At 38.1% G+C, this 129,096-nt stretch overlaps 1 protein-coding gene across 5 annotated transcripts; it reads right to left on the reverse strand.

Moving 5' to 3' along the window:
* Positions 1–6,238: 6,238 nt before the first annotated feature.
* Positions 6,239–74,584, reverse strand: ICA1 (islet cell autoantigen 1). Of its 5 annotated transcripts, none has more exons than XM_027911019.1 (16): positions 74,460–74,584; positions 64,535–64,581; positions 64,388–64,454; positions 62,727–62,764; positions 59,869–60,040; positions 57,810–57,882; positions 56,474–56,597; positions 54,087–54,285; positions 30,121–30,246; positions 29,833–29,931; positions 23,074–23,168; positions 20,953–21,002; positions 17,103–17,144; positions 13,055–13,330; positions 8,862–8,957; positions 6,239–7,167 (listed from the first exon to the last, which is right to left on the reverse strand). In XM_027911019.1, exons 4-16 carry the CDS (start codon positions 62,741–62,743, stop codon positions 7,046–7,048), a joined length of 1,491 nt encoding a protein of 496 aa, XP_027766820.1. In that variant the 5' UTR covers positions 62,744–62,764; positions 64,388–64,454; positions 64,535–64,581; positions 74,460–74,584; the 3' UTR covers positions 6,239–7,045. The 5 variants fall into 5 exon arrangements, with proteins under 5 accessions (XP_027766820.1, XP_027766813.1, XP_027766805.1 ...); XM_027911012.1 differs by having other exon boundaries at positions 64,388–64,458; XM_027911004.1 differs by lacking the exon at positions 64,388–64,454.
* Between the last annotated feature and the right edge of the window lie 54,512 nt (positions 74,585–129,096).

A 129,096-nucleotide genomic window follows, 5' to 3' on the forward strand; every position in this document is an offset into this window, starting at 1 on the left:
GTGGGGCAAGAGGGGGCCTGTGATGCAGTGTCAGTGCAGCCTTTTTTCCTGAATGCTTCTGTTTGCTTTTTAATCTTGTTTCCCTTTATACTTTGTTTGGGGGAAAAAAAAAACAACTCATTTTCCATGGCTTAAACTGCGAGCAGTGAGAGGGACCTGTGCACTCTGATGTCTGTCCAGGCTTTGAAGCACAGCAGTAGTAACTTATGAACTTGGCAAAGGCTGGTGAAGCCAAAAGTTCTCCTACCTCTAAGAGATCGGGGTCACTTCCCTTAAAAATGAAAGCAAAAGCTGCAAAAGCTCAGTGTGGGAGGAGGAGGGAGCGTTAAGAACTGACAAAAAGAAGATTTTATTCCCTACATGAAGAACAGCAGTGGCTGTGTATATGTTGCATCTTGCAGGTGAGCTTGGCTGTGGTTTGGTGACAAGTAGAGGTGACCACAGGCCACCTTTTTTTTTTTGGTTTGGTTTGGTTTTACTCTTTTTTTTTTCTTCTCTTTTTTTTTTTTCTTTCTCTTTTTTTTTTCTTTTCTTTTTGGAGGGAGTCAAGTTTTCACCAGATCAGTACCAGTACAGGCTCTTCCATCTGGAAAGGGCCTGCTATGATGATGTGGGGTGGTGGCTCACATTTAAGTGGGTTTGGGATGCTCACAGACCTTAGACCTGTGTAGGCTTCTGTGACTTTACAGCACAGACTGGCATTTTGGGGGAAAAGCCTCAAATCACTTATGTGCCTCTGGCTCCTTTGCATCCATGGCTGCTGTCACCAAATCCAGGGACAATCTTGCAGAGAGGTCAGATCAGCCCAAGACCCAGATGAATCACAGATCAGGAAAGTCCCCCCAGGGCTTGTCTTATTCTTCAGAATCTGTGTTGTCTTCTAAAAATCTGTCTTTCTAAACATCAAACTATCACCCTGCCATAAGTGAGTGTTGCTCTCTGTGGTCAGACTTTGATGTTCTGAACCTCAGGTACTCAAGTTCAGGGCAGAGATGGAAGGACCACCCAGACTGCCTAAACAGTCCAGGAAACTATGCAGCTGTAACAGCAAAGCAGTTACTTCAGTGGCCCATGATTTCAGTTCCTGTATTTTATGTGTCAAGGGTTTGAGGATTGTACTTGGAATAATAGAAGGAGTTTGGTCTTTTTCCTTGTTGGATCCTGCTCCTGTTACATTCAGCATGCTTGTTTCCTGCAGCCAGCTGTTATCCACCCACCTAGATGGAGACAGAGTTGGATGATTTACTTGTGTCGTACTTTTAAAGTTTTTACCTTGCTCCAGCCTGTTGATGAAGCAAGCATATGGCTTCCTGCACCTGTCCTGGGGCCTTTCCTACTGCCATAATAGCTGTGGAAGTATAAAATAATAAAAAAAAAAAACAACCCCACCCTGCAGAGTAGGTTTCTGGGATAGATGAAAGACTTTTGTTTAAAGAGACTGTAAGTTCTTTAACAGCTTAGGTACATCTGCTTTCTCTTCTAAAATCCCTTATCTATTTTTTTCCTCTTTTTTTTTTTTTTTTTTTTTTTTTTTTTTTTTTTTTTTTTTTTTTTTTTTTTTTTTTTTTTTTTTTTTTTTTTTTTTTTTTTTTTTTTTTTTTTTTTTTTTTTTTTTTTTTTTTTTTTTTTTGTATATTCCTTATCCTGTAAAGATTCCAAAAGCAATCAGTGTATATAGCTGGCAGGTAGAGTCAGCCAGCCAAGCCACAGCATGCTTCTCTCTTTTTAATTTAAATTTTGTAATTTTTTGCAAGGAGCCAAAACTTCAAACCCACTATGGATTAATTACAAGGCTGGGCACATCAAGCTTTTGCTATGGTAGAACAGAGTTAGAGCTTGCTGCAGTTGATGGAAGTTGTGCACTTCTGCCTGGCAAATAGCAGCCTGTGTCATGGACTCACAGAATGGTTTAGGTCTGCTATTCCACCCCCTCTGCCATGGACATTTTTTTTACTAGATCAAGTTCTTCAAAACCCTTTCGAACTAGACGCTAAAGATTACCAGGGATGGGGCATCTGTCACTTTCCCTGGCCAACCAATCCCAGTATATCTCACCACTCTCACTGTAAAATTTTCTTCCTCATATGCAGTCTAAACCCTACACTCTTTCAGTTCAAAACTTGTCCCTTGTCCTTAGGTCCTGATAAAGTATCTCTCTCTGTCTTTCTTACAAACTGTCATGGAGCCTTCTCGTCTCCAGGCTGAACAGCCCCAGGCCCCTTGGCCTTTTGTCATCAGAGAGGAGCTCCAGCCCCAACTGTTTTGTGACCCTTCTCTGGACCCACTCCAGCAGGGAGGACTCCTGTGCAGGTAAGTACCTTGTCTGACTCAAAAGGGAAGGCTATACTGGTTTGTAATTAGTGAGGGGAAAAGTCAATTTTATGCTTAGGAGAGCACTGTTAATGAATACCCAGGTCTGACTGCCTGCAAAGCCAGTGTGCTGTGGAGCTGGTGGCTGGATGGTTACCCAAGGCCAGACTTGCTGAACCTGCAGAGCCCGTTTGGCCGTGACACCCTTGTTTCCTGTCACAGGGGAGGCTCTGTGTGTGTGTGCATGTGCGCTGAGCACACGCAGAGGGAGGACACCAGCGCCGACAGTGGAAAGCAACTTGTTTGTGCTTAGCTGGCCAGCAAGGTGCTAGACCATGTCAGCATTTCTGCTTCTCAGCTGAGGCAAAGCCTCTGCTGCTTGGCTGTTGGCAAGCCTGGTGGTTGCTCTGCTTCCTGCCTTCCCCATATGGTGGCTTGTTTAAAAATAAGACATTTACAAGGAGCAGAAATTGTAAAAGTAGGCTAACCAGAAAGGGATTTACAGCAAATGCTTGGAAGGAAGCTGGAAAATGTTAGGAGGATCCCATCAGTGGCAGCTACACCTTTACTATGTTGATGTCTTACTACTGCTCTGAGTCATCATCCTTAGGAACTGCACTGAGAGAAGACAGGATCTTCCAACTGCTCTTCCTCTGCCCTGAGGCTATTCCACCCCACATACTCTCAACAGCAAACATGGGCAGTACAACCAGCATTCATTCCTCAGTGGTTCTTATCCAGTATCCCCTGGCACCTGCAGTGGATATGATTGAAAGTGGCAGATGGCAGTTGACAGAGGCTCCAGGAAAAGGCAGCATGATGCCAACACCTGGGTGCGGTGTCCTCATGTCAACCTCCTATTCTGCTGAGCCTTTCCAGGCTCAGATCCTGGAGCTGTCAGGGCTTGTGGGCCATGACATGCTTTGTATTCCCATTTGGAACAAAGCTGCTGCTTCTTTTCCACTTGCAGTCACCTTGTTGCTCAGGTGGTCCCATTTTTTTCTAGCATATGCAGCCCCCGAAGTTTGAAGAGCACTTAAGAAGATCTTGGGGGAAGGCAGGTGGCTGCTTGTGAACAACTGGTCCTGCTTCAAAATACATCAGTGTCATGCCCATGCTGGATATGGAAACAGCAGCAGGGAACAAGGTAAGTCCCATTCTATTCTGTTGGAAGTAAATCATGGTCACTTAAGAAAGCCAGAAGTTATTTTGTTAGTTTTCTCCATGAGGAGTTCAATTCCCAGGGCACACACTCCAATTTCCCTGAAGAAGCTGTTCTGAGATTTGCAGAAACCTTGAATCATCAGAATCAATTACATCAACTTTAATAAACTTCACAATAAAGACTGTTAATCAATTACCACTGTTTTCATCTGCTGTAGGAGTTCTGCAGCTGTTTTTATTTTAAAACAATCCACTATTGAACCAGAATATGCAACTGGAATGAAGCATATTAAATCAAGATGAACATTATGAGTGTAGAACAATCAATCTGTAATTTTACCAGCATGGTGAATTGTCCCTGTTGTCCCAAGCAGTGCTGAGCCTCTACACACAGCACAGATAATCCTCTCACAGCAGTGCTGGGGCTGGGAGTTACTCTGCAGCTGAGGCTGCTGAGGAACACATGCTTCCCTACTTCCTTGGAAGTAGGCAAGTATGGTTTATAACACTGTAATTAAGATTTATTTTTTTGTCTTAAAAACATTTATTTGCAGGATGTTAGCTTTCTTGCTCTAGTTTTCAGCTTCAATAAATCTTCATGATAATAATGCATCATTGTACATAGGGATTTCAATTGCTTTTCTTTAAGCAAAATCAGTTACATTTTAAATACCTCTGGCTTGTTGTTTTTGTTTTGTTTTTATTTGAAAATGTGAAAAAACTGCATTGCAAGGGATTCAAAGCTAATTTCAAAAACTGCATATTACCAGAAATCAATTCTTAAAATGAACAACTTGGTAGTGCAGTTACCGGTGGGGAGGAGAGGAAGAAAAAAAATCCCCTGAAACTACAGTAGTCTTGAGTAAAAGGGATGATCATTCAGAAGTTTTTAGACCTAAAAACATGGTGATGATTCAGAACATCTTTCACTGAACTTCTGCAATGCTCTCAATTGTCCCAATCAAGACAGCAGTTTGTGTGTGGGTTTTTTTGGTGTTCTGTTCGTTGTTGTTGTTTTCCTTTTTTTGTTGTTGTTGTTTTTTTTTTTTTTTTTTGTTTTGTTTTGTTTTTGCTTTTGTTTTTGCTTTGTTTTGTTTGGTTGGTTTTTTTAATCCTGGAAGTCTAGAATCTATGACCTAAAAAACAAACACATTTTTTGAACCTTAAGGAACAGTTAGTTGGCTTTTTTGAAGTCAATACAGTCTCCTCTTTGCTTTTAGCTTAACTGCTTCAGCTACTAAAAAGTGCTGGAGTGGATTGTCCACAAGTGTTTTAGCAACTACAAGACGAATGTAATCCAGAGCAAGTTTAGCAACCACAGACTTGTTTAAAGTTGCAAGAATCTGTTTAATGATTTCAGTGGTAACCCAGCTGGGCTGAAAAGCAGCCTGGCTATCCCTTGAGCACCTAACATTTTTGGCACTGCAGATAATTACAACCTGAGATGAAGAGGATTTCGGGCAAACATTCTCTGTTGTGAGTACAAACTAGCACTCATAAGTGTTAAGTAAGTGCACCCCAGTGTAAACCGTAGTTTTTAACTAACCCAGTTAGTTAATCCCCTTTGTAGATGTCTTATTTACTGCCAGAACTGCAGCCCAAAGTCAGGAGTTCAGCCCCCCCTTAACACTCAAGAAAGTTATACATTGCAGAAAAGGCAGCTTATTGACCAAGGAGCTGCCAGTACTGAACAGTATGAAATATTGTATAAGGACAAAAGTTTTGTCTTTAAAAAGTGTTAAGCATCTACATCAGGTTCTTTGACTTAGTTACCAGCCTCAGTGTTGGGGCCCTGGGTGGGCTGAGTGCAAAGATAAGATCAGACTGTCTTTTCCCATTAGACATGAAAATATACTGCTAAGCATCTGAAGAACTTCTCTGGCCAAAGCTGAAGTACCTTGACACTTCCAGGCTATGGGGTGGGACAATAAACACTATAGTTTTGAACAGAGATGTTTAAAACTTGCTGAGGGTTCAGCCAGATGAACTCTGGTCAGTCCAACACTCCATCCACTGATAGCTTTTTAATGGAGGCATCCATGCACATTAATGCTGCATGGTGAAGCCCTCAAATGATGTTCCACTGCACTCAAGAAGCTGGTCAGTTCAGTGAACTTCTATATTTATACAATTATTTTCAGGTACTCAGTTATCTACTAGACCATGAGGCAAGGATTACCTGAGGGTACAGTTAGCTGGTAGTGAAAAGGTTCACCAATGTAAAAGGAATATCAACCAAATTAAAAAAATTGCCAAATATAATAAATTGTAAAGCAGGTCCTATATAGTACATAGAACTTGTGATCTTAACTGGCTACTGACATATCCTCAAGCTGTCCCAGGGGTTGTTCAGGTTGGACATCAGGAAGAATTTCTTCCCTGAAAGTGTGGTCAGGCATTGGAACAGGCTGCCCAAGTCGGTGATAGAGTCACCATGCCTGGAAGTGTTCAAGAAAAGACTGGATGTGACACTTAGTGCAGTGTTTTGGTTGACATGGTTGTGTTTGGTCGAAGGTTGCACTCGATGATCTTGGAGGACGTTACCAACCTTTGTTATTCTGGGATCCTTTTCCCCTTCTTTTGCTGTGAAAGGAGAGCAGCGAAGCAAAGGGACATGGCCTTGAGTTCAAATTTTCTAACTGTCCTACTGGATTACTATTCAAAAACTAAATGAACTGTAGGTACTGTCTAAAACAAGCATCTTTGGATGCTTGTTATATATCAATTGAATAGCACACCAGCAATCCACTGGGAAATAAAGTTATGGTTTTTTGTCAAAATCATTTTATTAAAGAGTTAATGTCACAACAAGCTCAAAATAACACATGCTTCAGAAATAAACGGAATGAAAAATTCTCAGAACAGAAACATGAATGGTTTGAAGGCATGATAAAGCATCGGTTTGAAGAAACTTCTGCAAACAGGTGCAAATTCTGTTGGTGCAATGGAGAAAAACCTCAGAAAAGAAGCCTCCTGGGCATGACTTCTGTTTATGTAGTGCAGTTTGTCTAATAAGTTAAATCAGAAAGGGCACAATTTCCATGGCTGCACAGACCCAAATTTACTTCTTCGATAATTAGCCCCAGCACAGGTTTTTCACTGTGACTACTAACAAAACAAATTCAGTTGACATCTTAACATAGTAATATATATATTACAGACATGATAGATGTTTGACTCATGCAGCCTCCTCAGTTACATGATTTTGTTTTTAATTTACTCAAGAAACATTATAAAAAAATAGGTTTGCAATTTTTATTTCACTCCAGTGTTAGCTCCGCATCACCCCAGGCAAAGACAGTGTTTTAGCAGATAATCTAATTTGGCAAGAAATCTGCCCAAATTCTTAACCTTATTTTTGTAAATCCACGTAGAAAATAAATGTGAACTCTTTATACAAAACAAGAGCAAATAACTGTACCTATATAAAAGGGGATTCATTCCCTTTAGTTTTATTATCATGGCACATACTTTATAGTTTCACAACAGCATACTAATTTCATTTAGTTTTTTTTTAACTCCAAAATAGTGTTGATGAAGGGAAGAATGTAAGTTACCAGAGGCAGCTGACTCATGCATTAAGCAATTCATGTTCTTTATCAGTTTTCCCAACAGCATCAGGGTTGGATAATGGGTCAAGGTCAGCAAAGAGACTGAACCAAGCAGTCAAGTCTTTAGGATTCTTTGTAGATTCTGGAAAAAAAAGAGAAAAAAAGTAAAAAGAAAAGTACAGGCTTGTCAGCTATCTTAAAACAAAACTGACTGAATGTTTGACTGAGGTCAAACAAATGCCATGCTATTGTTTAATTTATTACTAAGGGCACTACTGACAAGAAAATCGGAATGAGTGATTGCATTTTAAAACACTATCTTTATCAGAATATAGAACTTTAGTAAGAATGAATGTTTCACATCTGTCTGCTGTGTATTTTATATTGCTCCTGCCATGGTAAGTACAAGAACACTTGAATTAAAAATAGAAACGGTCTCACTCTGTCTAGCTTTGTTTCATGAAAGGTATTTGAGTGCACACCTGCATGCCTGCAAAACAGCGAAAGGAGAGCGAAGGCAAATTTTACTTTCAACCTCTCTTACAGGACTACATTCCTGTGCCTAAATCCAGTTCATGTGACTGTTCTATCTCCCCTGTATACAACCACACAAGGTCATTACTCATCTGGAATTAAGTTTTAATGGGAAGGCGTTGGCTGGAGAGAGAAGGGTTACACTTGATAGCCAGTCACAAGTACAATTTCTAGTATTATTTTGATGGATATAAACAAAATGTGAAAAGGGAATATATTCCAGCAGCAGCTGGAATATTGCACCCCTGTGTCCACGCTGACATGTATTTCACAGAGATCTCCTAATTTGCTTTGTTTTTGTGACCCTATGCCCAACATGTATGACATTGATAGTGCAATAAGATGTGCTCTTCCACTCAGAGAAATAATGTCACATGAAAGTTTTCTTTGTCACACAAGGAATTAACAGACAAAATAGGCTCTGCCTGGCATGACGCTCATCTTGGTGTCTGCAAGGCTGGAGTATCTGCCACTTTCATAACCACAGACTTCCAAGTAGCCGAAGGCTGTTCCTTTTGCTAGTGCCAGTCCTGTGGCTGTGTAATTGCACTACTTCCCAAAACAGCTTCCAAAACACCGTAACCCTCTATTTTTTTTTTTTCTTTTTTTTTGAGCTGAAAAATGTCAGGGGAAGGAATACATGTCACCCCTTTCTTCTTGACTGAACATCTTCCATTTTGCTTCTGATCTAATGTGAATGCACAGAATAGGTACAAGATGGCAGTAAGAATTCAATGTGGTCCTGGTTCACTTATCCAGAAAATCCTAGTCAAAGTCAGCAGGGCTTTGTCTCAGTAAATGGCCGAACTATGCACACTTGGCTGAGTTGCAAGAACTGAATTAAGTTTCAAACAGATGATTACTGACATAATGTATGTTTATCAAAAAAAATTGCAATGAGGGCTCTTCAGCCTTATCAGTAGCTTGTATTTTAGCCACAATGCGAAATCCTAGGGCTTCAAAACATTGTTCAGTTTAGACAAAGTGCATGCAGGTGCTATTCTGTGTGAGTCAAAATTAAAGCAGTAAAAAGAAACTGTAGCTTCAGCTCCCTTATTATATAGTAAGTTACTCTTCTGACATGCTACTAGCAGTGAAGCCTGGTAAAAAATATAATGTACATACACACACATATCATACATGTAATCAAGCTGAAGCAGAGTAATTAGGGGCATAAGATTAAGCTGTAGATACTACAAAAATTAATTTTATTATAGCAAAGTAACGGAGAAGACTTGATAGATACAAGAGTCACAGCTAAAAAGGAAAAGTAAGAAACTGAAAAAAATACATGACCATCACCTTTCACAGGTGTTTTGCTGTCATTCACATTCAGGCTGTGTGGTTTCTGTGCTGGCTGTGGTCTTGATGGTGGGCTCACACTGTTAGCTGCCCATCCTAGAATTCAATAATATAGCAGCATTAGCGTGAAGAATTGCTTTGTTAACTCCAACACCCCACTGTCTGGCACCGTCAGACAGTGGAGCAGAATATTACATTTATGGCCATTCGTATCTTTCCTTGTATACAAGAAATCAGCAGTCAGATGCTGCAGATGAGCAACATCCTTAACAACAGGGTATCTATGGATCAGTTTCATCATCTCCGGATTCAGGCAACTGTACTCTTTTCAAACCTTTAACCTGGCTAAAAGACATTTTTTGTTTCTTTTACTGAATCACAGTTAATACTCATTCACAGCAAAGCCAGTTCAGTAATAAGTCACACACAGCTGTAGGGAGAAGAATATCACTTACATGTGGGTGAAAATAACCTACATAATCAATATTTTTTCCACCTTTCTTTACTTTTACTGTTCCAAAGACTTTCAATTCATCCACTGTTCCAGACAAAACCTTATTCTGAGACCCTAGATTTTTTAATTTTTAAATAATTCTGAAAAAAAAAATTATAGTAAAACACTGAAGAATTAAATTCAAGATTAATTACTTCAAGTTAACTTAAAACTACACTTTAATGAAGTATTTTTTTTGTTCTTTATTTGAAAGGATCTTTTACAGGAAAGAGATTAACTATTTGGGAAAAAGTGAAACTGAGTATTCACAATTTTTTGTTCTTACATGCATATTTTATAGCCACAAAAGAGTAATGATAAATACAGTTAATGAGGCCAGATGAGCAGGCTGGAAAAATGACTAGGGGTGGCATACTGTGGAAAGACATTAGGAAAAAGAAAGCAATTTTTGTCCTTGGCTTAAGATATTTAAATTCTTATCCTTTATTACATTTAGAAGACTGGAGGCTGTATTTATAATTTAATTAATATCTCTTTTAAGTTTGGCCTGGTCAATTACCCACCCCTCTCAGAGACCTGGTATATCTAATTTGGAAGTGTCACAAACAGGATTGCTCATCTGTGCACACAGTTAGCATTTCCTTATTCAGTTTCTTTTTTTCTACAAGTTTATGCTTTCATATCCTTTTTTACTCTTTTTGTCCTTCCTGCCCTTAGTTTCTGCTCTTTTGGGACCCCTGTCAGATATTGGCACCCAGTGTCCTGTCAGTGACTGCAACAGCCACGTAAGTCACATCATTCCTTCCTCTCTCTAACAGATTATTCTCACCACTCTCCGATCTTACCTTGACTATGAAAGGTTTGAAGCCCAAGCTGTGCTATTAAAAAGAGTCAAGAAGAGCATTTCTATAAAATCAGATGAAATAGGAAGGAAATTTAAAGCCACAACAACTCTCTGTATCTCTAAGGAAACTAACCAAAAACTTCTTAAAAATCTGCATGCAGAATGCTCACGTGTATTTGTTCTAGACAAAGGTGATAAAGGCTTGTGAGCCAGCCAGAATTTTTATTAAATGCTTTCACAAATTTCACAAATTATATCTTTAGCAAGCTTTGCCTCTCAAAAACAAACCACAGCCTATCAATTTGAAAGCAGTTGTTGGCCCTAAGCCTGTTTTGGTTTGCCTGTTCACAGGATGGCTTTGTTACATGACTAGACAAAAGGTTATTGCGAGACAGCAAGGAAACCAAACAGCTTGCTTTTCAGCTAGCGTCTTCACAAACATTACCACAGTGAAATTTAGAAATAGAAATGGTGAGCTGTACATGTGCTTACCAACCAGAATTTATGCACATGTAGAGAAGATAAAGAGGAGCCCTTCATGGTATAAGTAAGTAAGTAAACAAGGTCATAAACATCATGAAAAAAGAAAGTCAGTGCTCTCTCTGAAAAAGCAGAAAGGCAACCAAACTACAAAACTGTATCTGGAGGAGAACCTAAAAGATTTGTTGGGAGCACACTTTGTTTCTATTGCATATATATATATATATATATATATATATATATATATATACACACACATACATTTATATGTATTTTAAACCAGTACCTGGTGGCCCCATAGCAATTCAAAGTCCCATTGTGCTAGATCCTGCCTATAAATACAGCCAGAGAAAACTCTGAGCTGGGAATTCCTGACCGTAACAGTTTATAACCTGCATAGCATTGTGCCTGTTTTACAGATTAAGATCTGAGGCAGAGAGAAAACAAAGCCCCAAAGATTTATGAGCATGCTTAACATAAAATAAGTAAGTAATCCCACTGAAGTTAATAGAAAAGTTAATGTGCTTAAAGTTAAGCATGTGAGTTTTAAGAATCTTTATGGTCTTAAGGCCAAATTCACACAGGAAGTATGCAACATCGAGGCTACAGTGTAGCACTTCACACTTAATAATTATTAAGTAATCCTACCACATAGGGGAAAAAAAGTTTAGGAGGTATATCACAAGCCCTCAGTAAAAATATAATCCCTATATTCTAATATTTCCTACTTGTATGTCTGGATGTGCTTATACATCAGTTAGTATTTTGTTAAAAAAATAAAAATCTCTGTTCCCATATTTATTGATAAGGTCAAATTATGAAAGAGACGTTGTGAAGTGAAATGAAATGTAATTTAAGATTAAAGCTGAGTTTTCACCAGATATAAAATGCACCAAATTTCACCTTCTGTTAAAAAATAAGAAACAAAGAACTTAAAAGGAAAAATAGCTTATGAAAGTTAGTTAAAATAATGCATTTTACTCAGCAAATTAAGTCAGCTGGGAACATGCTGATTGTCACATACAATCACTCAACTTATTAGCCCTGACTTTTCAAATGCCAGTACATCAATTACCACGATCTTCTGCCAAAGCCTTGGAAATCCATTGGAATACACCAACATATTTTGCTCTTCCAATACAGATTTCTTCGTATTTTTAATTCAAAAATATTTTGGGATACCATGTTGACTGGACTGGATTTTCCATTTCTTGTATTCCTTGAATGCAACATAACCGAGTTCTGATTTTGCAGCCAATGCCAGTGCCTTGTGCAAATGAGAGCTAACAGCTGCCTCAGAAAGGATACCCAATCCTGCTTGCTATTTATCCCTCAAAAATATTTTTCCTACAAAAACGTATTTACATTTAAAAATGTAAAATACATTTAAAACTATGTAAAGCTGTGGAAAAACCCCCCATCTCATAATAATTCTCTTGCTATTTTCAGTAACTTGCTTAAAATCATGTATCCTGTCATAAAAAGTACATCTAAAACTTTGCATCTTTACAAATGTCATTCCCCTATTTTCCAACTAAGTGCTGAAGTCAGTGAACCCAATCTTGCTCTAGGGGTGCTGGTGTTAAGTGTATTAATTATGAAGTAAATTTGACTTTATTATTTTTGCCAAAATGTCACAGGTCATTTTACATCATGTATGATTCTGCCAGTTGCATGGGTTCCAAGAAGAAGTCATCAGGATAGAGTCAGCCTGCTATCCTTTCCTATATCACTCTTCCCCAAGTGAAATCTAAACGACCTGGGACAAAGCCCAAACAGTCAAGGTCCTCCTCCAGCTTGCAAAGCCCTAGGAGAAATCTAGCCAGACTGTGGGAAGGATGAAGGTAGTTGCTGTTGGCCAGTTATCACCAGCCTATCCTTCCTGTCTCCCTTCCTCAAGGCCAAAGCAGCAGCAGCAGGAAAGCTCTGCCCTAGTTCCCCTCTTTCTTTCTCCCCCAGCAGCAGCAGCTTGGAAAAGCCAAGAGAATCAACTGCATAGAAGAAAGAGGAGAGAAAGAGTTGCATCAGTAAACAGACTGCAAGAGGAATCCACCTGTACGTTTGCTAAGATGAGACAACCCATTCTACCTTACCCTTATCTGTACGTGCAACACATAGGATGCTTTGGAGAAAAAAAATGAATGTGTGCAATTGTTTTTCACTATGTTGTTTAAAAACACTATCCCCAGACAAAATGCAGTAATTATTTTTAGTTCCCTGGTCCCTTAACAGAGAAAGCAGTTGTGATTTAAATAGTAGAACCCACTGAAACAGATTTTCTGTTTCAGGGAAAAAGATATCTCAAAGACCCACAGAACATTTCAGGAAGCTCAATGAAAACATTCAAGACAGTAATCTTTAGGTTTTAGGTACTTCATACTTCACACATACTAACAGGACTAGATGAGCTCTCACCATGTAAGGATGACTGCAAATCATTCATGTTTTGGTCTAGCAGCTGTGAGGGCAAGTAGCCTGATGGTGCTGGTACCACAGATGATGAAGTGTTCTCCCCATCTCTAGCTGAAGAGTTCGTGGTGAGATCAGCAACCTGTCCAAACACAGCTGTCCACTCTTTGCTGAATTCTCCCTCATCCAGGGAGGAAGCATTGAGGATCTCATTCAGTAATACCATGTCATCCTTATCAGCAGGTTCTGGCTCCAAGGACCTCACGAACTGTTCCTTTGAAGCTGTCTCAGAACAAGAGATTCAAGAGAAATAATTTTTTAGACAAAGAAGGAACTTCTTAAAAAATAACCAATCTAGGTTTTGTACGTTAAGTGAGATGGAATATTTTTGCATGAATATTTGTTTTCTCTTTTAGACCCAATTCTCTTGGACATCTGGGTTTGTACCTTATGCAACAAATAATTCCTTGGTTATCTTAGATAACCTCACTGCTATTAAGACTCACTTCTCATTAAAAATAATACTACAAGTATGCCTAAAAATCTGTTAAACACACCAACATCATTACATAGTCTAATATTTAAATAATTGGAGAAGACTACTTTTACGATGCTTCTTGAAACATTATGTAAAACTCCCAAAAAAATCAGATTGGAATAAACTGAAAAAAAAGTAAGAGTTGGGGACTATTCCAGAATTTTGTAAGAACATATTGAAGATCACCTTTATGACCTTCTGACCAATGCTTGAATTATTGGGGTATTTCCCAACGAAAAAAGGTTACTTTAATGCACAGTTAGATTTCTACACTATTCAAACCTGTAGTAATTTTTTTTCTTCTCATAAGCTGCTGAGAAATAACTGGGGCCCACACTTTCCTTCTGATTCCCTGTGCTAGTTTTTCCAGTACCAGAACTGCAGCTGAAGAAGCTCTTAGATCACTTGAGCCATTACTCCTTAAAAAAAAAATTTCCTCTTTTAGAAATGTCAAATAGTTATACAAAATACACAAAACTGGTAACCAGGACCATAATCCTTTTCCAATATATTTGGAATGTTAAAGAACTGTCATGGAACCCCAAGTGTTATTTTACTTGGAAACATTTGGAGCTCCACTGTGGGAGTCTGCAGTTCACAAAAATGGTGGTTAACAAGGCTGATAATGTTACGTTACTGAAATCCACATCAGTTTATCTTAATTATGCCTGTTTCAAACTTGTGGTAAGGCACAGAAGCAACTTCATGTTTCCAAAGTTGGGGTAGATCAGCTGAGCTCTCCAAGTTGCATACAACTCACAAAGATGCTTTTTAACCCTTTTGGGTTGGGATAAAAGCTTGACAGTAGCAAAGTGGTTGCAACAGGCCATTTTACCGAAATGCAACAGCATTCTCAGCAAAGTTTCCTTTTAATAGCTGTAGTAATTTATCATTAAATGGTTGAAGTTGAGTCAGAGGAGGAAAAAAAGTGTAAAACTGTGTTTTAAAATAGACTCATGCGTCAGCACACACACCTACGTACTAAGAAACAGATAAAAAAACAATAAAAGGATTTTATTAATTACTGAAGTCAGTTGTGAGATTCAGCTCCTTTCTAATTCACATTTTTATATACATCTCTACTCCCTGATAGGGCCTAAAAATTAGAAATAGAAACATTACAAACACATCAGTTCTCCTGATGTTCCCACTAGACTGTAACTAAAATACCATTGAAAACGATTTATTCTCCTGAATTTTCAGGCTGTTTTCCCATCTTCAGATAAACAGCAAAGAATATTAATGTTGTCCAAGTATCTACAACTCCCCCAAGTTATTCAGCAGGTGAGGCAGAGGTGTAAATCCTCCCATAGGGGAAACACACCTGCTATTTCAAAGGCACTTAAGAACTCTGATCTCTGTGGGGCACCATCATCTCAAAGCTGCTTTCAGGAAGCTCCTTCGTGAACTTGGAAGGCCTGCAAGGGGAGATGCAAGGGGAGCAGCACTTGTAACAGATCCGCTTAGACACACCGCCAACACCGCACCTAACCACAAGTGCCCCAGAGCGGAACAGTTGCAGCAGCAGAGCTCAGAGCAAAGCCCTGCCCTGCCGGGGTAACCACTGCAGGAGTCCCGTTCCTACTGGAGGAGAAAGTACAGCACAGAGCTTCACTTCTGAAGAGCAGTTAGGTCCTGCTGCAGTGTGTAATGACCACCAGAAATCTGAGGAGTGGCACATTTCTTGGCTCAGCAGTCTTTCTGATGTTCCTGTGAGGACTGTGCACTCGCAGCAGGGGAGGGCAGGGTGGTGTTTACGCTCAGGCTAACTCGGGTAAGCAGCAGCAAGTTCTACCCTTGTTTGCAATAAAGGTTATCTAGAAACCAGTCTTGCTTACTGAGATATTACTTATGTGGTATTTCTGCTAGATTACTACCATGATATGGACTTTCTCACTTCACCCATAAATCTTCTATTACCTCTTTTCCTGTTTCTCTGTTTTCACTGCCCATTTTTCGGACAAAATCTTTAATTCTGTCTGCACATGCTGCCCCTAACCTTATAAATGTCCATGAAAAAAAATCCAAAACTTCCAATAAACCACTGAAAGAACAATGTCACTACATTCTTTTTCTAGTTTTGAACAAGCCTCTAGCAACGCTCCTATTCCTTCGCAAACATGCCTCATTTTGTGCATATCAAAAAAGAAAAAAAAGTGAAGAGTAATTAAAAAAAAAATTACAACAGTACTTGATTGGAAACACAGGATAAAGACTTCCTTCTGAAACACACATGAAAGTGTACCTCTAACCATACTGGTTCACTTAAAATAGTACAATATTCAATAGCCTGAAGCTAGCTAGTGTGTAAAATTAGGGCAAATGGCTGATATTTTAAAAGTGCCATAGCCATCCTTAGCTGATGCAGACACTACACAACAGTTTTTGTATCGAGTTAATTATTTAACTAAAGAAAGAAGAGCTAAACTTGTATGAGCAATAATTACATGCATTTTCTGTACCTCTACTAAGAAGGCCCAACAAGGAATGGAACTGAGTAAGAAGAAAACCATAAAAAAAAAGCCGCTCTCAGAAAAGCACTGACCTTTTTCATTAACCACAGAAAATAAGTCATTGCCACCTTATCTATCCACAGATTAGGGCTGCTTCTGCACAGACAGCTGAGGAACAATCCCTGTTTCTGCCTTTGTGGGTGATTCCCCACATGGATAATTTTCCCCCAGTGCAAGAGAATGCCTGTGGCAAATCCAAAGTCAAGGTGTTTGCAAATGTCCTTACCTACCATGAAGGCAGAGTCTTAAACACAATTAGGCTCTCAGTCTGACTAACTAAACCACACAAAGGGATTTTTTTCTTTGCTTCATTTGCTTTTTGAGTTGCCTCAGTTGTTTTCATTGTTGAAGTTTTTTTTACTCATTCTTCTGAGATATATGAGTGAAAAGCAAATGAAAAATTATAGGCAATATTCTGACTTCCCATGAAAACTCAATAGAAAATTTTACCCAGATCTTTCATATGTTATGTGGTAAAACAGCACATTCCCTTGAGCTGTCATGGAAGCATAAGGACAGCACAATGGATTTAATTCACTCTCTGGTTGGAAGAAGTCACCAGTTCTTACATGGTTTTAAGAGGACTAAATAATTTGTTTCTGATATGTACATTTCTAACAAAAAATTCTTGTGGTTACTAGCGTATTCCCAGGAGTTGTAGTTCAACAACTAAAGAACCAAAAAGAAAAGTTTGTGAAATGTTATAGAAGGGGTAAGTTTTACAGTGGAACCCACTTCAGTGGGGCAAACAGGATATACTCCAGTCTACCTGATCTTGAATCAGCCAGTACAAAGCATTTTATCCTCAGTAACGTTTACTTCATATTATGACATCAGGAATGGTGCCTCTGCTGAGTTTCCTCTACCACTATCTAAATACTGTCGTAGAATAATTTCATTCAAACTTTCAGAGTGTGAAAACACTTAAGAACTAAGATTAAAGCTACACTTGGTGACTATGATGGAAAAGCAGATGAAACAGACATGCACAATTATTTCATACCATTTTCTTGAGGTTGCAGGTCTAATAAGTCATCTATGGCACCTAAAATTAAAAAAAAAAACAAAGAATAAAAAAAAATTAAAAGCAACACAGGAAGATCGACAGCACACTGACAATCAGTATGTATACATCAAAAAGTAGTTTTCTTAAGTTTTTTCACCTGAGTTCTGCTTTTGGTTATAATTTCCTTGTAACATGGAGATGACATCCTTGCCATCGTCAGCTGTAATCAAGATCCATAAACATGTCAAACTGCACTTTGCAGGAGACGATGCTTATAAACAACGTCACTATAAGATCAACATGCAAGGTTGTTGGTGTTCATGTTTTAAATGAGTCATGTTTGAGAGAACCCTGGACACAATAGATGAAAGAGTCAAGATACAAGCATTTTGAAGAAGTAAAGTAAATTTCTGACTAATAACCTGAGGGGGATCTTCCTTTGAATCCCTGCCTGCCACCCTAGATCCTCTCCAGCCTGAGTGCACCCTACTGAGGCAACTGCAAGAATCAGACAAGTCTCTCCTGTCCTCCAGAATCAGAGACATTTCTTTTAGAAGCTTGTACTTAGACAGGCCAGGAGGGAGCACAGATGTGCTGGGACCTTGTCACTCTCTAAATACTGCCTTCCTTGGCAGTATGTTCTTCTTCTTAACACCAACCCTGCGAATAGGGAAAAGGAATCTTCCCACAAAGTACCCCAGGTCAGTATATAAGTAACAACATCTCCTCTGCAGGAAAATAAATAGGTTAAGACCAATGGGAGGGAAAATGTATACCTGAGGGTTATAGGCTATCAGAGGTGACAAAACACCACTACCTTAAATTCTCAGCAAGTTTCTTGGATGAGACATGAAGTCAAAACAATCAACTAGATTCTGTCTATCAGTGAAGAGAAAGACCTCCCTTAGGTGATTAATCCCACTTAATACATGTAGCAAAACAGAAGGGATGAGTTACCTGCTGAACATGCCTTTCTCCCACCATTAACCCTTGGGGAAATTTAGCTCCTAGACAACTAAGTTTGTAGCTCTAAAGGCAAAGGAAAGGTTTGGTCACAGTATTGCCAGATCTGGAAGGCCCATCTGCTGGAAGCCTCACACAAGAGGCTGGAAAGGGGAAATAAAACTCTCTACAGGGGAATAAAAATTGAATCCCAAACCCTTTCAAGAGAAATGCTAAAAACTTCCAAGAGAAACTTCAAGGTGTGTTCAGAACTAAAGGAAACAGAACAGCTTGCTGTTTATATAATTTTATTTTTATAAGGCTTTGTTAGGACAGAAATGTGCTATCAGAAATAGAATCAGCTGTTCATTTAAGAACCCATGATCACATCTGATTGCACTCTCTATATAGATACAGATAGGAGAGGCATAAACACATATGAATAAATATACATGATGCTTTCATAAAAGGACAATGCACGGAGCTAAAGGGGGAAAAAGACAATCCTAGACTGACTGGCAGAGGGGAAAACAAAATCAGAAAGAGAAATTCATGACAGGTGGGATATGGATGGCCGCAATTCTGTAATGAAAAAGGTACAGCTGTGCTGGAAGCCTGCCTTAGTCAAGCGGTAAACAGCATGGACACAATCTTGAAGACATCCATAGTATATTAAGACAAAATGCAGAGAAAATTATAAAAAATGCAAGTTATGAGGTAGAAGTTATTGGTGAGGAAAACTAAGAAGCAGCATGGCTCCCTCACTGGAGGCACTATATCCGTACGACTTTTGAACATGAAGGGTAGTTTAAGGAAAAAAAAAATCTTAGCAATGGCATAGACCTGCTAGTGTATGGAGATGGAAAAATTTAGCAGAGCAGTTAAAAGTATTTCAAAATGCTTCAGTTCCTTTTAGGGGTGATGGAGAAAGAGACAGAACACAGTATTTATATTATGGTGAAATATTTTACAGTCCATAAGTAACTGAGATTCTAGAAAACATCTGCTGAGAAAATATAAGTCAGATTTTGTACCCAAGAATATTAAAATATTTTGTCAAAGATACATCTGATCTGATTAATTGTGAAATGGATGAAACAAAACACTGGAAATGTCCTAATATTGTGTCATTACTGCAAAAAAAACCCATCCAAACAACAAAAATAATTAAAGAGGGTGACTCAAATAATTGTAGGTAACTCTGGGCTGGTAGCTCACCATTACTCCTGGTTAAAACACTAACAGAATGCCATTCAGTATAGGATTCAGCAAAAGAACATGAGCATAATAAATGCTCCTATAATAATTTACTGCTGTTTTTATGGAAAGCAGATCTAGTTAAAAAAACACACACAACTAATTTATTTCTTTGATAAAACTGTGAGCTATTTTTCAGTAAAGATATTTGTTTAGAAACAACTTGACTTTGCATTGCAGAGCCTTCCAGCTAAAAGTTAGCACCATGTAACATGTATAACGAACATACTGAACGGATTAGGAATGTGACAACTAACAGATGTCAAAAACACATTGTTAGAAGAAATAATTGCAAAGTAGAAGTGTTTCTAGTTTAGATCTGCAAGGCTTAGTGTTTTATCCATTGCTATTCAATGGCTTTAGCAGTCATCTGGAAGTAAATACAAAATCACTCTTGAAAAAAATGTGCAAACAACTAACAGACTATTAGAGGTGATCAGTCAGGCCAGTCAATCAGTTTCTGTAGTCAGAGCTGGGAGAATTTAATACCACCAACTTGTAAGTTATATCTCTAGGCATAAGGAATATAAGCCATGTTGTAGAAAGGATAAATGAGTCCTGGAAAGCTGTGACCAAAAGGAACTGAGTCTTGATAAACAACAAATTCAGATATGAGTTTTAAACTTGATGCTGCTGCAAAATGAGATATCCTTCTTGGATCTAGAAATAGGAATGTGATTTTACCTTCTAAAAACATGACAGGTGAGAACAATATCAGAAATTTCTTGTACAGTTATATATTTGAAAAGGGATTTGTAAAGTGGAATGGAAACCAAAACTACAAAAATAAAGCAGATGTCTTCAAGACATCAACATTGTGGGTTCCTTCCAACTTGGCATATTCTGTGATATGGCTAGCCTGTTGAAATAAAGATTTGAGAGGAGTCTTGATTTGCATGTAGTATCTTTTAAGTATCTTTATGGAGGGTAAAATATGACATATTAAAATTATTCTCCATTAATTTAGTAGAGAAAGATATATTAAAAGCCATGAATTGTTTAGGCTGGAGAAACCTGTAGGGGTGATCTTATCCAAGCGTCGCAGCTATGAAGTCATTTTGCCTTGAAGATCTCCAAGCGTGAAGATTCTACTTTTCCCAGCACTTCACTACCCTCACTGTAAGCACTTATGATGTAGTCAAAATTTCCCTTCCTGTCACTTGTGCCCACTGCCACCCATTCTTTCACTATGCACCTCCAGATGGAGCCTAGCTGTGTTACTGTGTAATAAACAACCCATAAGGTCATTGGCAGCAGCTGAATATGACTTTGCCTGGCTTTTGGGCAGAAGTTCCACTGAATTCATCAAGATTTTCACAGAGTACATGTTTAATCACTGGAACAAATTAGTGAGCTTAGTGGCACACTTCCCTTGCCTCAACATCTACTAACCTGCAGAACACTTTCTTGAAGAGTATGTGCCCAAGGTAAGAATCAGGCTTTGGAAGACAAGGTATTTGACCTATCTGAGAGTGACTTCGTGAAATGCATTGGGATGTAACATGTAAGAGATTAGTTTTAACAGATCTTCCTGGCCTTAAGTTTATGTGTTTGTAGGGATTTGCTGGGTGAAACTGATATGGGAAATAAACAAAACAACACCCCCCCCCCACGTTTTACAGCACTTATGATAACATGAAAAAAATACCTGAATAGTTTGATTCCTTGGTATGGCTCTCCTCTTCTAATGAAATCAACCTTAATTTGAAGGAATAAGAAAAAAGATTGAGAAATTAATTCTAAAGCTCTAGAATAATAATAAAATTTTCTCTTTTAGGTCATACTGCTACAGAATCCTATCAGTTATAACAGATGGACTCTTGCATTTGCTGTATATGCTGGTCTGCTGTTACCTTTTATTGTTTCATTGGTAGAAGTCTGTTGGAAGGGGAAATTAGATTGGAAGACCAACTATCAAAATCTATCATACTTCTATATTTAATATAACTAAATCTGTAGTGAAAAGTATAGTACATTCTGCTTTTCCACATTTGGCCTTTCATAGCTATCATGGAGATACAACTGCTCCCCCTCCCTCCCCCCTCACCTCAAAAAAAAAAAAAAGCAACCAAAAAGAAACCCAACCAGTTTACCCTTCTCTTTTTAACAGCAAGTAATTAAAAATCAACAGTCAGGTGAGTTTTGTCCCATGTCAGCAGATTTCTAAAGGAACATATCAGCAGTGTTGATGACATACACTCTCAACAGCAAAAAAATCCCCGTGGTTTACATCCAATTCTTATACAAAAGTAATCTCTTCAATGAAGAATATCTACTTTCTAACTGCTATTACTTTGTGTAAAGCCATTCAAGGAGCTGGGAATGAAGCAGCCACAAGGCTGATATGGTGCTGAAAAGGACTGTGTAGGCACATTCCTCCTATCTCTAGCAGCAGGACAGAAGGAGACATCTCCCAAGCTCTTGAGATTAGGCTTGTGGTAGAGGAAAGTCAGATTCAGGCCACATTCTATTATAATGAATGTTTACTGTGAATAGAAAGTTTACAGGGACTTTAAAAGCTTTGTTTTGTGTAATTCTTCTAGAATCCTAGATGTTTATTTATGATTTTAGACAGCAAAATGGTGACCTTTTTTTCCTCCCAGTTTTATGACACACAAGGTAAAAGATAATCCAAAAATCCATAAATAAAAACAATCGCAACCATAACATGGCATATGATGCATTTGCTGGGAGGTGTCAATGCACATATCTTGCATAAATCACGCATTCATTCTAGAACTTTATATTCAACACTGAGGAAAACAGTTATTTATTACATAAATCTCACATGAGATGCAACAGATTTAAAGAAGTGCTGTGGAGACAACCACCTGCCAAATGGTACTTGGTCAAGTCCTTTCTAATCTGAATAACATAAAATCTGACCAATTTATAAACTGGTTGGTGGTTCTGAATCTAAATCAGAAAGAGGACTGAAAACCCGAACTCTTTCAAAATCCATTATTATAAATAGCTGAGCAAAATCCACTAATCAGTCAAGCTGTTCTCTGCTTTTTGACAACTGATCCTTTGCTAAGTACTTCATTTAAGCAAGGACAGTCAAAACAACAGGTGGCAGCAGGATTATATCAACACTGCATCTCCTGGCAACTGAATCCTGATGGTCAGGTAGGGGAGAGATCGCATCTCGTTCTCCCCTTCTCCTCTCCCCATAGCAGTCCATTCATAAGTCTCTCTCACCTCAGAGTTACAGGTAACTCAAACCTTGACAGCACCAGCTCACTCAGATGTACTTTAAACTAAGTACCTACTGCTTCATTGGATTACTAACTGATGGTGTATACATTACAAAAACTAATTGCTGCTCAGAGCAATCAGTAATCTATATCCTATCCCCAGGAGAAAGGAGATACTGCTGAAAGGTGAAATGCAAAGCTCATATATCTTCTCCCATGTATAGCTGTTTATCATTTCTTTTAATAAAGAAAAAAATGAAGCAAAAGCTGAAAAAACTTATAAGAAGGCTAGGAAAGATGAAAAACACATAAGAGTTTAATGGGTCTTTAAAGATCTTAATTTCACCATAAAGTTAATTAGTTTTCACACATTACAACATTTCAGGAATTCTTGCATTGAGGTAACTAGTAGGATTAGACTAGCTGTGTCTTTATGTCTACTTCCAATTTTATTTTAGAATTATTTATAATTCTACTTATATTTCTACTTACTTTTGGTGACTTTAACAACCAGGAAGAAGATTATAACCAAAAACTTATTATTATTTTAATATATAGGACATGTGACTTACTGACTCTGCTGATCTTCCACTGAATTGGTGCTTTCAATCTGCTGGTCCTCCTTTTCTGCTTTTTCTGTTAGTTTATTGACAGGATCTTGCAAGCTCTAGACCATAACCATAATATAAACAAAGAGAAGAAAACAAACTAGAATCAGGGAAGCAAAAGTGTGCCATTTAAGGCCAAATCAGATTATAAAAGCAACAGAAATTAGCAAGAATGGTTTTGAGCTATATCTGACTCAATGAAGCAAAATTAAAGTGGTGAGGTGACACTTGTCACTTCTAAATTCATGTTCTGTTTCCAATATTTCTCAGTAAATATTTGCAATATTTTTAAGTCAACCCATCTATACTATGCACAAAGCAGGCACCAACAGCATGCTTATTTGCTGTTTTGGGGTTTGGCCTTTTTTTTCCTCCTTGTTCTTGTGTTTTGTTGTTCTTTTGTTTGTTTGGTTGGTTGTTTTTGGTTGTGTTTAAATATGAGAAAAAAATAATTCTATACATCTGTTTGTTCATCATATACTGCTTCTTTTCTTATTTATTCTCTGTTTTTCCTCCACAACTATTCACACGAACTTGGCTATTACAGTGTAGTTGGAAGATATTACTTGTATCCTGAATCTGAAAACAAGGGTTAAAATCTTGGAAGATTAGTCTGATAGAAGCCAGGTGTGGTATTATGAAACCCTACTGTCCTTCTGCAATCTGAAAGACTGTGCTACAAGACAACGATGTGAGGTTTCATGGTCACCATTTTTATAACCAAAATTTGAACAAGTGAACAGGCCAACACATAAAGCACTACAGACTAACCCTTTGAAGTGATAAATATACTACCAGTTACCCCTGTTATGCATTAATTAGGACTTCTGTATGAAAAATTGAAAAAACACAGTAATTAAGTAATAGCTGATGTTAGCAATGTGAATATTTGTCTCTATCAAATGGTTTTGCTCTGAAGGTGAAAAAATTTCCCCCTTTCCAAAGAAGCCCAACTCAGTTTCTGAAAAATGAAACCATCTTTCATGTGAATAGTCCCAACCATTTGTAATTAAATTTATTTATGTCACACTGATGGTCAAAGTAGTGCCTCTCACCCCAGCTTCTCCTGCCTCCCAAAAAGCTAAGAGTAAAACAAAGAAGTGACTTCTTGTGCAAAACATAGCAAACACAAAATGTTTCACCTGGAAATTGAACAAAATGATATCATGTTTCATGAGAACTGTAAAACAAAGAAAAAAATGTGGCCTAATCTGTTGAATAACAGAGTGCCCAGGCCATCTGTCACAATAAAAGTATTCCCAGACATGTTGCAGGTCTTGTGTGCACTGTCCAGTTAACCAGGACAGAGTAGTCCCCAGAAAGGGCATTCCAGTTTCTGCTTGGGTCAATACTTGCCTGTATGAGGAAATCTACACTTCAGCATTTTAGAAACCAAACTTATGGATGTATCCCACACTGAAGTTGCTTTTTTTCCCCCCTTTCATTAAGCTAATTCTACCTGGAACTGGTGATTAATTTGTTATAAGCACCCTTACCATGCAGACATAATAGTCAAAAGAAGAGGGATCATAAAGCAGCAATAATAAAGAGAGGCATTAAAAAAGTTTACCTTATTCTGTGATTGCCACTTTTTTTTTGACACTGTGACAAATGTTAACCAGAATCACATGCAAGTCAATTTCTTGGATTCTGAATAAGGACATTATACAGCTCAGGTAGATCACCTATGAATGAATGTTACCCTTTTACCTGGATTTGTACTGGGTATTGATTCGAGTGCACTTCTCGTACTCTTAAAATTGATGGGCATTATTCCACTGACTCCAAGAAGACCTGTATTAGACTTCAAAAACTTACAAATATACAGTCCTTGCACAAAAGTGCAGTGTAGAGAAAGACAGCACCCCTGCATTATGGAGACCGTAATGCTTTGGGCACTTGAACCATCTTGGACACCTTCACAGTAGGATGTGCAGTTCACTATATTCAGGAGGTAATGGTGAAACAGCCATGGTGCTCTGCCTGCCACCCAGTATAGCACCGCAGAGCCTGCCCCAAGAAGCTTGTCATGGTTTTGATCAACAAACAGACTGAGTTCAGACAAAAACAATCACATTTCAGTTGGATATATCCCTGACTTTGTTGCTTAGAGCAGACAGATGTGTAACTTTACTCTTATGGCTGCTCACATGGACTAGCATGGATTTTGTTGTGAGCTACGCCAGTATGTGGCTTAAAGTAGGATCCTTGCATGTTTAGAAAGCTATCTTCCTAGCTTCCATAATTTCTCTTTTACTATAAAAATAAGAGTAAGACAGTACACACTAGCAGAGCAGGTTCACAGTCATTCACTCTGCCTATCTCTCTGTCTGCAACACCAAAAGTTATCCAGTAATATTTTGCTTGTTCACAGTACTCGGACTAAATATCCAAGCTAACAAGTGATTCCTCCCATGTACAGTTGATTCTGGTTCCAGCTCAGGCTCAATTCCGAGGCTGACTGCTACTCACTTACTAAATTCCTTCACCTGCATCTGCTGCTTTCAAGTCTAGCCAAGATCATCTGGACTGCACACAAAACCTGCCCTCTGCAGTTAAATCACCAGTGTTGACAACACACTCAGCTCTCCTACAGTTCCCCCCAAGTGCTTTGGACAACTAATGCACCTCTTGACTGAGAAAGAATCAAAGCAACACAGCTAAGGGCAGTTACAGGAGCCAGGGATGCATCCGAAGACACCACAACATTTATGAAGAAGTGCAACATCATTGAGGTGACAAAAACTCAAATATATTTCATTTGTGGGGAGAGATGAAAGGGAAGTGGAAAAGCAGGTAGTCTCAGAATTTCTTCATGGACATTCATCAGGGAAAAAAATACCAAACCTTCCCAAAACCCTTAGAGATACAAAATCATAACCAATCGTGCCTATGAATAAAGTCATGGTGTGATGAACAGAAACAAAAAAGCATTTGTTTGGACAGAGTGCTCCAAACCATGTAAGGAGCACAGGCAGTGGCATTTCACTTTAAACAGAAATAAATGGATGCACTGAGATTTACATCTTTTGATTCTTTTACCAAAGCTATTATTATTGCTAGCCTTGTATGATCTCTTCAGGTCTTATAACACTGACATGTAAAAAGTGCAACTGAATATTTATTAAGTAACCAAGGCAAATAAATGGAAACAGAAATTAGAAAGAGGTATTTTCATTATTCATGAAAAGTAGCCCCTGAAATAAACTTGAATTCATTTGATATAAGATAATTTCGAGACAATGATACCTTGAAGGCTTTACCAAACAACAGCCCATCATCTGTAATATTACAGCAATGGATACAGTGACAGATACTTTTACATCACTATACATGGAGTTGTTAGCACATTAATAATCATCTTTCATCAAGCATAAAACTCACAGTTAGGAAATACAGCTGCAATAGCACAATTATACTACTCTCAGCATATACCCTGAAGCAAAGAAAACAAATGGGCTGCTTTTCATTAAGGGAGTTTGGCAAACATCTCGAAAGACAATGTTTTCTTTCCAGAAACAATCCCGAGAGGCATTCCAGAGTCTCTTTCCTGAGGTAAACCTGGTATATGAACATATATTTATACTACAAAATACAAATAGCAATTTTCCAGTACATAGCACCTCTTAATTTTTCAGTAAGACAGTCTACATCTAAGTCAAATATTAACAGTTTCCCTTATTTCTTGTTTTAAAGTAAAATGCTAACCCTACATACATATATGCTTAGTTTAATTCAGAAGGATCCCTTGTATTAGCAAAATTTTGTCCTTTATGGAATCATAAAAGACAAAAATTATTTGCAAGCATTGAATTCAGAATTTTCTTTTAAGAAGGATGCCTTCTACCATATAAGACAGAGAAAAATATTCTAAAAGGGGTAACTCCCAATTAAATGTAGAAATGGGCACACTGAGATATTTTATGTATATTTTAATGCATAAAGCCAACAACAGATATGGTAACTTCATTGGGTACTTTTTTAGACTGAAAGTTTTTCCATCAGAAACTATACTGCCCTAGATCAGCTATAGCCATTTATTACACTTCATTAAAAAATAACCTCAATACAGAATTAGCTAGCAGCTCCTTCTTAATATATAGTTACTCTGGTATGAACATATGATATGACTGGTAGGGATCAGTTCCCCAACCATAATCATCTATTGTTATTCCACACCCTGGTCTAGCAGAGAAGAGATGGGACTCATGGGAGTCCCACACCTTCAGAAGTGACAGGTAGAGGTGAGATGACTTACCCTAGTAATGCACCTGAAGTAGCAGCAGACATCTATTCTCTTAGGCAACACAATGTCACCTGGGGCAACCACCAGATTTTGATTTAATCTCCTTGGCAATAATTTAATGTACACAAACAGAAACTAATAGTTGGGGCAAAGAGATCATGGGGAAGACTTTAGTATAGAAAACAATCCCACATTCTAGAAATTGAAAGAAATAAAGAACTGATACTGAAAGCCAGTAACATAATCTTACTCCTAAAAATTTGTTTTCTGAAAACACAGACTTACATGAAATTTTGTAGTATAAAACTACCTCCTGATTAGCATCATTTATCAGCATACATATCACTGCAAAAACAGGAAATCACATCTTTCAGTGCAGGAGGACAGCAATAAAAATGGTTAAGATTCTCATAACAAAGTTAGGCTGCATCCTAAACACACTACAATGTTCACAACCATTTTTGCAGATACTTTTTGCTTCAAGGGAGTGCTTGTTACATGTGGACTCAATATAGACGGTATTTTTTCATCATAGATTCCCAACCTAATTTCAAATTTAGATTATACTGAAATGTTTCACAGCAGGAAGTTCAAAAGACAACAAGCATCCCCACGTGTCTCTCATCCTCTGTCACAAGGGTACTTTGCACTCCAGAATGGGTGCATTTTCCATACAGGTTTCTCTCCACAGTATGCAAATGTTACTATACGTCTTGAAACATTTTATGTCTTGTTCAAATAATATTTTTAGATATAAAAGAGAATAAAGAACAAAGACCCAGCAACAATATAGGCTACCTACAAAATTAGACTGGAATAGCTTTGTATCAAAGCAAACATAACAAATTCCTCAGAAACCTTTTAACATTGGAAAGTTATGAGAAGAGCCCATCAGCACAGTGCCCAGGCTCCTGAGCAGGACTCTGGCCATGCTAAACCCAGGCTGCAACGGGAAGCAACAGTGGGGAAGTAAAGGTGACTTTCTTCCCTGGTTTGGAGTTTAATGGGTGAGTCTAAAGGCAATTACTAGCAATGTCAAGATAGCTGTGTCCAAGTGTCTCTGCTGAAATCTGGACATAAACTATGGCTAAAACCCATCTTCTATGATGTGGACTATGCAAGAAAGAATCTTAAAGTTATGTTAACTTCATAGCAAATGAGGACTTTTCCTAAAAGGTAGGATTCCTCAGAAGCTGGATAAGACAAAACAATTTATAAATCTCCTCTTATTTTTGTCCTCAACCAGGAAAGACTGAACTTGAAATTTGGTTGTTTGGTTTGCTGTGATGTTTAAAGTTGCAGAAATAAAAGTCTTCACAAGCTCTTTATGCACTTCGAAGTTCAGAAACTACTCCCTCCCAACACACGTTCTAGAAAACATCTTTAAACACCGCAGTCATGTAAATACAAGTTTCATATTCTGGGGTGAATTACACCTTAAACCTTCAGGTGATTCTTTTCCAGGAGCTCTAAGGTAGCCACAGACTATATGGCAGAACACAGCCCCGCTTCTACTTGTACATGCCAGATGCACAGGTATTTCAGGGATTGAGGCTACGACTTGTAATCATCTCCAAAATGATTAGTCTCTCCAAGCAAAGAGTGTCTTTGCCACATGCTGTTCATTCCTCACTCTCTTCCCAAAGGTAACCCTTCCATCAGACCTCTGTCAGACATATTTCTCTCACGCAAATAGTATTGGCCAATCACATAGTTATTTCATTGCCCCAAATAAATACAGAATAAATACATCTATGAGGAAGAGTCACAGAGTTTTCCACTGTTTTTCCACTCCTCTAGTGAACCTCTAATTGCAACACACAAAGGAACTTCATATGCAGAGACAGGCATGACCAGGAAAATACACAATGTTTAGGGATTATTTTTAGATACTTCACAAAACTCTGATCTCAGACTTCCATCAGATATTGCACATATGCCACATTCAAAGATTACAAAGGATCAGCAAATACCACTATCAAGCAAAACAGTATTTCCCAGTAAAGAGTACAAAAGTGAGTAAATTGTGGGAACCCTGAGCATCCACTTACTCATATTCAGTCCAATAATGTGTTCTTAAAGCATGTGAGTTTTTAAAAACAGATGCAAAGGTAAAATAGTATTAATTAATTTGTGGGATTTTGAAGAGCAACATAAAACCCTAATTCTGTTGGATTTTACAATTCCTTAGGAAAAACAAAACACAATCCCACTTAGCACTTAAAACACATAATTAAATGCAGTCCCTAATAATGTCTCTCTTTGAAATAATCCTTAGGCGCTGCACTGTACATGCAGTTTTTGAACCTACTAGTCAAAAGGACATTAAACAGAAAAACTGTAATTAAATGAAAAGAGAAGACAGGAATAAAATTGTCAGGATATATATGGACACAATATCAATGTGTGCTTTCTACATCCTTATATGAACTTATTTGTTATCACAGGGCAAACGTACATATCTATATATTCCTTACCTTTAACATAGTGAATTCATATGGCTGATAACCTTTGAAACTTTCATGGATGGCTGCCATCGTGTGTGAAGTTTTTTCCCAAAAATGAAGCAGTGTTGTCTGTAAGGTAGGAAAAAATTTCAAGGTAATGTTAATTTTAATACAAATCTGGTTTTGGTGCAAATTTCACATTTTCCCTCCAATAATAGTTACATATTCTTGCAGTTGAAAATTGCCGTGGTAATTTTTAAAAAAAACCCATATTAACAGGAAATCTTTCCTTTGGAGGTCATCATTTTCCTTGGATACCTGATATGTTGTTAACACATGAGAAAGGAGGTTGCATCTGCTCGCTCCCAAAAGATCCACTTTTTGACAGACATCAGTCTTCAGTTTGTCAAAGTTGAGTTTTGCATGTCGCACTTGTGCTTGAACCTTCAAACAAAGGGACAATTTTTAATGCAGTGAATTTTTTCTCCATTTTTAATGAAAGAGCAAGCTAATACAACTTTTAAGAAAATCAGCTAACTAAACAGACTCAATTACAACTTCCATTTTCATCAATCCCATTGAAATTAGGATATGGCAGGCTGATTTATGCTAAAATATGACTCTTATTATCTTCTATGTTATTGTTTTTTGTCATATATTCAGTGAAGAAATGTTGTTTTCTATCCCTCATTTGTATGATGACTATTAGTATAAAATATATACTAAGAACACTTGGAAAACATATTCATATTGGTATTTCAATAAATACTAAACTAAAAGTTTACTGCAGTTGCACAGTTGGAGACATGTCCACATACCTACAGTAACAGACAAATTACATTGACAAACTTTAAAGTCCATCTGCAACCCTTGTTGATGATACAGCACTTCAATATCATTGAACTCCTACAAAAATTTCACTCTTCAAAGTTTTCCTTCTAAAATGGGAGTGCCTTTCCTGTTTATTCCTATCAGAAAAATATCAAGTCCCCTTTTCTTAGGAACTAACAATGTCAGTTTGGAAGTGTTTTAGTTTTTCAAATTATTTTTCTACCACCTTTAAAGTACATACACACGTATATTAAGAACATGTGTAACACCCTGTTACACAAACTGTTCATGCTTGACCACAACACTGATCATGATCAGGTATCAGGGTAGAAAGTTGATGTAGGTGTTTTGTACCCAGCATTTCCCATTTTTATGACAGCTTTGTACACTTCCTGAATACTACATTAACAAAAGAAATTTGTTTAAATTCTGTAAACAAATTTTGTTATAGTTTTCTTCCAAGGAAATGGGAAACAATTAAACCACAAACCATTATGAATGTCCTATAACTTTTTCACAGTTACAACAAAATGTTTACCCCAAAAATAAAATGATTCACAGTGGAAACAAACTACTGAATGTAAATTACACATTTCCTTTCCTTTTCTGGCCCAACTCTCAGAGTAAACTCATTTCATTCAGAATATGCAGACTCAATTAAGGATTTGACAAACTTGTATGCTCCTGATCTTCAGAAGTGAATCTGGAACTCTGCAGCAAGTGCTTGTGCTCCCTGTGCAATAAGAACAAATGCCTATTCATAATGCAATCTGAAATGTTATAGTTACCATCTTGCTAATCTTATTTTCCCAAACACACTTTGAAATGCTCACTTTCAACCAAGCAGAAAACCAGCCAAAGATTTGCATCACAAATTCATTACATGACCTATTCATAAAAATTGTGGGACTCTTGGGTTGCTAGATAAGTAGCAACTTTATTTCACTAACCAGGTTGGTTTTGCATGAGCAATATTGCACATAGGCCTGATTTGTTCATAAGGAAGAAACTATCACAATGCAAAATTTCTCATAAATGCAGAATTTTGCAGGTGAGATTTTTTTTTTTAATAAAGAGCTTTACAAAATAGCTTTGTGGTTAGTGCATTCATCTAGATGAGGAAGTCTTCCAGGATAACTCCACACATTATGCAAAAAAAAATCACTGAACAAATCTAGTAGTAACAACTACATCTCAAACTTCTGACCTGATCCAGTATTCTAAGTACACAACTACAACATCTTACTGATGACTTGTTTCGTTGTTTTTGCATGTTGAAGAGTTCCAAAAAAAGAGGGGTGTGCAGAGATGGAAGAGTTCTTGGGTAGTTAGGAGATGCCTTGGTGAGGTTAAGACAGATTTAAATTCCCTCAGGAAGAAGGAAATTGCTCCCCCACTTCTTAGGCAAGCATGACAAATGCCGAGCTACGATATAAAAAGCCAGGAGCAGCTACTGCCAAGATATCTCCCTAGAAAGTATGATGTTTTGTGAAAAGCCTTATCCAGCTGGAACTACAGTGGTATGAGCTGAGGCTGCCTCTTAATTTTTGATCCTCAAGGAATGCTACACTACTTTTAGCCTGTGCCCAAGCAAGGCACCATGCTATTGATGCCAGGATTGCCAACTGCACACAACTGTCTAGTCAAAACAGCAGGTGGGAAAAGAGCTTACAGGCCTCCAAAATTAAGCAGCAAGGGAGGAAGATGGTAGGAGTAGCAGAAGGAGTGTAGAAGCTTTATTGAGTGCTGGATAAACACATTTGTCCTGTCACGTTCTCAAATCCCTTATTTGCTTTAACTTCAAGTGTCTGAGAGCAGAGATTTACAACTTCAGTCTAAAAAGGAGAGTTTTGAAGAAAATCATGGGCCTGTGCAAAAGGGAACTTTTAACTGAAATCTAAATATGAGATTACCCGCATCTTTTGCCAGAAAGAATTGCTACAACAGGTAGGAATTTAAGTAAGAGATGTTGTAGGGCTTTTAAAAAACTAATCTCACTTATAGCCATGAAAATCCACAGAAATTCAACTGTTGTCAATGGAAATATGTCATATACGAAACTATATTTTACAATGGTGCAGCTGAGATCAAAATCCCTTTCCTAGTCAGTATATCACAGCACTGCTGAAAGTACAGTAAGAACAGCTGTGGCTTTGTAGACTGAAAGTCCAAGTAAGCAAAGAATGTTAGTTCTGGGGAATATAAATACTCTGTCAGAGATGGTGAGCCACAAGGAAAAAAAAAAAAAAGTATAGTAAATGTAATTATTAATTCCTACAATTGTCAGTCTGCAAAAGATTTATACAACAGATTGGGATTTGGGTCTACCTCACATCTCCAACTCTTTAAAAAAGGAGAAAAAAGTCCATAAAATAAAAACACCTATAAAGTTTGAGTTGTTGCCTTCCTGCATACATTCTTCAGGGACATTTAGCAAGGAAAAATGTCAGCATTTATCTTTACTGCACATGTAATTGGTGTCTCTTTTAAGAGCTAGAGCATTCATAAAGAGGAAGAGGTGACCTACAACACAATGTGGAATACAAACCCATATGTTTGTCATGCTCGTACAGATGATTCAAAATACTTAATGCTGTGTTACCAAATGTCACACATTTCTCCTGCCAACCATTAAATATGTGATACTATGGGAACTATTAACTGAAGGATGCTCTTAGTTTTTTTCCATATATTGAAAGTTTATTGAGCAGAAGTACTCTTCTTTTTTCAGCAGCAGTGCAGGACAACCAAGAAGGAGCACTGTGAACTACAGCAGCATGACCTTTTGCCTTTTACCTGTGCCAATAAATCCATTTTCAATTCAAATTATTATTATACATCTTTTAAGATTACTTATGGCTTCAGGAATTAGGTATAAAACCTTAATGCTTACAAAGCATAATCTACTTAATACCACACAAGTTATCAGAATGAACCTTTGGTTTTCTACTCAAGGGAAAGCTGATATAATACATACTAATCTTCTCCTTTCTCTGCAATTATTCCCTAAGACATGAGAAACAGGACTTCATTGTGGTCAAAATTTTTATTCACATATTTTAAGTTCATTAAAGCTGAACCTACAAAATTTCTTGAACATCCTGGTCTGAAAACCAACAGGATTTTGCTGACTGTAAGAGAACTGCCCTGATTCAAATACAACTAGAACATTTTGTGATGAAAGAGCTTCCAAGCATCTGAAACTGTAGGAGCTAGATGTGAGGTTTATGCTGTACAAGAAAATCTTATGGTACCATTGGCATAAAAAAGGTTATTACTCTTTGTCTTTTTCTAAGCAGCAACTTGCTTTTAATTTTCCAATGCAAACATCGAAGTACAATATTGATGGAGAGCACATATGAAAACATATTTGGAAAGCAATGTCTTATTAAATCAATATCTTGGTAAATTATCAGATGCCAGATAAAACTGGAATAATTCCAAAAGAACATATAAGTAAGCAAATAAATGCTAAAATCCTAAATCCTGGGGGCTCAAAAGTCAGACTCCATAATGCTTGATTGTGAGAGCAAATATTTGCTAACACAGGTTCCTAGACAGAATCACAGAATGAGTCAGGTTGGAAAGGGTCACCTGGTCCAACCTCCCTGCTCAAGCAGGGCCATCCTAGAGCACAGGGCACAGAACTGTATTCAGACAGTTCTTGAACATCTCCAGTGAGGACTCCACAACCTCTCTGAGCAATCTGTTCCAATGCTCGGTCACCCAAACAGTAAAGAAGTTCTTCCTCAGATTCAGGTGGAACTTCCTGTTCATCATTTTTCTGCCTGTTCCCTCTTGTCCTATTGCTTGGCACCACTGGGAAGACCCTGGCTCCATCCTCTTGATACCCTCCCTTTAGATACTCATAGACAACAATGAGGTCCCCTCTCAGTTGTCTCTTGAGACTGAACAGGCTCAAATCTCCCAGCCTATTCTCATAAGAGGATCTTTGTAGCCCTCCAGTGGACCCACTCCAGGAGGTCCATGTCTGTCTTGTACTAAGGAGCCCAGAACTGGACACAGCACTCCAAGTGCAGCTTCACTAGGGATGCAGGATCACCTCCCTGACCTGCTGGCAGTGCTCTTCCCAATGCACACCAGAATACCATTGGCCTTCTTGGTCACAAATGCACACTGCTGGTTCATGGACAGCTTGCTGTCCACTGGGTCCCCATGTCCTTCTCCACAAAGCTGCCTTCCAGCAGGTATGCCAGAAACCTATATTCAAACAGAAAAATCCTAATCTTCAAGCATGTTAACATAAAAACAAAATAGTATTTAGACCCAGTTAAAAAACCTATTCGGTATGTTCAGTTACTAAAATACAGATTTGTCATGTATTTTCAAGGAATCTTTATGTCCTCTACAGTAAAACTGTGTTATTACTTCTTTTTAGTCTCCCATAAAATGTAAAATTTATTTTCAGTAGTAGCCTAATTTCAGGGATGATTCAGTTAGTGAAGCATCATCTCTAAAATTAACTTATGTCAGATAAATGCACTAACTCACTTTACATAAGTGTATTTTTGTCTCGGCATTTCCAGCATAGAAGCAGAAACAGATACTTTCAGTCTAATTTGTCACCCAGCTTCTCTCTCACTTACTTGATCTGAAAAGCATGCACAGCGTGTGTACAGGCTGGAAGGAGAGGGGTAAGGAAATCAAGAGGGAAAAATGCCTGGAATATAGCAAATCTTCCTGTTGGGGGCTCTGGGTAAACTCTAGCAGCAGATAGAATCAGCACAAATCTCTGCATTAAATAAGCATAGCACCTTCTGGCATACCTGATCGTTGTAAAGACTACATGAAAATGAAGTCAAACTCAAGCTGGCTGTAGTTTGAGGACCAAGTATTTAGTGTAGAGAGTACCTTACAGTACTTCTGTATATAGCACTGAAAGAATGAAACTGTAGTAACTTCACAGCTTGAGTGGTGTTTTGACAAGGAGTGCCCGTTACACTTTTACATGAGCATATCTAAGTCCTTACGGACTTATTTTCCCCTATTTTTTTTTTTTTAATTCAAGATTGATAATGCGTAGTCAGAGAATAAGAAAAGTTAGTGTTTTATACAAAATAATGCCTGTGACTAAACTTTTCCATGTGTAATATAAGGACTTCTAACATCTTGCACAGTATGAAACCTGATTTCAGTGTATGGTATGTTCTACGTTCAGTGTATCGTATGTTCTACATTTTGCAGACTTATACTCTAACTCAACTGTTCCCTTGGGTTGGAATAGTATTTATTGCATTCATTAATCTCTGCTCCATCAATTTGTAGGAATAACACGTAAGAACAAGGGTTAAAGAAGAGGTGGCGTACTTCTGTTCATCTGCTTCATGTCTGGTTATTAAATTTTTCATTTATGATCTGATGAGAAACACTGGTAAAAATTAATTTTAGGAGATGAAATTTATAAAGCAAGCCATACCAAGCTAAAAGGGAAAACTACCTGGACAGTATAAACAGATCCAAATAATATTTTTTAAGTCTGAAACCCAGCAGATGTATATCACATTTGTTCAAGAAATGAAACTGTTCTTGAGATTTGAATTAAGATAGCCTTAGTGCAGAATAAGTTCCAATAATACATTTCTTAAATTTGCCATTTCGGACTTAATTATGATTGTCTGTGCTTGTGCAAACACCCCCATGCACCTCGCTCTATTAAGCTTGATTAAGCAAATTTGAAGTCATGTTGCAGTTCACATAAAGAACTTAATTACCATTAAATGTCTACCAGTTTCACTCTGGAAATCAACAAAATACCTTCTAGTGGAAGGTGTCTATGCCTGTGGCAGGGAGTTGGAACTAGATGATCTTTAAGGTCACTTCCAACCCAAACTGTTCCATGATTCTATGAAAAGTACTGTCTCCCTTTCTGCCACAAAAGAAGAATTGATAGGTCTGCTTTGAATAAGAAGTTATGTCTGAATGAGGACAGGAGAAACCTGCTGTACAGACTGCCACCTTCTTTTTTCCTGTGCAAACCTAGCAGAGTGGAGCTGCTACCTATGACTCATCCAGTTGCTACAACTGTACAAGCAAATAACACTTTGAAAAGGTTGTTGAAAATCTGTCCTGTTTTGATGTAGCTTAAATGTGTTGGCAAATTCATGTGGAAAGACAGGAGATAAGTGAAAGCTGAATTAAAGATGCATTAGGCCAGCTGCATTGCAAGAGATAAAGATTCTGGAAAGGAAAATGATACAATTTTCTGATATCCCAAAGTGATACTATATACCAACTTGAACCAGGCAAATCTATCACAAGATACAAGATACAAGATAGCACAAAGTCTTTTCAGCCACCAAAGACAATTTTTCTAATGGTTGAAACATTAATGGTGAGAAACAAATGAAATATTCAATTGAGACACAGAGATATCCAACATAATCCAATGAAATCAATACCTACTCAAACAACTGAAAATACCTACTAGCAAATAACCTGCCATAATTATCCAGAGATTTTAGATTTACTTGTTCATGACAGTCCTGGAACTCTATGGAAGTAATAGAAGATACAAGATGAGTACTAAAGTACACAAAGGAAAACAAAGGAAAGAAAAAAAAGGCAGAACCAATACTATGCTGCTCCATAACAGAATACAGACAAATGCAGCTTAATATGGATTAGTATAACAGTGGCTGCATTTCACTGTATTTACTGGGACCAGAACAATCATGTTTCCCTGCCAGACAACTCAAAGTGAAACATCAACTGTTTACAAAAAGAATGACCATAAAGTCAGTATACATTGATAAAAAGGTTTTTTTCATTTAACAACATTTTTTGTTTCCAGTCAGAACCAACAAATCTCCATGATGTAAACATGTGTTTTGCTCTTCTTACCCTATGATGAAGGGGTGTAGAGAAAAGAACTAGTAAAAAGTCACCTTATAACCAAAATGTCATTCCCCCAAACCCAGCAGCTTTCATACCAGCTTCATCATTCAAACCTGCTACAATTTATCTAATTTCACAATCCTACCATATGTGAATAAAAATGATAGAATCTTGCACTTAGTTTTCCTTCTCAAAAAAATAAAAAAGTTTTTTCATCTACCTCTGCAATCACAATAGGATAATAAATAATAGTTGTAATAGCTCTAATTCACACACAAGAACAAGAGCTTCTGATGATAATTCACATTTTCATTTGAATATGTGATTATTTTCTTTGATTTCAATACTATTGTTCATTATTATTTAACATTTGTATTATAGGAATTCCTTAAGTTTCAATGAGACCTCAAAACCAAAAAGCACTGAATAGAGGGCTGCCTCTAGAGTTAAGGAATACATAAGCACAATGCCAAGTCTTTGAAGGAGAGGGGTCTTAAATTAGGATTGCACAGGGTAAACAAGCCCTTACTGGGTATCTACACAGGTGAGTGACTCCTGACCTCGGGACAGTAGAGTCTAACCCATCAGGACATTATAATATTATAGGAGCCACTTGTTCCATTTTGCAAAATACATCAGCTAAAGATCCTTGTCTTGCAAACATGACTGTGAACAGCCTGCACCATTCTGCCAGTTGTGTGGTGCCTTAAACCCCCATCGTGCTGTACACACGTGCACACACATGCAGTTTTACTGTAGTTTTCTATTTCAACATCTACCAGCTAAAGAAACATTAGAGTTGCCACTGGGTGTCTGGATATAACACATTCAAGCAAAATTCAGCTGTGTTCCTGTTTTGAGAATCTGGAGTTTGACAGGCTTTGAAGTTTTCCTTCCTATTATAGTAATTTATAATTAAAATATATGCTTAGTGGCATGAAGACAAAATTGAACTCTTCTACATAAAATTCCAAGTCTTTGAGGTGCAATTTTTTCAATTTTGCAGGGGTAAGGCCATAGGATTTTAAACTACTCTCTGCCTTTTCCTTCTGTTCCCTTCAGGAAACGCTAATACAAATGCTGTAGACTGAACAATATTTGCATATCGGGAAAGGAATGGATAACAAAACTAAATTTCACATGGACACTTTATATTGACATATGATAGCACTGATACAATGCACAGCTCTAAATTAGTATGCAGCATGCAACTGATAGTACAACAGAAATTTCTATTATTTTCATGGAGTTGGAAAAACGATTTTTGTGTTCTATTCCCATTTCTGCCTGTGATACTGTATTATGCTATAGAACAACTGGGAGGTTATTTATCTTTTCATCAGAATAGTGATTATACTCAGACAGCTTTTACTTCTGCCTCTAACATGCCCCGTTTAAGTACTGGAAGGTGCTATAAAAGTTCCCTGGAGCCTTCTCTTCCCCAGACTGAACAACCCCAACTCTCCCAGTCTGTCTTCATAGAAGAGGTGCTGCAATCCTCTGATCATCTTTGTGGCCCTTCTCTGGACTCACTCCAAGAGCCTTGCATCCTTCCTGGGCTGGGAGCCTCAGAGATGGACAAAATACTCCATGGGAGAAAAGCAGAGGGGCAGGATCAGCTCCCTGGACCCACTGGCCATGCTGCTTTTGATGCAGCCCAGGACACAACTGGCTTTATGGGAGCTCACATTGCCAGCTCATGTCCAGCCTCTCATCCACCACCACACCTCTGTCCTTCCCTTTGTGGTTGCTCTCAATCCATTTTCTGCCCAGCCTCTATTTGTGCTTGGGGTTGCCCCGACGCAGGTACAGGACCTTGCACTTGGTCTTGTTGAACTTCATGAGTATATTTGTTTTGTATTAAGTTCTCATGGTTTTAAAAACATATTGGATGTCATTAGCTGTAGCTGAACCACTACTTTCAGAAACACTGCAATTTTTGGTACTCCGGGAAGCACCAAAAAAGATGCCATATTTTCTCAGATTTTGTGATTTTCAACATGCCCTAATTGGACATAGTCCATTTCAGCAGTTCTTTTAGGACAGCCATTATGGATCCCATAGTAATATTCTAAAATGTCATCACCATTTTGGTATAGATTTTGCCAGGATTTGTCCTTGTGCACTCATCCCCTTGGTCATTTATACCTGATCCAGCTTTGGGAAGCTCGCCAGGTTTCCTAGAAAAGCATTCCTAGACAGTTGCTATGTGTTTTGCCAGAGAGTTTAAGGGTAGAACAAATCAGTAGATTAAAATCACAAAATACTACTCCTGCACTTACCCTAAGGCATGCCTTCCATAAAGGTATGCTCAGTGTGCCTAGCTCAGACCTCGACATCTACCTTGTTACCCTGTGATCTGTGTTAGTGATGGAGATGTAGCCAACGCAAACAACTGAGACAAGACTTCAGTTCATATTACCCTAAAAGAGCCCATTTCTCCCCACTGAACTATAAAAGGAACTCCTGTTGATCAGTTTAGGTGTAGACAGCTACACAGCACATGCCTGAAGTTATGTTTGATAAATCCTAACCAAAGTGACATTCAGAAAAAAAGAAAAGCTAATAACAATCAGAAGTATTTAAATACATGCCTTGATTCTTGATAAACTGCTGATGAGAAGACTGAGGAATCTCATGAGTTTGTGTGTGTGCCACGGTCAAGCCAACTTTTCATCTTCTTTGTTAAATGACTTAGAAACATCCTATCTTAAGTAGCTTCCCCTACTCCTCACATTACATCTTACTTTTTGATACTCTCTCTCTCTCTAATTTTTCAGTCCAGAGATTTGGACTGTGGTCTGTGCTCGCTCAAACTGCACCAAGAGACACCACTGGCTGACAGCTGAGCTGCATCTTTAAAGATCTTCACAAAATCTCTTGCAGAAACCTTTCAACTGTAGCTGCAGAGCTGCAATTAGCAATTTGCTGCCTGAGAGAAAAGAATTAAATATACAAAAGAGACAAAATTGCTATTAAATACACAAAAGAACTCTTTAATCTAGAACTTCAAACATACACTGTTTTGTTGTTTGTATCTCCAGACAATGAAGATGTGGCCATTGTGCTCAGGATACAAATACATCCCAGACAAAGTACAACTACCATCCTCTGTTCTCTTCTTTGACCAGAGAGTCTCATGCTTTTGTTTATTCCTGCCTAGGTATCTTTGTCCTAATTTCTAGCTCTGTCATTATCTTCTCTGTACTTTGGGTCTGATGCCTGCTTTTTTATTCCTATTTGAAATCCATGTCTATGGTCCCAGGTCAAGAAGAAAGCCATGTTAAAGGGCAATGTGCTTAATAAGCATTGCTACCTTTTTTTTTTTTCTTTAACAGAAAAATCTAAGGTAAGAAAATATGTTGTTAGGTATACTGAATTAACTACTACTCTTTTTAAATCTCAGTGGAGGATTTTTTTCTATAAGATACACAAATATTGTATCTACCAAACAGCCAGGTCATAGACAAGCACCAGGACTTCTCTAGATTTTATTTTTTTCCCAGTAGGACGTGAAATTTGGTTTGTGTCACATTTATGCCACATTTCCCTGTTCAGTTTTTCACTATTTGGCCTGTAAAAATTTTACTGCCTTGAGCCTGTTGGCTTGCACACCACGTAACTCCAGCCTGGCAGTAATGAGTAAGCCATGGTCAGAACTGCTTACTTCATAAACACTGACAGTCAGCAGATGTGAGCAATTCTCTGAACCCTGTGAGGATATAAGGTTATGGCTGGCTTGAATATTCTTGCTTTTTTCCCCCCTCCAAAAAACAAAGGTTGGCTGTATCCTCTTCTGATATATTCAATGATGGCTATCACAGAAATTGAATAGCTCTCTCCCTCTCCTTTATGCAAACATAAAGACATTTATCTTACTCCTTTCTCTCTTTTTTCCTCTACTGCCTCACTTCCTTCCTAGCCTTGTGTTTATTCCTGCTGTTTTAGAATGTGTCTTTTCCAACTCTCTTGTGTCTCTTTAAGGATAGGGAAAAATGAGAACCTCCCTGCACATTATGCATGTGATTCCATAAATATTATACAGGGACATGAAGATTTCTTTTTTTACTCTGTTTTTCTTCCACCCAAAGCCAAGTTGGATCTGCAAAAGCATTTCAGTTCAGGCTTAGCAATGGGGAAAAAAAGGCAGGCGAGAACAAAATGTCTGACCAAAAATGTAATTTTTTTTCTGTAAAAACAATGATAGATCAGGGTTTTCCAGCCCAGAAGAAAGAGATGACTAAGGAGGAATATTAAGGATAGCCGTCATATGACATATACACAAGTTGTAAAACACCAGACTTTGGCCAACACAAGAACCAGAGGTTGTTATACCAAAGCAGCCATTTGAAACCAACACAAGGGCAGTGGATCTTCACACAACATCTGTATCTGCAGGGCAGCTCTCTGATCACACCCATGCTTTGGGATGGCCAGAATTTACATTGGTTCAAGAGGCAACTAGACAAAAAGTATATCTAGATAATTTTTCCCCTCTACTTTTTTGAAAGCAGTTTGCTAAAAATAAATACTGTTGAAATAGCCCTACTACTGGGTTAGATATTTCACCAAAATAGGTCTATCAATTAAAGATATTATAAATTTATGTGAAAAGAGTTTTCAACTAAGAATCAAAGAATTAAACAGTCGCTATTCAATCAACAAGATGTTCTAATTTTAGACGCGTCAAGAGAATGTGTTTTTTTCCTTGACTGTTTTAACCTTTTTGATGTGAATTTGACATATTTCCTTCCTACTACTGACACTATAGTAGTGCAAAGAGATGAACCCAAACATCACTTTGCAGTAGCAAAGCATCGTTACATTCAAATCAAATTTATCTGAGACAGGAAAACTATTTTGGCAAGTAATAAAGTTCTCTGTACTAAATAACAACATTCTGAACAGCTGCCCTGAAGCAATAGAAATACACTTCCTTCTTCATTATTAAAAAATAATTTTGTCCCTTCACAGGAAAAAAAAACAAAACAAAACAACAACAAACACAACAGGTTGTAAGGTACTGCCCAACAGCAACAGAAAACCTTTGAAGTTTTTTTCTAAGGAATTACTAGGAATTAAGGAGGTATTTATTCTTCCTCCTTCCTGATTTTTACCCTTCTAGAATGGCCCATTAAAGGGAGAGAGTGTCACCTCTGCAGAATTCTTTTTACTTATCCAGCAGCTGGACACAGCCCTGACCAAAGTCTCATTTCTCAACACAATCCAGCCAGTTCATCCAGCCAAAAACCAGACAACAAAATCTTCAGCTTTAAGTCTCACAACAGCTTTCACAAACAGAACCCACAGTGCAGCCCTAGAATATGAATCCAACTGCTTAACATAAAAAAATTGCAACAAAACATAAAAAGAAATATTCACAGAAAATACAATATATCAGCTTTAAAAAAAGTTTTCTATCAAATACAGCACGCAACCAACTCTCAAATATATGATGTGGATCACTTCCATAATTCCAGCCACTATTTACTGTAAAATGAAGGAGAGTCTGCTAAATTTAAGAAGCTGACAGCAATAATAGTCTTCAATTTTTCAGAACTGCACTCAAAGTTATTATTGAAATTATGATCACAGCGCAACATAAAATCAGGCAAAGCAGAAAGCCATTACTGAGTCACCCCATTTTAAAACATTCAAGAGCCTTTGACCCGCAGCCCAAGACATGAAGAAGGTATGTTATTTATCTAGAGGTTAACTAAACTGTTTTAACAACAATTTTCAATTAAACAGATGCTAAGCATGTTTACACAAGACTTATCTCAAATTAAGAGTTGTTTACTTGAATTTATGCTTGAGGAAATACATTTTTAAGCTAAATAGATAAAAGCTATTCTCAAAATGCAGTCAGTATTTACAAAGAATTCTACCCTGGTTCAGCTTCATCTACGCACCACCTTTCATAAAAGCAGCATCTCTGCATATCCATACAGCTTCCCCAGAAAAACAGCTATATATATTCTTGGTTTTTCCTTTTCAAAAATCTTCTCCCACTCTTCATACATAGCCCCACACTCCTTACATGTTGCCAAACAACTTCTTATGTCCTGCCTGTGCAGAAAGAAATCAGCTCCAAACGAATGTGTCCACACTTTATGCGGTGTGGGACCTGGCCTCAGCAGCTTTGATCCAAAAGGTTGTAGTTCTTATTCCAAAGAGAGGTTCAGGGGGAAATACAGGGATACAGTCAGCAGCAACATCCCAGCTGACATTACTGCTGGCTGCATGAGACCTCTCTGATTTTACCCAGCATAAAGACAAACTAGTTATGGTCAATCTGTTTAACTTCAAACTGTATCAAAGGAGGGAGTTTTAATGCAGTATGATACGTGACAGCTGAGAGCTGGAGTGCACAGAGCCTCTCTTCCTAACTCATTCACATTCGATCATTACAGGAATACACTGTATATGGACGCAGCACTACCTCTCAGAGCTTACACCTTCTGACTACTTTTTGATTATCAGTGAGCAGAGAACTTGAAATGCTCCTCAAGACACTGTATTAATTGTTACAGCTTGGATCAATATGCAAATTGTTTTAAAAAGGGAACAAACATGAAATGACAATTTAAATGAAGGGAAGGGGGCTAATATATAGGTTCTAGCCTTGCTAGAAAAAAGCATCTGCTTTTTTTCTACTTTAAGAAGCCTAGGTACATGCCTCAACTTTCTGCTGGTAACAGGTTCCAGTATTAGTCAAACCTAAAATATGTGCTTTACTAGGCTGAAAGGAAAAAAAATACAAAAAACACATGTTGACACTAATAGAGACCTTGAAGTAAGCACATACAAAGACAATATTCATGTGACCAGGAGACTCTTAATTGAATATAGAATACCATTCATCTAAATAGCATTACTTCAGAGTTTGGGGATAGACTTCTACATTTCAAGGCCCAAATGCAGTTTCAGCAGGGAGTACATATCTGTCAGTCTGCAGACATAAGTCATTACCACCACAGCGTGCTTGGATAGACCATTGCCAACTGCAAATGTGTGCACATTTTCATGCATGGATTTATATCCTCTTTAGGGAAGAGTTTGGTCTTGGTAACTTAGAATATCTTCTCTCCTGAAATGGCTATGAAGAGGTTGATATAATCCAACAGTTCTTTGCACAGATATAAATAAGTTTATGTAGTTTGAAAATGAAGAGTTACATTTTATTAGTATCATGAAAGTCTCTGAGTTGACAAAGATCATTGCAAAGATTTGTAGCAAGAAGCAGGCTGACCAAAATAAGTGACAAAAGCAAAGAAATAAGCTTTTAGAGCTGAAAGATCTTAAACAGCTCTAAACCAGGCATAACCTGGACTTAGTACTAAAAGTGGTGAGAACTGCTGAGTTTATCATAACTCAGTTGTGTTAATCACATTAGACAACCTGAGAGCAAAGAATGGTTGGCCACATGGTGCATGGGGTAATGCTGGCAAGTGGAGAGCAATTAGACAGTCGACTCCTGCAGGAAACTGAAACAGGTAATTGTACTATCTTTGAACACAGAAAGACCAGTGAGGTGATGTAAAGAAAATCATAATATAGCATAAAACTAATATGTCTACTATGTCCAGGATTGTATTCATCTAGTAATTACACAGTTCAATTTATCTCATTTACTGCAGATTATTTGGAGGCCTTCTTGACTCCTTTAGGTGCATGTCCTCATAGTTAAAAAATATAATTTATATTTTTAATTTCTTTGCATCCTAATTAAATTCTTCTGGGCCCAAGCAAGATTGTTACTTAAATCTGGGTTCCTTCTGAGTAGACTGACGTGAGGAATGAATAAACTGGAATTTGGTAAAGGGACACGAAAAGCTCAAATTCAGGTGCAGTAACAATATCCCCATTGAAAGCCCCGCAAAACAGTAAGCTGGTCTGCACAATACTTTTGGCCATTACAAAGGGCAGTGGGATGGGCAGATGTACAAACTGCCAGGGAATGCCATTGACACAAATCATAGCTGCAAATCATAGCTGGACGTGACACCAATGCTCCAAGATACCTTTACCAAAATCACTGTGATGACAAAATTCCTTGAGTATTCAGTCCCCAGATGCTCTCACTGTCCTTAGTGCAAAGCCACTCTGTTTACAGTGTTAATGCAGGAGTAGAATTCCTGTAAGCTGAGGTTTTGTGTTTCATTTTCTATTTAACCTTTTGGCAAAGAATATGAAATGACACCCATTAATAATCAGGATTCATTTGTAAGGCAAAGCCTGTTGTACATAATCCTCGACATTGTTATTGCTGTTCCTGGTTGGCATTTAATACATCAATAAGCATGTCTTATTTCCCTCAAAACAGTTTAATTATATTTTGTCAAGATACAAACTCTGAAAGAGTACAAACTTATAAATCTTTCTGTAGTGCTTTTCCGAGATCACACTGTGCTATTACAGAAGAAACAACATTCAAAATCTAAGCAGGGTTCAGGCAGAGCCCTGAATCAGAGATGGTGGTATATTAGCCATTTTTTCAGTTGGAGCAGTACCTTTTGTTTGTTCGCTTTTTTTAATCCTGTCTAATTTGGTTTCATTATGTAAAGGAGGAAAATCAAACATAGCATCTTTTTAATCATTCAGAGCCTATGCAGCATATAACTGAAGAGCAAAGACCTTTTGAAATAAAAGCAGATGGAATACATAATGCACGTGCCCAAGCATTTTAGGAAAGTATAAGAGGAATTCCTGGGCAGTGGCGACCACAGAAAAACTTGGTTCTCTTGTGTAAACAGTGTTTTCCCCAACAGCTGTATTCCCCTTCCTGTTTATTCTTCTCTCTTGCAGAAAACTCTCAGTTCAGTCACATCTGTATTTCATTTATTTTTAAAAAATATTGCTTTAGCTATCCTCCTAGTCTTTTCATATTATTAAGGCTGAGGGAATTTTCCAAATCTCATTTCTCTTTTCACAATCTACTCTGTCCACATTTTTACACTAATTTAGGTTTTGAATTCACATAATGATTCACATGGGTGAGGGGCTTTGCCCACACAGACTGGCTTGCAGGGTTAGAATTTTCATGTGAGCAACAGAAATTCTCTAGGCAATTATCTTTTCTTTCCCATTTTAAGATCAAAACACACTGGAATAAGTGGAAACAGTGTTCAGTTGTTCATTTCTTTTTTTAAAAAAATATTAAATTTAATATTTACACATTTCTATAATTATTAGACAAGAAATTCTTGGAGCTTAATTTTTATCACACCATGTTTGAGAAAGTCTTTTAAATATTGGGACTTAAAAGAATTGTTACATGAAAATTAGACTATTGATTTAAATCACTGATTTTTTAAAATATATTTGTTGTACTCTGTTGAAACATTTTAATTTCACCTACTTAAGTGAACAGAATTTTTTTGGATGTGTCTGCCTGCCTTTTCTTGAAATAAATACCAGTCTGAAAATGCACCATTAAACCAAGTCTACCTTTTTTTAATTTCAGCTAGGTTACTTGAAACACGGTTCTTAAAGAACTATATTGTATCTGTAGTCTATCATTTAATTTTATTTTACTTAAAGCCATTTTGCTGAGTCTCACCTCAAACTCTTCTTTCTTAAAAATAACTGAACAGATGATGAACCACCTCTCAAGGGCAAGCATTAATCTCTGGAAGCAACTATATTCTACAAGCAATACATCTAAAGATGATGTAATCTGTTCCAAGAAGCCTGTTTCTATTTTTAAGTGGCATACTCTTATTGTGCTTTTAAAAGGCCATCTCCATCACACATTGTTACTTTGCTTTTAACCCACTAACAACCATCAGTGATATTTAATATACATGAAATAGCTTCAGAAAATAATTGATTTTATATTACTGTCTACTCTGAGTCTTACAAACTGTACTTGAAATGGAAATTTAAAGTTATAAGCATATAAAGTGCTTTCAATGTGAAGAATATTTCTGCTTAAGGTCATGCTTTCAAAAAAAGTACATCTTTCACAACTGCCTTAAAATGCTTGAGCATTTTGTATATGAAGTATCTTGGAATGTTTTAGGTTCTCCACTTAATGTTACTGCATGTGACATTGGAGAACATGGAAAAATCATTACAGCATAAACTGCACAGAGAAACACACTCAGCATTGGAACTCCATCTGCTCTTACAAAGAGAGGCAACAACTACAGTTTTGATTGAAGAGAACTTTTTTTGTGTGTATTGTTTTTTGCTACCATAGTTTCTAGGTAAATCATTACATTTAGCATTTCCAACACAATATACTTTCACATTTAAAAAAACCAACCTCAAAACCCCTGTTCTAGCTGCTAATCCCTAACAGAAAGAAACCAAACACACTCTTGGGTGGCACAGGCCTGTCACAAGAAGTGATATGTGTAGGTGTTGCTTATAATCATATCCTAAGAGTGTGCTGTTATCTCTTCATCTCTGCCATCACATTGCTACACTAAGATGAGGATCTCAGGGTGCAGTTTGACACCATCTTACTAATTTTAGAGCATGCAGCTATCTTGCAGTGAGAATTACTGGATCTCCTGAAACCTCAGCTATTCGTCTAACAAGAAGCAGCAGCAATCGAAATAAGTAAAGAGACTCGGTGGGGGCTTTTTTTTTTAAAGGAAGATTTTGAACCAGGAGTGATAAAAATCATATCTATCAAAGTGATAGATTTTACTATCTCACATTCCTAATAGATATTATGAAAGTCACCATTATTTTTCACATTAAAGTGCCACACATCGCATATCCAGTGAGTGGTCTACTAAGACTACTTGGATCTTTCTGATGCCTCTGGAGGACAAACACCATCATGTCCTCTCTCACATGAAGAGGCCTACATTATTGTCACCTCAAGGTAAACGTGCTTTAAGTTTTTTAGATGAAGTTGGAATTTAATGTGGAATTATCACCTAAAAAGAAACAGGGACAACTGCTGCCTACAACTTCTTTTTAAAATAATTTTTTAAAAAATTTTTAAAACTCAGAGTGGTTCAACAGTGACTACCCTAGCTGGCTTTAAACATCTATTACTGCAATTTGTAACTATGGCAGCTGAGAGTCTATGCACTATGACTGCAATGGCCAAAGACACTGGTGTACTTTGCTGCTTGGAAACCAAAAGACTTTCCAGCTCAACATCATCTGCAGATGTAATTAGCATTAACACTTTTTCTTTTGGTTGGCTTTTAATAATTAAACTAGGACATCACCAATATCCACAAAACTTCTAAGAGAGTCACCTCCAACTGAATAATATTTATTAGATGTAGAAACACACTCAGAAAATATATTACAGATGCACAATTTTGTCCTGGCAGGAAGAGAGTTGAGTTAAACTTTAAGTTATTTTCCATCTTTAAATTCTATGATCCTTTGAAACTTTGTTTAGTGTTCCACAGCCAATATGCTCAACTCTCAGCTCACAAGAACTCTTATTTTCCTAGCAAAGTTAAATTCATTTTCCCAGTAATCACTCATGAGGAATTGCAACATTCAGATTTGCATTTTTCCCCCATTAATAATTTGATTAAAAATGCAAAACAAACAAAAAAAACCCCCTCTGACCAGTAATGTAACTCATAAACCTGTGTTTTTACTTGCTCTTCAGTTTATTAGCCTCTAAATGCCTACAGGTTTCCTTTTCTTTTTTTTTTACCAGCAACTAAAACTTAGTTTCCAAGGTTGGCAATTGCCAAGTCTGTTTTTGTTTCAAAAGATCAGCATCGTATTTGATTTTTCTCCTTTCCTAGGCTTTTTGCATTTCCCCAACTCTCCAAGAGTTTTCAAAAGTATTCTTAGTTCTCAGTGAATTCAGACAAAAACTTAAAAAGAATACTCCAGTAAATTTCCACAGTGTCGTCAGGTTTGCAGGGCTGTTTGCAGTTGGCGTCAATGGATATGTGAGTAGCAGATGATGCTGTAAAGTGGTACAGTGCCTTCATCATCACACAAGCCAAAACTCATGCCAGGCAGTGCTAATAGGCAAGGGGGCAGCAGAGTGAACAGAGATGTAGGTCCTGAGCCTCACTGAAAGGTTGTGGCAGATGTATCTTATCCAGGCTTGCTGAGATCTTTACAATGAATTCGTACACTTCAGTGTTTCCCTTCTGACCTTTAAATCAACGGATTTATTTAGATCTTCATTATTTCCCAGCTGCTCACACAGGCTTTAACTTTTATTTCTTATAATATATTTAAAGAGAACTTGCATAGATCAGCTACTCCCTTCATTGGTACATTTATAACAACAACAGCTTAAGTTATTGTTATGTCTTTAAGAATTCTGCTTGAACTTTCCTTTTTCTCACCGGCTTTTTTTTCCTCTTGCTAGATTTATCTTTAAAATGCCATTTAAGGGCATTCATTTTGTTTCAAGTATATAGAGGGCTACAACTAGGAAGCAGTGGAGATAAACTGTATCCAAACAACTCAGCTGCAAGCTTGAAAGTTTCTCAACAGTTGCATGCAAAGTAACAGCTTGACATTAATTTAGGATCTTTGGGGGGATATACTGACAAATCTCTTCCACGGTGTGATCTATTCCACCTCTGAAATAGTTCATGGTTCAGCAAAGAGGCCCAGCACAAACCATGCTAGTGGTTTTCCTCACAGATCCCATGCAACTATATTGACCAACGCTTAACTCTTTTTGTAGACAACACCCATCTAATGCACACTGTTTTAAAAACCCAGATATTAATTCCTGTAATATCCAACTACCATAGATAGATACAAGACTTGCACGGTATGCCAAGCAGATCAATTCAATAGCACTTATAAAGCTCTGCTGCAACCAGCCCATGCATTACTCTTTACCCTTATATAGCTTCGATCCATTCTTTGTCCCATCTGAGATTCATTTGGTTCCTACAGAAGCACAGCTCCTAGGAAAGCAGATTTGGCAAAGCAGAGAGGTCTACACAGCAGGGAGAGACAGAGCCCAAACATCCAGGTACACAGTTCTCAGTACGCTGCTGCATGCAGTGCAGCTTGTCCCAGGGATCCCAGCATGGCCACTGGGTATTTACAAACATACTCCAGCTTTGGTTCAAGACTCAGAACAAAGGGAAAGCAGAGGAGTAGAAGAATGGAAGCGAAAAACAAATATAAAAAGGATTAATTTGCTTTATCAATGTAGCACAATAAATAATCTACTCACAGATGCAGTTTTTCTTATAGTTAGCCTAAAGATCAGCATGGTATTTTTTTCAGCTCTTACTTTTTACTTGTTATGGGTGGCACTGAAATGCATAGGTTTGATGAGAAATTCTATACTGAACCATACAAGCATCTGAGATAGCTTAGCTATGTAAAATTGAACAGTAGTCCCTTCTGTCTTCCTGCAGGCTGTACATGGAAGGCTGCTGCCTGGTATCATAGCCTATCACTACACATTGCCGCATTCCTTCTCAGAAAATGCATCGAAAAACTTAACTTTTCCAGAGTTGGAAGAAGGATATCAGCACTTGGGCAATTTGGTCTATATTTTTACAACATGACAGTACAGCTCATGTTATAGTGTACAGTTTCCAGACAGGTAAAACAGCCCAGATTTAAGAATCTTAGAAACCTGATCAGTGTGGAGAATTTGGTAAAGGAGTAATTGCTCATTCAGATTCTTCTAAATATCACAGCATTGCCACTGTACCATTTAGAAGTCCTCAAGGAACACTTCATACTCTGAACTTGGATGGAAGGCCTCTATATCCAGGACAGCACTGGATTGCTCATTAGAAAATATTAATGGAAAAAAAAAAGAGTAAAGTTACATAGCATTTATAGAACTCTGCAGGGAAAAGTAAAACTTCACCTATTTCCTTATTTTGACTCAAGTAGCTACAATCACAAAGATATCTTCAAACAATGTAAAAAGGCTGTTCTGCAGTGTTCTGAGAGACTTCAAAAGTCTGGGTCTTGCATACTTAGGTTGACGCCTTAAGAATAGCATTAGAAAATTCTTTCATTTACCTCACTGTTTTGAAAGAGAGCTACAAAATGCCAGCGTTTTAACTCAGATTTTATCAGCTCTGAAAATACTGACTCAACTATTGATCTTTTAGCCTGAGCTATTCTGAGGGAAGGTATGAAAACCCCATCTGGATTGATTTAGCTTTGGTCTACAAAAACAAGTACCATATCTGTATACATAATGATACATTATAAAAGGCTTCATACTTAAAAACCAGCCCTTTAACCAAGTGATATAAATACTGTTATTGCACTAGGTGCATTAAAGATCATTAAACTGGCACTGTTATTTGAAATAAAAAAGTGTTTACTGAAGTACTTTGGATTTTTACAATTAGAAGTCTGAAGAAAACTTTTTTTCAAGTGCTTTGACAGGATCAGCTTCAATAACTATTTGGTGATGTATCACTCGATATGCAGCTCCAGATCAAAACACTTCTCTCTGGCAACGGTATGTTTTAGAACCAAAAGCATTATACCAGCAATTATAACATCTTTCTCAACACAAAACTAGCATGACTACTTAAATTGCTGTTACAGATTCAAAATAAGCCCTAAAACCTCAGCATTACACTGCCACACCATGGCACAATTAAGATCTGCAAGGAAAAATAGAAAAAAAAAAGACAATAAAAACTCCTATGCTTTAATTACTTAGGATTACCTTATCCACCATTAGTTTTTGCACTAAAAAACAATCTTGCATCTTGCTCAGCAACAGCTACCTAGGAACACTGTGCTTAAGGATTTTTTTTCTCCAAAATTAGAAAAGAAAAAGTTACTTTCTGCAAGTATTAAAATCTTCAAAGACTAATTTGATATGCCTGTTGCACAGATGGAATATGTAGGGAAGTGAATACCAGGGGCATTTTTTTACTTTGTTGGATACAAAATTTAGAGCTTTTTGTTCTCTGCCAATTCAGTTGACAGCCAGTTGGAGAAAAGAAATGTTAAAAAGACTTTCAAGTTTGGGGTTCTTTAACTGTTTGAGGCAACACTACAGAATTTTAGAATCTACATTCACTTCAAGTCAGAATGTAACTCATTTCAGACCCAGAAATATTTCAAAATACGTAGTACTTGGCATTTCCACTTAGTTTTGTGAGAACTCATAAAAAAAAAATCCTCTTTTTGCTGACTTGAAGCATAGCAACTCAAGATCACTGAAATTTCACATCAAAGTTTTTAACTGTAGCAGCTCACTGCACAAAACCTACATTATTTTAGTTACTTTGCCATCTATATAATTTATGCCTTCCATAGCACTTGTTTTGCAAGAAAGCTATAACTCAGTTTTCTATGACTGTTATCAGTACTGTTTAATTCATTCTCACATTCCATTTTTAAGTGTTTTTGTAATAAATCAAACATTATACATAAGCAATCAGCTGAGGCCAAGACCATACCAATTATTTTACCTGCAGGAACTTGCCATTACAAACATTTCCCACAAGGCATAATAAAATACATGTCTGGTGCCACAAGACTTACAGGAATACCTTGTGCAGAAGCATTAAATAAAGATTAGATGACTAACTAGGGTATCATTTGCTCCATCCCTGCTTTAATTGCTACTGTCACCACTTCAGTTTACAAAAAACAGTATAGCCTAGATGCATGCCAGTCCTTTCCTGTTACAATGGTTTATTCAAACTTTAAAGTCCCAAATTAAGTATCTTTTATCTCCAAACACTTTCAGTTACAGACTGCTTAAGCTATTGATGAACAGTGCTTTCTCTTTTATACATTAGTCATCTCTAAGCCATATGTACACACTTTAATACACTTTCTGTTATTAGACCTTTATTTTCAATTACCAACAATTTCTGTAAATTTTTTTTTACTGCCATACAAGCCAGTAGGTTATACCTAAGATCCAAACTCCTCCTGATAACCAGCATATATAAACAGCAAACTGCGAACATTATAGACTTGTAACAAATTCTGCTCTAGAGCCTCACTAGCAAATGTGAAATTCTCATGAACGTTCCTGAACTGACAGGATCAGCCCAAATAAATTCTATACTCATACCTGGTAGCAAAACTGCAGACTACCACCTAGGACTTGGGATTTTGATAGTCTTCTGGGAGTGGAGGAATTTAGTGAACTTGAGTGACAATGAACGAAGACAATTTATGGAGAGTTTTAGTGTTTAGCGGTTGCCCAAGAGTCATGCTGAACTGCATAAGAAACTGAAAAATAAGTTCCAGATCTATAGCTCCTCCCCAAAATCCAAACCCAGCCAATTTTGAAAATGTTGGTCTTTAACTGCATCCCAAAATTTAGCAGCAGATAGTACAGCATCTCTGTTATTCTGTACTTCTCAGTTGCAAAAATCAATTTTCCCTTTCCCCTCTGACTGCAGACATACCTTCTTCTAGTAGTCATTCAGACACCACAGTTGAGTATTTAAAATTGGATAACCTTCTTCAAAAATGTATATCATCTAAACTATAAAGATGTATGCTGAAGTTGAAAACAGTACTGTAAAACGCTTTTCTTTACAGCCCACACAGAAAAGATTAGTTAAGACAAATGGCATCCTTAATGCTTCTGAATTATGTCCTCCTTGGAAGAACCAAAACCATGCTTCATCATCATTTATCAGGCATCCCCTTTTATGAAACTACAGGAAACTTCATACCTTCCTGAACTTTTCCATCTGCTTATAAAGATCTGGATCCAACTCCTGAGACACATCTTTCATCCAGAGTAGAGCTCCTCTGTATTCAGTTCGATACTGTTCCATTCGGTTTACCGTCAGCCACGTGTCTGAGATGGCCCTGTATCTGAAAGTCTCCACTTCTTGATATAATCTACTCAAAGGAGTACGGAGTGCTAATCTGGGGGAAGGTACGAAGGAAAGAAAGGACAGAGGGGAATATGTTAAACAAGTTGTTAAACAAAGGAGTAATACAACTACTGACAGCCAAAATATTTAAGTTCTCGTGTATGTTCAGATAGTTCTGTAACTTGGCTGGGGGTGCACATGAACGCAATAATTTTGCATTAATACTGTGCTTGCAACCTTCTTGTTCAGGAAGTGAGGTTTTACTTACACATGTGAGTGAAAAAGGACCCTCTTCTAATGCATTTTAGTTTGCCAAGTCGCTTATGTGTCTGTTACTACCATTCCTCTTCATAAGTTTCATTTAACAACTCTAAAAATGTTCCTGAAGTAATTTATTACCGGATAAATACCATAGTTGCATCAGGATTGACATGTTAAACCCCACAAACAGCACTTCAATTAGCCATTTAATCTTCAGATATAAATGTAAATAAAAAAAGTCATCTGTCAAGCAGGCAAATATTGATTTTATTTTTTTTTATATTTTTTTTTTTTTATTTTTATTAAGAATCTGAACAATTCCTTTGAAGGATATTTATCTTCTGGAAGGATCTGGACATTTTCCTAAATGTTTCTTCTGGCAACCACACTTTGGAAAGGCAGTAGGGGACACTGTTGTCTCCCCTATGTCATCACTTCAGCTCCTAATGGTATCTCAGAGCCAGGCAGGATTACTCCAACTTTTGCTTTGTGTCCTCCTGCTGCTTCTGCTTTCCTATCTCTTGCAAGCAGTGACCTCACTGGAATGAGTTCAATCCATTCCATAACAGCACAGAGTTATTTCAATGTGCTGGGAAGACCCTTGGCCTAAGAGAATTCCTAATTTCACCTCCAGTAACTAAGAAATTAGGTCTTCTTGATCTCCATCTACCGAGCTAGCTCTTGGCATGCACCATAAATAAAAGTAGTCCCAACTGCAACATGAGTTTGAGGATAGCTCAAGAGAAGAAAGATAAACAGTTGTTTTTATTTTTATGTGAATTTATTTTAAAAGATGCCCTTAAAAATGCATTGAGCAGGAGATGTAACAAAATGTGAACATTTAAGTGTGTTTTTTTTTTATTTTCCCCACATTTTTTCTCATTCTACAAATACTTACCTAGACATCCAAAGGAAAATTCAGTTTATGTAGATGTGCCATACACTGAGATTTTTACAAACAGTTAAGCTTTATAGAGAAGCAAATCACCAGTGCTTTTGCTCAAGGGTGCCTTACATGTGCTTTAAAGGCCCCATTCATGGTTGTTACCAGAGGTGCTAAACTCTAGCCCAAGATAAACATATGAAATTCTCAGGGCTCTGTATGCAATGTTTTATTTTGAGCCAAACAGCTGCACTGTTAAGCAAAACCTGAAAAGTATCACAATAGCTAAAAGCCTCCCCAAATCCTGTAAAACATAATGGAATAAAATTCTCACTCCCAAGTGATGGTAAATTGCAAACATTCATAGTCCCAATACTGTTAAAAAAGCATATCATAATACTCATAATGCCATCAGGTACTGTTAATTTGAAACTCCTTGAGCAACAACTGGGTTTGTGAGACATTAAAGGCTCTGGGTAACAGCATATGTTTGTGTGCATGTGTCCCCCTCTGGATTTCCTTACCTTTTACCGATTTGCTTTTACCTAATCTACGTGAGCTCAGCAGGGATCTTCTAGGATCTTCTCCTTGGGATGGGGGCTTCACAGTGTAAGGTAAACCAGAAAATGACATTCAGACTCCTCCTTTCTCCTCTGTCTACTTGAGATACGAAGTATCCAAAAAAGTATTTCCTTACTCATCTCCCTCCCTCCCAGGACCCAGACACCTCTACAGTGAGCCTGCTGTAGCATTTATCTGCAGAATGAGAACTGCCACCAAGAAGAGGAGGGACCTGACAGCAGCTCCCTTACAACCTTAGTGCTAGAGAGGCCACAGAGATGCACCAGTACAGCTTTAGAACTGCTGAGCTGAGTAGGCACTGGAGATACAGACACAGAAGGTCCATAAGAAAAAAAGCAGGATGAGGCAAAATTTGAAAAGTAAGCCAGTAATATTGCCAATACTACAGCAGGTTTGGTCAACAGCTTTCCTATCAATTGATTCCTCACACATTTCCAATGGCTAAATGAATTATGACTCAACTACCATTATCACATATACCTTGTAAATCAGACAGTAATGTCGACCTATATACCTTTGCTGAGAAGAAAAGCAGAGGGCCTTTCCTGTAGCTTGCATCATTTTTCCTGCTCTTGTTTTATCCTGAGAACCCTGTGATCGAAGAAATTTCCCCAATTCATTTTCTTCCTGAGACAGAACTAACAAAAAATGAGTGGTCAAATATGTTATTTAATTGATTTCTAACAGCTTTAAAACTTCCTTAACATCAAATAGTTTAAGTCACTCTAAGTCCACGCAGCAAAGCAAAGTTAAATAATTTCACAGAATTCGAGCATTTCATAAACATAAGATCTGATTTACTTGAGACATTTACAGATATACTTAACAAGAGTCACAAAATTCCATCAATGTCAAAAGACAACAGGAAAACGTGTTATTTCTTAGGAAAAAAAAATTTGGTTGGTTAGATTACTTTCCACTATCAAGATGAGATTGGCCTAATACAATAAGAGAAGATATCTTGAAGTCCTCCTGTCATTTTACCAAAATGAGAGTCAACTCCAGTGCAGACTCTGGTAGGCCTCTGGTAGAACATTCTGCAGGCATATCATTGCATCAGAGATTTCACCTGCTGCTATGGAACACCTCTTTAACTCAATACCCTACTATTCTCTATTTCAATTTTACCTCCAGATTCTGAAACATTATCCCTGACTCTCTTTGGATAGGCAAAAGAAAAATGAAAGGCTCGAAAAAATATGGATAACATTCCAGAGAACAAGGTAAAATGAAAGATGACTCCAAAGCTGGATTCCCTTCTCCAGGTCAGAAATCACAGCTGCAGAGAATCAATCTTGATTGCAGAGAACCTTTAGCAGATATTTAATACAACTTGCTGTTTGAAACTTCCCAGATTAGGTCCTATCTCTTACTAAAGACTGTCACTAATTACTGTACATTTGTTACAGCCAAATCAGCATTATGAAATTCATTGTAATAGCATGGATTACTTAATTATAAAACTAGTAATAAGTGAAATATTCTTCATCATCACTCCTGATGGAAAGAAAAACTAGAAAAGTTTAGGAAGGAGTTAGGATTTCTAGACAGGAGACTTCTGAATTTAAACAAGCCAAGCAAGCAATGGGAAAAAGAACTTCAGGCAAGCTTTGTCCAGTAATTATTGCTACCTATCACTGCATTATATCAATACATAAAACTTAAGATCTAGGAGATCTTCAAGCAAATAAGCAAATCTGCTTTTAGCTGTTTGCAAGGAACATTATTTTTACTTTAAAATAGGATGAAACTAGTAGTTCCCCGTTTTAATTTTCCCTTTTTCACTTGTTTAATGGTTCCACAATGTAGACCTTCTTACCATTTTAATTACTGTGTTTGATCATACTTACAACAAATCCTTTTTTGATACAGTTCAATTGCTTTCAGCAACTCCATACACGTTCTCTGAATAGAATGGAACAGCTGATATTGAAACAAAATACACAAAAAATTTGTTAAGTGTATGCAAGAAATACTGATGAATAAAATACATGGAAGAAATCAATTTGTGGTAGAAATTATTAGGGATCATTATTTCCTTCTTGACCAATGAGAAACCTTTCCAGCCTGAAAGTATTTTCCTTACCAATTGTGCTTTTCTTTCAATTAAGTTATCCACTGAAACTACAGACCAATCATAACTTACAAAGGAACACTGACCGTTAACCAAACTACTTGCGTTGGGCTTTTTTTTTTTTTTTTTTTTTTTTTTTTTTTTTTTTTTTTTTTTTTTTTTTTTTTTTTTTTTTTTTTTTTTTTTTTTTTTTTTTTAGGTGATATCTTTGGATATATATAGAGATATACAAACCTGTTTCTAAAAAACTCCCAGTAGAGCAAAGAGTTGTCAAAATGTCTATCATGTTTATCACATGTGGCAATATGCATACTGAATTTTTCATACTGTGAAGTTTAGTGGAACCAAGCTGCATAGGTATCTCAACACAGGAAGCTATTGATTTAAACTGAACATTTTATTGGTATAACCAAATCTATAAAGCAGCAGTTTCCAAAGGGAGTAGAGGTAAAAAAATGTCAGTCTTGACTAAACTAGGAGATAGTTTTTAGGAAATAGAATTACTACTCTTTCTATCTGTCCATCTAAAATCTCCAACCTGCAACTTATACCTAAAGTCCACCATATCAAGCATTACACAACTAAGTAAAAAGGATTACTAACACAGTAGCTGCCTTTCTTCACAGCTGCTTGACTTCCTACACATTTACATAGGGCTTGTCTTTTAAACTGGGAGTGTGACTTGCAGGTGAGAAATTGTCCACGTGAAAACATGCTTATAGCTTTTTTAAACACAAGTTTCCCAATTTCCAATCCCACCTGAGCTAACACAGCATCCTTTTTGATGAATCTGCAATACAGTAGACATGGCAGAAACACAGGTATGTATTTCAAAAATATTGTTCCATCCTTCCAGCTTGTTTTACATAAATACTGTTCATTTATAACCCATTGTGAAGACCCCATAGCTAGAATCACCATGTTATAAGTTACTGCTATTCTAGCCAGAACTACAAAGATGTGTTTGTTGCAAAACAGTCTCTTGTATTTCAGCTAAAACCCAAATAAACTGTGAATTTTAAGTCTTTTTTTTTTTTTTTTAAGAAACTGCAAGAAAATCAGTAAGGCAAAATATTTACCCTTACCTAACAAAACTTAGACGGACCCAAACGGGATTGTTACACTTCTGTAGTCTATCCTCAATTTTTTGCTTTGTCTCAAATTCATTTGAGCTCTTCAGTTTGTAGAACCTTAAGCTATTTTTTTTCTCTCAGTGGGGTTGAGAATACTGACAGCAGGACTGTATTTGTCACACAGCAGGATTTTTTCTCCTGTTTATATCTTACAGACTTTCAGAAGGTTCTTTGGTCATGTCAGAACCCACTAATGTGCTTGAAAACTCCAGAGCACGGAGTGCACTATGTGCCTTGCTCCTTCTTGGTATATTGCACGCTTTTGTGACATATGTGTTATTTTGTAACTGTATAGAGAATGTCATTTGTATACACTATAGAATACTAGTCAAAAAAAACTAAAAAAAAAACAAAAAACACAACTATCCTAAACTGATATAGGCAAAGGATAAAGATGATCTTCTGCTCCCCCCTTGTAACAAAAGGAAAAGACCTGTCCCCAAAACATGAAAGTAAATCCAGATGATGTTAGGTTCCAAGTAAAGCTTGGAGGGTAGGGGTTTTTGTATTACAAAATGGCACTATATTCACTGAATTTACATGGGTACTTTTGCCAAAATTTGGAAGAGATATTATGTGAAAATGCTGGAAAAAAATATACATTATTACATACTATGTGTACACATATTAGAGGCTTGGAGGGAATGAAAACACTTTAAAAACTAGCAAACAGAGAACACACATTACGTAAACATTACAAACCTCTAGTTTTGCATCCAGATCTGCATCTGAAGCTACAACATGTTCATCTTCCTTTTTTCCTGTAACTTTAATAAGGGTTTGTTTTGTTTTCCAATATTTCTGCTGCATTTTATTGACCACAGATTTTTCTTGGCTTTGAGCATATTGATCATAAAATTCTCTTGGATAATTGCTAGAAGATTAAAAAACAAAATTAAAAACTTCAATTGGATGCTTTAAAATTAAGTCTAACTGCTTGCTTAATACATTTGTATTACAAATATTGCATTTGCATGCAGACATATATTGTAACATGCATTTTCTCATTATACATTAATAACAAAGCAAATACATCAGTACTATATTTCCAATCCTACTTTTGAAAGTAATACACTGTTTTCAATTCAAATGTCTTAAGCATGCAGTACTGCCAAATAATCAGCTGCGAAGAATTCTTCTGAATGCATTATGGAATGATTTATAGCCCAAGGAATTAACTTTACATTTTATATAATTAATAGGAGAGTTTCAAGCAAACTAGCAGAGTTGCTTAAGCAGGTAGCAATTTTCATGGCATTTCAGCACTGTCGGGACTTCACAAATTTCATTTTATGAATGGAATTAGACTACTTCTTGCTCTCCTTTTTTGTAACTGCATAGAAGAAAGAAATAGAAGAACCCTCATCTCTTTTTAGCATGCTACATGAAAAAATGAGATCTCACATCTTTCTTTATACAATGACTGTGGCTGTGTAACAGGTAACCTTTTTTCAAGTATCATTTTTTATTGACAGATGATTCTGCATTCCTGTAGCAGACTTAATAAAAAGTGCAATCTACAAACAAAATCCATATTCCACAATAGTCAAACCATACCAAGATGGTTTAATAGAAATACAGTCTTAAACTTAAATCTTGACCTCTTTTAGGAAGTGTTATTCCATTGTTCATTTCTGCAAAAGTACACGCATTTTCCCCCATATTCATATATAAAAAGCTACAGTAACTTTACAGCTCTTTAGAAATAAATGGTTGCCAAAAATTGCTATATCAAATATTCCAGGAAACTTAAAGGGGTTGAGTTTATCTTGAAAAACAATACCTTCTACCTGTGGAGTGATAAACTGTGGCTCATTAGTGAGATACTGACCACCAGCTCTGTTCACAACACACAGACAGCTCAGAGATGTTACCCCAAGAGGTCTTCAGACCCAACACACACATCAAGTCATGTCCTGAGACACATGTCCTTGCCCATGGCAGGGGTGTTAGAGCTAGATAATCTTTAGGGTCTCTTCCATCTAAACCATTTTATAATCCTCTGATTTTATATATATAAAATGCAGCCCTTCCAAAAAAAAAAAAAAAAAAAAAAAAAAAAAAAAAAAAAAAAAAAAAAAAAAAAAAAAAAAAAAAAAAAAAAAAAAAAAAAAAAAAAACCCACAAAAATAAAACCCCAGCCATTGATACAGTTCTTCCCCATGGGTGGCACATCTATCCTACAGAGTTGCCAGTGATACAATTTAACCTGAAAAGGAAATTTGTTTCACAAGGATATGTTACTTGCTTTGCTACTTTTAATCAGTGAGTTAGGCAACAGTGCCTTAATCACCAAAGAGAGGGTAAGAAATTAACCTGGAAGTGAGCAGGCACTAAATTTTAAAAAGCAGTTTTACACAGAACTTCTTGGCTTCTTCCCCAAACTTAAAAAGTGAAGATATTTACCCACTTAACTCTACACAAACATTAGTTCCAAGAACTTTATTTATGTATTTAATTAAAATGAAAATAAAGGTCTTTTGGTGATACAGAAGAAATTAAAAAACACATGCAAAACACATTTCATTTGAAATTCTGCACAAACAGACTATTACACGTGGACAACAGACAGCCTATCAACTTTGGTGAAGACTATATTGACTTGATAAATTCTACACCTTTAAAATACAAAATCTGCAACCTCTAACAAATAGTAAAATATCCCTGCATTATGAGAAAACAGAATATGAAAGTTTAAAAATAGCATTATTTAAAAAATATTAATTAAAAAACCCCATCAAACTGCTCACAGGGTATTACAAAGGCCCTAGCTGTCTGCTGTTTGGGTGCTTTAATTTCTGCCCCAGCTGTGCAAATAACTGATATCTCATTTCAGTGGTCAAGTGAAGAAAACATCATAATTCATCTGATGTTAACTAGCCTTGATAGCTACCTCAACTGAGGTCACTAGAAATTCTGAGGGCATGGTGCAAGGAATAAAAATAAGTTATTAATCTCAGGTCACAAAAAGATTGAGAAAAAATGCTGGGATTAGTACAGTTTCCTGAATTACAAGACTGATAAACCGACAGAAGGAATAAGAGGAATATAATTTTTTACTGCTACACACAAATTCAGCTTCTAATTTCATTTAATGACTTCTGTTTAAGATTATGAAAGACTCATAATCACATTACTGAAATATTTGATGGACAATTGGTAGAAACTTGTTCATACCTTTTAAGATGGATTTTGTGTCAAGCAACCATGAACATACTTAGGTTTTGTTAAACAATCAGAAAATATAACTGAAAGATGGATGTGCTTTGTTGTGAAGTTGATGATCACAAAAAACCTCTTGAAATATGACAGTTCATATTTATTTCCATTACACAGGAAACTGATATCCTATTTTTCTATCTAGTCAATTAGATTGTTTTTCTAGTCTTTGGCAGTTTTTCAGTTTTTATTTTTATTCTTTTTTAACAGCATGTCTACTGACATTAGTGACTTCATATAAATAATAGATGCCAGAACATAATGTGAGATAGGCTGTGACAAATCAACATAACAAATGCTATTAGCTCTTTAGAATAAGAAAAAATAATCAAGATACTTACTACTTATGACCTTCCATAATTCTTGTTTTCTTCAGACACTTAAATAAGAAATTATCAGTTAATACAAACACCTTTAAAACATAATTTCCAAGTTAAACACTAGAAATCCCCTACCTTTTCACACACAAAATTATTATGTTGCAGCATCTTCTTTACCATGTTACAAAAATAAACTCTCCAATCTGTGGACCAAAGGCCTTCCTCAGGTAACACACAATTCTCACATAAATCCATGACAAATGGATTTAAGTGTTGCCATCTATGATGCCAACTTATATGTTAGCAAGTTTTCCAGGCAAAAGCAAATTTACCTGGCATAAATTCTGTGACTTTTGACAAGGCATGCCAAAATTGTCCATGCTAGGCATCATCCTAAGTCAAGTTCTTTCCTCCAAATTTTAGTCACAACAAATTTCAACTACTTTTTATCTTTTTTTTATTATTATTATTTTTTGCCTATATCCCACTGATCTGTTTTTTTAAAACACTAGTTATATCATGTCTTGAATTGTAGATGTGAAATTCAATGACCAGGTGATTTTTCCATGAGAGACACCACAGTTCCTTAGGATAGAATATGATATATATACGTTAGGGTTTTAGATTTTATAAGTTACTATCTCCAGCTTGGATACTCAAGTCTCCCACTATACTTTGAGCTGACCAGATGGCATGCACATCACTTCCCACTGGTACCTCAGCACACTCTCTCCAGGCCAAATTTACCAGCCAAGCCTGACACTCCTTATAAATAACAAGCACTTGGCTTCTCCTCTGCTGCTTTCAGAGAAGACTGTCCTTCAGCACACAGTTAACATGGAAATGGAGGCACTGCAGCATGATCGTGGATGAGACCAAAATGAAGCTGCTGAGATGGTGCTGCTGGGGAATGGTCTTTGGCAAGAAGAGGCACAGAATGAACACACCAATAGGCTGCACTAGGATATGAAGCTGATGGACTAAGAGAATAGCAATGGGAAAAGCTGCTAGGAAGGTAATGGTGCTGAAATTTTGGCAAGCAAGCAAGAAAATGGGCAACAATGATGTGATGCTGGAAATGTATCTAGCACAGTGCTGCTTACAGACAGTGTGGTTAGCACTGGAGTGGCAAAGGACTGGAACAGATTGCAGGAACCCAAACAAGGGAATGCAAACAACCTGAGTGCTTCCTGCAAGCGTGAAGCACATGCACTTCCATTTGGAGCTGAATGGAGCTAAATCCCAGATTTCTGAGTCTAACCTCTCTGCTGTCAGTACCTGTGAAACTTCATGGCAAAGTTCCATGAGATGCAGCAAGATTATGTCAGAGCAGGAAATTCTCCTGAACTGGAATTTTTGTGACATGCTCTTAAGCACTGCAGGAGAAACCATGAGAATATTCATAACTCTATCTTCAGAGTAGAGTTTAAATAAAAAGCCTAACAGCTGAGCAAAGAGGAAGAAACAATAATTTCAGATTGTAATTTGTGTTACAGAACCACTGAGTTAGACAAGGTACTGAATAGATAGCACAGGTCATGGCTTTGCTGTAGTTTCTAGAACCACAGGCAACATTAACTCCAGTTTTCTAATACCTTTATGCTTGACTTCACTGTTTTCATACTGGTCCTCCTTAAGTCAACTGTGGGTGTGTTTGAGTGAGATAAGACCACAGGATTTACCTTGTATACACATCCATGACTCAGTTATTCAGTAGCACACTTGGTTTGACAGGAAGCAAAGAACAGCCTATCTAGATGAAATAACATGTATGTTACTTAGAACAGAGGGAAAACAATCAATATAGGAAAAAGGTCTAAGGCACTGACCTTACTCACTGTACACGTCCACCTGCTCCTCTTGGAAACCAATTCCCCTAAAACAAAAAGAAATGTATCTCTCAAGGTCATGGTTATACAGTTCTCATTTGCAAGCACAGCTCATGCTCTTTCTTCCTAAACATTTGACCTTATATTTTGACTCTGAGATCATCTTAGTTATATTCATTCATGTCCTACACAGCACACCTATGCCCTTAAGATATTATTTGTGGGAATATTTTAGTTCAAAGAGAGGATTATACCACAGCTATAAGGACAGTATTTGCATGGTATGAAAGTGAAGGTGCCTATTCCCTGTCCTGCTCTGTGACATGATGGCACTTACGGTGTTCAAGGATACAAGGCCTGCTGGGATAGTGTCATGTGGCCAATCAGGGTGGAAGGAAACAGAAGTGGAGTCTTACCTGCAGGAAATGGCTCTTCGCATGTGATATCACCCAAAACATGCCAGGAGAGAGAAAGGTCCCAGAGAGTTCTAGGTAGTATAGATAAAAACCATGCCAGGGAGACTGCAGTAATTAAATGGTGGGAATAAGCAGTAGCCCAGTGCTCAAGTTTAATCCCTGGGCCTGTTTTATTTCCAGTATGGAGCCAGCTTTTGGTTCTAAATAAGAGTTCAGTTTGCAAAGACAACTCAGTAAGCACTAGCATTGAGAAAACAGAACCGTGGCTGCTAAAAAATAATCAGATTAGTTTTTATAAGGCTTGCAGTATTTCACTTACAATTTCTATCAAGAATATTCCTGGATCCCATTCATTCCAGATGTTGTCCAAGAAATCTTCATAAAGAAACCAATCATGTCTCAGAAGACCCATTTGAGTTTTACCTTTCTCAGTAACCAAGAACACTGAAAAACCTGGATGTCCACTACTATTATGCCATTTTTTAGCTGCTAATTTAGACCATAAATGTGCATTTGCTTTGGGTTCTGCTGATCTGAATGCACCATAAAAAATTTCTGTTTATATAGAACCTCTTGCAAGTTAGACACACTTGTGCAAATTAATTCATATTTCATGTTTCACCATAGTAGTTAAGCTCTTCTGAAATGGAAACAGTATATATTACCTAGGCATAAAAAACTGAAACAAAGGTGGAGGAACATAATATAGGAATATTTAACTGGGCCAGATGTAGTTGAGGTGCTATTACAGAAATTCTCATGTTTGTATCTGGGTGGTCAAGCACGGGAACAAGACATGGGGATAGACATGGCCCAGAGCAACGTGCACTAACTGGGCTCAGTTGAGCAGGAGGCTGGGCTGTGCAATTTCTGGTGCTCCCTTCCAAGCTATGGAATTCTGTCAAAAATCTGTAAAATGTGAAAGATCAGATGAGAGAGCAGCAAGTTTGTTGCTACCATTTGCTTAATATGAAAGACTTTCCACAAGGATGGAAAGTCAGTAGAAATGAACAGCAGAATAACACTGCCCCATGAACACTGTGCCAACACACATACAAAAAGTATAACATGTTTTCAAAGTTACCTGTGATATTTTCACCTTTTAGTAATATATTTTCATTCATAGCCAAAACTTTAAACATTAACATTCATTCTTCCATTATTGCTACATGTGCAATGTAAATTGTCTCTGCAGTAACTTAACAGGGCCATAATTTATTAATTTTTATAATCTCTAATTTCATGTGTTGTGCCAAGTCCAGGAACAAAAGAGGCTTAAGGTATCGGTTCAGCTGTAATAAAGGACACTGTTAGGAGCATTTGGGTTAGCTGAAAGCAGTGAGATTTTTTTTTTTTTTTAAGAAATCCCAAGATCTAAGTCTAGCCTCAAAAAGTGAGAAATACTAATAAAGGAGGACTGGAAACAGCCCAGGAAAGTATCCAAGAATTAAAAGGAACATTTCACAATCATGTAACAAAGAATTCCTACAGTCACAAAATGCTGGCCCTGAGGCTTCAGGAAGAGACCAAGGAATGAGCACATAACTTCTGACTGCTTTAAGCTTTGAACTCTGTTATGCTTTCGAAGAACAAGACATAGATGTCCTGAACAGAAGCAAAAAGGCAGTTGCTCTTTGGCAAAGCTGACTACAATGGAAGCACATGACACTAACTTGAGTCCACTGATACTTGACACTAACTTGAGTCCACCGATACTTGCCACTAACTTGAGTCCACCGATACTTGCCCCTGAAATTGCAGTCAAATTTAAAATTAACCTTTTATCATACAGTTTTAGATATGAAAATAAGCTTAATTTGCCACAAGGAGTTGATGTAAGGAACTTTTTTTTGTTTTTCTTGCCAGTGTATTAAGACTAAAAAAAAATAAATAAAAAAGAAGTTTCAATAAATAATATTATACTGGCAATGATTAACAAACAAACAAACAAAAAACAACTGAAAAAATCATTTATCACCCTATAGGAAAGCATTTGCATCGGAAAGTTTCCATTATCTTTGACAATAAAGTGTTACACAATACTAGTGATCTCCATGACAGTCTTTACCTTGACAAACAAAAGGGATACTCTAGAAGGAGGAGGGGCTATTGGAAGCAAACACAGGTGTTTTTTATCATGCTGGGGAAAGCAGTGCCACACTACAGATGACTGTATATAAACCCACATTTAATGCTGCACAGTGCTGGATCTGACGTTTCCTGAAAGAGTCCATACACGCCTCCAGTAATTTTGCAAGTATTTTTCCCAGTGTTTTGAGAGAGACTGACGTGGCTTCAGTTTTAGTATTAAACCTGAGCTGTCCCTATTCATAACAAGTCTGCTCAGAAAACAAAGCACCACAGCACTGAAACATCCATTCCCATATCGACCCAGCTGGGTTCATAAGCCCTGCTGAAACCTTGGAAATCCCTATGAGGTTCTTTGAGGAGTCACCAAGAAGCCTCAGGATTGTGTTCCAGAAATCTTCATGTTTGCAGAGTGATGCCAGAGAAGACTGGCACAGCCTCTCAGCCTGGACACTGTAAAATACATCCAAATTGTTTCTAGACTCAGTTTGACTTCAGGAGTGATACAGCTGTATAGCAGAATTCATCAACCCTTACATGCAATGTGTTCATCAGGAGGGACAAAGAAGAGTCTGCACTTTCACTGTCCTCTCAGTTTATTGTTCTTCCAAAGCAGCTAATAAGTTCTGTGGCTCTTCAAATCCCCACAGACTCCCTGTATCCTAAAAGTCTTGCAACTTATAACTTCAAATATAGCAGAATCATGCATTGCAGTTGATTTACTTATTCCAATACTTTTATTAAAATGAATAATCTTCCAAGAAACTTTTAATACAGTAGAGTGGTACTAAGTAACAACTACCAATAAAAAAAGAATAATTTTAAGGAGTTCTATATTTAAAAGTTGAGTGATAGTTTCATTTATGTAAAATACTCTGAAGGGAAGAAAATGTGCTTAGGTGAGGGAATCAATGCCATCTGTCTCCAACAGCTCTTGGCTGGCAACATATCTCCCTCACTCTGCTTGCTGGAAGCTGGGATCAAACTGAATCAGGTAAATGGGCCTGCAAAGCGAGAAGCAGTCTCACTGCAAGATGAAGACTAGTCTGGGTACAGTTTTATCTTTGCTAGTCTGTCTACAAACATGCAGACGAGGAGCTTCAAGTGGCTTTTCATTTTGCCTTTCCCAAACAAAAGACAATATTAACAGCCTGTAGATCTTTATTATCCATATTGCCAATGCAGGAAGATTGAAAACTGCCTGGGTCTATACAGGCATTCAGTATCCAGATTATGCACAGACTTAGAAGTATTCCTACTCTTAACTACATGAATGACTGTAATTCAGCTAAAATTAATCTAGAGCTCAAGCTATATCTATGAAAAATTACAAGATTCATTTTTTCCTCTAAAGCTCTTAACTCTCAACATTGATGTTCTAATCCTGCAGAATCATCCATGCTTAGCTTTGAATCCAGAAGTCTTTTCATTCTGTTAGGTCACTCATTGATGCACTTGTTTATTAATTCAAAAAGTTTGCAGATTCGTCTGTAAGTGCTGCATTAGCAGTTCCTTCCATCCACTACAACTTTTTATCTATTCCTTTGTTTCGGACTGATCCATAGCTTTGCTACTTATCCTGAGAAGCATATATCTTAGAGATTACCCACAACTTCTCAGGAGAAGAAATATAAGATTGCAGTATCAACAAAATTCCTCTTTCAAACTATTTCAGGAGCTGATATCTGGAAAGAAGTTTCAAATATTCTTCAAAGAAGCACAGGATAAATGGCATCTGCTATACAGAGAGAGCTCCTTTTATATTCATACATCTGGGAGGTGCTGAGAGGGAAAAAACCATGCTGTTTGACCCTAATTATCTAACTGCAGTGCCTAAATTACCATACAAGCCTCTCAATTTTAAGTCCCTGTACAAATGGTGAATAGAACCTCTAAAGAGCAACTCTGAGCACCTGAAGCAGAGCCTCACGCCTGTGTTCTGTGTACACAGAAATGATGCTTTTCACATGAAGCACCTGAACTACAGAGCTAAATTATGCTGTGAGAGTGCTTTTCTATTCCAATTCTCTCAGAACTAGGATTTCACAGTGTCTGCTGAATTACTGGGGAGAAAAAGTGTCAGCAGCATACCGAATAACACTGTGATTGGGACACAGCCATATCTCATAAACCCCCTGGAAACAATTTTTAGTTTCACTGCAAACACTTCTGGAACTAACATTTCTATACACAAGTTTGTCCATTTCCTTATCCTCTCTATCAAGGCTTATGAGACATCCCAGCAATTTTTGTTTTCTATTTATTAATTCGTCTTGATCCTTCAAAGAATTAAACCAAACAAATAAAAAAGAACAACAACAACAAAAATCAGAAACCCCAAAACCAAAGCAAAACCACAAGAAAAAAACACAACTAGAAGACACACCAGCCACCCCTCAACACCCACTGCCCCCTGAAATTTGACATGCAGAAAAACCCCAACCATGTACTCAAAACAACAGAAATATCAAAGAAGCCATTCTCCAAGGCAGCAGTTTTAGCTAATAACACTCCCTTCTTTCTCAAGCTAGTAAACTGCATGGAGAACAAACCACAGTAATACCAGCAGGTATCTTAAGTGACTGACAGTGCAATTAAGGACTTGTACCATTACAAACCATGTACAAGCTCTGAAGAAATCTGAACATTTCAGGTCTGCTTTCCATCATTTTGCAGCAATACCAGGAACCCATTTGCAAACAGGGCATTCAAAAAAATATTATTGGCATTAAATATATAGTGAACTGTTTTTCACTGAATTTTACACTGACTCTTAATGCTCCCTATGCAGGGCAGATGAACCATAGCTACTGCAGAAAGTATCGTCAAGAATTATTTTTTCCAAAAAACAATTGTCATGCTTCTAACATTTCAGAATACACAATTAACATAGGAAATTATTCTACTTAATTTCCTGGGGTAGTATAAACAAAGGATGATTTCCAGGGCCCTGTTTCTCATGCTATCCTTTAATCTTTATTTTTCTATTCCCAACCATGATATATACAAGTTAATAGAAGACAATGGCATATAAACAGAGCAAATTTACACATTGAAAATTTATTTCTCACTTATACCTAGAACTAAGAGTGTTCAATCCATCTGAACTGCACTGGTTTTCAGTACTGAGGTGGTTAGAGGCAAGTTTTAGCCAACACAAAAAAGTGGAAATTTGGTACTACATCATCGTGTGTTTTAAAACCTGTTTTTGCTCCCAAAAGTACAAGGACAAAGTCAACTGTTAGCATTCCTCTCTAAAAAGTAATTTTGTGTCTATGCAGTACTATAGACCTATTATACTATTCCAAAAACTACCAATTCAAACTTACAGGCATAAGCGATCTCCTTTCTAGAGCATAACAGGTATTGTAATGACACTTGGAGCTGGGTTGGGTTTGTGGGGGTTTTTTTTGTGGGTTTTTAAGCAGACGAATGATAAATCTCTGAAAACAGTGGTTTACTTCAAAAGCACTGATAAGAATAGCACATGCAGTCAAGATAGAGTACATGTAGTCTCCAAAAAAATATTTCAAATAAATGCTGATTCAAATAAATTTGACAGGTTGAAGACTGAGGAGCAAACCCTACAACTTTCTAGATAAGTTAATGTGCATGCAGAACTTAATCACTAGCATAAAACCAGAGATATTTAATCACACAAAAAATTAATTTTAAATTCCTTTTTCAGATTATATTGATTTTTCATCTGCTTATTGTGAAATAATGTAGGAACAGCACATAGTATCAATTTGCCCTCATGTAACATCTTTTACTTGACTATTAAAGTGTTCCACTTATATTTGTGAAGAACACTGAGTGAATGCCCTCAGGAAAGAACCAGGTAAGCATCATAAGTACTATGTGCATTTTATAAAAGAATTTTTGCATCTAAGTCACTGAGTGGCAGGTCTTACCTCACCACTAATGAGCAAAATCAGGGATATATACAACCCAGTATTTAACCTCATTCTAAATGCAGACTTGCTTCATTTCTCAAAAATTATTATCAAATTGTTTTGTAATACACATTTGTTCTCTTAGTTCAGAAACCAGTGTTTGCAAACTTAGTAGCTGAATACTATTAAAGAAAATGCCACGTGGAACACGTGCTGTGCATAGATTCTAAGAGACAACAAGACTATTTTTGTGACACATTCTACCTGTAATCAGTCTAGAGTCCTAATATTAGGAAACTTTCCCTTGTGGAACCTATAGGAAAAGCAGTGGACAAAAAAAAAAAAAAAACAAACCAAACCAAACCAACAAACAAAACCACCAAACAACTCATTCTGTATGTATAGTACATTACATACAAACATATACGGTTTTAGAACTTCCAACTAAGGGCTCTTAATCAGATACCCTATTTGCTGGCACAGTCAACGCACTCAAGTTTCTGCCTCACTCCTGCCTTTTCGTCCATGTAGAAGACAGAATGCAATGCCATTTATACCCAAGGGGAAACAATGCTGGAGGAGGGAACAGGAGAAAATAATATTCTCCAGATTCCTTTGGAGATTATTTCACATACATGGATAAGAGATTTGATTAACAAAATAGTCTTAGCATGCACAGCAACAGCAATACAGGGTGATCTCCTTTCACCACCCTTTGAGTAAACATCATCAGTACAGGCTGTATATTCCCCACAGACACACAGTCCACTCAACTTTGATATTACTGTTCTCAGATCCTGGCACAAAAGCCAACTGTTCCCAGAGCAGTGGTGATCCCTACAAAATTCCTTGCAAGATGGACCCGAGCACTGTTTCAGTGACTCAGTACAGACAGTTCCCAAGGTTGACATAAACAATTGCACAACTGGTCAAAATGCCCCTCGGTTTGCCATGGCTAACAATAGCCACAGGAAAGACTACCGTGAGACTATTATTACTAGCAACACTTAAAAGGTCAAATGTTTCTACTGTTCTTGACTGCTTGGTTCTTTGTTTAATGAACTTCACCTTCCGGGCTTTTGTATTTTTAATGCTTCTGCATCACGTGGCATAATTTTGCCTTTAGAATGACTTTATGGTTGAGAAGTGGCAAAAACATCTTGAAGAATCAACTACAGAGCAATACTCTTGCAGTAGATTTTGAAAAAAAGTATTAAAAAGAGTCTTTAAGAACACTTTTTGTCTTCTAGTTTAGATGAGATATTGGCACATTTTTTTTCTGCCAACTCGTACCGACAGCTTTCAACACTAGTTGAAGACTGAAAAGAGATGTTATTATTCATTTCTTCAAGAAAAGATTACTTGGGAAATCATCAGAACAATTTAGCAGCTGTGTAAAGTATGGACAAGAAAGAAGAAATGGAAAGATGGGTAGGCCTGAAACTCTACTAAGGGGAAAAAAACCCCTAACCCTGCAGTGAGGTTCAAAAGGAATTTTACTTTGTGCTATGTGATTCCCTCCACACCCCAATAATATAAACTTGTGAAAGAAAAATGTTAAAGAAACCTTTCCATACAGTCATAACTGGTCTTCTTGAACCCGCAAATCTTCAATAACATTCATATTTGAACTGTAACTCCAACATGCACAGTGGAAGAAACCACCATTATCTAAAAAGCACTTAATTTTTTTCCTCAACTAAGAAGGAGGCAAATTCCAATGACCAGCATTTAAACTTTTCAGTATAGTGCTTGAACCTTTCTGGATTGACAATGTTTCACCCATGAAGTTCTGACAGTAGAGAAACTTTAGAAACTCATTTAGACCAAGGTTTGGCAGCATATAACTGCCACATCACCTTCCAGTAGTTTGTCATGTGAAAAACGTGACTAGTTATACCAGTTACGGCAGTTCACGACTCAAAACATCTCTGTGGCTCTGTGCTAAATTCCTCCTTCAGTGGTATTGACATAAACCTTAAGCCATTACATTAGTTAGTTTAAACCAATAGGCTACCCCTCTTCAAACAGCAGTATAAAAAAATTGCTAAAGCCTAAATGAGATGCTGCTGGACTTCAAGCTAAGTACCACTAAGAACTGCAACTTCTAGATCTGTGTCAGACGCATAGCACTATCAAGGGGTTTGTCCACTCTCTCCTTGAGAACCCTGGGTAGATCAAATAGAAAAAGAGTGGATTACCAGAAAAATCAGAGAAAAAATCATAACCAAATGCAGCCTACACTGCACACTCCAAAATCCAGCCCACCATTTCCTCTGCCCAACACTTTGCAGAAGCGACCAAACAGTTTTGCTAGAGCAAAACACAAGAACAGTTTGTTTCCAAGAAGTCTGCTCTGAAACAAGAGTCACAGCTGCTTTCTGAGACCCAAATTAAATAAAATCTATCCAGAAACTGAAAGAAGAAGGATAACACAATTAAACGTGGAGGGGGGGAGGGGAGGCATCAAAACCAACAAACAGGTGCTTCATGGAAATAAAAGGTCACCTTGGTTTAAAGCAAGGCTCACAGGCAGGGGGAAAATATTACAAACAACCAAACAGAAGAACAACTCCAATGCCAAGCTTCGAAAATACTACTACAATGTAAGTTGGGGGTAAGGGGTTAAAGAATGTACCCCTGAGATTACCCGATTCTGTTTCACATTTACACATTTGAACTAAGGCATTCCCGAACTACTGTTTTAAGAGAGGGGCCACGCAGATCCTTGAGGCTATCAGCATTACGCAAAACAGCGTGGAAAAGGAGACTTATTTACAGTTGGCACTGAACATACCCATAATGATACCAAAAAATAAAAGAGCACAGTGCCCTTCACCCTTTTCTCCTACTAAGAACTGAGATGATGTTTTCCTTTTTTCTTTTAAATTACTAGAGCAGCCTACATGGATCAGGTGGAGGGACATAGAGCAAATCTGATTACCATGATCAACCTTTCACAAATTACAAGCTTTAACTCAGAAATTCAGGTTTCTGGAATTGCCATTTCCCCAGCTGTCACTGCCCCGGTGCCGCTTTGATGTCTGACATTACCCGACCAGAGGATGCCCCGCCACCCCTCTCGACCCGACCGGCCCCCAGAGCGGCACGGACCGCAAATGGGCAACCTGCGCCTCAGCCCGGCAGCCCAGCCGGAAACCGCCGAGGAGAACCGGCCGTTTCCCTCCCCGCTTCCAGCGGGCACAGAGCCAGAGAGGATGTACGGGAGGCACAAACGGATAAATGTAATAATCATGGCGAGACGACAGCACGGCGGGAGGGGGAACACAAGGCACAAGGAGGGGCAGATGCCATCTTGTGCCTGGGAGATGCCGCCCTGGACAGGTCCGGCCGCGGATAGCCCGCTCTCGGGCACCGGCGCTACAGGCCCGGCAGCCGCACCGCCCCCCTCGCCCCGAGCGGGCTGCCCGCGGGGAGAGCGGCGCCCACCCGGGGCTGCCCAGCACCGGCGCTCCCCACCCGGGTCTGGCACGGAACCCAGCGAGCCCCCCTTCCCGCACTCACCTTGCGGAGGGGAGGGAAGGGCCGAGCCGCAGGCACCACCGCCCCTCCAGGTGTTCCAGCGCCGCTGGCGTCAGCGCGGCGAGCGGAGCCGCCTGTGCCGGCGCGGGCGCCCCCGCAGCGGGGCGGAGCCGCTGCCCGGCCCGGCCCGGCCCCCGAGGCGGGAGGGCGCGGCCAGCAGGTCTCTGGAGCTCGGACCGGTCGCTTCCTCGCCTCGGTCACTGCCAAGGCGCGTTTCCTCTTGGTTTCCCAGCTGCGCTGGGAGGGGAGCGGCGGGAGAGTCACCGCGGGCTGGGGCCCTCCTTGGGCGCTGGTAACCGCCTCAGCCCCAGCCTGCTGGGGGCCGCAGGTGCCCCGCGAGGAGCATCAAGGAAATATTAAAATGTTTGTTTTTTGTTTTTTGTTTGGTTGGTTGGTTTGGGTTTTGGGGTTTTGTGGGTTTGGGGTTTTATTTGTTTGTTTGTTTGTTTGTTTTTGGCTGCCGTAAATAGACAGTTGTCGTCGAGATGGTGGAAACTTGGAAGAAAAAGCCCTTTGGCGTAGCGGGCAGGTGGCAGTGTCAGAGGGGGGTCAGGAGAGCGCTGGGTTTGAACTCACGTCAGAAATGGGTCAGTGGGGGTTTGCGAGAGCTGTTCGGGTAAAGGAGGTGGATTTTAAGCTGATTTGAGAGCTTAAAATGAGGGGGAAAGTTCATAGGTGGCATTTGAAAACGAAATAAAGGAGAAACGGAGAGTGGCAAGATAGGGTGAAAAATGGTCTCACTTAAATAGGGCAGCGTTAACTTACCAGAATGGCACGTGGGGAGAGCAGGGGTGTAAGCACAACGCAGGGAATGAACGTGGGGATTGAGAAAGTGAGTTTAAGTTGGTAGGGCCCCAGGAAAGGTTTGAAGAAGACAGGACAGGAGGAAACTGTAGAAAATAGAAATGAGGTCGGTAATGAGGCATCATTTGCTGAACCTTACAGGGGTCTGAAGTGCTCATGTCAGTGTCTTGGTGTTTTTGTGAGGCACAGCTGAGCCACTTCACTCTAAGTCACACACCTAAGAGCAAAATGCAAGATGTTTACAGCAACAGGGACTGTGCTGTGAGACAGTGGCTCTGAAAAAGACTTGGGATCCTAATGACTAGGTAGCTAAGCATGCACTCCCTGAGCTCTGAAGAAGTCAACAGAAGAGCTGTATAACCTGAGGAATTTCAGGGATGATTTGTGAGGTTGGTTACTTTCCCTATTTGACACTGGTGCGACCACTAACAGCAGGTCATACCTGAGTGTGATGTATGTAGAGCAGATGGTGTGCTGACAAACTAGAATGAGTTTATGGCAAGAAATACAGGATTGTTTTCCAGAACTGAGGAAATCCTAATAGGATAGTCTTTGTGGTTAAGCACAGTAACAGTGAGCAAATATTTTCATGGGAGAAAAATCTAATGAGGTTCTCAGTCTTATAGAAAAAGGTAAAATACTCTTCAGCATCTGAAAGCTTGGAATACAGGAAACCTGATGTGAGATATCTTGCTTACCTTTAGATGTTACACTGTAGACACTCTTAAGCTGTGTTGAAATCCTAGCACTCTCTTTAGAGCAAATTTTAAAAGATGCAGTTTAGGGTGTGTTTTATCTAATTTATTTTAGTTTCTGATGAGATTAATCATACTCTGGACATGAGTTCCCATGACTGTGAATGAGTAACAGCCTCAGGTGTAAATACTTACGTTAGACATATTACCCCATTAATGAAAGAAATTTCAGATATTACTGGTTTTTAGAGAAAAAGTATTCATGGACTTCTTACCTCTTCAAAGGGAAGTGGAGGTAATAAGTGACAAAAGGTATCCCTGCAGTACATGAGGATCTGGAATCCTTCCAGCCAATGTCTGGCACTTGGTTGTGTTAGCTTTTTGTTTCTAAGTGAACATGAAGAAGTCATTGTGTCTTTTAAAGGGATTTATATGTGAAAATCTCATAGAGGAGGGTGAAAAAAAAAATCTCACAGCATGTGAAGGAAGTACTTTAGCCATTGCAGGAGCAGAACCAAGACAAGAAGGGAGATTTTATTTGGTAAATTTGAAAGTATTGTTTTTCTTAGTTGCTTCAGGGTAAGTTATGTAGAAGGGGAAATACTCCTCAAGAAGCCTTGATTCAGGAAAACACTGTACTTTTGTAATCATGGAACTGTTTCTGTGCCAACAGTCATGTACGTGTGTGAATATAGCTAAAATCAGGACTTAGGCTAGCTTATTTCTCTTTTACATGAGGCCGACATCCTGCAAATTACAGACAACTTTTTGCATTGTCCACCTTAATGTCTCAAACCATTAGCTGAGCTTACTATATAACCTCAAAAAAATTAGTTTTCAACCTTTATTCCTCACTGTAGTGCAGGCATTTCTTAATCTTTTACCGTGTTTCATGCAGTTTATCACCAGACATGAATGTTATAAATATAAGCAAGTGCCATCTGGTTGTTCTAGCACCTCTCTTATCTCCCATGGAGATATTTTTAGGTCAGCAGAAATACAGAAATGTAACTAAAGCAGTTATTGCAAGTGATACATGAAATAAGGTGAGCTTATTACTTTTCACAAGTTTAATTCTTTGGCAAAGCTGCCTGGATGCATGAAACACCCTAAAGCATGGTGCCACATGCATTCTGCTGCTAACGTTTTTCCCTCTTTGGGCCTCAAAGTACTCTAGTTACTTAAATTAACCAAGCAGTTGGTTCCCTGAGCTTAAACAAGTCCATTTCTGCTGTTCTGTGGAATGCCACATTGTCTTGCAAACTGAGATTGTTTAGATGATATAATTAAAATTGCTGTAAGACTCAAGTAAATATAAAGTAAGCTCTCTGTGGAGGAACTATTAACCACACCACGATTGGAAACATCACATTCTATGGTAGAGAACTGACTTTCCAAGCCCCTAGTCACACAAACCTGGGGCTTTTGGGAGACTAAGCTAGTGGTTAGTCTTAGTCCTTGTCTTTTAAGGTCTTTTCTGCATCTAAACTTTATGTTACGCTTTGCTCCAGCTGCATTTAATTTGTAAAAGAACAAATAAAGATTGGAATCCCATGTTGACTCAGAGAGACTCATGGTCTAGTCATGTTTTACTGTACTGTGTTGCTATACGGCATACTATGGGATATGCTCCCCTTGTCACTTAAACTGGTGCATCCCCTGTATTCCATGCTATCTATATAAAATACTCTTAACAAATGCATGTAATGGTTTTTAGGTTATTATATTTCTTTAAGTAATAAGGCAGCAGTTCAAATAAGAAAATTGAAAACCATCAGGGGAAAGAGAGAGTAAGCTAGAAATTCAAGTTTTTTGGTAGCCCAAATTTTGGTAATGACCTGTTTTTCAGTTGAAGCAGCAGGAATTATATTTTTCCCTATAGCATATATTATTTTCTTAGGGTTGCTTAAGAATAGCATGTGCTGTTAATTCTATCCTCCATTTAGGTGTATCTGTGAAGGAGTTACTTCATAAATTTGCATAGCATTAGGTATCTCAGAGGATTTCTCATTGTCCCTAGACAGTAACATTTTTATTATTAATAGATGTTAAATTTTCACACATTAAGAGGCTTTTCAATCTTCCCATAACATGTCATTTGCCCTCTGTTTGTCATCTACATAAGGAAGTCCAAATATTTCGTGTTTTGCTTTATGGACACAGTCACTGCCTGTTTGCATTTCTGCTCAAAATTTGGAAATTTTGAGGGGAAAAAAAGGGGGAAGGGAAATGATGCTTCTCTTAAACTTCCTCCAGTTTCTTATATGAATATTTTCAGTCTTTTTCGTCTTCTCTGATCTATCTGCTGGTCTTTTAATTTTCCTGTCACGCTGCTCTCAGTGTCTAGAACACCACTTGGGTTTATAAATGGCTTTCAATCTTCAGTATGTTTTCAAGCTTCTTAAAAAAGTTATCTATCTAGTTTAAAGGTGTTTAATTCTTCAGTTTGTGTTCTGCTGTTTCTTATTTATTACTGTAGTTTCTGTAATGTAGTTCTATAAGGCATGCACTTTGTATTGTTTATGTGACATGATTCCATCTTAGTAATCTGCTGAAAACCTTTAGTCTATTGACAGCTTCTCCGACCATCAATGTAGAACCAAAACTTTACCAAATAGAAGTCAACCTGTAACTGTGGCTTTCATGATGCTCAGTTATCATTACCATCCTGTGATCCTACAGACTTAAAATGAAACAGCTGTGAGCACAAGGGCTTGCCTGCATTTTTCTTTCATATTTAGGTATTGTCTGAAGTCCAGACTTCTAATGTTGCTGTACAAGTGCAGCAATATGCTTTTTTTGGCAATTTGTGATCAGTACGCTCTGCACTACTTCTCTTTCCTCTTGTCTGGTTGGCACTGAACATTGTTGTATATTCTTCCACTATTCTACACTATTTCTCTCCTTTATTGTCATTGTCAAACTCCCTGGGTACTCTAGCAAACAGGACACAAAATACTCTTTCCTTGTCAAATACTTTTCATTTGAACGACAGGAATGAAGCATGTGGAGTGACCATCTATTTTTCATACCTGACATTTTGAATCAAAAGAGCTGTGTTATTTAATCTGTTCTTTACATGGAGCTTGTATTTGTGGAAATTCACCAGAGAATTAGTGAGGCATTCAAGAATCGGGTTTATCCTTAATGATGACACGTTAACGGTAGAGACATGAAAACAGAAATGGTAGCGATTTACACTGATCTCCATCTGAGAAGAATAATATATTAAAAAAATCTCCTTCTTAAACATTTACCTGAAAATATTAATTTGAACACACACAGCCCGCAGTCATTGGTTGTATTCTGAAATGAAGATATCCGTCTATGGTGGACTTGAGTAAGCAATCCAACCTCTGCAGTATGCTATGAATTTATTTTATTATAGTCTGCAACAGCATTATTGAATAATCCCAGCAAAACTCCAAACTTTTTTCCCAAAGAGGCTTACAGTCTGAAAGAAAAGGCAAAATGGGAGAGAGACAGCAAGAATCATTGTTTTCGCTTTGTAAATGAGAAATTGAGACAAACAGATAAAATGATTTGTCAAAAAAAGCCAGTGGCAGAGCTGGCCAAAGGTTCTTATATTAATTTAACTGCTGCATTTACCCATCCCGTCTTCCAGTGTTTTCAAAGGCTAGAGATTCATAAGATGTGCTTGCTTTTTCCACAAGTTTGTGAATGAGAAGGGGGCAGAATGCTGACAGAGACTGTGTTTAATAAATACAACTTCTTTGGAGGATGTTATATCAACAAAATAGCTCGTCACTGAATAGATTTTCATGGCAGTAATATGAACCTAATGGCACATTTTCTGTTCGGTTCTTTAGAAGACAACAATATAGTAAATACAGGCTGAAGCTCCCAGATGTCATCGTGTTCTCTTTGAAGCCTTCATGAGAGTTGTTCCATCTAAAATCAAAAAACTTGAAACAGTTATTAAAATATTCTGGCCCATTAAGAATATGAGTCACCCAATTTTTAAAGCTCTCCTGGAGATGTTTCGTGTGTTAGGAGTATGAAAGTCTATTAAAAAAAAATTCTAAGAGCTGTTGTGCTGTGTATGTACTGTAGATACTGCTAATTCTCAGAAGTGTGAGAGTAATTCTACCACTTCAGAAAATAAATCTTCTAACAATAACTATTGCAAGCAACTGCAGTTTCATTTACTTTCAACCCCTCATGTATCATTTAAACACCTCTGGGTTAAAATACATACTGTTCTGAAGGTATGACTCTTAATACTTAGCAAGCAATACTATGGCTTGATGTCTCAGGTTCCTATTGAGTATCCTGAAATATCTATCTACAGATAATTTAAAATATTTGATTTTTTCCCAAAACATATTATTATTTGGGTTTTGTAACATTTTTTCACATTTGCTTTAAAAGAAACGAAAACGAAGTCACTGTGCTTGATAAACCTTTGTAAAATGCACCAAAGAATTCTTAGTGATAAAATGGAAGTAAAATCAAACACCTTGATTTAAATAATCTCTGAGATTTCAACAGCTTGAATCAGATCCTCTAGTGCTGTATAATCATTTTGCCCTCCAAGGCAATTTGAACTGGCTGCCCCAAGATAACCATGTTGAGATAGAGGATACTTTTCAGTTCCTTCTGATGTATGGACTTTATGTTATTTTAAATGTAATAGAAAAATGTGGCATTGCTCGAAATTGAGGAACAGAACATTGGAGAAGGTTCATCTTCGAATATCCAGAGACCATGTATCTGACAGAGATACCTTTACCAATCTTTTTTTTTTCCTCAGTTGCCCCAACAGCAGTTATGAAGGCTGCTATCCTGAAAGTACTGCTTAGTCCAACTTCAGTACATCTTTGCACTCAAAATATAAGACAATTAGTTTTCTGAAGTGCATATTTTTAAGTGATGGGAAATATCAATTGTTATTGAAAGTTTGATTTTCCAACCCTTTTCTTACGAAGCTTTTGAAAAGCACTTCACTGTGGAAATATTATTGAACTGAACTGAGAAAAAATGGTAGAAGGGCTGTTTTAAATAGAGAAAGTATTCCTTAAAATATTGCTGCTTCTCTCACTCAGCAATTTTCTCTCTCCTCTTCTGTGAACAATACAGATCATTTGCCCCAGGAGACAAGTTATTTTCTCACAGAGATTCAATATTTTCTGTTTGTGCTGTTCTTTTTTTCCATACCATATATGTATATTCCACAGAACTAAAGATAAGTAGATTTCCTGCATGTTGCCATGAGATTGTCTTCAGTCTGGTTCTATGAGAAGTGTTTTGATATCTTGGGCACATTTAACAAAAATGAAAGTGTTGTGGACAATTAAACAAGTTTTCTCACTAGATTGATGTGCTTAGCTCATTCCTGCTGAAGAGAGATAAACATTTACTTGGAATGTACATTAAAATTAAAATCTTGAGGTTCAGCTTCTCTCCTAATGCAGTGTTTGAAAACTCCACAGCTACTGTTAATATGAAAATGTAAAATATTGAGAAATCGTTATTTTGTTTATTGTGGAAACACAGTAGATTAATTATTTGTCATTTTGAATTATCAAAATAATCAATCATCTTAATACTTTTAGAGATAAAGCCTGCTAAAATTTGCTGGTTTTCCATGATCAGCTCAGCAATTTGTATCACAGTGGATTTCTGTGCTGAGCTGCTTTAATGAAAGATCTGTCAACTTTTCCATTATCACATCCTTTTTTTGGAACGGATCCTAATTCATTCATTTCAATTCTCATCAGGTTAAAATTTGGCTTTTAATACATATTATTGGTAGTTTTCAATTTGTTTGCATTTGGAAATGCGAAATATGTCCTTTTCTCACAGCTCTATTTCTGATCTCTTGCTTCTACAACCAGAGAATTCATTAGACTGAATTCTGGAAAATAAAATATTCAGGGCTAGACTGTTCCTTTCAGCACAGTCTTGATCCATGAATGATGTGCAATCTGTGCAGCTTGAAGACATTGTGCCTTTCTAACTCCTCTGGTGTAGTGTGGTCTTGCTTCCCTCTGGTGTACATTTTAGCTTGCCTTATAAAATGTGGTTCCTGTGCAGTGTAAAGAAGAGAGAAGTCAGTCTATTCTCCTTCCCAATGAGTCTGAGCAATGGAAAGTGTGTTATTTACTACTTCTGCATATTAGAATACAAGATCTAAGTAACTTGCTTATCAGTAGAAAGGTAAACCTTTTTAACACCTAGCTGTTCCGATAGAGGCACATGGTGTTATTGTTTCTTTTAGAAAATACAATTAACAATTTTGCAGCTAGCTACATCTCTTTCTGTGCTTGATAGTATGTGTTATAGGGATGAGCAAGTAATGACAGTGCAAAATTTCACTGAATGTATTCATTGTGGATAAGAAAAAAAAGAATATTTGACTCCCTTAAACTAGAAATTCAATCTAAAGTCTCAGTGACTTCAATGACTGCTGGTTCAAGCTCCCGTGCTCCTTCTGTTTAAGTAATTTTAAAATTTCAGGCCCAGTGAGCTCAGTTCAGTCCCTTAGCTATGTTTTTTTTCATGAGTTCCTTAAAGCTGAAAGGATTGCAATGGAAACAGTCTGAAACAATCAGTAATATTGTAAATTCAACTAAATCAAGATGTGATTATGATGTCCATAATGTCATCTTCTAGGTTTTCCTGTCTTTTTTGAGCCAGGATATACTATGCAGAAATAAATATTTAAATGAGTAATGCTGAAGACATAGAGATTTCAAGCCACACCAAACATCCACTAAAAAATAGGACCAATTGAAAAAAAAAAAAACTAAACAAACAATTAAAACCCTTTTCCTTTCCTGTTGGTTTTATATCTACCTTTATAAAGCTTTTCTTTTGAGCTACAGAAGAATGTGTACAGTCGTAAGTATCTTCATTGGTGTTGGCAAGATCTGTTTGCAGGCCTCCCAAGTACCTGTGCTTTATGGCAGAATCACAGGGAAGGAAATACTACCCCTGGCAGAGAAAGGCTGGGTTAAGGACCATTTAGGTATGCTGAACATACACCAGTTCATTGGACAGACTGGTGTCATGGAGGGGGTTCTATTTGTCATCCTGGAGGTGCTGTGATGACTCTAGGGGTATTTCTGATGGCTGAAAAAAGGCAGACATCGCACCTGTGTTAAAGAAAGGCCATGAAGGTGACCAGGGAGGTGCAGCCTGCTCTGTCTAGCCTCAGTCTCTAGGAATGATTGCGGAGCAAATCCTTCTGGAGGCCATTTCCAGGTACTTAAAGTCAAGTAATGTAATTAGGAACAATCAGCATGGACTTGCCAGGGATAAATCATCCCTGATCATTTTGATAGTTCTCTGTGATGAAACAGCAGGCACTGTTAGTAACTTAGAGAGATCAATGGATGTTGTATACCTTTACTTTAGTAAGCTTATGTCAAAGTCTGCCAGAGCATCCTCATAACCCAAGTTAGATATGGATGGATTACATTGTGGCTGGAAAACTGTCTTAATCACTAGGCTCAAAGAGTCAGTGGTTTAAAGTTCAGGTACTCACCAGTGTAGCTCTTCTGTGGTTGTTCCTGGGCTATTGTCTTTATTAATAACTTGGATGATACTGGATGGTAGAGTGGAACACTCAGCAAGTTCATGGCTGCCACCAAACTGGAGGAAACAGCTGATACACTTGAGGGCAAAGACTGGAGAAAGGGATTGATGTGCTGCTTAATATGTGTGTTTCTTAACTAGTAGATGCATATGGCTAGACTTACTTCAAGACAGATATTATGCAGGAAATGTCTATTATCTATTGAGCACTATGACTTGATTATGATGAAGTGCTCTAAGTGTAGGAACATTATTCTTGTTTAATAGAACTATTAATCAGTGACATGGTTCAAATATCTGAACAATGGTATGCCCTTTCTGGCACTCAAGATACGAAGCAGAACACCTACTGCATAATGCATCTTCAAATGACTGTGCTGCACCCAGTATAGTCATATTTGATAGACAGGTTTCCAAAGAGCAATAATGTAACTGTTTTTTCACCAACCTCAGTCATGCCAGGATTTGATTACTAATGGTACAATCATGTCAATGGATAAAACCTTTGGAGAAAATACCATTGCCTGATGTCATGTTGCTCAAAAGCACAGAACAAACTTTATCATAAAAATTTCAGTGTTGTACAAATGTGTAAACACTGCTACTTGCTCCCTCTTTCATCACATCAATGCCAAATTCTTCTATTACATTGCTATAAATGTGAAATCAATGGACTTAATTACTTCAGGTAGACGTTTCTAACTGAAGCCAGAATTTGACTTGTGAACCTAGAATAATCAAAGACCAAAACAGTCAAAAAACATTCAGTGATCTTTAGTTTATCAAACAAGTGTGACTGTTTTGTGGAGAATCACAAAGAGACTGGTAGGTCTTTCTTTTATAAAGCTCATACACAACTTCAGGAGGAATTGATTGAAAGAAGTCCTGATATTTGGCATGGATGGGAGACAAGATTAGACACTCTGTCATGGCAGTACAACCACATATTCTTGTAACATGAATTTTAATTTGTTTCAAATTAGCTTCTGTGACTGAGGAATGCCTTTTTTGCCAAGAAGAAATAGTATTGTTTTTTTGGTGAGGAAATAATTGCTTTGTATGTCTAGTTTTCTCTACCTTATCTGAAAAAAATTACTTATTTAATTACAACATATGAAAATTCTCATTTCTATCTCAACTTGCAAATATGAGTTTATCATTCTGGCTGTGTTTAAATTATTATCTTGTATACTTTTCCATAAAGATACCGTTCTCTCTAGAAAGCAATAGTAAGTATATCAATGTGAAAGAATTATTACATTTTCTACATATTAGCTCTTTGAACAAAAGTAGACTATGAGTACTTTGCATTAACATAGACTTGCTGTAGTAAACCTTTATCTATAACGACAAACATCTCATCTTAGGTGTTTTCAACTAAGATTGAATCAATTAGAGCCATTTTTTTTTCCTGTGGTGGGTATTCCTTAGTGGAGCTCACAATCTCTAAACTCCAGCCTGCTGAAAATAATGAAATTAGATCAATAGAATTGTGTTTAATGGCTTGTGTTACACAGCTCATCTGCAAGGGCTCTAAATGTACATTTTCATAAGGTCTGCATTACTCAACTCATTGACCAGAGTGCAGGGATGAGCTAATGCTGTTATTTTTAGTTCCTGCAGGTTTTATCCAAAGCATTGTGGAGATAAAGAGCTGCAAGGAATGGCTGTGCTGAACAGGAAGCAGCGTTATGAATGATTTTTAAGTTCAGTTTTCCAAGAACGAAAGTTAGTCAGACTCGAGCAGTGTTGTAACTGCAATTTCCTCATTTTAACGACTACAGTTCATAGTCTTGGGAATATGCCCATTTTCACATTTTTGTAGAGTGTGTCTGTTGGATAAAGGAGCAAAGAAATTGTACTACTGGATAAGATCTGTGCGTTGTCCTGTGTCTAGCCATGGCTAGCACTAGGGGAAGATGCAAAAGCTGTACAGGAGCTAGTTGCAGGTCACCTATAGATCTCAACCTGATCAGTAATCCCTCAATTTAAGACCATAACTGTGAAGTTTTCTTTCTTCTACCTATTTATTACTCACATTGACCATTATAACCCTGATATCACTAGTACATAGACACGGTAAAGACTGAGGTAGAGTTGAAGTGTCTTTGCCGTATCTCATTTCTTTCCTAAGAAAAGGAACATTAATATTTTAAGTCTCCCTTTGGAAACCTCCTCCTCTCTTTTATTTCTTTCATTCTTTGAGTGCCCTGTAACTGCGGTGAACTTCTTCAGACGTTGTGTGTGATCAGATGCACACCCAATGCAGAGAGAGGGCTATTTCCATGGCTTGTGTAACAGCCTTCTGATGTTTGCTGATTTTTTCTAGCCCTTTTCTCACACCACCTGCCAGTTCGTCTGGTTTTGTGAGGTGCACATTAAGTGAAAGCTTACCTTTTTTTTCCCTTGCCGTAAAAGTCGCTTTTGCCTTTATTACTTCTATTAACATTGGGCTGTAAGAGTACCCATTCACCTGTTTGGGTCAGAATTCCTTAAACTTCCCTGTCACCTTCTCTGGACTTCATTAATTGTAAGTGTGTTTCCAAAATGTAAAACCCAAATAATTTCTAGATTGATTGTGGAGTCATAGAACAATAACAATTTTTAGTACAGTGGCTTGGATTCTCTTACGCAAGGTACCATGAAGAAAAAATTGAAAATTATAAGGTTATAAAAATAATTATCTGTGTTCCATTTCTGGTTTGAACTTTTTAATTGAGAAGAGACTGTGACTGATCCAAAGGAAACCTGATTTCTTCACATTGTCTTTGCTGTGCTATGTGTTTATAAGGAAGTTAGAAATTTACATGAAAGACCTGGTTGAGTGCCTCTTAATGAACTTTATTGGCTTAGATCCAAACTGTTTTAAATAATTAGAAAAGTAAATATGGGGCCCCACAGGATATTTTCAAAGGCACAAAAGACAGCTGGGTAACCAGCTCACAGGACAGATCTAAGGCTTTCTGCAACTGAGCCACTAAAAAAGCCCCATACCTACGTAATTTTACACAGCGTGAAAAATATGGTTCATAGATACTGGCATATTTCTGCAAACAAAATCTGAAAAAATTCTAATTGAAAAAAAAAAGAGTGATGAGAAGTCAGGAGCAGGAGACTGTGTTGAGATATAAGATTCATAATTACAGACAGGAAATGGCAGCAGATTATGAAAGATGTTTGGCATGAAATGATGTAGCAGAAATCTGTAAGGAGCTGGTTGAAGAGGTCTATTAACAAGTCTCTGAATTTCACAGAACCTTCTGTGTTCACTTATGTGGAACCTTTTCAGCTGATGAGGACAAATGAATATGAGGTGGTGACTTTGATTTTTCTTTTTATAACCAGTAGAAAGGGCTAGTAATTGCCAATTTTTATTGGTTAAGGTGGTACTCCATAGCATCAGCTCAGCAAAACTGGTTTCTTTGGATATATTTAGAAAACAAAGTGGAACTTACTCGAAATGCCCAGTCTCGTTTTGGCCTGTGCTGTGCAATCTGTGTATAGTGCACCAAGCTGAGAGATATTTGGTGATGTCTGATTGTGCTGTCATGCTGTAGGCATGGCCTTGCTTCAAAGCTAATGAAACAAGACCAAACAGAGGCAGCATTTTTTGGGCATCTTGATACTGCTCTGATTCTCTTCTACTTAGCTGTGCTGCTGGCTCTGTGTTCAGTCTTCAGACTGCATGGTGTAAATATGACTAAAGAGCAGTTAAAATTTATACATTTTCCTCTAATTCATTATTATGAATTCCAACATGACAGAAAAATACTTTATCTTCACTAAAATTGCCCACTTGATTTGATTCAACTTTCCTTTATTCTGGTCTTACATCATGCACAAATTCAAATCAGGTTACATGCATTTGTAATAACCTGCATAATAAGAAACCCACGTATGCTTTAGTGTGATTGAAATCAACATCTTTCACTTCTAAGGCCCATAAATATAAATGTGATGAAACTGCACTGATGTTAAAATATGGCAATTAATTGACTCGTTATTGCATTCTAATGTACAAACACCAATTACCTACATCTAATATGATTGGATTTTGAAATTATTTCTTTATAAATAAATATTTTTTCCCTGGATTCTTTCAGTGCATAAACGGAACTGAAAAGGAAACTTGGACAAAAATTGTCTGATTTCAAGAAATGTTTAACGTAACACTGTAAAACAAAAATTAAAATACCAAAAAAGCAGGGATGGCCTTGCTTATGTGGTCAGAATTGTAAAGTCTTTTTCTGTGGGTCGACATTTGCCATGGTATCTACGATTTATTAATAATGTTGTTTTAATTGTTAGCAGTATAACTGCATTCCTTGAGCACTCAGACATTCTGATAAGATATGGTCTCTTCTATGTAATCATAGTGTAAATAAAATAGAAGGCAATCTCTGACTCTAAATAATCTTAACAGGGAATACAAAAAAAGGATGGCAGAAAATAAGTAATTATAATGGGAGGAAAAAGCTTATCTGTGGTCCCATCAGACACAAGTGAGAAGGCTGAAAACAGAAGGCAAGTCTCCTGAGCTGCAGCCAGCTGAGTCTTCATCCAGTGGGTTGTTTGTTAGTCCAATCTTTCTCTCACATACTTTTTGATCTCAACTATCTTCAAAAGCCACCAATCAGAATTTACAGAGCAGTTGCATAGAAAACCTTCCAAATTCACAGAAGTAGGGTAATAAGGAGGCACTAATGCACAGCCTCAGAGAAAAACATGTTTTTCAGAGGTCGTATACTGACACTGATTTATTCATTACAGTATCAAACTTCATGTAGAGTATATGCTTACTGTGACCTTCAACTTTGACCATATTCTGTGTGACACAGAGGTTTGTTCTTGATGGTGGTGCTTGTTGGCAGACCTCAAAAGTATTGTTAGATGTCTATTAATATATTACCTCTGCTTTATTCTAAATGAGGAAGGCACTGAATCTCCCTCTTTCTAGTGATAAACAAGCTGATAGAAACTCGTGTCAGGCTGGACAAGGCCCAAGTAGATTTTCAATCAGACAGCAAAAGGGACTTGCCTCAAAACCGACCAAAAATTCAGGAATTGATGTGTCAGTTTGGAGCAGTTGTCTGCATAAAGATAAATAGGAATTGGAAAGTAAAAATAATTAGAGAACAAGGGGAACCATGAATGTAGTCCTGGGTGGAAGTCCTATGAGAGAGAGGGAAGCATATTTTGAGCATATGATTGGATGGAAATCCAGACTTGAAATTTATGAGTGGGAAAACCTCATGTCAACTTCTGAGAAATTTATGTATGTTCTTTGCACTTGCTGTAAAAAAGTATGAAATTTTGGAAATAGTTTGAGGAATGTGTTACATTTCTTTTTCAAATGAAAACAAGATGGCATGGGTATTGACTAATGTTTGAAGGTTTTTGTGAACGAAGCAGATTAAAGCATTTTAAAGTATGGGACCCAAGGGGCACTTTCACGTGACTGTACACTAAAAAATTATTTAGGGATCTCAGAATAAATGATTACAAGTCCCTACCTCAAATTATGGCATTACTTAGAGCAGATAAGAAAAAGAAAAGTCATGAGCCTTCCATAGACACATTTTGCACTGTTCCTTAGAGGTGCTTTCTGTGGGTTAGACTACTCGAGGGGGTGGGGAGTGGGTTTAAAGTACCATTACAAATAAACAGGGTTGGGTGGTGTGCCCATCGAAGTGACTGACATCATCCTTGGGAATTCAGAGTGCTGTGGAAATTGCAGTGCAGCAGGAGATAAGGAACCTTTCAAAAATTAAATTGCACAAGGACTGCGCTTTTTTTCTTCTTAGTATACAGAGTGTGTTACAGCACTTTGTCTCGATAAAGATGTGGCTTAAAAGTGGTATTACGTGCTTTTTAACAAAGGAAACACTATTTTGTTTGCGCGTTGTTACACATCAGAGTGATCACTGGCATTACAAAACACTGCCTATATGAGGTGGGTATACTCAATGGAAGCCTACACATCATTTCAGCAGTTAGAATTTGGTGTAAAGGAAAGAAACGTGTTTCAATGTGTGCCTTGAAAACAGGCATACATATAAATGTGAAGGAAGCATAAAGGTATTATGGTCATCATTTCCCTTTTGGAGAAAAACATCACATGTAAAATGAGACTGCCAACTCAGAAGAATTGTTGTTTAGCTTTTGCCTACAAACACTGGAATATTAATTTAATTTCTCATCAGGAAGTTGTTCCAGTCTCCTCATTCACCTAGTTATAATCCATCTGATGCAGCAGTTGCTATGGTAACAGCTGTTTCAATATTTTAACCTATACAAATATGGCTGGATATAGACTTCTTTGATAATACAGTTAACCTGTGTAACTGTTACTCCTCAGAAGAAAATTACTGTCAATAATCAGAGCAAACCAATTTGCAGGGATTTTCTAGTGAGCCAGGGAGAGGCTGGTTGGATAAAGCAAGGCTGACACCTGCCGGCTCTTTCTCTCAGACACAAATGGATTTTCTGCATTCGAGACACATCCAGCTTTATTTAAAATAGTCTTTTTAATTCTTTCTACATCTGGAGAGTTTTGTTTTTCTAGCATCCCCCCCTATTTCTTATTTTATAATTTTCTTTCTGAAGGTAATGAACAAATTTTATACAGAACTTATAGCTCATACTACAAACTGTAAACATATCCTTAGTAAAAACAAGCTTCCAGTTCTACTAACCAGATTGCTTAGTCATAAAGTTTGACATTTAGGACAAATTCAGTGGTACAAATTGGCTAGTTAGGCATGCTGATGGACTCTCTGATTCAAGGGTGAATAAGACTTTTTATATTAATTTTAAAATACTCTGTGATTTTTTTGAGGCAGAAAATAAAGGAATATCTTTTCCAGCTAGAGTTAATGTCTTATTAAACATTATGCATATGGCCAGTGCTTGAAAATCCATAAATAAATCCAGCAATAGGGCATGCATAAATCCTAGATGATGCCTATTCTCTCGACACTGGCAAGGACACAGCAAAATCATGGGGGAACTGCAGGTGCACTGCAGTGCTGGTAATTCCTGAAAGCGTCGTGCCTGTCAGCTCTCAAGGGCAGGCAGAAAGTCTCAGTGTCATGGAAGGGATTTCTCCAATGACAAGTAGTTTGTACGTCTCCTTTGTGGGGGTATAGCATAAACTCCCTCTGTTTAGTTTGGTAGCTAATGTGAGAGAAAGAGAGTAGAGCTTTAACTGCCCTCCCTTCTGCTCCACTTTCCTTTGAAAAGTGTTCTCTTGCTGGTATTATTAACTCTGAAACTCCCTATACAGCTGTGGACTGCAAGGACTGGCTCTCCTATGCAACTGTGGAAGAGGCACAAAGGTTTCCTTGTGACCACTCGTTCTTTTTGTGTCCCCACAAAAGGCCAGTCACAATGTACTATGCTGTTAATAGCTGAAGCACAAGATGTGGTAATGTAAATGAAGCCTGAGCAGCTGAAGCTAAGGTTTTGGGGAAACTGGGGCCTAAAAGACTGTGCTTTATCTTTCTTATTGAGTCACTGCCACATGACTCTTTTGGCTTAATCCCTTCACACCATTTTATGCAGAGGCACTCCATTCAGATGTTTAAACACAAATTCATTATACACCATGTATGCTCAGATGTCCTTGCGGGTGAATATGACTTTGTTATTACTCTGTCCTCAAGTATATTTTTCACCTGCCAGTGTGAATACTGAGGTATTTTGGCAAAATGCTTCATTGTGGAGCTGTACTTCTCACTCCTTGAGCTAACATTATGCACTTCTCATTAGCATGTATGAAACTGCACTTTTGGGTTTAATAAGGGGTCATTAAGAATCTGTGAAATGTCAGTGTGGAAGCAAAGAAACTGAGCATCATTGAAGCTAGAGATGCAGTAGAGATGCAAAGAGCTCTGGTTTTTCAAAGAGAGAAGAGAAGGGGAGAGGGGAGGCTAAGTGTGTGCATGCTATGAATGTCCCTTCTGTTTGTTAGCTCTGCAGCAGAGTCAAAGAAGCTCCTATCTGTGACAGGCAGACCTGACAGACATTGTTTTTGATTTTTTCTATTCCTTCGTCATCTTCCATTCGAAGTTCATAGATCCCAGGGTCAGGATAGAGTAGCAGTAAATAAAGTGGTCTCACATGTCCTGCTTTTCTGGGCGCTTCACAGAGTTCCTAATTTGTGTACTTTTCTGTGACAGCTTGCCAAGGTGAGGGAGTGGTAGGGGTACAGACTGATGTTACGGATACTGAGAAAAAAAGGTAAGGAGAAATTCAGCCCTGTTGATGTTGTGCAAAAATCCCAATAGGTTTAACATCTGCTATTGCAGAACTGTATCATTCTAGGATTCCTGACTACCTGACCATGTTGGCTATTATTTTCTGGCAAAAAAAATTCTGTTTGTTACCTGATATGTGCTGCAAGCCTGGATGCCTGTGACTCCTACAGTGGAGAGCTACTTGACAAAAGCATCTGGAGTGATGTGAAGAACCACAATAGGTTATTGCTGCAATAACTTTTTGGTTATTATGTGAAGCTAACATGGTCTCCTACCACTGAAATTGTAGTTCTCATTGCAAGGAATCATACACATCAAGGAGTAAATAGGGTGGGAAGCATTTTCTTCCCTGGCCAAAGGAAAGGGTATCCCAGTTCTCAATTTTAAGTGTAAATTGGTTTCCTAAACCCTCAGATGCCCATGAAAACCTCACCCCACCCACACCTCAGAGAAGAGCATCTTTTAAGAGTGATTTCCTGACAAAGACTGTATATAGTTAAGCATAAAGCCAGAGAATCACTAAATACAAAGGAGCATGTGCAAGTTCTTTAGTTCCAAGTTTTTTCAGCCTTTCTTCCACTCAGGGACCCTTGAGAGTCATACTAGAGCAGGCAGAAAACTTGGAAGAAATTCATACAGCACTGTGTTCCACCTCTACACATCCATGTCAGCACATCCTGTCTTCCTTCAGAGAAAAAAATACTTTGAAGTAAGCATTACAGTTGCTGATATCTTTCAGATATTCTCAGCGAAGTAGCCATCAAGTTATTGTCTAGAAGGATTCCTGAACTCACAGCATCACAGAGTGGCTGAGGTAAAAAAAGTTTTCTTTCTGTTAAAAGTGCATTTTCTTGTATTTCAGTTATCATGTCTCTGGGTACCACAGAAAGGAGTTGTCTTTACTCACCCTTGTCTTGTCACCTTGTATTCGTGCACAGCGGTAAGGTCCCAGTGAGCCATCTCTTCTCTGGGCTGGGCAAGTCCGAGTTCTTGCAGTGTAAAGCAGGCAAGCTGGGAACTCAGGATATCTGAAATCAGTACTGGAACTGAAAACTTTGAGCAAATCAGAGTGAAGTTCAGTGTCCTGTCTCTAGAGTAGAAGCACAGAAATCATGACCCAGAACAAAGAAACACAAAAGTAGCTTCAAGATTCTTCTGAGCTCCCTTAACCTTCAATTACCCTGGGATCTGGTGGAAGCTGTAGTGTGATCTGTTCAGCTCAAACTGTGGTGCCTCTTCTGCCTATGGGAATGCAAAATAGGATTGCATGAAATAGAAATGTCATGGCTGAAATAGCAGTAATACAGTTTCTTTTGTCCCCACTCCAAACTGTAGTATGCTCCTTACGCAAGACCTTGAGAAAGGATGTAAGGAACAAGGCTTATTGAATCCTTTCATAGCATCTCTCTGAAGGTTTTTTGGGCCCCCTTTAGGCATCCACATTGCTTTTGCATGGATAACAGTGCTGATGAGGGTTTTCTCTTTAATCCCTCTAGGTCTTAGGTATAAGATGCCTGAGACTTGTTGCTAAATTGTAAGCCCCTTAGATCAGGTTTGGATTTTGATTGGGTTTGGACTTTATTCCATGCTTTGGGCTTAGCAAAAATGGACTTTTTTTTTTTTTTTTTTCCTCATGGGGACTTTTACAGTGCTGGAGACTAAAAAATTAGGAAAAATTATTCAAAACCACAGTATATGACTCTTTATTAAGTAATTTTTACTTTTTAGGAGTGGAAAGGGCAGAGGGCAGCAGATAACTCATTTTTGCTATGGTGATTTCTGATTGTGAGGACAAAATCCAGAAATGTCAGCACAATGACAGTGTAAGTCCAGCCTTCTGGAAAATTCCCCTCAGGAGAATGAGTTACAGTGCATTGTCCTGGTAATTTTGATGCAAGTCATCTTGGGAGCTGCTGAATTAAAGGAGTGGTAAGAGAGTTAGATAGTATTTTAGCTTCTTCTGGTTGGAATACTTTAAGTTGGTTTTCTTTAAACAGAACAGCACAGAATATCAAAGGACTTTAAAACTTTTTAAAAGTGATACACTTTAGCACCTGGAGTTTGCTTTTATGAGAACTAATTATAGATCAGTTCACAGGTAGTGACAAAATCAAGCTTTGTCCTCAACTTGGCAATGGATATATTCCCCTCAATTTTTGACAAAAATACTTCTACCATACTAAATGTTAAACTTTCACACAGTTACTCAATATTTGTCAATATTCCCATTGTTATTCAAATCATAAGTTCTACTCAAGTATTCATGCAGCAGTTAAAATTGTTTTTGCTGGATTATAGCAGCCTTTATCATCATAACCGAATTTTTTACCTTGATTTAATTCAAAAACTTTAATGCTCCATTAATGTACGGCACATTGGATATAAGACAGATGATGAGATTTGAATGAGCTCATATCTCTTGATCTTTTAATCTCTATGCATATGCATGCGGTAGTAATATGGTCTTGAGACCAACAGAAGTTGGAAAGATAATGAAGAGTAAAATAATAGTTGGAACTATTGATTTGAATATTGAGGAAGGAAAATCCAAGTAAAAATATTTCAGCTCTGCAAACCAGAGATGACAAGTGCTGCATCATTTCCCCATGATAATTAGGAGCTATACTTAAAATGAGCAAACTGTAATTATATTACTTGTCTGAAAAAATATCAGAAACATCATACAGGAAAATAAAATTATTTTGCATCTTTCCTTGCTTAAATTTTTCACTAGACTGTAATGATTTTGAAGGGTAGCTTTTATCAAATTGTCTCTCTGTCAGATTTCATGTTTTAGCTTTTATACCTTAAACTCTTGGTATGAAATCAAGTGACCACCCTGCACTTTGACTAAGTCCTTTCTTCGCTGAACACTGACAAGCCTGAGTTTAGTGGCTAGATCACTTCTAATCCAAGGTAATACACCAGGTAGAAAAAAAAAGTTTTAAAACAAGTTTTGTAGTCTCCCTGAAATAATGCTTCCTTTTCCTAAAAGCAGGAAGGCCTACCTTCTTCAACTTCACCAGCCAATATCTGCTTAAACATACTTACCTATTTCTAGCTGCACTTTCCTTCTTTATCTCCTGCATTCATGGAGGAAAATTTGTGGACTGACTGACAGGCTGAGACAGTCTGGTTAGGGCTAGAGAACCTCCCGTCACCCAAGTGTTTACAAAAAGGTACCTTGTCTTCTCACTGACTGTCTGCCTTGCTCACTGTGCAAACATCATATTTTTCAACACCCCCTTTCCCCCCCATTCACAGTGGAAGTGTCTTGTGTTTTGTGCCCATAGTAAATGTGTACAAACCAGGGCAGTATTAACAGTTCATTGCAGTGTATTTTCAAGGAAAGTCATTCAGATAAAACAGATTTTTCTAGAAGATCAGGCTTGCCCACTTCTACAGTCTACTGATTTTTTTTCAAGTCATACCCTAAGAATCTATTTTAAAATTCAAGCAGTGAAGATGACTCCTCATTTAATTTGTCCTCTTCCAGTGAGCTGGTGTGTAGTAGACAGCTGGCAGACCTATAAAGAATTGCTTCAGTGCTCTTGTTCTGATTTTTTCAGGCTTTTCTCAGAGGTATTAGGACAGTCTTGGTTTCCCGTTTATTCTTTTGGGGTTTTGTATTGAGCTCATGACCAAAGCACCAGAGTGACATGCAGGAGAGCATGGAGCAGCATGAAGAGCAGCTGGTGCATGTTTGTTCTCTCCCTCTCTCCTTAGGGGGACGAGTGTGTCCAGATGAATATTTTCCTCTGTAATTATTTTTAATACTGTACTAACAAGAGAAAAACGAAGGCAAAAGCAATGTGCTTGGTGTTCAGAGTATAAACAGTGAGACTTGTGAGGTCCCTGTTTTCTTGTTTACCCCAAGCATTGAACAAGCTTCTGGGACCTGTCTGCTTCACAGACAGGCTTTACTCTTTGTAGATATTGTACTCTTTGTAGATATTGTATTATGGATATTCTCTCTGTGTTGCTTTAGAGAGAAAAAGCTGTTGTTTGTTTGGGGTATTTGAGTGAAGACAATGACTATTAGGCTTATCTGTAGTACAACCTCTGTGCCTGGAACAAGACGAAAATTTGACAGGTGCCACCAGTTGAAGGAGATGGCCCTGAGGATGAAGAAGCATATGAACAATGGAAAGAGGAGTTTATTAATGAAATGGGCAATGGAATTACAGTGGAATAAAAGGACTATGTTATAAGAGACTTATGGGCTAAAACCCATTGCTGGGTTGAGGTCCCATTTTAAAATGTTGCAATTGGTTACCATGGACTTCACTCCTAGGAGCAAAGGTACTGCTACCACTGGACAGTTTATGGCGTCATATCTGTCCCAACCAAACCCAGTTTGTACCCTGTTGATAATGTTCCCCCTAATGTTATTCATGTACCCTCCACCTATCCCATGTCCAAGTTTTGCATATCCCTCCTACCTTCTAGCACCTTCCCCAGCCAACCCTATAAAATCCCTCCATCTTGTTAATAGACCAGATCAGCTTTGGGCACTGCCTTGAGAAGGTCTGCGGGCTTGTTGAAGAACCTCGCTGGTCTCATGTCTTATTCCCGACTCGTGGCAACCAGTGAGAATTATTCTTTTGAGAATGAATGTTGGAGCCATTATGCATTGTCTATGGCATCCTGTTTGGAGCAGTAGAAATGAACCAAAATGGCATTACTTCCATTTTATTCTCAGATACTTTCTGTCAGAAGATATTCTCAAAGCTAAACCTTGTCTTTAATCAGGTAAAATTTTATTCCCTTTTCCTTATATTGTATTGCTATGGCAACACAAGATGAAATGGCATTCGGAGCTGGCTATCACTAACTGCTTCCCCCATCATGTCCAGTGACCAGCCTCTGTTAAGGGCTGTGCACTCCCCTGAGTGCAAGGTCTGATGTCTCTCGTTCCCACTAGCCCTGCTATCTTAGCTTTGTGAAGGAATGTGTGATGAATCAGAATAACGCCATGGATGTTTTGACATGTTTATACTTCTACAGGTACTGGGGCACATCGAAGGACTGTTAGTCTACAGTAGCAGCACGCAACACAGAGCAAATAATTTCCAGAAGCTGTGTCACTCCTCACACCATGAAGAGTCACAGGGGCCGGGGCGTAACACTAGCTAGCTCGAGTATGAGGAGCAGCCCCTCTGCGGCAGCTGAGGCTTCGCAGCTCAGCATAACTTGCAGTTTTAGACAAGACAGTGCAGTCTGAGGGAAGCTGTGCTGCTGCAGACATGCTACTGTCATCACCAGTGATGGGCAGAGGTTGTGTCTCCCTGAGCTGCAGTCATGGCTTGGTGTTAATTTACCCCTTAAGGCTTCCGTTTTTTCGACGTCCTCTTTTCCAGAAAAGGCCTGTTGTGCACTCAGTGTACAGTGCAGGGCCAACTCAGACTGGCCTAATTTTACTTACTCCTCAACAAATATTCTAGTAACCTGATGTTTCTAGTCTAGAAGGTTAATAATGATTCTTTCTGAAGTGAAATTTTATCTGTAGCAGAATAATTACAGTGAATTATCTGAGGGTACCTTTCGAAGGCAGCAGTTCCCAGGCACTTGCTTTGAAGAATGTACCTCTGCAAATGTAGAAGGATGATTTCTGACAATATACTATTGATTAGAGAAAATTGTTGAGTTCTAGTTTCACCCTCAAACATTTGTCTCTCTGCTGCCTTGTTTTGGAAGATGAAGCTTCATAGAAACTGAACAGTAGTTCTTATTGATGTTGACTCTATTTTACCTAACAGCTCATTTACCCCCTTTCTCTCTGCCTGCCTCCCTCCCTTTCCTTTCCTTGCTGCTGCTGGCAAGCTAATTAGGCTGCTCCCTCAAGAAAAATTCGTCCAAGGCCATAATAGCTATATCAGATGGAAGCTAGGATAAAACTCTCCACAGTATAGCCTTATAAGTGCCTCTCAGCTTCTCATAACATTTCCCTGCCTGCTTTCTTTTTATTCCTCCCTTGGTGGGGAGAATTGTCTCATCATATGTTCTATGGAAGTATTAAGTAAATTAATTTAAAAAAAATTATGATGTGTTTCCTAAAATATCCTTCTTGATTTCTTTTTATCTCTCTTATTTATACAATTTAGGTGCCAAATTTCAAGCTTTGTCCAAAAAGCCCACATTGTATATTTCTCTATCTTTCCTTTTGTAAATCTGTAACCTTCTGTTAGACTAATATATTAAAATTCTTCAGACATGGAGTAGCAATGTTCATAATCTCCAGTTCATTATCTTAATTAGATCTATCTTATATTATCCCACAGTTTATTCTCATTACTTTAAAGGTGATCAGCCTTAGAAGGGAATGGGAATAGAATTTAGTGAATTCTATTGTGGTAACATTTCTCTGATCTGGCTTTGGATCTTTCAGGTGTAATAATCATAATGCTGCTGGTGCTATTAATTAAAAATTGCATTTGAATGGTATGAATATTCATTTTGGGGAATGAACACAGAGGGGTAAAATGCCTGCAATGGCCTAAGGTTGTAAAGTGAACCTGGATCCCCATTAAAACACAAATGAATCATTAAAAATGATGGACATTCAAAATCCTCCCATCCCACAAACTATTAGGGAAGTATTGCCTGGATCAAGCTGTCTCCTAAGGTGGTAACATACATTAATGTTCATTCTTCAATAACAAATTATATCACATATACTTGACATACAGCTCTGCCTGGGAGCTAGTACCCAATGCTAAATCTTTATTAAATAATTAAGAAGGGCTATTGCTTTTTTAAAAATTCTCGGGTTAAAGTGCTGTATCTGTAAGATCCAGGTTACTTTTAATAGCTTTCTGTGAAAGATCAAAATTGCTTTCCCAGAAAGTGATTGTGACATCCAAGATGCTGTTGGGGAAGATACAGACAAGAAGAACTGCTGAGACCTTTGATAATGAAACTCTCTATACCCAAATCATCTCTCTGGCAAAATGCAGGACTTTAATATTCTGGGCATGAATGTTAAAAATCTATCTTTTCTTCATCATGTGAATAGCACCACCGAAAATATGAAAGTGGTGTCTGTTTGTGTTTTTTTTTTCCCAAATTTATTTGTTGTCATTTTTTTCTGAACAAAGAAAACATCAAATAATGTACACCCTTTTTAAAAGCTTATCTGGTACTACAGGATACTTAAAAAAATGAGACTACAAACTAGAGATAAAGCCTCTTTGGTGTAGGAACGTTGTGTGAAGTTTAATGGACAGCTGGCAGGGAATCTTTTGCTGGCTGTTAGGTAGTTGCCAAGGGGATTCAGAGGATGCATGTTCTAGAATAAAATGCTCTGTGAATAAACTGGGGTCAATTAAGGTAATTTGCATGGTGTGTTTGACTGGAGCACTGGGATCTGAGCTTACTGTGCAGTCAGAGAAAAGTGCACTGATATGTGTCCTCTCCTTCCTCCCCCTGCATGTAAGCCCTGATGTAAGACACTCCTAAATTCAGATCTGCACTAGATATCTGCTTGGGAAAGCCCAAATACACTTGTCATGTAACCTGTACAACACAGAATTTGGCCTTCTGTTGTGCAAGAGAGAAACGGGAATGTATCTTAGTGATCCAGGCTGTATCACTAAATAAGAAAGGAGGTTTCACAGTGAGGACCTCTTCCTCCTATCCTTCTAAATGCGGATAGATAAAAGTAGAAGGGTTCTGCTGATTTCCATGTTTTCTTGCTTATGCTGAAGAGATGTGGTCAGCCTTTCTCTAGCTAGGATGTAACAGGGACATGGATAGTACGTAAGTCAGATTCTTTTTACAGTGAGGATCTCCTCTTTGACACAATGGTAAGAGAAATGAGGTCTGTCCTTGGTCTTGCAGTTGTTCATGCTCAAGAGGGCATCTTTTTGCTAGTCCTATGTGGATCCTTTGGAACTGAGCTGTAATTTGGAAATAGTATCATATGAGTAAATAAAGGAAATATTAAAAAATTAACAAAAAGCTATTACCAATATTTAATCTGATTTTTAATAACAGCATTCTTTTCAGTATGTTAGGCTGAAGAAATGTGCCAAATAACTCAGGGTCATTGTCTCTGGATACAGCATACGTAAAATCCAAAAATCCCTTTGTTTGGCTTATGGGGCACATTTAACGTTCTTAAACATCGATGTCTAGTGTCACTGAAGATGTATGTACATACACTGTAGGGTATGTGTGCTTGATAGGTCGGATATGGGAACCACAGTGGATCTAGTGCCTCTAGAGCTGCAATTAGTGGATTTACTCTGGATTGTCTTTGACATCTTAGTCCTTATACTGAGAATCTGTGTATGTGTCAGGACACTCAACCCTTTCTGAAATCAGATTCCTCAACATCTAAATACTAGCAGGGAGTCACTTAAGAAAATCTCTACCATAGCACTTTAGTACAAATGTATACCATATGCAAACTCCATTGAACAGAGTAATATGAGAGTGTAATTTGGTCCGCTAATTAAACTTGAGGAGACCGTGGCTGAACAGCAGCTGTGGGAGGAAAGAATGAAAAAACTCAAAGTTTTTGTTCATCTGGTCATGCTTTTCATCCTTGTTTAACTATCTGTGCATATGCTTACGGTGTTCTTTAAAATATATCCTGCAAGTGAATGCAGACAGCGTGGAACTGCTGTTTCTTTCCTCCCCCATGGTTTCATCCCACTGTGAAGGCCAGGCTTAAGGTGATGGGGTACCTGGCCTTGCATTAGTGCCAGCTGTTTTCCTTCGTCTTTCTTTGGAGGAGTAATCACATTAATTTATTCATGGAATGTCATGATGCTCAGTTCTGAGGAGGAGAGTGTGCTTGCCTTTTGTACCCTGCTTCTGTTTTGTATATTTTTATGGAGACCATGTGTCTACTGCCTGATAGCTAATCCCATGGATAGAGTGATTTCATATAAGGAAAGAACGATATGGCTGCATCCTGCCCATTATGCCCTTAGGAAAGAGATTTTTACTTGCTGTCAGATGTCACTGATGGAGCATTTGCCTTCCTTTCATCAAGTGACAATTGCAGTTTTAAGAGTACAGTACAGAGAGCCACTTTAAAGCCAAACGTCTCAATTCACAAGTGGGGGAAGGATAAAGTTGTGCAGCTGGAGGATGCTATTTCTTCTTGGCAGCTGTCATTGAAAAGGCATGTGAATGCTCTAGATGTCAGGTGTCATAAATTCTCCATCCAGAATTTGTCACATGCCTGGTAATATTATGTGAAGTGCTGGAAAGAAGATTATGAACACATTAAAATTTTTTTTTACACAAGCTTGCCTTGAAATTTGCTATACTGAAATTTTAGGGAATGAGGAATAAATATAAGTGAAATCTGCAGCAAGCTCTAAATGTTTTACCAGAGTCACAGAGCCTTTTTTTATACTCAGATCAAAATGTGGGACTTCACGAGGAAAAATGTTCATGTCAAATCCTCTACCCTTGCCTTGGCTCTCCAAATCCTTAGATGTACCTACAAGGTGGCACCTGCACTTTTTAAGGACAGATGTATGCATGCAGTGGTGACCGTGAATTAAAATGGGGAAAAAGCATTATTCCAATATGAGACTTTACACTAGGAAAATGTTAAATCGTGTACCCACTGTATACTCTATTTGGTCCTTAAATTTTTTTCTTTCTTTTTTCTTCCCATTCTTCACTGGGAACAGATGTCATCACTCAGATAGAAGAAAAGAGAAACAGCTGAAGTCATGAAGAGTATCCAGGTCTTTTCACTTGTTTCACACTCCTGTTTTCTCCTAACAGGTCCTTGTTTGGAGGAGTGCAATGGTTGAGAGAGCTGCTGTGTGTAGGTATGCTGGAACCTCTGGAGATATGCAGGATACCAAGTCCTCATTGTGTGGTACATTAGATATCCCAGATTGCCTGTGGAGTTGTTCCCAAGTTTGCACATAGTTTGATCTCCAGAAAGTAGATGGGTGCTGAACTGCACTCATTTTGCCCTTCTCCTTCTACGATGTATTCAATGGGATCCGAGCTTGACAGCTACTGCACTATCCGTGCACAGGAGCACTTAGTACGAGTCACTAAAGAAAAACATGAACTTGGGAATTGTTTAGGTCTGATGCCTGGTGACAGCTGGGGTAAGGAAAGGGTGAGGTTTGAATCTTATTCAGTGCTCTATTTGGCCTTGGACTCTGGTGTTAACATACAGGTTTTCTGTAACGTCCTGTTCCTTTTCAATTGTCACTGGTTGGCTTTCTCTGCGTATCAGTTCTGTCAACTATTGAAATCAGAGCGTCTCTTCCTATTCCAGCTGGCAGTTGCCAGAGCTATGTGAAACAGAGCTGGATATACAGAAGAACACTTTCGTTTGTTGTTATATCAGGTGAAAATGTAACAGTAGAAACATATGGGTGTTTATCGGTGCAGGGGCCCCCAGGCACTGAGTGCTGGAATTCTGCTCAAAGGAAGCAGGACAGATGGGAAAAGAAGAAAAATCCCCACCTGTCAAGTGTAGCATCCTCATAGGTGAGTCTAAAGAATAGGAGTAGCATCTTCTTCCAATATGTTAGTGCCTTTGCACAAGGAATCCGTTGCTAACACATGCCTGTTGTTTGTTCAATTGATTTTTAGATGAAGATTATGAAAAAGTTATGTACAATGTGCCTCACCGCATTGAATTAATACTAGATTTTATGAGGTGAGCAGTACTGTACCCCACTGCACCAGTCTCCCTTCTGTACTTATGGTCATAGGAGATTGAAAGAGTTGAGATCAAGGCCACCAAGTAGACTGTGCTACGGAAGTACCTGCGATATGTTGCTCATTTTGCACTGCACATGACAAACCTGTAAATATGGTGGATGACTGAGTAATCATCTGCACAGAATTTTCCTAGGGAAAACTCATATTCACTTTGTGTCTCACCAGGCTATAAATGGTTAATGGTTGCACATAGAAACATACTTTTGATATTTCCAAAGCCTGTTCTATACCACATAAATCTTAATATAGTTGTAATGATTGATAAATACTGCATACAGATTGGGGCATCAGATTTCTTTCCCAATTTGTATGAATATAAATGTTCTGACTACCTGACTACATGTCTGGTCTTACAGTTTTCTGTGACAAATTTTTATTGTATGTTGAGCAAAATGTGACTTTTAAAATGAAAGCTTGGTTTGATTTTCATACAGGAAATGATAGAAAGGGATACAGAGACGTCAATCTTTAGAATATAATGAGAACAGGCTACATTTGTATTATTTCCTGTGCTTAAGTTTCATTACAGTAATTTTCCCAATGAATACATTGCATAGTGTGCTATTTCCTCTTCTCATTACCATCTTTGTCATGCAGAGGCAGTTATAGAATCTTAATGATTCTGTTATTTAAACCTTTTTGATAGTCTCTGTATTTTGAATGACCTCTCTCTTTCACCTCCTCCCTAAGGTTACTGAAGTTGGGATTAGGAGTTGCTTTGAAATAAATTACTCAACAAAGAAAAGGGCAAGGTTCAGATTGCTATTGTCACAATCACAGATATTATAACAAGCATGAGAAGAAAAAAAAAGAAGAAGAGCAATCTGAATCTTCACTAGTTTTCCACCACAAAGCAGAGCAAACAATAGCAGTTGTTGTATGTGAGTGATTCAAAGCTCACTGAAAATCATAGATCCCTACATACCAGTGCTACGAGATAATTAAGGCTTCAGATACTGTCAAATCAGGGGTAGTTCTGGATTTGGGCTAAAAATCACTGTCTAAACTACTGGTAATCACTGACACTGTGATTTTTAAAAGGTTTTCCATCTTGGAAAATGCACAAATGTGATTAGTCATGTGCATTTGAAATATTTTAGGAATGTTAATTTATAAGACATCTTTGTATTCCAATGAGAGGAGAAGAATAGATCAGCCTACATTAGGATTTCAAGGTGCTGACCAGTGATATGGATTGAAATAGCTTGCAGACTGCTTGGGATCCATAGTCCCTGTGGGAAAATTGCTATGTGGAAATTACCCAGTAAAACCCAAACATTTGTGTCCAGATGTAAAGTATGTTACCACACAGTGTGACTGAAAGGACATTGCCAGCCACACAACCCTCACCATTTAAAGGCATGACTAAGGAGTCTGTAGTGATTCACAGACATCTGAGATAGTCAATCAAGAACATTAAATGATAAAAGCCAAGATTAAGGATTCAGTACTTTCCAGTATCATTAAGACCCTGAATGTGTTCACTTACCATTCTAAATGTTAAATACACTTCATTCACATGCCCTGTGTTTTCTCTAAAATTTGATTTCCTACAGTGGACAGGGAGACTGCATGAGAGGCTCATGGAAAGTGCACAGAGAACAAATATAGGCAAAGGATTTACCTGCAAAGACATTTTAGAGAGCAGGGATGCTGTATTTACTCACTCTCTCCAGTCTTCGTCTGAATAAATAAAGTGGTGTCACGGGGCATGCTGCAATACTGATAATGAGTTTTATACTCATTCATCCTGAGAAGTTTTAACAGATATAGTTTGCCTGTCAAATGGATTTAAAATTGTATTGTCACTGCCTTGCTTTTTGCACTGATTGCTTTTGTATTGCAGCTCCATGCCTCAATAGACACTTTGATTGTCTATATCTGACACTTTGTTCACATGAGTCTCCCTATAATCTATGATACAAAACTCCTTGTTTTAATACTAAAATTCAACATGTGCTCCTACAATGATTATTAACTTAGGGGTATGGAAGCAAAACAATATTTTGCTTTTTATTCTCCATTTTGGATGTTTTTTTTTCTTTCTCAGTATGTTGCATGGTAGACAACAAGCCACTTAGTTCAAGATCTCAGCTTAGTGAAGGAAACATTTCAGAGGGGATGTTATGGATACAGCTGTAGACATTTCCACAGGTTTGATTACCATGCTGCACACAGCTATAATAATAAACCTTGGCTACCCTTGGCTTAGCTTTTATTTTAAATTCATAGGATCTGAATCCTAACTTTCAGCACAGAGTATGACGGCAATTTAACAAGTCTTCTAAGCATGTATTCCATCTTAAATGCATTACCTTAAGAATGAATGATAAATGTTTTGCAGGACTGAGATTTTAAGACTTGTTATAATACAGTACAGTTGGATTTTTACCAGAAGTGAATCAACCTCCCTACAATTCTGAATGTTTATTCCTTTTCTTATACTATTTGAAGGTATATCAAAGAGGTTCAGCTCTGTTTCCTAAAGAAAGGAGGCTTATGAAATCACTGCTGAATTAATGTATGTGTGGATACGTGTGTTTTACTGTTCCTTTCTCTCATCTCCTTATAGCTACTGAATTTCTTGGTCTATTCCAACCAGCCTGAGAGAAAAACAGTAATTCTAGAATCATGCAATCACAGAATGGTTTGGGTTGGAAGGGACCTTGAAGATTATCTAGTTCCAACCCCCTAGGAACACTTTTCACTAGACTGGCTTGCTCAGGCTCCATCCAACCTGGCCCTAAACTCTTCCATAACTTCTCTTGGCAACCTGTTCCAGTGCCTCACCACCTTCATAGTAAATAATTTTTTCTTAATATCTAATCTAAACCTACTCTCTTTCAGTTTGAAGCTATTCACCCTTGTTTGGCCACTACATACTCTTGTAAATGGTCTCTCTCCATCTTTCTTGTAGACTCCCTTCAGGTTAGGTCACCACAAAGCCTCCTCTTTTTCAGGCTGAACAATCCCAATTCTCTCAGCCCTTCCTCATAATCTCAAAGATAAATTTCCAAACACTTTATGAAATATGTAGCTGGGTGGAGACAGAAAGAAATGTCTTCTCTAGGCCTGAGGAAGGGCTGCAGTGTGAGCATAGACTTGGTGCCTGATTGTAAAACCCAAATCCATAGGGCATCATCTATACTGTTCCTTTATTTTTTCTGTTGTTTCATTGGATTCTAGGGATGAGTACAATTTCTTGAGCAAGGTGGTGTGGTGTGAATGGCAGATGTTTTCTATTTATAGATTCCTAATAAAAACAAGAACAACTGAAATTTTTTCAGTCCACTATGAACAAATATATCAGTGGACTTTGCCTATGATATTCTAATTTCTGAAAACAAATACTTTACCAGGGATTAGAAGTGATAGGGACAAGGAATAAAAAGAGGCCAAGGTGAAATTGGACTAGGAGAGCTATTTAATTCACCAAATGAAGTTTGAGCTTTGTTTCTTGCTTTGGTTTGTTACTTGTTTTTTTCACTTAAGAATTTCATACAACTTTATAAAGGTAAATACACCTCATGTCTTATGGCCCAATTCTGACTTCCAACCTATCTTCCTCTCTGCCAACAAGAAAACTACAGTTCAGTGAGATCAAAAAGATGAGAGAAGCAGGTCTCTTGACTGAAGCCAAAAATATGACAACCCACCCTGAAGTGAAAGGAAGCAGCTAAGATTTGTAAATGCTTGTGGTCAAAAGGAATGACAAAAGTCAGAGGGTCTGTAAACAATCAGGAAGTTTTATTAGTAAATTACACACTTGGCATGGAAATTGGTATGTTAGTCCCTGACCTACTATATAAGCACACAGCAGTGGGTTTTGGATAAAGGGGTAGAGTGAAAGGGAAGGGAAAAAGGAAGAGATGAATAGACGAAGTAGAAGGAGAGAAAGAAAGAAGAGAAAGAAAGAGAAAGAAAGAGAAAGAAAAAAGAGAAAGAAAGAAAAAGAAAGAGAAAAACAAAGAAAAAGAAAGAAAGAAAAAGAAAGAGAAAGGAAGAAAGAGAAAAAGAGAAAGAAAGAAAGAAAAAGAAAGAGAAAGAGAAAGAAAAAGAAAGAGAAAGAGAAAGAGAGAAAGAGAAAGAAAAAGGGGAAAGAAAGAAAACAAATTTTGTAGATTTAGAGAGATTTACAGACAGAGAAATAAGAGTGATTACTTGTATCTACAATAAGGTTGTCTACAAATACAAAACCACAACAGGTTCTCATACAGGCACACCCATTCCACTGGGCCCATGCTCCAGGGAACAGAGTATGGATTGGTTGTGATTTAATCCTGACACAAGGATTTGGTATATAGTATATACCAAAGCACTGTGTATTGTTTGAAAAAAAAGCACATCTCCAGAGAACATTGCTCTGAAGAAACCCGCTTGGGTATCAGAGGCATCATAATCATCCTAATAAAATGGTCTTTCTAAGACTAAATTACCTTCAGCAAATGACTTTAAACTGTAGTATATGTTATAGATATATCCTCAGTCAGGATGAGGTTAACAATCTGACTCCAGTATTTATACCTTTTAATGTATCTGAATACACTATTCAGGATTTTGTTTATTGTTCTAACACCTGGATACTGGCTTTTAAAGATGTACAGTGTAAGAAACCTATCACAACTCTAACACTTTCCTTAAAAAAAGGTGACATATAAAGAAAAAATCCCATATACTGAAATGGAACCATAAGCCAGAAATCATAAATTTCACATTTTAATTCTTCTTTGGGGTTGTGCTAGGACCACAATAACCTAAACCAAATTTTAAAACTTAATAAAGCACATTGTTTATTTGAAGACAGAAAATAACAATTCATGTTTTTCTTTGAGGTCAGTAGGTCTTCTGATTTCCATATGATTCTGAGCATCTTCTGAGCATCTACAGAAACACCAGAAAATTAAGTTAGTATCAGGCAAACATATTAATGTCCAGTAATGGGTTTCTTTAAAATGAGAGCTTTAAAAATTCCTAGCAAGAAAATTAGAAAACAAGAAGAATATCAAAGAATTGCTTAGAAGAAAGATTTTCTTTTTCAAATTCGTGTAAGGAAGTAGCTGTTATAATTGTTAATCCTTTATTTTCCATCCCCCTAACTAAATCTAGTCATCTATTTAACTCACACTTTAGGATTTGCATTTGAGCTTGATGGCAATAATAATAAGTGAGATAAATCAAATTAATATCCTTGCAAATACAGTTAGTTTAATAACTTTGCCATTTCCATTCCCTTTTTATCTGCATTATCACAATTCGATAACATACTACAGTAAACCAATGCCTCTATGAACTTCTTTCTGCACCCACCATGGAGAGATTAGAATTTCTAATTTTATTGCTCAGATTGTCATATCTTGCCTTATACAGCACCTGTTATTGCAAAAGGAAGCCAGATACTATGATGTAAAGAGAAATGACATTTCTCAGAGTTTTTATGCATGTACTTCTGGGGTGAAATGGAGACCTTTTTCAAAGCTACCAGCAATATCATACAACCTTTAAAACAGAATGCCCAGAGAAGCTGGATCAGGATGTAATAGTTTTCCTGGGATCTTAGGGTTTCCAGGACAGACAGATCATGTGCTCAAATGCAGAGACATCCATACTCGAGTATTTTCAGGGTTTTTTAATACTTATATACCCTCATTGAGACTTGCTTTGCTTTTATAGTCCGGGGGGGTTATGAGGATGGAATATGAATGGTCTGCATAGGACAAACCTGCTTTTTAACCTAGGGCCACTGAGCAGAATTGTGAAGCTCTGCTGCAACCATTGCAAACTAACTGTAGCCTCCACGTATTCTTTATGCTGGAGTTACTGGACTCAAGTCAGGACAAGTCACACACTCCTCAAGACAATCTTCCCTATTAAGTGTCATGAAGAGCTTTTTTGTGATTTTTTTTTGTGTCTCTCAGTGTGAACCAAATACCATTATATACAAACATATATACAGAAACACTCCTGAATGGGATGTCCTTCTCAGCCTAAAGGACAGATATCTGGGGGAGTTGTGCAATAGCAATCGTGTTGGATCAGCAATCTCTTAACACAAGAAGTGTAAGCCACCATGTCCATAATTGTCCCCTGTGTGTTTACAAAAAGATTAATATATACACGTACAAACCTTTCAAGCCCATGTGTGGGCTGGTTAATAGTTTACCAAGTGTTATCAGCTAGCTTGGTCCTCCCACTTACCCTTGTTCCTGCTGCTAAGTGTGCTTGGAGCAATTTTCAGTGGAAGGGTTATTTATTATATAAACAGCTAGTACTTCTGTCTTCAGTGCCATTCCAGGTGCATTAGAAGGGAACAAGGCATTTGAAGAAAAAAACTTGAATCCCTCACTCCATCCCAGACTTCAAGGTGACCTTGGTCAAATCTTTGATTCCAAGTTTTGCAAATATAGTTGGGTTCAGTTCTGAAACCAAACTGGTTGTGGGAGCAGAGTTGACAAATTTGAGTTAGGTGCCTAATATATGGGGAAATTTAAGTCCCTCAGAAAGGGGTTCCTTTTGTTTCCTCCATGTCAACTCGTTAGAACACATAAGTACATGCTTTTCTTCTTTGAAGGTATAGAGAAAGAGTAGGGACAGCAATAGTGCCCACCTTTTATATAGTGGTTGAGTGGTGAAAGCTTTCCATCAGGGAGCAGAACACCTGGGTAAACAGATTTTGTAAGTGTGTATAAATATTTGTCTTGATAAAGCATAGCAAAGACACAAAATAAGTGAGAAAGTAAAATTCATATAGAAGGCTGAACACACTGTAGATGGGTTTTTTATAATTTCATTGGTTTTTCCTATAAGCACAGTGTCACAGTTTATTACTTTTGGTGTAAATAGGCTTTTTTATTCAGCAGGAATAGGGAAGGGGCATAAAAAACTTGGATACAAAAGCATTACTTTTTATACTACCATGACTCTAGAAACATTAGAATGTTACTGTGCTCACGTACACTCTGCTGAAATAATTTTGGTTTCATCAAGGTCCTCCTGAGGTAGCTCTGACAGGCTATTTAACTCTGCAGAGCTCTGTGACAGCTGAAGCTAAACACATTCAGCCTTTGGAAAAGAGCTTAAGCCTACCAATAATAGAAGAAATGGAAAACAAAGAATTGTAGGTGTTAAAAAAAATAAAATCCACTATTTAGGATTTTTTAAAGGATCATTAATATAATAGGTAAGGTTTTTTAAGTCTTTTGTCTCTTTTTCTGCCAGACCCTTTTCCTGTTTCAGAATGTGAGATTTTTTCCACTTTTATTAGAATGTTGCTTGTAAAATTATTTTTAAAATATTTCCTCCTGCTGCCTTACCTCTGTGTTATTTCTATTCTGCATCACTTCTTTATTTGATGCTTGAAATTATGAAGAGTTAGTGGCTCAGGTAGTGACTTCCATTATTTTCCTGGGGAGAAGCAGTGCAAGGCCCTGAAGACTCATTTCTGTCTCTCAGGCAGGGTCTCTTTTTGCATAAATTTATTCCACATTGAAAATAAGTCGTAAACAGAGTTCATAAATTAATGAGAATTCACAAGTCTACTGAAAAATATTCTCCAGGCCGTCACACAAAACTAAAAATTAAAATATGAAGAGTTTTTTTCAAAAGTCTCTTTGATGTGGTGATTGACCCTAGAATAAACACCAGGAATCTCTATTCCCTTCATGATGACACTTACTTGCTAAAATAAATTCTATGACTATATCTTGATTTCACATGTGTTTCAAGACTTTAAGAAATAAAAATATTTGAGATTGAGAGAAAAATAATATGAGAGAATTGCATTGGACATTGAATTTCTCTTATCCTAGCAGTGTGTGGCTTAGACAATAAACACTGTCCCCCAAAGGTAATAATTTAATAAATATCCATTGCTTCACAATTTGTGATCAGTCAAGGTAATACAAGTTCACAGAATGAGGAATGGGTTGATTGCTAGCTCAGATTTTTTCTGAAGAGAAAACCATATGCCCCTCTCATTTGACCCCATGTGAACCTACTGATCTCTATATAGCCTTCTCTGAGCCTCAGTGGCCTGAGAACAAGTGAGTCAATATAGAATATATTTTGATTTAGATGGCACTCTTTAGGGACTTATCTAAATTAATTTCCTGTGTATTTGATATAGCCTAAGAGGAAGCATATTTGGACACTTATTGTGGATCATCTAGTGCAAGATAACTGTTTATATGTTGTAACTAGATTGTAGACCTGAACTTTTTGATTTGGAAACAATCACAGACGGGCTTTTTGATTTGGAAACAATCACAGACCTCACTGAAACTCCTGGGCATGACAATCACTCTCTTTTAAGGTAAATGAGAACAGTGAAGTGATAGTAGGTATTAAACAGCAACTGACACAATAGAATTGTCACTATGAACACTGACAGCAGATCCCAGCAGCCCCAAATTTCTGGAAAGCAGTCTCAGAGCCTAAGGATCTAATGAATAGAGCAGAGAAGCAGCAGCCATAAAAACAAAAACAAAACCAAAAAACCCGAAAAAACCCAAAACAACAAACAAGCAGAAAGGACCAGAAAAAACAGGTAACAGAGAAATAAATGTGGCATGACTGAAGGAAAGCCAAAGGGGAAAAAAGCAGCTTTTGAGGCAGAATGATTGTTAAAAAGACAGATTTATAATGCTTAAAGACAAAAAGAATGATATTCTATTACTCTTTTCTTCTGTATCAGGGATTTATGCTTGTTCCTAGTAAAGAAAATGGGTTGGACCAGAGCAATCACAGACTCTCTTATCAATTTATCCCCCTAACGAAACAATTGTGAAAACCCCAAATATCTGGTTAGCTACTTGGATAAGAAGAATAAGGATATAAAAGAGAGAACAATATTTCCAGCTGTGGAATTTGCTAGATAGGCAGTGAAGTGTGTTGTTCAGCTGAGTTTTGCATAAGAAATACATTTATGTTGCATTTCTAATGCAAATTGCCCGTATTTTACATGGACAGAATGAATCCTTGCTGGCTTGATCTTCAGCTTTTCAAATCAATAGAAAGACTCTAATGTATTTTCAATAGACTTTGGAGCAGGCCCTTCCTCCCATGCACTCAAAATGATTTACAATCAATTTATGGCAAGAATCCACTTCAGAAAGCCCGAAAACTACGAATATGCAGTTTCATGGGGAAGCCAGCATCAGTTGCCTAAAAATAGACTCAATTTCAATATACTAATCCAGATGCCCGCCTGTGAAGAATTTACTCCCTGTGCATATGCTATCTAGCTTTCAGTGGTTTGAACAAAAGAGGCAGAAGACTATGTTTAAGGAAGTGATGACAAGTGCCTCTTTTTATCGAATGTTCTGTGCACCAAAATGGAAATACTCAAGGAGTTCATTTTGATGACATGTTATTTCTGCCCCCCGAGTAACTTGTCAGGCAACTGATACCAGAATCGTTATAGAAAAATGGTTCAGTCACTTACATTCGTACAGATGGGTCTGTAAAGAACCTTTTTATATGGTCTGCTCTAATGCAGTGGCTCTTCTGCCTGGCTATATCTCTACCTTAGGATTTTGGAGTACTTTGCAGTTTCTGGCTATGGAGGCACCTACCAACAGTGTCGTACCCCCTTTTTGAGGTAAAACTTAGGAAAAATACCTCCCACCCTTTGTGCCTCAGAGTCCACGCAAAAAACATGTTCACACGCACTGGATGAAAGGGAGGACACAGTTTACACCAAGAGGTCCACTACTCTGAACAGGCAGGGAATGAGGAAAGAAGATGCTTCACAGAGTTTACATCCCCAGTAATGCATATATAGACCTGTAGTGCTTAAACTGGGGAATAGAGCATACATGCTACCACTGTCAGTGTTCCTGGAACTTACAAAAAAAGGGAGGACCTGAAAGAGTAAGTGAGCAGGAAAGAGGAAAAGTTAGACTAGCAAATCCCCAAAGGCACAGAATATATTGAAGTTCAAAACTAGGATAAGAAAAGATGGTTAGGAAAGGAGATGAGGTTTTGCTCTGAGCAAGCAGAGGGGGTAGTAGAGAAAGAATGGGCAGTTTAGAGTAGGAAACTACCTGGAGCTGTTTGTGAGTACAAGAGGAGGAAATGGGTGAGGAGGAAAAATTAGTATTCTGGCTAAGGAACCCATAACTTGCTGTAGTGCATCTGACTACTTGCAATGAGAAATAAGGGACTTCAGGGAGTCCTAATTGGGGTTGAGTGAGGTCATGGGAGTCTTATGTTCCAACAGTGCTTTTCTTTGCTGTATCAGTTAAAGCAGGTCATAACAAATCCATACTATGAACAGCCAGATGGGACTGCAGGAAAGTTGGTAGAGATACTGTTTAAAAGGTCCTTGGCAGATTTAACTCTTCCATATTTAGCACTGTAAGAAAATATCAATCTCATAACATTCTGCAAAAATCACAGCTCAGGGATGAACAGACATAAAGGACAAAGTCTTGGTACACAACTAACAAGCTGTGTTAATCAGACAGTTAAAATTCTAAATTAGTAATGAGACAGAGAAATGCTGGGAATCCTAACCTTGCCATAGCAAACAGCAAAACTCAGGTCAGAGTCACCTTCCCCCATGACCGTAAGAGAGAATTGATTTCATTGTGAAATGCCTGCCACTAGGACTTGGCGTCATAGGTACTTGACCAGATTCCTCAGTATCAGTCCTCTAGGAGGCAATTTCGTTCAGCAAGGAGAATGCCCAGAATGATGATGAGAGAACTGTGAAGATACCATACACACACTTGGGTATCTGACACTGCAGCCAAAGAGAAAGCTGTACTCTGGAAGATGATGAAGTAGTTGCTTTATCCCTAACAAATGTTAGGAAGACACTTCCTTGCTCCTTTTGCTTCATTGATATAAACCAAGATTTCTTAAAAGTATGAATCCAACAAAAGTAAAGCTGAAGTATACCCAGGCGTTTCTATACCACTGCAAAAAACTGCCGGTGTCCTGCTGTTATCATCAGTGGAGAGCAGAGCCAACACCTGGTGCGAATGCCCCTGCTAGCAAGGGCTGCCTGGGGTGACTTCCTTCCCTTTCTCACCCTGTCTCTGTTCTTATAACACTCCCGACATCTCCACCAAGTGTTGATGAATAATTTTCAATGTTTACATCCTCATCCCTCTGGACTGTAGGAGACGTGCATGAGAAGATTGCTCCCAGCTCACAGACTGGGTGATTCTTGGCATTTGTAAACTCCCACTGTAGAACTGCAACCTGAAATGAACAGAATACGTTGCACCGAGCTGGGGTTTCAGTGCGATTGCATAAAAGTTTTAGCTTGGTCTGTGAAAAGCATAGAGACAGATTTAAAGAAAAAGTTGAGGAAATACTGTGCATTTATACTATATCAGGATTACTCAGAGTATCCTTTTTTTTTAACAGGGCTGGTTTCAAGTCATCAAGACCATAGCTTCTAGAAGAAAAATACATTGGAAAAGGAGTTTTCTCTTCCTATCATTTTTACTATTATTTTTACATCTCTTTTCCTCCCCAAATCTGTTGCTTCTAGGCAGTGAATCCTGGCATACACTGCACCACAAATGAGCGCTCTGATGCTGATAGTTCAGCTCTGGACTCCTCTTTTACTCCAGACCAGATGTTCTACTTCTCCCTGCTAATAGTGAACATGGTGCAACCTCATTATACACCTCTCTCTGGAAATTATGCCAGTGCTACTTCAGCATCAGCCAAGAGCCATGCAGAATCAATGAGACAGCTGGTGTCCTCCACAGGGATGGACTGCTTTACCTTTTGGATTCGAGCAGTCACTGGGAGCTGAGATCCAGGATGCTGTGAATGATTTTTCATAGACAGGTGAGAACAAAAGAGCTTTGAAAACCTGCTTCAATAGAATCTGGAGACATGGAGCTCTACTGATTACAAAAAATTACAGTCCAGTTGCATTTTCATCTTAATTGATTTTTTTATGAGACGGAAGAGTGAATTCTTTCAAACAAAAGAGTACATAGAAATCTTTTCTTTACATACCATTAAGTAAGTAGATTTTTGCATGCACAACAGCTGTGTTGTGTTTGCAAAAATCAAATAATTCCCGTATAAAGCTCACAAACCGTAAATTGATCTCTTTGATCTTCTCCGCAACATATGCTAATCCTCAAATATCCAGAGAAGAAGGAGATGAGATAATGCAAACAAAATAAACTCCTAGTTAAGATAAAATATTTGTAAATTATGGTTTGAGGTCAACCCATAGTTACTATATTTACTTTTGAATAAAAAAAAGAAAGAAAAAGTTAAGACTTTAAAAAGAGGTTCTAAATAAGAAGAATTTGGGTTTGTTCTTCAAAGTCTCAATAAACTGTAAGTTGAAAAATTCTCCTGAAAATAAATGAGAATAGACTGCACTTAATTTTCTTCCTACAGTGCATATACCTACTTTCACAGAAGGTACTTGACAAAACTCATCAAGAATGAAGCAGTCAGTTTCTACGATCACTGTATGAATAAAATACACTGGAGGATTCTCAAGGTCATTTCTACTCATGATACTGCCTGGCTGTCTTATAGTTCAGACCATTCTAAGAAGCACTCTGTACGTTGTACTACTCCCCCTTATCTCCTAAACTGAATTTAATTTCAGACTATAAAAACTGATCTTTGCTGGCACTCAAAAGAATCTCAGTCATGCTGGATGCTGCCAGAAATAAGTATTAATAATAGCCATTATCCTCCCAAGGCAGATGATTCTCCAGTGAAGTAACTAAAGATGTTTCTGGTGTCTCCCTCACCGGGAGTGCGTGGAATAACATCTAACCGTGCCCTGTCTCTGCTAAGTATGTTGAAAACAATGTTAGCACCCAATTTTAAGCACATACCCTGTTTTATTTTTCTCAGATGGCAAGTTTCCAGGTCTGCAAAACTCAATGAAGTAGGAATGAAATTGCAAGGTACCAATATAGCCTAAGCATCTGCCATAATTTTCATCAGGAATTGCACAGTGTGACTGCTTTTTTTTTTTTTTTTTTAAAAATCCTTTGCTATTCAAAGCAAGCACTAGTTTTGCTGAATAGAAAGAAATACAGCTGAGTCACATGTCTTCAAAGTAGCTGCAGGAAAAGACCTGAAAATGCATTAATATGACAGCCATCCTTCACCATAGTTTTTATACATCCTGTAGAGATCATGTCTGGCAGAGCTACTTCCTTTAAAGAAGAGCACTGTGGTTGGTTTTCATTTCCTGTCTGAATTACCTTCCAATTGCTTTTATTTTGATTTCTCCTCTCAAGAAATGATGAAAGACACTGAAATCTCAGAAAATTATGATCTTATTTGCATTCAAAATTTGTCAGTTCATTGTAAATACACAGGTCATCTGTATACTCATGGTGCTTTTTATCTCAATCCTCTCCTAGAAAAAAAAAAAAAAAAGCTTAAACTTCACAACATTCCTGTGAAGCAGGTAAATCTTTTCATAGAAGATTATTTCACCCTTTACTGAGATACAGGCACTGCCAGGGTGAAACACTGTGGTTGTTTAACTGCCTGTAGCCACACTACACAAGAAGTGAGTGGACAGGAAATGAAAACTATCCTATCCAATTTAATTTTAAGGAGAAAATTCATAGGAGGAATGTAAGATTGACAGCTGGGATTTCACAGGAGTAGAGGAAATAATACACCTTAGACAAAAGTGTCACAATATCTTTAGTGACTGCAAGTAGCAGACTCTGACTTAATGTCTTATCTGGAAGACAAAACCCGCTGCAGGTCAGCGCTCTTTACATTGTCCTGCAACATCAGTCTGAGAATTCACATTAGAGGGGAAAATGCAAGGTACCAAATTAACATTTTCCCTTCCTGAGGTATCTAGACATTCCTTAGAGGTTTGTTATGCAAATACCACCTGGGCATCACTGATAAGTTATGATGGTATCACAGTGAAAGGTGGTAGGATGCAGCAGATGTTTGAAAGTGCCAGTGCAGAAAAATTCTAGAGGAAAAGTTATTTTCCTAAAATGTTTATTCCTGCTCCTTAGAGTCTCACAACCCATATCTACTTGGTTATCCGTAGTTCTGTAGTGACTGGAAATGTTTAGGTGTCTTAGGATCATTTGGATAGTTTTCCCCCTTGGGAATGAGCTTTTGCACTCAAGATACCAGCTGAGGATGAAGAAATGAGAATTGCACTCCGCTGCTTCAAAGTGGCCCAAAGTGTAAGCAAAAGTAAAAGCAGTATCAATGGGGACAAAAAGATATAGTTTTGATTGACATGGAAGGGACAGGAAGGAAGGAAGGAAGTGAGGACGAAGAGTAAATGATACCTTTGAACTGTGCTTGTCTTTTTGAGATTCCCTGTAAAGCTGTGGTCACAGAGAAATTACTTGGTGGGGTTAAAGAGAGAAATAGCTGCAGAGATGAACAGAGCCTGTTTGATGAGGAGGGCCAGAGTGGTGGCAATGGGGTGGGATCCAAAGAAACCATGCCTCTGTAGCAGCCATAGGTATTTGATTCCAAGAAGATCAGGATTGTGCTAAAGATATATTTTTATGAAGGGGAAATGAGGAGGCAGGATATTTTATTCTTATCTATACAGTTGTATCCTTTCCTTCCACTGTATTTGTGTGTGGCTTCTTTAGCTTTATATTAGAGTTCTTCAGTAAGTGGTTAAGGCAAAGTTTTGGATATGTAAAATGAAGGATGATAATAATTTACAGAAATTCTTTTGTACTTTTTTATTACATTTGAAAGGATATTGAGTGTCTTTTTCTGTAAATGATTCATCAGGAATCACAACAGCTATGTTCAGAGCTTGAACCACCTCTGTTTTTGCACACTTCTTCCATAAATCACGTATTTATTTCTGACTTCCCTGGGTACACCTGAGCAGTCTGCTGTACTTTTGACAAGTGGCATTCATGCCTCCCATGTCAAGTTACAGCTCCCAAGCTATTTCCAAGCCTCCCTAAAATGTTCTTCTTAGGTTAGGAAGCCTGTGGGGCTGCAGAGTACCATGGTGAGAAGGTGTGTGTTGTATTACAAGTGGTTTCTACACATTCCCAGCAAGAGGAAATTGTTTTGAATGGCATAGTCTGCCTTGCTTTATGTTACTAGGGCATAAAGCTGTCAAATGTTCTGCAGTTTAAAGAGGACAACAGCAGCAGTTTCAAATAGATACGGATTTCTGAGTTGTATAGAGAAAAGCCAGTATTATTTATTTCCTGGTCAAAGGAAGTGGGAACTGAAATACCTACTGGGTGGTGAAAACAAAGACCCCTGGGGGTCCAGCACAAAGATGTTGACCAAGTCAGTCTCTGTGAAACATTCATTCAACTGGAAGCCACGGCAGCAGCAACCACAGCCGTGCTGTCAGCCGCCCTAAACCAGGGTCAGTCCTGCAGAAACGGAAGGTGGGGAGGGCGAGATCTGACCCCATTTCAGCAAAGCAAGCAGAGCTGGGAGAAGCAATGACCAACTTGCCTTTCAGCAGTCAGAAGTAAAGGCCTTCTCCTAATCTACAAAAGAAGAAGCAAATGGAGATGTGCCAGGAGGACAAGAAAAGGAATGGTTCTGGTAATGTCTGCAAAGATTCTGCACCTGGAACAGAACAATCCTGGTTGTGTGTATAGATTAGGGAACGAGAGGCTGGAGAGCAGCACTGTGGAAAGGGACCTGGGGGTCCTGGTCGATGGCAAGTTGAATATGAGTCATTGTGCCCTGGCAGCCAGGAGGGCCAAACATGGCCTAGGGGGCATCAGGCAAAGCATCACCAGCTGGTCGAGGGAGGGGATTGCCCTGCTCTGCTCTGCACTGGGACAGCCTCACCTTGAATGTTGTGTGCAGTTTTGGGGACCACAATATAAGAAAGACATTGAACTATTAGAGAGTTTCTGAAGGATGGCAGCAAGGATGGTGAAAGGTCTAGAGAGGAAGTTGTACGAGAGCAGCTGAGGTCACTTGTTTTGTTAAATCTGGAGGAGACTGAAGGGAGACTCATTGAAGTCTTACATTCTCATAAGGAAAGGGGAAGGGCAAGTACTGATCTCTTCACTCTCGTGACCAGTGACAGCACTCTAGGAAATGGTGTGAAGCTGAGTCAGGGGAGGTTTAGGTTGGATATCAGGAAAAGGTTTTTTCATCCTTGGTGGTTGGGCACTGAAACAGGCTCCCAGGGAAGTGACAACACCAAACCTGTCTGAGTTCCAGTAGTATTTGGACAACACTTTCAGGGGCATGGTGTGACTCCTAGGGATGGTCCTGTACAGGTCCAGGAGTTGAACTTGATGATCCTTTGGGTCCTTTCTAAGTCAGCATTTTTGATGATTCTTTGAAAGGAAAGAACAGAGATGTATCCTTGAAGTAGAGACATTACCGTGTTTAAAATGCTGGAGAGTCCAAGATGTACAGTTTTCACAGGACCGCCGAGAGTTGGCAGCTAAAGGTATAGAAAATGATGTGTTATCCGTAATTCAATTTCAGTATTGTACACTGGAAATTAGCAGTGATACCACAGTCATGGAAAGGTCTCCAGCAACTAGCAATGTAAACAACAAAACAAAACACAACAAAACAAAACTTTATTGTCTTTCCTTTTATTTCATAAATGCCAAGGTCTATCATACAGTTCTCTAATAGATAGAATATTTGTTTTGAATCCATGTTCAAATACTCAGTGGGGATACTTGAAATCCAGCAGCTGAGACAGAGAGAAAGCTATCAGTTAGCATGAGAAACTTAAACTGATTTCAATGGAGTTTTGCAGAAGAGACTAAGCTGATGTCTCTTACAGATCAGTCAAGTGATACCTGGACCTGGCGTGAATCAAATCTACTCACGATTTCTTTGATGTATAGTCCCATCTCCTTCCCTGCTTTCTATTATGTGAGCTTTTTTATCTTCTCCTCTCTCGGGTACTTTGTTTGCTTTCTGTTTAGAGAAAGAGCAAAATGGTCTGAGGACTCATTACTTTATCCCCAAGGCAACACTAGAATGAAGACAAGGGACATCATTGTTGAAAGACAATAAAATGATGGGATGTAATGAGAAATACACTCAGGGAATGCCAGCTAATGCTCTCAGCCCTCTCAAAATAGTTGTAGCACAGAGTATCTTGCATTTGTCACAGCCAATCATCCTGAAATCATTATGGTACTTAACAAATGAAGAGTTTATAACCATGCATATTTTATTATATGCTCAGTGAAGAATCAAGAAAGAAGTACTGCAAAGGTAAAAAAAAATTCAGTTTAAGATGAATAAAAAATTTAAAAAGTTAAAATAGGTCTGTGGATAACCTGATATATCATTTCAAATGTATGTAGTTCACTTGAGATAACCAGGGCTCCCTTGTAAAACCAGTATTTTGAAGCATATTTACCAAATATTAGCTCATTTAGGAGTTTTATAGGTCACTTGTTACTTGGTTGTTCTCAGGTAATCAAACACCTACTCAGGGAAGCCAAACAGCCATCATCAGAAGGTATAATATAGAAGGATGTTGTGATGTGATAACCTGGATCCAAAGGGAAAAGACTCAGTGTCAGTCACTGTGTTCAGGGCAGAACATCTTACCTCTATGCAAAGATAACCAAGGGCTTTTCAGATAATTTGTGGTTTGGAACCACCATGGTAAGAGATGGTCTCACCACCTTTTCAGTACAGCACAGAAGTAGCTAGCTGACACAATTAATATGTTTTCTATAAGGTGAAAATACTACGGACACCTCTGTGTTTTCTTCCTATTTGTTATTCAGAACCACACTACCCAGAGGCTGCAGCTTCCAGAGAGTCCAGCTGAGGCTCAGCACTACAAACTAATCTCACTGTACCTTCAGGCATTGTTTTAGCTAGCATCTCTCATTCTTTTAGCTTAGCTAAGACAGATGACTGTCTTTGGAGTCTGACTCCCTGTTTTCTATGGGCAGGAACATGCAGGCAAACTTAGACTCATGAAAGGCTACAAGAAAGTGACAGGACCTACAGAACCTGCACATGTTGAAACACCTGCTGTTCTGGCAGCTCCTCCTGTGGGATGAAAAATGATAGGGGGTTGTTTCATTCAGACTTTGCAGCTCTGGTTTATGAGTAGAGGAAGGCAGGAGAGCAACCTGCAGACTCCCATAAACTGTATTCTCTCCCCTAGTCAGCATTTTTGCAGGCAGTTCCTCTCCTGTGTCCCGTCCTCACTCACCTGCTCCCACAGCTGCTTGATTGAGCTTACCTACCAATGTTTCATGTTTTTACCACTGAGCTATTTAGGAGGCAGTACTACCATTTCCACAGCTCTGTTTATTCTGAAGACATTTAGAGTCTTTTTCTGTCATTATGTACTACTCTTTTTTATTCTTTTATTTTCTTACTCTTACTGTTACTCTTCTACTGCTCCCTATTCTTTCTCTGCTCTTTGTTTAGAATTGAAGTGGAATTCAGACAGATACTCGACTAGAAACCCTTGTGATAAGATTTGGACTAATCTGAACCCTTGCAATTTCCTGCCCAGCTCCATGAGACTTCCTTCAGTAGCCTGACATACTTTCTTTCCATGGGTTTGCAGGATGACTGACTCCAAGCCAACATCTCTTCTCTTTACCAGCATCATTAGGGACATACTGCACACCCAGCTACATCTTTTGCTAAGCCACAAACACCTTCTCACAGGCTGGCCTACTGGTAGTGGTGGGTTGAATAACTTTTTTTCTTGGGAATGTTGTACAAACTCTTGCCTCTTACTTTCTTGCAGTTCTTGATATCTTGCAGCACTTTCTCAATGGCTGCTTTTGCGTGTGCTCTGATGAACAGATGTAACAATTTTATAAAGGCATACAGTGGAAGACACTTTTCTACCCCTCCCTAGTTCTTTAAGCAGTTTAGCAGGAATTCCATACATGCAGTAGTCTTTTCCTTCAATCTTTTTTTGCCCTGTTTCTCCTTGAGTAGTGTCACTCATACAGTCTTTCACTAGCAGCTCATCTAGCATCATCACATACACAGGACTACAGTATTCTTGTTTTCAAGAACTTGTTACTATAAGTAATAGGAATCCTTTCATCACACAGCATTCTCTTTCATCTTTCTCAGTCACTGATTCCAGTCCAGTGACCTTTTCACTTCCCTTTACAATGAGCCTGTTTACAATCATAAAAAATTTCTTGTTTTCATCTCGCTTGCTTTGTCCATCTCCATTCTCTTCCCTTGCAAGAACAGGGTCATATCACATCTCATTGCTGTGTTGTTACCTCTTGATTTGGACCTGGGCTTATATCTCTTTTTTCTTTTCCTTTCACCCCTACACAGTGGTACCTACAGTAGGATCATAGAATTACAGAATCATAGAATCATAGAATGGTTTGGGTTGGAAGAGACCTTAAAGATCATCTAGTTCCAACCTTCCTGTCATGGGTAGAGACACCTTCCACTAGACCATTTCCAGAGGTCCATCCAACATGGCCTTGAACACTTCCAGGGATGGGGCATCCACAGCTTCTCTGGGCAAAGTGTTCCAGTGCCTTGCCACCTTCAGAATAAAGAATTTCTTCCTTATATCTAACCGAAACCTGATCTCTTTCAGTTTAGAGTCATGACCCCTTGTCCTATCACTATGTCCTTGTAAAAAGTCCCTCTATGTCTCTCTTGTAGACCTCTTTATGTTCTGAAAGGTGCTCTAGGGTCTGTCCAGAGCTTTCTCTTCTCCAATCTGAAGAGCCCCAGCTCTCTTATCCCAGAGAAGTTCTCCAGAACTGTGATCATCTTTCTGGCCCTTCTCAGGACTCACTTCAACAGATCGTAGAATCATAGAATCATAGAATAGATTGGGTTGGAAAAGACCTCCAAGATCATCAAGTCCAACCCCTGATCCAACTCCAATTACTATAGCATGGCACTAAGGGCCACATCCAATCTCTGCTTAAAAACCTCCAGGGATGGTGAATCCACCACCTCTCTGGGTAGGCTGTTCCAATGCCTGATTACCCTCTCCATAAAGAATTTCTTCCTAACATCTAACCTAAACCTCCCCTGGCAGAGCTTGAGCCCATGTCCTCTTGTCCTATTGTTGGTTGCCTGGGAGAAGAGACCAACCCCCACCTGGCTATAACCTCCCTTCAGGGTAGTTGAAGAGAGTGATGAGGTCACCTCTAAGCCTTCTCTTCTCCAGACTAAACAACCCCAGCTCCCTCAGCCTCTCCTCATAGGACTTGTGCTCAAGTCCCTTCACCAGCCTCATTGCTCTTCTCTGGACCCGCTCCAGCACCTCAATATCCTTCCTGAACTGAGGGGCCCAGATCCATGACCTTCTTGTGTTGGGGATCCCAGAACTGGATGCATCACTCCAGGTGGGGTCTCACCAGAGCGGAGAAGAGGGGAGGAATCACTTCCCTTGACCTGCTGGCCACACTGCTTTTGATGCAGCCCAGGACACAATTGGCTTTCTGGGCTGCAGGTGCACGTTGCCGGCTCATGTCCAGCCTCTCACTCACCAGGACCCCTGAGTCCTTTTCAACACAGCTGTTCTCAGTCATTCTCTGCCCAGTCTGTACTTGTGTTTGGGATTGCCCCAACCCAGGTGCAGGATCTGAACCTGGCCTTGTTGAACTTCACGAGGTCTTCATGGGCTCACCTCTCATGCCTGTCATTCTTTCCCTCCAGCATGTCAACCACACCACTCAGCTTGGTGTCATTGGCAGGTTTGCTAACTGGGAAATTCAAAATTTTTGCTCTTCTCCCTGTGGAAGAAAGCACAAAGCTAAGGCAAGTGAAGTTCATCCAACATTATGCTACTTCTGTGGATTATAGTTATGTTTTTTGATCCTGTGAGATTCTTTTAAATTCTTTTGCAGTGGTCTATAAAACATACAAGTTTGATTTCATTTAAGTGATAAATACAGCTGTGACTTCTTTTCCTGTGTCGTAAGCTGTGTGCCACACATTCTCATGTGGCAAAAAGGAGATTTCTGATTGAAGAGCAGCTCAGCATGTTGTTCCTATAGTTAACACAGGAGAAAACTCAAATCTTAGTTCAGAGATGCTTGAATACCTTCAAACAAAGGGATGTTTTGACAGCTGAGGATCCAGAGGGAGTTTTGGATAAGAAATAGATAGAAGTGGAATGATTTTTCTTCAGGCTTTTGCTAATGAGTACAATGGATGAGTGAAGTGGGCAGCATATAACTCAGCCAAATGGTACACAGGTCACACAGTTTGCTTATTGACAGCAGTAAAATCATAGAATCACAGAATGTTCTGAGTTGGAAGGACCCATAAGGATCATCGTCTCCAACTCCTGGGCCTGCACGGGACCATCCCCAAGAGTCACACCATGTGCCTGAGAGTGTTGTCCAAATGCTTTTGAACTCTGGCAGGATTGATGTTGTGACCACTTCCCTGGGGAGCCTGTTACAGCACCCAACAACCAAGGATGAAAAACCTTTTCCTGATATCCAACCTACACCTCCCGCAAGTCAACTTCCTGCTTTTCCCTCAAGTCCTGCCACTGGTCACAAGTGTGAAGAGATCAATGCCTGTCCCTCTGCTCCCCCTCGTGAGGATGTTGACTTGGAAGAAAGATTGTCTGCAGAGCTGCACTTTGAATATTAGTCTATTAATCGATTCATCTATTATTCCTCTTCTAACAGAGGCCAAATGCTACATAAATTTGAGTTGCTGCCTCACTACACCAGTTTTTGCCGTATTTGGACTGTTTGTCATGACATCTATTTATTTTGATGTCTACTAGGGCATCTCAGTCTAAGAGAGCAATAAACAACCCAAGACAGAAATCCCAAATTTGGAAACTCCCAGGTACTGGCTTGTGGCATAGTCCAAGGTGGCATCTAGAGTAGGGGTATAACTCCACTACTCGTTCACTTCAATCTGTTGTGTTAAACACTGAACGGCAAATTGTTTTGCCTAGAGTTAGGATGGCAAAGGTGTCCCTGAAGTCTTCGTGCATTATATTATTAATTTATTTTTAACTAGGTGGCTGAGGCAGAGAGGTTTTTTAGCAGGATAGAAAACTATCCCAGGGAGCTTATAAAAAAGCTGCTTGTTTACATAAAGCAGCATGTGAGTAATTCCCCTGCTGAAAGCACCTCAGCTGCATTTCAAAATAACTGCTTGTCCCTGACAGTAAATGTTCCTGGTTTGTTCCATATATACATGTGGGGACATGATGTAGATACCTGTATCTGAGCAAGAGCTTTATATCATTCCTTAACTGATGACTGCTTATCATTCGTATTGAAGAAGAATAAAAGGCTTTGTGGTGTGACCTTCAAAGTGATTTCAGACTGGTATCTCAGACCTTTTTGACCATTAAGTAATTTGGGCTTTAAAGCTAGGATATTAGTGTCTGGAAGCAAATTCAGGCAAGGGGTTGTCTAGATATTGTAATTTTAAATCCACGATTAATGATTCCAGCAAGTTAGAAGACATAAGAAATGGGTTTCATGCTCTTCAACTTTGGTTGTGTGAAAGGTAGGATCTAATCTGTTTTGTCCCCCCTTCTTCAGCTGATGAAGAAATATGGCGTCTTGAAAACACAATATACTCTGACTTAAGTAGGTGTCTAATTGCTGTCAAAAAGCTAAATCAAATGTCAAAGAGCTCTACATCTTCATGTTTGAGCTATGCAAGATAAATAGCCCTCTGGGGATCCCTGCCTTGGTCTTTTGACTGCGAAGCCAAGAATGCTGGCAGGTCAAAGTTCTGATGGCTGCCCTCAAGAAATTATAACTATGAAAATACTGCCCAAACTAGATCCATTTTGTATGTTTGGTCCTCTGTACTGAAAACACTATTTAAGAGTGAAGGATGAACTGAACAGTCCCTCTGGGAGTAAATGCTTCTGGTTTGTGCTCAGAGGGGTGTGAAGAATATGAAGCTTTTTGCTTTGTATCACAAACTCAACAAAACCTTTAGAAATCTCACCCTTAGCAACATCTGTTGGTGTAATAGTGCACTGTGTTAGTCACTTTCAAAGAGTACAAATCACAGTTTAACCTTAAGGCTGCAGCCAGATATAGCTTTATGTTGAATAAACTAGAATTTGTTTTTCTATTGAGATTAGAGTATATTCAAGCCCCTACATTTTGCAACTTGCAATTCCCTTGCCAAACTTCTCTGTTTTAGTTGTTGTTGTGAGAATGAGTTGTTTAACATCTGTGAATCTCTCTACATGGTAAGTATTAAAACACATATACATATCACACAGTTGAGAGTGAAGCACTGTGCATTATGTGATTCTGCTTTTAAGGTCTCTTAAAGTACTGTCATAACACAGATATAAACACACTGAAAACTGTCTGTTGTGGCTGCAGCTATATCCTGAAAGCTGTATTTTTTAGCAAATTGTTTCTGCAGAGGATTCCATATTTTTCCATAAATAGATAAAAAAATGTAAAAGAACAAAAAGCCCCTAAATGATACTATGGTTAATCAAAAATATAGATAAACTTCTGCTCATACAACATATCTCCAGTCTGGAGGGTTCTAGAAGGATGCCCAACCTCCCTTTGGTGAGAAGACACCAGAGACAATCTGAGATATGAAAGATTCCATTTTGGACTTACAGAGTGGTCTGTGCAGTGTCATGAAGAGATGAAAACATTCACCACAGAAACTACAGCAGCTAGGTAGTGAAAATAATGTGAGGTGAATTTTGATTGGGAATCTTATGTTTTATATCACCTCAGAAAAAGATGATATAATTGATCTGCACATGGGCTTTTTGTAGTGAAGACTTCTGCAGATGCACAATTTCAGTTGCCAGTCATCTTACATAGTTGTACCTGACTATACCTGCCACATATCTGCATGTATCCAAGCTGTGGCTCTGAAAGCGTTTAAATGGTGCTTAATACAAACAGGGCTAATAGTGCCATTGATGCATGTTACTGCATAAGTGAGCAGAATTAAAGCAGGTGCTTAAAGGCCCTAGATTACACAAGGATCTAAGAAACTTAACTCTTCACACAGGGTTGCACTGAAGAATTACATGTTCTGAATGAGTCTGCAGAAACACCCAGAACTGCCCACCAGCATTGCATGCAGGTCACAGGAACCCCAAAGGGACAAAGAGCTACTTTTAGCTAGAACTGGTTTGGTTTTGGTTCTGACGAGCTGAGCTGTGTGTCAGCTGTGTGCAATACTGAAGACTAATCACTGCACACAAATTATTAACACAATTAAGCTTTGTAAGTTTAATTTACAGTAGTAACATGATTAATTTTTAATTTTTTTTTTTCTGCTTTGGAAAGCTGTTTAATTTTCATAGTGTTCTCATTTGCTCATGTATTTCTTCTTTTTTTCTTTGCAACAGCGGCTTTTGGGATAAAGCCTGAATCCTGCTGTAGTGGATCTTCTCTTATACACTTTGCATTAGCAATTTCCTGCTTCACTGCTCCTCCACTATGAGGCAAGCTTTAAGATTTAGTGATCATATAGCAGAGTTGAATAACAGCACTTCCATTTCCTTTTACAAAAATTGGCATCTCTCTTGCCTTAGTCACCCAGATGCACCCAAACAAAAATTTCAACAGAGAAAGGAAAAAGTAGGATCAGACGTTTTAACAGTGGCATCTGTATTTTTGGAATATAAGAACAAACAATTTGATACATTTCAGGGGGATTTTTTTTCCAGCCACTATAGGTCAGCAAAAAATTTCTGGGTTTCTTGCTCTCCTGTGTCAGGTAGTATCACCTGTTTTTTGAATTCTATTTTGCTAGGGTAGGCACGTAGAAGAGAGGTGGTGCTCTTCATCTCTCCTGTTTTCTTCAGACAATGCACTGCAGCTGTGTCTTTTTGACTTGAAGCATGGAGAATCTTTTCACAGCTCCTGTCGGCTGCTGGTGCAGCAGATCCTTTCTGAGCTGGGCAGAGCTCAGCTGCTGTCGGAGGCCTGTCCTTCTGGGGACTGGACTCAGATTGAAATGTTTTCTTCTAGTCTTGTGTTTTGTGCACCTGTGCTACTATAATATAAGGATGATTGGGCACATAAAAAAACCTGTTTAGCCTGAAAGTCTGGCTGTGACAGTAAATATTGAAAGGGAAGTGTACAGGAACAAAGTTTCCCAGGTTCATGTAACCAGCAATTTAAACACTGACTGGCCTATAAGGAGGCAGCTGAGCTATAGTCACTATTAAACAGTAAGCCCGATGGCTCTCTCTTCCATAAAGTTGTTTCTTTTTCAGTCCTTTCAGATATGCAACCTGCACATTCTTTGGTCATGAGCTGCAGAATTTACTTACATCTTGACCTTCTCTTGTCTTAAAAAATTATACCTTCTCATTTCACTGGGTAAGCAAGTCTTGTATCTGGAAGAGTGCAAAGTCATGGTCTGCTTTCCTTCTTCACATAATTTTTTTTTTCCCTTTACCACTGGTTTTACTACAGAGGAGGTGGTTTGTAGAGGCTTTTCTTATGTGCAAGCTGTAACACAGTAGTGAACTTACCTTTCTCTGCAGCTTCTCTACTTCTGTTTAAGCCATTTGCTGATAGAGCAAGAAGACCTACGCACAGGCAATGATGGGGACCTAGTAACTATTTCTGAGCAAAGTACTCCTGTCTTGTTTGCTCTTTTTCTTTTTTTCTTTTTTCTTTTTTTTTTTTTTTTATGCTAAGATCTGTTTCTCTTCTTGATTTCCACAGACTGTTAAGATGAACTTTCCACACATCTCTTTCTTGAGTATAAAAAGCTTGTTTTGAGCGCATGTTTAAATAAAATAAGTTTTAATTTACCTGCATTGAACTTCACTTTACATTTTGTTACAACTCTATATGCAAGCCACTTGTAAATGAGATCCCTTCATAACTCTTTATGGCCATCTTAATTTTTTCCAGTCCTGAATAATTTGGTATCAATATAATGATCTTTCCAGACCATTTGCAAATCTGCTGAGCACCAAAAATGCCTACATGGATCCCTATGAGCACCATGGCTAAATCTCACCATTGTGAAAAATTTCAATTCATAACAAGACTTTTATCTTCCTCCAGGCAAACATACCATTTTTAAAGTCCTTATGGAGTAAGTTTAACCAAACTTTTTAAGAAATCCACATATTCCTACTGCACTGCAGTATCCTTGTTTACATATTAATTGACTCTTCAAAGAAATGTAGGTTTATGAAGCATGATTTTCCACCATACTGATCCCTTCTCCAATGTACCTTGCAGATTTGTGAGTCTATATATTTTGTTCTTTAATATAGTTTCTATCAGTTTATCCATGATAGAAAACAGATTTCCTAGGTTCATGTCAATAACCATTTTAAAAAAAATTGCATCAAACTCTGGCACAGATGCTAGTGTATGTTTTAAGACAAGAAATGAAGTTGGCTCTACAGCAATTTCCTACATGAATTCCTTTAGGTGTCCCAAATGAATGCTGTTTAGTTCTGGAACCTGATTTGTTAGAACTTATTTTGTAATTTTTTTTTCTTAATATTTTCTTCTAACTTTCAAGTTTGAGATAGATCATCATATTCTTATTCCATATAAAGTGCTCTGGTGCCTGAGCCTCCCTCAGATCCTCCACCATGAACAGTAGTGGAAAAATTCATTAAACATTTTCAACCTTATCTTCCATGAGCATTCATTTTACATCTTGATCATATATCTGCCTGACTAACTAGCTGGCAGCCTT

Source organism: Empidonax traillii, unplaced genomic scaffold (assembly GCF_003031625.1).
Source record: "Empidonax traillii isolate 1590-97213 ecotype Southwest subspecies unplaced genomic scaffold, ASM303162v1 scaffold30:size3273891, whole genome shotgun sequence".
NCBI lineage: Eukaryota > Metazoa > Chordata > Aves > Passeriformes > Tyrannidae > Empidonax > Empidonax traillii.

What these genes read in the sequence shown, in the direction of transcription:
- ICA1 (XM_027910997.1), bottom strand. Translation starts at nt 74,190, where the DNA reads ATGATTATTACATTTATCCGTTTGTGCCTCCCGTACATCCTCTCTGGC. An exon ending in ATGAATTCACTATGTTAAAG is followed by an intron (nt 23,169 to 29,832) that starts GTAAGGAATATA and finishes GTTATGGTCTAG; the next exon opens with AGCTTGCAAGATCCTGTCAA. An exon ending in CAGCAAAACACCTGTGAAAG is followed by an intron (nt 7,168 to 8,861) that starts GTGATGGTCATG and finishes TTTTTTTTCCAG; the next exon opens with AATCTACAAAGAATCCTAAA.